Raw genomic sequence first — 120490 nt, forward strand, 5'->3', positions numbered from 1 at the left:
TTCTGGCGACTCTGCTGCCATCAAATTGCTGTAAATTAACATTTATCTTTTACAGTGTAACACGGGCGTATGTGGAAAGGCAGCCGATTACTACACACATGCGGGGTCCAGCCATTGTCACAAACATGTGACTGAGCAACACCTTGTTCCATACTACATTTACAATAGTCAATACCGTTCGACATTACAATGGGTGAATTCAAGTTCTGTGTTTGTGTTGGTGTTGGTGTTGAGAGCGTGAATTGGGCTGCTGATTCTAGCCCCAACACTGAATTCGGGTCTATAAAAATAATACCAATCACATTATTGATAGCTCAACACCTAGTGAAGTTAGTCCCAGCACCAGCTTTTTTGCCTTTATTTCAGCCTTCACTTCAGGGTGGAGCTAATTTTTCCCCAACATGAACACCAGCTGCCAACAACGAACTTTAATTCACCCAATATCACTCGACAATACAATGCCTTGCCCTCAGACTTTAATCCCTCTAGATCTAGATGCAAGCCTCTCTCCTCAACAAGTCAAAGGCTACACTGTGTAGGCTACACAGTCTGAAGTTGCTCAATTCAAGCTATGCATTGTGTGGGTAGAATCCTAGGCTAGCCTACTGTAGGCCAGGGCTAGGCCACTTACACGCAAGCCAGGTTATCATCAGATAACCTTGCACTCACTTAGGCCTGCTACAGTGCAAATTGCTGGCAGTAGGAAAGTAGCATTCTCTATTATGATTTCCAATATAGAGGAACAAGACCAGTGATCAGAAAAATATTTTTTAAAAATCATTTGATCAAGATATTTTAGATCCAACTGAAGGAATGGAATGAAAATATATTCTATCATCCTATGTGTAAAAGACAAATATTTTCCAAGGATTTGTTGATTATTATAGTGAAATCTATCTCCAACTATAGAGGGCTGCATGTCACATAAATTTGCACAACTCAGCATACCAATGACTCCCTGAGTGGGGCTAGGCTATGTATGGTCCTAAACTAAGCTTAAAGGTACAGTAGTGGGAAAAGTGGCGCTTTGAATATTTAACTACTTTGTTAGGGGGAACGAAAATTACTACATGAACTGATGTAGAATGACTCATTTCGAACATAGTTGACGTTTTCTTGAAAAATATTTGTTCAGATCTAAAAATGGCTGAAATATCAACGAAAGATACGTCAAGTTCTCAGCGCGGGCCTGCGTTGAAAATTCACACATGTGTAAACAGTGTGTGCGAACCGCTATGTGCCGTTGAACCGAGCGCGTCTTAACTACGCCATCCCCATATATGCGCGTCAATTATTGTGCAGTTTTTACAAGGAAAACAAGAGATGTCAAACGTCTAACTTGGAAAAATACCATTAAAATTACATTTTCGAAGCTGTATTTTATCTATAAAAAAACTACACGAATCCGGGTAATTGACATCTGGAGAATCGATTGAAGTTCTATTTGATTTCAAATTTAACTTATTTTCATCTAAATTTTCAAATTATTTTCATTGTCAATTTGAAAGGTCGGTATTAAGACACCATCTTTTATTTCAAGAAATATGCAAGGGTTTTCTGTTCTGACGGCCATTCCAAATTGGCGTAGGCCTACATTCGTGACTTTAATGTATTAAAGTGGACCATATGGAGCAGTATTTTCCCTAAAAGTATAAGTCAGTAACATTTGAAGAAATTTTTATAGAGAACTTTTTCTGTAGTAGGACGGGAAACTGTTAAGAGGTCGGTATTTAGGGACAGGCATCATATAAGGTGACGGTTGATATACGATCATTTGAATTATTTAGCTGAAAATCACCGGAAATCGTGAAGAGAATACCAGATTATCTCACTCATGTATTTTTGTATGCAAACCGAACAATATCAGACTAGTCACTAGGCCTAGGTCTATATTTGAGCAGTTTCATGCCAACTTTCATTTTGCTACCACTACTGTCCATTACCTTTAAGGCCAAAGCTACGCACCATACAAATCACAATTCACATAGATCTAGAACACTCTAGCCTATGTTACAGTTAGACCTGCAATGCAACGTGTTCAAATCAGTCAAATACACACGCGATACACACTGCACATTACTTCGCATGTAGATCTAGACCTACCCTACAGACGGTAGGCTACGTTACATGGACCCCTTCTTCATTTTTCGGAACAAATCATCGGCATTGATATCGACCTGAAAATGTGCCATTAGGCATTCACCCGTCATAATTTTCTCCACAAATCAACTTTAGAATATGTTGAATCAGGATAAGGAAATGAAATTTGCAGAAACCAATGATTTTTGTGACTTTTTAGCTGCTGAATACAATTCAGTGCGTAGCTTTAGGGGAGCTTGAAGGTCCCCACATTATACAGCACACATTATTGGCAATAGACGCAGGCGAGTCAAAGCAAAGATCTTCTTCACAATTAGCAAGGTCCAGGGTATTCTACGCAACTCCACTTGAAAAATGAAAGAAGAAGAAGAAAAAAAATAGCTTGATTCAGCTCATAATGTGTTAAACTGTGGAAATATACTACTTAGAGATCAACTTACCTTCTAAAAAACAGGATTTTGGGGGATAATTTCGGTCCAGCACTAGAGTGTCGTGATGAGATAGTGACGAGGTTTTCGCGGCGATCTTGTTCACGTGATCAGTATGGACCAATGGAAAAGCGCCTCTGACTCAACCTTTTGTAAAATGCTAGACGCTCTTCATGACGTCATCATACGTATGACTTTTAGCCAATGGCAATGCGATATTTATTTCAGCATTTTCGGAATTGTTAGAACAGCGAGATAGGTATAACCTTTTTTGGTTTGCGGATCATGTTGTATTGTAAAACTCACCCTTTTCGCAACATGATAAATGGTGAAATAACATTTACATATTTCAACACTTAGAAAGTGTTAAAATCCAACATTTCAGTTTTTAGAGTGTATGACGTCATTATAATTATGCAAATTTGACTTTAACTCTGTAAATATTGGTCAATTTTCGTTCGGTTTTTAATATGTTGTAGCTAAGGATATACTCTTTCTAATTTGATGCCTTTATTTACTTTTAAAGGAATGGATCATCCTGAAAAATGGCAAGTTATAGAGGCATGTCATTTTCGCTCATTTCGTGTGCAATCTCTATGGGAAATGACTTTTTCTCAAAACTGGATTTTACATTCCTCTAATTCGCGAGCCATATCTCCATTTCTGTTTGTTGGTTTTCTCTGAGCTTTGAGTATGTTGTAGCTGAGATTGTAAGCTATCGCAAGTGTGGTCTCCATTGTCCGATCAGATGCCGGGATCATGCCTGTATTTCACTTGCAAAATTGGATTTCAGATCCTCTCGTTTTGCTTATGTGTTATGTCTATGGGAAGTGTGTAGCTCAATGGGTAAGGCATCAGACTTGCATCCTTATGGTCCCTGGTTCGAACCCAAAAGTGGACATAAATTGTTGTTCTTTTTTTTCTTTTCAACATTTCGCAAATGTTCCTTAATCACCATTACAAGGTATATAAGTTCAAATATCGCACAATTAAGTAGATTAAATTGTTTTTAATAAGCCTATAACATGTACAATGTGTATCGCCTAGCTACACCTTCACGTATTTCACATATTCTCATTTCCCTCTTTTTCAAGAGTATTCAACATATTCTTTTCGTAAGAAAAGTTCAGTTTTCATCATGATGATCATATTTATCTCAATAAACATGCTGATTGTCTTCGTGATCATAAAATCAGAGACAGATCACCTAATTCGTCCTCATGACGAATTAAAATTCTAGTTAATATTTAATTCATTTTTTTAGTATAAAAGTTTACCTTTTTCGATCTACCCAAGCCTTGCCTCGCAGCTAAATCACGGCGACCGGCTAGTGATTCGAAGACGCTGATTATGTGCGGGGTGTCCCAAACTGTCTTCAGGAGCTAAATTTGTCATGCAGTTTGCGTCAACATTTTGACCGGGCAAATTGATTTGTTTTTCAGCAAATAATTTGTAATATAATTCGTTATGGCCGACTTAAAATCGTCATTTTTACATTGACCGCGAAGAGGATTTGTCAATTACGGGTGCGAAGAGTCGTCACGCAAATAAATCAGTCATGCGCAAGTTTGTTTTTGTCAACACCAGTTGAAACTTTGTAATAGTGCTCGATCAATTTGTTATGTTACTACCATGAGTTTGTCATGTCACAGTGATATCGCAAAACAAATTATTTTACCCCGATTGACGAATTAATCTGGCCTTGTGACAAAGTTATCTTTTCAGTGTAGTGCCATCACATAAAGCAAACGGAATCAAATTCGGGTTAGAAATGGCGAAGGAGTAGCCTTTTGAAGCAAAATGCACAATATAGGTCAAAGGTCACAACTGAAATTCTGTGTAGAAATTTCAAAGCTCCCATGTAGTGCTATCATAAAGCAAAAAGAATAAAAATTGGCTCATAAATGACAGAGAAGAAGCAAATTGAGCATTTTGATCACACACGGACGCACAGACAGACACACACACGTACGAGCCCGTTTCATAGTCCCCTGCTCGAACTCGTTCGGCGGGGACAAAAAGTTGCATGGAAACCCAATTTAGTTTTTTCTGGGACACGCTGTATACACAGTAAAAATATTTTAAACAACTGCTTAAAAATTTTAAGCAACGCTGTTTAAGCCAGTCACTCTAACAATATTGTTTAAAGTATTAAACAATTGATATTGTTTAAACTTTAAACATTTTATTTTTTAATATTTTAAGCAATCTTTTAAGCAACATATTTTAAACATCTAAGTTGCTTAACAATTTTAAGCAGTCCTTTAAACATCAATGTTGTTCAAATAATGTTGTTTAAACACACGCAGTTGCTTAACACCTTTTCAAAACTATTGTTTAAAACTACGCATTGTTGTTAAAAGCAATTATTTAAAACATTAAACAAATGTGTTTAAAACAAAAATAGCTGTTTAAATCTGTTGTTCAAAAAGTAAAAAAGAGAAATAAGTAGAAAAATGGGAAAGGGAAATAAAATAGACTGGAAAATATTGACACAATAAACAGTATTTTATAAAATCAAGGCAAATATTTATTAACAATATTCCTCCACATGTGTAAGTTAATATCACAATAACTATGTTGTGTAAAAAGCGTTGTGACTTCATAGATTTGTACACAGAAACACTACGATTTTTTTTGCCTTTCAGATTATGAATTTCATTTTTTTTTCAATATGCAAAAGAAAATGAAACTGACAATTATTCAGTGCTCGAATGTATGGAAACCTGCTAGTCTTCACTAGATTTTTGGTGATTTCTTTATTTGTCTCTTATATGGCCTAAATTGCGATATCAGTGAAATCTGTTGAACATAATTTGAATGCAGATAGAAATGGAAAGCTGCGCCATATAAGCAGGAAATAAAATATGGCACAAACTTGTCCAAAATTGTAGATTTCATCAATTCTGCAGCTCACAAGAATATATATTGACGATATACCTATGTGGTATAGAGGTAAAGAAAATAAAATGCGTAATCTGAAAATCAGAAAAATCATCCAGTGTTTCTGTGTAAAAACATATCATCACAATGATTTGTGATGATATATCTATGTGGTATAGAGGTAAAGAAAATAAAATGCGTAATCTGAAAATCAGAAAAATCATCCAGTGTTTCTGTGTAAAAACATATCACAATCATTCTTAAACATGACGTCACAGTTTTCAGGCAAGTGAAAAGCACATACATTGAATTTGACTTTCTCTTACACACAAACTACTCAGCTGGAAAGCAGTATTTGTGCATAAACGTGTATTGCTGTGTTAAGTAGTTTATAAGTTTTTGATTGGTATATGACTTGCCAATCTCATTTTTTGGTTCTATGATTGCAGCTATCCGACATATGTAATAATATCTGCTATGACAAACCTGCTGACAAACCTGAGTACAGTAGACCTTTCTAAAAATTCCAACTACTTTCATGGCACACCTTCATTGCATTGTAATATGCATAGAAGGGTTAATATTCATTCTTATACAAACTTCAATATACGTGTAAATAATGGGAATTAAACACAAAAATGCCTGAACAATCAGTTTTAGGACAGCAATTACATGTTCTTGCAGCTAACCAACACATTTAAATGATATTTGCTCTAACAAAGCTTTCTTCATGGCACACCTACATTGCATTTTAATATGCATAGAAGGGCTAAAAGTCATCCGCATAGTAACTTGAATATAAGAGGAATTTATGGACCTATGCAATGCAAATGTATGTTGACTTGTATTGATTCATTATACCCATCATCAATTATGTGGCAAAAAGAATATCTTAATAATTACCATATAGTTTATAACTTTTCATGGCAATTTTCTCCAGATTACTTGGACACGTCCACCAAAAATAAGTTTCTAAACAGAGATCTAACTTTATTTTCAACTAGATGGATATTTGACACTGTGGTTGAATATTATGCCTCCGCCGAGTGCATGATCAATAACTGTACAAATCTAAATCATTGATTGAAATAAACACAATTGTTTTGACCCAAAATAATCAGTAAGGAATCGGAATAAAGAAAGAAAAAAGGCGCAGGAGAAAAAGATGAGAGAGATATAAATAGAGGGAGAAAGAGAGATGGAGAAATATACCAACAAAATATCTATAAATGTTACATTTACCATTATTATCATTATCATTACTGCTATCATTTTGTCAACTATAATTGTGATTGTCATCATGGCTAACATCCTCATAAGTGTACAATAAAACTATGGCGCATTCAATTTTTTTTAAAAAACATTGCAAGTAAATGTATACACGTCAAATCGTGAAACATCATCATGATATGTATAATAACTGCAAGTAATTCCCATGAAAAAGAAGAAAAATGAGAAAGTACTGCTGATTCAGTAAGGAATTAAGAAAAGGGAAGAAGGCGCAGGAGAAAAAAGGGGAGAGGGAGAGAGATAGAAAGAAAGAGGGAGAGAGATGGAGAAATATACAAAGATCTATAAATGTTACATTTACCATTATCTTTATCATCATCATTATTACTTGTACACTACATAAAACAATGCAAAATAAGGAGATGAACTATTCTGGAACCCCCAAATCCCTAACTTAGCTATCATAAAATATGATGAATTATGTATATCATATGAAAGAGGAAAGAATAGCCTTTGATTTGCACTCAATTCCATATTTCACACCTTTCTGTGTTCATTGAAGCTTAACTCGCAACGCTTCAATGGTTGTGACTTATTTCATATTTTTTTCTGAGATGAGATAATATGCTTTCATTTTATATACAATTCATAGTATTTCAGTCAGTACACGCATTTTGCAAGTGATTCTAAACATTTGATAATATAACATTTGAGAATAATCAGATTCACTTTTCATATTTCCTTTTGAAATGAATAAAACGCATGAAAAGGATCAGAATTGTATATAATATGAAAGCATATCATCTCATGTAACTTATCTAACCTTTTATAACAGAGGCCATCAGGCCTTTTTTTTGCTGACGAGTACAATAAGCTGAAAACTTACATTGAGAGAACCCTGCAAATTCCTCTTCATCTACTTTTGAATGAACTAAATTCAGAGTATCCTTGTATCCTAGGTGTGTCTTTTCTACATAACTTGCAATGCCTTGAGCTGTTCGGGGCCATGACTTAAAAAGAGCATCAGGATTCTCATTCAATGTAACCTCAAAATCTTGTTCCACCTAAATGAAGAAAAACAAAAATCCTAAACAGAACCAAAACAAAAACAACACCGGGGGGTATAAATGCAGGGTATGGTTAGCATTTTTTTGCAGGATCCCCCCCCCCCATCCCCTTACCCCACCACGATGCACATGTATTTTATTCTTTTTCAGGGACTCTGCATCGGTCAGTTAAGACTTTAGATAATATCACAGTCACTGCAGAAGTCCAATCCAGGTGCGATTTGGATAGTAATACATGTAACTAGTAAATAAATTGATATTTCAAACCATCTGTGTGCATGTTACAAATTTTCCACATTAATTTTTCAAGTCTCACAAAATATTCTATTGTCTTTTGTTTTATTAGGATATCAGTGACCTAATAATGCCATTAAAATCAGATTAAGAGGCTGTGAATCTTATAATTCTTACAATAAAAATGCCCCAAGACCAAAGTTTTCAACGTTTATAGCTTTCATCCAATTTTTGTATTATTATTATGAAAAAGGGATGTCTATTTCTTGATTCTCATTTGAAAATTAACTTACATATCTGATTCAAACACAAACACACAAAATCAAGGTTTTAAATTCTGCATCATGCCCTAGATCTATTTCTAACTTTACAATGTCTTACCATGCCTGTGTCCAGTAGCCTGGGATACTTCTGAAATATGGCTGCAGTATTAGGATTATCCTCCTTAATCCATTGTTTCCTCTTGTGTGCTGGTTGCTTCATTTTTTAGCTAAAATGTCCTGTGGACCAGTGTTGTGCTTCAGCCAATTAGTGGCACCATTGTCATCATCATCTGAAAATGACCAAAGTTTGAAATATTCAGTACATTACATTTACATACCCTGTATCATGATTTATTTCCAATTCGTCTAATCCAAATTTGTCCAATTGCCAACTCATCTACTAAGTACTATCATTTGGTCTACCATTGGTTTGTCCACTATCTACATGATAAATGCCAATTGATTTGTCCTCTCACAATTTTGCCTAACCACCTTACCTTGGTCAAACAGCCATTTAGTCCATAAACCATTTGGTCTAATTCATGGATAGGCCTAAGTGCACTGTTAACTGGGTAAAATAATGGGTATTTATTAGACCAACTGGTTATGAGATGAATAGGTAAAGGGAAGGCCCTGGGGAGGGGAAAGGGGGACTTTCCATAAAAATTACAGTGTGATCTAGGCCCTAATAGTAAACAAACATAGGCATCTATGACTATGCTCGGCCTTGGATGAACTTGATGAAGTTAGTGAAGTTCGCAGCCATTTGTGTGTGCACATAATTAAGGCCCCTAAAACCCAGGATTACCCTTGTATAAGGAACAATATCAACTGAAAATTTGTTTATTTTCAAATAGACTCTAGGCCTAGATCTACCCAATCTAAAGTTCAAGTTTTAGGTGCGCAGAAAAAGGGCTCCCCTTCATACTACTCAGCCTCAGGTAGCTACCCGCCTCGGCGAAGCGTACCGGTATGCTTGTTACGGTACCGGTACTGCAAGTTCAACTGCGCTGATGGTGTGGTAGCTAGCCCTGCGCGTACTGCAGGAGTACGGTACCGGTACGGTAGGGTCTCTCCAGCCGTCAGGGCCTAGCCCTACTGCGGGGGAATACGGGACTCTAGTCGAGAGTCCAAGCCAGTACAGCGGCACAAATACGTCCTGTTTCCTGCGTATAAATTCTATCAAATTACAATACATAGATCTAGGTCTAGGTATTAATGCTTACCTCTGAATGTGTCAATTAACTCCGGCATTTGGAATCTTTTATCATGCCGAACACGAATTCGTCTGCCATACTGAAGACTGAAGTGAAGCCGCGCCACAGAGCTAGATCAGGAAACCCGTCTATCTACGGTAAGTATTGTTTAAAACTGTTAAACAATATCGTTAGAAATTTGAGCAATACTTTTAACAACGAAAATTTCGGGAAAATTTAAACACGTGTTTCGTCTTTTGAACAATATTGCTCAAAAATTTAAACAACACAATTTTAAACAGCGCCAATTTAAACAGCGTTTTTACAGTGTACAACACCATCAATTTCATACCTGTGTTTTCAGTTTCTGAAGTTCAGTGAAAAATCGAATTCGTGGTCCAACTAGAGGAATTAATTCTTTCACTGAATCAGCATGAGCAGGCTGGTCTAGAAGGATGAGGGTATCCTCGTCCACTTCATTTGCTGTGATGCAGAAACAAATGACAAGCATTTATATTCATACTGTATAAATTTGACAGTTATTGCTCTTTCTTAACGTTCCTCCTAACAATATTGGTCAAATAATTATGTTTATAATTCAAGTTTCTAAATAAACATTTAATTTAATATGTAAGCGGCAAATGTGAATGCTCTATACCTGGCAAACTTTATGAGTTATAGTACATTTATGACTATATCAGAGACTCGAACTGTCCTGTTTTCAACGAGAGATCTCCCGCCGAAAGCCCTTTTTGCAAAGTCTCCCGCTTGAGATTTGATTTCTCCCGCCCTGGCTGTGTGTATCCCAGTGAAAAGGATTTCTTACTTATTGCTATTGTATGTTGAAAAAATAAGCCCTAATAGATAACACAAGAGAACACCTAGTTTAGAACCCTAGGAACACCCACAAAAAAAGTGAGTCACCTTGACTCACTTTGGCGAGTCACCAGTTTGTCCGTATAGCGAAACACTATTACGAATATGTGAGTCACCATGACTCATTAAAGATGAGTCTGATCATAGAAGACTCATTTTTAATGCATCATAGTGACTCATCTTTGCCTTGCAGACTCATTTGTAATGAGTCACGGTGACTCACATTATCTAAAGACTTACTTCAAATGAGTCACCTGACTCATTTAAAGTGAGTCATTAAGACGCAGACTCATTTGTAATGAGTCTTGGTGACTCATATAATCTCAAGACTCACTTTAAATGAGTCACATTGACTCGTTTGAAGTGAGTCAGTAAGACTCAGACTCGTTCGGAATGAGTCACGGTGACTCATGTGATCCTTCTACACTCTAAAAAAGGAATAGTCAAATATGACTGATATCTAGTCAAATCTGACTGGGCGAAAGGGTCAGCTGGGAGCAACTGATAATGAGTCATTTTGACTGATAATTATTAGTTATATTTATTTGACTAGATAATCAGTTAAAAATTCTTACTGAATTTCTAGTAATTTCCACTACTTTTCCGAGTCAGTTTTGACTACGTATATAGTTATCACACTTCCACTGATATTTCAGTCATTTCACTATTCATTTCTAGTCACTTTTCACTCTTTTTATCAGTCAGTATTGACAATAAATATAGTCATTCCACTTTCACTGATATTCTAGTAGATTTTCACCATTCAGACAGTCATAGCATACACTTGCATTCTTTCCTGCACCTCCTTAGTCTTTAGTTTTTGTGCCATCACAGTTCAATCATGCTGTAAGATCAAATCATAAGACATTGCAATCGCAAACCATCCTATACATACATTCAAGGCAACATGCAAATATACACTGTGTATTTGATTGAATAGTTCAATCAAAAAATTTTAATCAAAGTATTTTGAGAACATTTCATTTACATATATTACAGGAGCAAACCATCTTATACATACATTCAAGGCAACATGCAAATATACACTGTATTTGATTTAATAGTTTAATCAAAAAATTTTAATCAAAGTATTTTGAGAACATTTCATTTACATATATTACTGTGAAATATTAAAAATCATTATTTTCAACTCCCTTAACCGTAAATATACTGAGCTATTTTGACCCCCCCCCCAAGGCTTTTTAGAGTTGACCCTTATAGACCGAGCATGAGATCTTGGCTGTAGAAAAATTTGCAATTATATCACCCATGACAAAACCTACAATAATATTAGTTACTTTTTCAAAAAATTATATAATTTCATTAATTATGCTAATTTACGCATAATATAAATTATGCTGGAATCAAAGTTTTTGCTCCAAATCAATTAAGGAAGGTCAAAAACAGTATGATGTTCAGTTATAAACCTACTTTTGGCTGGTATCATTGTAAAGCCAGAAATATTTTTCAGAGGAATTGTTAAATGTGATTTGGGAACGTTGTTTGAGATATTAACATTTTTCTGCGCATTTGGGCAGATTCTGTCATTTGTAATATACACATAGGTTGAAAAATCTCATAATTATGCTAATTTATACGTAAAATCAATGCTCTGATTAATTAAATAATGCTTCCATTTTTTATTCAGACTCTTTGTAGGATTCTGATTGGAAATTCAATATCGTAATTCTTTTCTTTTGTATTTTATGGTTTTTAAAATTTCTTATGTATTTACTTTGTTTTTCAACTTTTAGTTTTCTATTGTTTTTTTGCTGGAAATCACCCGCAACTTTATTCTGACCATAAACAAGATAAAACTGAGTTTGATTAGTAAAATGGGAAATAATGATACATTTATGAATTTTGGCTAAACACACAATTTACATTGGATTTGTACAAAAATTCACTTTTTTGAGCAATTTTGGGTCAACATGCATTTATGAAATGTTGTGTAATTTCGGAAGTGTATACCCGGGAGTCACAAATTTGGTCTAAAAAATTGCACAAGACTTGCAAGAATAAAGTCATGGAACTGCGCGGCACCAGCTACAGATTTATCGAGAAAAATGTTGAGGTCAGTCTTTTTAGGGTTAAACCGCCTCATGGTTTGAAATTTTTTTTGTGAATTCGGGCCATAGCGTTCAGCTATTGCTGGCATTGTATTCATGCAAAACTAGAGTACAATGAAAAAAAAACATATTCATGAGATGATCATGAATGTCGTTGACAATCTAATTCTGAATGTACCTAAAGCCAAGAAACCACTCTTTTTATATTCATTTATCAAATTCTACTTACAGTGATCCTGTTTTTGAAAAATTTGAAAAACAATTTTTCAAAAATGCCACATGCCTACCAACCTGTAAACTTAAATATAGGACTGATTCATTTAAAAAATAGGAGTCACAGCATATTTCACATAGATTAGTGTAAGATACCTGGACAATAAGATTTCTTTAACCATATGGTATAATGTATATTAAAATTTCTAAAAAAGGAGTAACTCCTTTTAAAAAGGAGAAGTTGGTAGGTCTGATGACAATCCGAGAAATTCAATTTTTTAAGAATTATGTTATTCCTCCAGATGTAGCCTGTTGTCATTGTTTAGACCATTTTCATGAATTTATTCAAGTAACAGCCAGTATGACCTTCTTACCAATTCCTATGTTAAATGGTGAAAGTGGCACAAAAAGGATTTTGCATCATCACACGTAACATAGTATAACTATAACCTGTATAAAGATCATCTGGAAAAATTATTTTGCGCTATTTAAAGAAATTTAATTGGTCTACTTTCCAAAAAAGGTCACTTGTCTCTGAAACATATTTGACGCCTCATATCCCATTGACTTTGTACACAAAAGTTGCTGAGCTTTGTCGTGCCTTGTTTGAATAAGACTTTAAAGGTAGTAGCCCACATTTGCAAAATATGTCAAAACAAACAGTATAGTTTGCTTGGAGTTTTGATATGACTTCAGTAAACATGTACAAGATAGCATTTCAATCTGCATACTCCAGGAACAATTCCCCAAACAGCAGTTTGTTCTTCTTAGGGGGTGTTGCAAGAAAACATTTACAATCAATCACAAATTTTGGTTGAAAAATTTACAAGTGATACAACAATCTTAACTAAAGCAAATAATTTATATTTGTTGACCAGCAATCAATTGCAAATTTGAAATTGATTGTAAGATTAATGATTGATTAGGCCGGTACCTGAAAATGACTTGCAATCAATTGCAAGTTTCTTGCACCACTCCATGCCTAGGACTCTATGATGAAAAATTAGAGATGTAAGCCTAAGGGAAATGGTACTAGATGGCGTTGTGGTCTTGCAGTTGGGGTTTCCATCATCCATCTTGTAAATGACTTTCTGCAGAAAGTCATAAGTGTTGGCTGCCTCCCAAGGATAATTTACCCACAGAATATAGATGGCCTTAAAGCAAAGGTCCACTCCGTGAATGAGGGACATTGCTTCCAAGGCAGCACCATCGCAAATAACGAACACTTGCTCTGGCTTGAGGATGTCCCCAAGGGCGAGCACAAAAGGTTGCTTTTGCTGGCAGTTCTCTAGGTACTCTGGAAGGTTTGTCCCCACCTGAAAGAAAGAAAAAATGATGGTGCTCTATCACTTTTCAAATCATATTATAGCAATTACAAATTCTCATAACATGACAAAGCAATTAAGAGTATTTGACAAATACAATATGAAATGTTATTCTTTTTTTTTTTTTTGCACATGTCATCCCAAGACAAAAAAATGTGTAAATCATTAATGTTGTTAAACTAATTTGAAGGTATTGAAAGAAAACAAATTTCATTCATTTGTGTGTTTGCAATGAGGCATGGGACAAAGTATCGTTAAATCTCGATCAGAGGCGCATAATTGTGAGATCTTTTTAAAGAGTTCCATTTAAACAATGAGTAAATATTGATAATACCTGTCTTGGGAACAACGCAATATATCTTCAAAGTTTGTTTGTAAAACGGGTTTGATCCATTTTTGTGACTTCAGAGAAAAATGCATTTGTTTGCCAGATTTTGTTCAGGCGTCTATATGTATGTAAGTAAAAGTGAAATTAGGAAATGCATTGCTTCTTAAAGGGGAATCCAGCCTTGGCCATAAAATGTTGTGTTGGGAAGGAGAAAAATAAATAAACAGAATGGTGAAAGTTTGAAAGAAATTGGACAAGCAATAAGAAAGTTATAGCTGCTTTAAAATTGAGATCACTAATACTATGTAGATTTCAAATTGGCAACTGGGTAAGTAAATTATGACAAGGGGCAAGGACAACTTTCCCATAGGCCATGTACTTTATTATCAAAGATTTGTGGTTTTCTCCTAAGTACCCATTCCCCTGGGGCAGTAATCTAAATATAACCCATGTAGTATATTGTTTTATGTCCTCATGAAAGAAAAATATAATTTGAAATAAAACTTTTGGGAAAAATGACATTTTAGCCATAATATGTATTGGAGTACATGGAAGAGTAGTCCTTGCCTTACATCACTATGACATCCCATATGCGGCCAATTTGAAATCTCCATGGGTATAGTGATTACCAATATTTACAACTTTTAAAAATTCATATCTTTCTTTTTGTTTGTTCAATATTGTTAAAACTTTCACCTATCAACTTGTCTGATTTTTCTTTTCCTTATAAAAACAAGTTTTTATTTGGGTTGGATTCCCCTTTAAGTGCTCTAAAAATTAGCTTAGAACTTTTGTTCAAAAGACAGGTACAGTTGACCAATGTTCTTTATATCAATAACTCAATTTCCATAAAAAGTGGATCTCACCCAATTTGCAAACTAAGTCTCCCAGAAATACAAAGATCCTTCAAGTCAATTCATGCCTGTTTGAAAGTTTACAGTAGGGACATTTCCAACAACACAGCAAAAATGCATATTTGAAAATGAACCATGCAGAGAATTAACACGTTAGGTAGAGAAATTGATGCTTATTATTAAATGAATAATAAGGACAATTTAAAGGTATATAGGAATACTTGCGGTATAAAATAAACTCCAAAGAACCTTGCTAAAACCATTACTATACACATAAATTATCAATGTGCAAATAATTTAAGGCATGATACACATTGGATGTGCTGGAAATAGTAGAACATTGGTAATATAACAATTATCCAAATAAATTATAATAATTTATATTTTGATACAGAACACAGAAATTCATATATGGGACATCTGACTTTTTGACGTATCACGCATGTTTTAACTTACGATTCTAAAAATATTTTGTACATTTGTGTTGAAATGTTTCCATACTACAGTGCAAATATGAAGTATTGTTTGCTGATAATCAAACAAAGGCCAAGTAAACTTTATCAAAATGTTCCACCATTGACCAGTACTCAATGCTTCTTTTAAAAGTGAAAAATTAACATGTTTAGAGAAATTTGCATTTCATTAAATTGATTTTCTTACTGGGCCGATGTTGATGAAGGCTTTGGATGATTCTGCCCTGCTGCATCTCATACTACGCTTCCCCACCTTCTTCATTCCTGGAGGCGAGATTTGAGGAAGCGCCATGGTCGCCACTTCTGCTGCAGGACATGTCAAGTCAGAAGATGCTGCACAATTAGGAAGAAAACAAATTAAATAAGATTAGGTGATGCATAATATGGAATTCCCCAACCACTTTAAAACATGGTCCTTAATTGTGAGCTCTGCCCAGGCCAAAATCCTTCCAAATTTAGTATACCTGTTGTCCATGACCCATTGTTGTGCACCTCCAATTTCATTTTCCAAAATCCCTCATGCATGACCGTGCAGCCACCATTTTGTTTATTTCAAGTCCATTTGCCATGTTTGCATACCATTCTTTCTTCTTTCATATCTCTGTTGTCCTGCATGCTGCAGACTTCAAACAATTTGATATAGATAGAGAGTTGCTCTATCATTTGAGCTACATAACCTGCCCTTCAAAGTGCCATCTTCATGCAATAAATTTCAAATAGTCTTCCTTTCAAAACTTAATATTTATAGAAATGTAAAGTCAGAAAATCGTAAAATGGCCATAACCTCCTTGTTTCTATTCTTTCACATCTCAAATTTTCAGAGATTGATATTGCTTATTGATTGAAAAACCTGGGAAATCAAAGGCGTCGATGCATGCACATTGTTCTGATACGATTGCAGTTGTAGTTCACCTTTCTTTTTGTTCCTGCTGGAAATCTCTCTTTCTCTCCATTCCAAATATCATTTCTATATTTGCATCATTCCAGCTTCAATGTTGGAAATATCATTCAATTAAAAATGTGTTTTTTTTTATATTCTTACCGAGATGTGGAACAGTCAAAGATTCCCGCCATGTCGGGTTATGGAGGTCTGCATACTTCAGTACCAGGGGAGCTATTTTGGGCCACTCTAAGAACAGCTTATCTGCAACCTCTGGATAAAGAATCCTGAAGTCCTGCTGAATCTGGAATGAATGATAAAATGTTACTAGTATACCCTTATTTACAATTTGAAAAGGAAAGAGCAATATGGGTAATTCCACAGAAAGAAAAATTGGCAAAACATGAACTCATTTTGTTACGATTACTAAAGGGGAAAAAAAGCAGCAGTTTTAAAATAACTACACATATATCACATGATTTCATCACAATGGCAATACAAACAAACATTCACTTTTATAAATTTCAGAACTTGGCAGCCAAAAACTACAGTATCTTACACAGTGGTGTAATAACTACTAAAACAGTGCCCTAGCTGAGCCAAGATCAAAATCTTTCTCAATCAAAATAGTTTTTAACCCCCCCCCCCCGGGCGCAGAAAGCAACATAAAAGAACCCCTACCCCTAGGTTGAAGAGTATGATCATGCCTTGGGGGAAAATCATATGCACATTTCCCTCTGTAGCACCCCTCCAGTATTATCCTTACAGGGCCTAAGATTATACTGGTGCAGCCTGCACATGGTAATCGGTGGAGGTTCAACAGGCTCAGCGGTAACTGAACACTATTCAAATCGGTGTACACCCAGTAACATTTATACATGTTCAAAACATGTTCTGAGCCTTTATTGCTCGCTAAAAATTACCTGTTAAGTCTCCCATGATGGCTTTGGGTGTCTTCTTTGGCTCCGATGTAATTGGTGAACTTTTTTTGTGCTCTCTTTCGTACATTTACAAGTCGGTATTCCAAATATCCAGATGCCTCCCATTTCTCCCTAGCTGGAGAATACCATGCTTCCTGAAAAAAAAATGAAAATCCCTTTAACTCTCATTACTCTTGTGATTGACAATTATGGAATCCTCATTATCATCCACACTTCCACGCAACTTAATTTCTGGAGAATCTGCCTATACAATTATACTACGAAGATAAAGCTACATGTATTTCTTGACTAGTAGCTTAGTTTTCATCACTCAACCTATAACCCTATCTGTCCCGGGCTATTTCAAGGCAATTAAATATGGAGGAGGGGGCTCAGCCCCCCCCCCCCCCCCGGACCTGACCGATTGCCACAAAATTTTGCACATACCTCAAGAATTGTGCAAAGAATACAAATCCAGCGTTATTTCTATGTAGATCTACATCGTTTAATTTTATAAAATGCATAAATACATATTTTACTCACATGACCTACTCCTTCAAGGTCCTTTAGCTTGGGAAATTGCGACACCACCGCCTTGGCTAGAGCGACCTTGACATCTGTAGGTGGCCTGAATAATTAATAATGGAAAAAAATTTTGCTTATCTTAAACCAGTTCAGCGATTTTTGACCTGCATTCTCATCAATACCAACACTTGAAAATTTTCTACAATATGATTTTAAGACCTGGGGAGCATTTCATGCTTCATGAAAGGACTTGTCGGACGTTTTATCCGACAAGTCCCATTTTATCCGACAGTTACCATAGGAACAGTGCCTCTCGGCCAATCATAATCAAGGAAAGATGTCAGATCTGCCAACTTGTCAGACAAAAATGTTGATGAAACGGTCCCCTGGTCACACCGCCCGACCGTTGTTGGAGCGGTATAGGAGAGAGGGTTGAATTTTGCTCTCAAAATTTGGGAAAAAATAAAAAACAAAACAAAAAAACAATCGAAATTGAAAATGGTGAACGGTAGCGAGCGGTGATGATTTTTTTTCTCTCCGCTCCAACAACGCTCGGGCGGTGTGACCAGGCCTTTAATTTTCCCAATTGTTTGTGGCTCGATTCCATATCACTTCGATTTTTTTCTCTTGTTTCTCTTGTTTTTAATATACATGTACACTGTACATTTCAAGTGGGTTTCATATGACTGTTGATTTAAAATAGCTAAATTTCTTAATATTTGATTAGTTTAATATTTCTATTATATTAATATACAGGCTGTATTTAATAAAGAAAAGTCATGAATTTCAAGGGAAAACACGAAAAATTAATTCTTTGGTGCAGCACGTAATTGAAACATAGTCTTCACATGATAGGTCAGTGAAGACTTGTCAAAAATGTTTTTTTACAATATGAAAATGTACCGGCATTTGTTTAGCCATTGACATTATTGGTGGTTTTTGTGTGGTTAAGTAACATATTGATGAACCGAAATCCATGTTATGTAATCAGTCCTTTTTTCATTAAGTGTAAATTTGTTTTGGAAGGTTTAATATGCCATAAAAAGGAAAGACACTTGATTTGAAGGACACTTACTTGCTTGTAAATTCTTGCATTAACCAAGACACCAGGATTCGCACAACCTTTATGCGAGATTGTACATACAGAAAGCATTCCATTATCCATTTCCTTCACGAAGTTCTCTCCGTTAAAAGAGTCCATCAGGATAGCTCTGACATCCTATAATAAAAACATATACCGGTATGTATATATGTAATATGAAATGTCATTTACTCAGAAAATGAAAAATGGTTTTTACTGTACCATTTGTATATCAATAGACAAATCATTTCACACCTAATCATGAATAGAATTTTAAATCAGGAACATAAAAATATTAAAATTCATGCATTTACAAAACTTTGAATTCTAAATAACATTCTTAATCTTTATTACATTTTTCTCAAACCTTCACCAATATTTTCTCTGCTCTTTTACAGAACAATTGGAATGCCTTTGGCATGCTCGCCTGCATCACGCAATTCATTATAGCAGCAGTGCTGACTTTGATGGCTAATGTGTGTTCATTTACCCAAAATGACCTGTAACCTTGATCATGTGACCTGACACTGATGCAAGATACTTGAATAACCTTTTGTTCAAGTATCATGAAAAAGGCCTTAAAGACTTTTAAAGTTATAATGACATTTCAAAAAAAAAACCTCAGTCCAAGTTCATTGACCCTAAAAATGACTTTTGACCTTCATCATGTGATCTGGCCGATAACACAAACACAATGCACAAACACACCCGGTGGGCACAGACGTATGTACACACAGAGTACCAACTACCATAATGCAATGCAACACAGGCCTAGATCGGCCTAGGCTATATATGTTTGGTCTAGCCTATATAGGATAGGCCTAAACCTATACTTAGCAGCTCTCCTATATTAGATTGATTTCTAGGCCTGGCCTAAGCCCTAAGTTAAATCTAGATCTAGATCATCTGGAGTAGATTCTAGATCTAGAGTCTTAAACGTTAGAGTAGACCCTAAACTAGATCTAGATCTAAATCATATCGAATCCTACGGGACACAACTGCGCGTGCTTTCCGCGCGTGTCTACCACTCTATGGAAATACCATTGGAAATTTCATGTTTTGTTAACAGTTTTGTCATTCCTGAAAAAAGTTCCCACTTTTATCCCTAGCCCTAGGGCCTAGTTCCAATGATATAATGCTGATGATGATATCATATTTAGGCCTAATTGAAATTTTTGCAAAGATGTTAATTGCATTCGCGTTTTGGGGTCAAAAACACCCCCTTCATATCAAAGCGCATTAATGGAAACCCGTCAAACGTAACTACTTCACTTAGTTATTCGTCGATGACAGACATTATAGTAAAAGGGAGCAAATTAACTAGAAATTGACTGATTTTCAAGTTAATTTCACTTGACTGGGAAATCTAGTTAATTATTTGACTAGACTGTTTTTAGAGTGTAGTGTGTCGTTATACGGACAAACCAGTGACTCATCAATGATGAGTCAGGGTGACTCACTTTTTGCCTAGGTGAGTCACATGACTTAGTTTGTTTTACTTAAATGAGTCATTACTTCTGTTCGTAGATCAAGCCTCTTGACTCACTTCATGTATGAAGAAGTGAGTCAAGGCGACTCAACTGAAAATGAGTCAAATACATATGTGATAATTAAACCAAAAGAGAAGGGTGTAAAATGATGCCAAATAAAATAAATGGTCTGTTGTCATCATAGGGGCTTTTCTAAAAATGATTAACAATAACATTTTCCAAGTAAACATAGATCATCAGCAAAATTGAATGGATCAGGAAGTCTCTTTGAATGCTTTAGAAGTGCTGATTATGATGGACCTACAACCAACAGATCAATAGCCTAATGCTAACTTAACAGACACATCACAATCAGTTAAAGCAAAAGAACTAGAATGTATAAATGCATGGTACATGCCATCTGACTTATTTCCTCTCAATAAATCTCCGGAGTCACCACCAATATTACCAAAACAAAAGTGACCATTATGCATCAGTGATGTAACCACAACAGACAGAAATGTGTTTCATGGGATAAATTTTTAAGAGTTTACTTGAAAAATAATTATGGTTGCTGTGCATTTCTTTCTATAATAGAATCTATTCTCAAGCATAGAATCCAGTCACCAAACATGTAAATAAGTGCACAGAGAGTGATAGATTTTATAACTGATTGGCAACATGGTGTAACCGACTAAACAAAGATAAAGCTGTCACAAAACGTCTATGAAATTGGAGAGAGTGTGATAATTTATTCATTATCCATTATTTCTCACAGTAATTATCCTTAATAACTTTTCTTTTTACCCTGATATAACAATGTTTCAATATAGAGGTAGATTCTCTGGTCCCAAGGACCTCGTTATAATGAGATTCCACTGTAATTCAAATATCGTACTTCACAAAAATCTCCTCCCAAATCGTACATTTTTTACAATAACATTTCTTCACTGAAATTGAAACAATTCATTGAAATTCATAATTCACTGGAATTGAAACAATTCAATGAAATCATAATTTTTTTATAGTATAATTTCTTCACTGAAATTGAAACAATTCATAATTCACTGAATTTGAAACAATTCACTAAAAGTGAAACCTTCAAAAATCATGAATTCCTAAGACTCTGCTTACAACACATTACCATTGTTTTAATACTTCAAAACCAATAACAGCTTTCCAGAAACCTTCTAAAATTCAGAAATTTTTCAAACTTAAGCATACGTACAAACACAATTTAAATTTACGAATCCCCATGCCAATTTAATCCAATTTAAGGGCCACTGAAATTTGTACTGAAGCAAAGAGAAATAATGCACATACTTCATGTCTAAATTCACGGTCAACCTGTCGTATCTATTTCAATATATTTTGCACATAAAAGACAGATACATCACAAGGTGATTGCACGTAGAGAAAGTGTGATCAGCTGTGTTGCAGTAGCATCACCCAAGTAATTAATTTCTCTTAAACTGAAGAACTACTGGCATCAGCATTTCGGACAGCATTTAAGTCATACAGGCATCTTACGACCTTGGATGGGGGTTGAGATGTGGAATCTATGTTCATCAGAATCTTCTGAATGAATGTGATGGTGTTACCCATCTTGGGGTTGTATAAGTTGAATACATAATGGGCCGACATAAGCAGAGAGACTGCTGACATGAGGTAGGTGGTTGTCTCGCAGATGACTTCATTCTCTGCTGTAATATAGAATGATGACTGCAGAATTTCCGTGAATTTTTCATGATCACTGCTCAGAGTCAGACCTGCACTGTCGGGCTTACTTTTGTAGATGATTTTGGCGATTGTTCCGTTTTTTTTATCCTAAAAAAGGGAAACATAAGTGAGAAATGCTGATTAGTTTATTTCTGGTAATGTACACAAGGCAAATTGGTTGATCCTAGTGAAAATGATAACTTCAAGGTTATGCTAATACATATACTGCTAACTGTACTGTAGTTCAAGATGTATGATATTAAATGAAACACTATAGTATTCATTTTTATACTTTACAAATTGTAGCCTAAAGAACCGCAAGACTTGCAAAAATGTAACTGTAATAAAGAATTTCTTAGCCATGGTTGAGTAAGTGTTCACTATGAATTATCATCCAAGCTCTATCAAATTACATGGATGGAAATGAATAATAAATTGGACTCAGAGTTGAGAAATGTACTACTTTCTTGGAAACACCAAAACATCAAGTTGAACAGTTTATATAGCCATCAAATCATTTATGTACAAGTGGAACGCCTCTCGCAGTCTCGCCTGCATTACTCAGTTCAATATAGCAGCAGTGCTGACTTTGATGGTCAAAGTTCATTAAAGGACAAGTCCACCCCAACAAAAACGCTGACATGGCAACACACCTGGCTCATGGCATACTCCATTGAAAGTGCTTTTGTTGTTTTTTGGAAGCCCCCCAGTTATGGCCGCCACAAGTTACAGTGAGGTGAAGTTGAATTCACCTATACTTTTCTTAAGCCACTTTAAAAATTTCTAAGTGCCTTTTAAATCTGAAGTATTATTATTTCAACTTTCAATTAGAATAATATTAGCAATGAATTATTATTATTATTTTTTTTTTTGGGGGGATTAAGATATAGGACCTACTCTTCACTTTAAACCCCTATGAATTAAACCCTGGTGAGATATTTGTTTACAGGCTTCAGGAGGATGTTCTCAATTTATGTATCAACTCTGGAGATAATTTGAGATTCAATAAATCAATTTTCACGAAAATTATACTAATGTGTAATCTTCTTTACATTGATGCTAAACAAAAGTTAGCTATCAAAATACTTAATCAAATGGGCAAAATCTAATCCCTTATTCTCATAAGTAGAATTCTATGGTAGGCAATGTTCTTTTCTTAATCTTTCGAAGGTTAGGATCTTACTGTGATAGTGAGTTATACATCATTTCAAAACTAATTAGAATTTCCTGTATTAAAAGAGAGATTAAATCCAATATCTATTTCTTCTGACTTTTTAAGAGTTTTGCGGTGCCAGGTCTCATATGGCCTGTCAGTTGAGCTATCTAAATGGACATGCCTGCAACAGCTTCACTCACTCACTCAAAATTCTGCTGATATTTGTATAAACCTTAAATGAATTTTATGCATCAAACTTACCTGGCTATGCTGACAAAGCAATGCCTTCTCTCCAAAAATAGTAGGAATCAACAGAGGTGCTCCACATGATTTGATCACTGCAAAGAAAAAAAAATGAAGACTGAACTCAAGCAATGTAAATCAAACTCCAGGATATCAGTATTTTTGTGGTTGTCCATTCAGAAATGATAAAAATATACAGTATACAATATACATTTTGACCAACTGGCCTGGGTCATCCTTCTTTAACCATTTGAATTGCACATCAGGTATAAATAGAAGAGTACACTTTGGAGCCATGTAATTATCGTCTTTCTCTTGAAATTAAAATGGGGTATATGGATTTGGGGCTGGTAAAACTCGGGGGGGGGGGGGCAAGTACAGTAACTCTTTAACCATTTCCAAAGTTTTCCTCCCAAGAATGAAATTATTGCAAACCCACTCTTTATCAACCATCTCAATAACATACTTTTCCTGGTGTCTTCATTTTCTGCTGCTGCAGCCAAGATCAGGTTTTTGAGCTCCAAACCTTGCTTGGGGTCTTACATATCTCTAGTAATGGATCAGCATATTCAAATGTCCTGCTTCCAACTTCTGCTTAATTGGGTCCTCTGACAGTCTCTCAAACTCTTTCAAAATCAAATGAAAAGAATAAAACAGGAATTTAAACAGGGCAGTCTTATGTTTCTCTGCGTGAAAAAAAAGAGAAAAAGAATAGGTGTGTACAAAATGGCTCAATCAAGAATAATTTTGAAGATCATGTGCGAATCTCTACACTCTTGATAAAATGACCCAACTGACTCCAGTCTTTCTTTGTCTCCACGAGTTGGAATCACTCTGTGTTTACAATGATCAATGTATTGAATTCATATGGAAATTTATTGGTGAACAATTACATACAGTTCTTTAAATGGGCCTATCACTTAACCCATTCACAAAGATAAGTTTTTGCATATGAGATGCTCATTGAAATTGTCCCTTACTTGTCAGCAAGAACAAAAATTCTAGTAAGAACGAAGAGTAAATCTTTTGCTCTTGTAAATTTTAGCACTTTGCAAATTTTGATCTCCTTTTAATTTCAAGCCTGTACACGCTATTTACTAAGAGATTTTGCATTGAGTGTGAAATGGTAGGACCTTTAGATTCTTCTCGATCAACAGACATGATATGATTGAGATCAGATAAAGATTAAAATTTCAAACTTTCTAAATATTATGTTTTCACACAATTTATTTTTTCAAAGATGGATACTAATAAACTAGGTTAAAATACAGAATGTGATTGCATGATCCTAGAAATGTGAACATACCCATTTCTATAAAACTTGAAGCTCCGATTCTAGTTAACCCTAACTAGGCCGGGCTTTTTTGGCTGTTCTGTGGCCGGGGGGGGGGTTGATTCAACCATTCCCCCTCCCCCGAGATCTTGGACGCGGATCGCACGAGCGCTGCAAAACTTTGCACGGAGATTTTTTTTTAAATGAATAAATTATGCTAATTTATGCATAAATCATACTTCTTGCTCTAATTCACTAAATAACGCCCTAGCATGCCTAGAATGCTATTTTTGTAAAAATATTCTTTGAAGCATTTTTAACAATTGCAATTTAAAATAAAATTTGGTTTGGAAATCAATTTATGTATTTTATTGTTTTGTGAATTTCTTATGTATTTCTTTGTTTTTCAGCTTTTTATTTTCTTTGTTATTTTCACCAGATTTATTGCACAAACTTTGAATCATAATTATGCTTAAATCAATTGATTTCAGCTGTTTAAGGTAAAAATAATCATATCTTTATGAATAAGATGAGAAAACTCAATTTGCATTGACTTTGTACACAAAATCACGTTTTGGAACAATATTTGGTCTGACATGCACTTACAAAATGTCGCGTCATTTCAGAACCGCGTACACGGGTGTCGTAAATTTGGTCTCAAAAGATGCGCCAGACTTAATGTATAAACTCTGCGAGTGGCGCAGTCAAAACATTTTGCGCGGGGGAATGATCGCAGAAAATGTTGAGGGGGGGGGTGAATTAACCCCCCTGCCTGTTTAGGGTTAAGCATGGACTTGCTTATTCCAAGAATAGACCCTTGTTACACGAAAATCTAATGATAGATTCTTGTTCATAAATGAAGTTTTTTTAATCTGTATTAATACTGATTTGAACTTACCTCATCTTCATGGAAAAGGTAAGGGTACATATCCTTCAAGTAGGATTCAGTCCAGTTGCTGTTGATGATACCCTTGCGCCTATGGGCTAAAGTTAGTGACACTAGATTGTCTATCATCAAGCTGTCCTGTCTTGTTTTTCTGGATTCATTCTGAAGCATCTTGATGTGAACATTGATCATTTCTTCATCCTCACCTTCTGGGAATGCAGGAAGGTACTTTCTTTATGCCATACATGTGTTTGCCTGCAGCTTTGTCTGGTTTGGGTGTAGTCCCCTTTTTTTTGCTTCCATTTGTCCTAATTGATTATCACGTTCATGACACTTCCTGCAATTCCTGAATCTGTTGCGTAGTGACTTCTTCCAGTAGCCCTGTAAAAAAAATCATAAAATCATAAAAAACAAATAAAATGTGCCAAAAAGAAAGAAATGAATTGGAAATATTCTTAATGTTATGTTGATGGGATAAATTTGACACATGCTTCAGATAGTGACTGCATTTCCAAGTTAATAAAAACAAAAACCCTATCCATTCAAGATGGGGGCTGGGGGTTGGCTTTGCGATCGAGCCTACTCTCACATCTCAACATTATGTAATAAAAATATTCATCTTAATTATTGTTGGGAAAGGGGCACTTATCAAATTAAAAACACCTCAGTAGACCAGGAACAGGTCCTACAGGACACCTCTACATTTTTCTGTGAGAAGGAAATGCATGTAGTCTAGACTCACCCAAGGGTTTATTACATGCCTGCCTGTGGGGAATCTAAGACTATATGGCTGTACACAGCACACAATTTAAAAAATCATTAAAATATCACTTTTGTGACCATAATACTAATTTCTGTACAGTTGCAATTTATTTTCATTAGTAGCTTGGGGGAAATTTTAGTATTCACCAGAGCGCTCGAAAATTTAAATTTTGGTCATATTTTTGTGTACGCCCTCTATTAGTGGAAAAATAAAGGCAAGACAATTGTAGTTTTTCAATCTCTATTTTTAATTAAGAAAAATTAATTTAAATGATCAAATTTAATTAAGAGACAAGTTACATGTATATGATAAATAGCTGTAATGGTACCTAACGGTGTCAAAAAATAAACATTTGTCCCAAAGAAAAGGAGAAAATAGGCCAAACATTGCCGACCTTATTTCACCACACAGGGAGCAGTAACACTAACAGAGAACAAGGTTATATCATAACCTTGTTCATAGAATGAGTGGTCTAGATTTGATCTACCTGATGTGAGAGTCATTTTGAACTCAGATTATATCGATAGGCAAGTGACAAATAATAGTAAGTGCTAGACCTATCATCCAATAAGAGCAAGAATTGAAAAATACAGGAACTTGTTCTTCTCAATACCGGTACCATCATCAATCAAATGGAACCACTTGATTGACATCGAATAAACTCGCCATCGACAAACTCATTCAAGAAGGCCATCGAAAAGGCCTTCTAATCATCCCTTCGCCCTCCCTCAAGCTCACCCGATGCGTTCATGCCCAGGAGGTCTCACAGGCCTAATTCATTCCCCATAGACTCATGTGTTAAATTGGCACTTTAAAAAATTCATAAAAAATAAGGATGAAATTCGGGGGTCGAATGTTTACTACCAGTGGATAGGATTTATATCTGGCAATCCATATCTGACCAGAAAGGGTCCCTCGACCGGCTCATTTTAAAAATAAATTGGCGTGTTTGAAGACACCGTCGGGGGGAGCAGATTCATCAACTCAAACAGCAAAATAGCCCTAATCCTTCCGCCAGTCATAATATAGTCCAAAATTGGTGATATTTCTTCCCAATTAGGGAAAAGGAAGTTCAGTAATTACCAAAAATAGAATCAGTGTTAGATGGACAATCATATGCATACACTTTGTCAATCAGCCATATCAAAATAAAAAAATAGCAATGGGTTGGCTCGAATGAATATCTATGGCCTACCACTAGTAATTAGGCCCGTGAGACCTGTATTGTATGGCACATGAAGGTTTCTTTTTAATTTACCTTCCTGGCTTTTCTTCAACATCTGTACACTCACTTTATCACAAAGAAATGCATGAAATATACAGATGTGTTATGTAATGACCATTTCTAATGTTACTCCTAATGTCCAGTGCCCTATGGATTTACACACATCCTACATGCCTATGTAGCTCAACAATGGATGCAATGTAGGGCCCAAATCCTATAATGCAAATTGTAGATATGAATAGTGTGCATATCTGGATTCAAGATCTGCCCACAATATAAATACCAGATTCACATGAGTTTAATTAGATAACAATAAAAAGAAATGAGAATCAACATACAAGCATACTATACATTCACATCTTCCTATGACAAGGGCCCAAGCCAGGGTGTAAGAGAAAGAGACAGGGGGTTAGATGGCTTGTATTCTAAATGGATGGGGGCTAGTCTGGCTAGAAGTCAGTAAAAGTTGAACAAGATGGCAGTAGAACTCATTCTCAGCCCCCCCCCCCACATACTAACTATGCTTTTCTCTACCCCCCCCCCTCTTGAATCCACCACTCTTCAGTCAAATTCTAAAGTTTTCTCTTCTCATTCCCTTCCCCATGAACCAATTTCACAAGCGCAATTGATGCAAGGCCTATCTAATGTGAGCTTTATCTCGTGATGGGTGCAATACACGATTTACAGCAGCGCTCGTCGGTATACGAAAACACACAACATGCAAGCAAGTCCCAGTGACAAATACATGCACATACAGCCTACACAGCCTAGCCTAGGTACACAAACACAGAGTTAGTTACTAATAACAACTTGTTACCTGTAGTACCCCCTATGTAGCCTTGTATAGCCATGAAGTTCAGTTTTTGGACCTCTTGATGATTGAAACATGTCTACTAGTAGAAACAATCTGCTACTGAAGAGTTGGGCAGGGATTTCATCCACTAAGGAATTTTAGGCTATGGTCAAGGTTATATATATGTATTGTATGGCACATGAAGGTTTCTTTTTAATTTACCTTCCTGGCTTTTCTTCAACATCTGTACACTCACTTTATCACAAAGAAATGCATGAAATATACAGATGTGTTATGTAATGACCATTTCTAATGTTACTCCTAATGTCCAGTGCCCTATGGATTTACACACATCCTACATGCCTATATGTAGCTCAACAATGGATGCAATGTAGGGCCCAAATCCTATAATGCAAATTGTAGATATGAACAGTGTGCATATCTGGATTCAAGATCTGCCCACAATATAAATACCAGATTCACATGAGTTTAATTAGATAACAATAAAAAGAAATGAGAATCAACATACAAGCATACTATACATTCACATCTTCCTATGACAAGGGCCCAAGCCAGGGTGTAAGAGAAAGAGACAGGGGGTAAGATGGCTTGTATTCTAAATGGATGGGGGCTAGTCTGGCTAGAAGTCAGTAAAAGTTGAACAAGATGGCAGTAGAACTCATTCTCAGCCCCCCCCCCCCCACATACTAACTATGCTTTTCTCTACCCCCCCCCCTCTTGAATCCACCACTCTTCAGTCAAATTCTAAAGTTGTCTCTTCTCATTCCCTTCCCCATGAACCAATTTCACAAGCGCAATTGATGCAAGGCCTATCTAATGTGAGCTTTATCTCGTGATGGGTGCAATACACGATTTACAGCAGCGCTCGTCGGTATACGAAAAACACACGACAACATGCAAGCAAGTCCCAGTGACAAATACATGCACATACAGCCTACACAGCCTAGCCTAGGTACACAAACACAGGGTTAGTTACTAATAACAACTTGTTACCTGTAGTACCCCCTATGTAGCCTTGTATAGCCATGAAGTTCAGTTTTTGGACCTCTTGATGATTGAAACATGTCTACTAGTAGAAACAATCTGCTACTGAAGAGTTGGGCAGGGATTTCATCCACTAAGGAATTTTAGGCTATGGTCAAGGTTATATATAGGTCTCACAGGCCTAATTCATTCCCCATAGACTCATGTGTTAAATTGGCACTTTAAAAAATTCATAAAAAATAAGGATGAAATTCGGGGGTCGAATGTTTACTACCAGTGGATAGGATTTATATCTGGCAATCCATATCTGACCAGAAAAGGGTCCCTCGACCGGCTCATTTTAAAAATAAATTGGCGTGTTTGAAGACACCGTCGGGGGGAGCAGATTCATCAACTCAAACAGCAAAATAGCCCTAATCCTTCCGCCAGTCATAATATAGTCCAAAATTGGTGATATTTCTTCCCAATTAGGGAAAAGGAAGTTCAGTAATTACCAAAAATAGAATCAGTGTTAGATGGACAATCATATGCATACACTTTGTCAATCAGCCATATCAAAATAAAAAAAATAGCAATGGGTTGGCTCGAATGAATATCTATGGCCTACCACTAGTAATTAGGCCCGTGAGACCTGTATTGTATGGCACATGAAGGTTTCTTTTTAATTTACCTTCCTGGCTTTTCTTCAACATCTGTACACTCACTTTATCACAAAGAAATGCATGAAATATACAGATGTGTTATGTAATGACCATTTCTAATGTTACTCCTAATGTCCAGTGCCCTATGGATTTACACACATCCTACATGCCTATATGTAGCTCAACAATGGATGCAATGTAGGGCCCAAATCCTATAATGCAAATTGTAGATATGAATAGTGTGCATATCTGGATTCAAGATCTGCCCACAATATAAATACCAGATTCACATGAGTTTAATTAGATAACAATAAAAAGAAATGAGAATCAACATACAAGCATACTATACATTCACATCTTCCTATGACAAGGGCCCAAGCCAGGGTGTAAGAGAAAGAGACAGGGGGTTAGATGGCTTGTATTCTAAATGGATGGGGGCTAGTCTGGCTAGAAGTCAGTAAAAGTTGAACAAGATGGCAGTAGAACTCATTCTCAGCCCCCCCCCCCACATACTAACTATGCTTTTCTCTACCCCCCCCCCCCCCCTCTTGAATCCACCACTCTTCAGTCAAATTCTAAAGTTGTCTCTTTCATTCCCTTCCCCATGAACCAATTTCACAAGCGCAATTGATGCAAGGCCTATCTAATGTGAGCTTTATCTCGTGATGGGTGCAATACACGATTTACAGCAGCGCTCGTCGGTATACGAAAACACACAACATGCAAGCAAGTCCCAGTGACAAACACATGCACATACAGCCTACACAGCCTAGCCTAGGTACACAAACACAGAGTTAGTTACTAATAACAACTTGTTACCTGTAGTACCCCCTATGTAGCCTTGTATAGCCATGAAGTTCAGTTTTTGGACCTCTTGATGATTGAAACATGTCTACTAGTAGAAACAATCTGCTACTGAAGAGTTGGGCAGGGATTTCATCCACTAAGGAATTTTAGGCTATGGTCAAGGTTATATATATGTATTGTATGGCACATGAAGGTTTCTTTTTAATTTACCTTCCTGGCTTTTCTTCAACATCTGTACACTCACTTTATCACAAAGAAATGCATGAAATATACAGATGTGTTATGTAATGACCATTTCTAATGTTACTCCTAATGTCCAGTGCCCTATGGATTTACACACATCCTACATGCCTATATGTAGCTCAACAATGGATGCAATGTAGGGCCCAAATCCTATAATGCAAATTGTAGATATGAATAGTGTGCATATCTGGATTCAAGATCTGCCCACAATATAAATACCAGATTCACATGAGTTTAATTAGATAACAATAAAAAGAAATGAGAATCAACATACAAGCATACTATACATTCACATCTTCCTATGACAAGGGCCCAAGCCAGGGTGTAAGAGAAAGAGACAGGGGGTTAGATGGCTTGTATTCTAAATGGATGGGGGCTAGTCTGGCTAGAAGTCAGTAAAAGTTGAACAAGATGGCAGTAGAACTCATTCTCAGCCCCCCCCCCCACATAATAACTATGCTTTTCTCTACCCCCCCCCCCCCCTCTTGAATCCACCACTCTTCAGTCAAATTCTAAAGTTGTCTCTTCTCATTCCCTTCCCCATGAACCAATTTCACAAGCGCAATTGATGCAAGGCCTATCTAATGTGAGCTTTATCTCGTGATGGGTGCAATACACGATTTACAGCAGCGCTCGTCGGTATACGAAAACACACGACAACATGCAAGCAAGTCCCAGTGACAAATACATGCACATACAGCCTACACAGCCTAGCCTAGGTACACAAACACAGGGTTAGTTACTAATAACAACTTGTTACCTGTAGTACCCCCTATGTAGCCTTGTATAGCCATGAAGTTCAGTTTTTGGACCTCTTGATGATTGAAACATGTCTACTAGTAGAAACAATCTGCTACTGAAGAGTTGGGCAGGGATTTCATCCACTAAGGAATTTTAGGCTATGGTCAAGGTTATATATAGGTCTCACAGGCCTAATTCATTCCCCATAGACTCATGTGTTAAATTGGCACTTTAAAAAATTCATAAAAAATAAGGATGAAATTCGGGGGTCGAATGTTTACTACCAGTGGATAGGATTTATATCTGGCAATCCATATCTGACCAGAAAAGGGTCCCTCGACCGGCTCATTTTAAAAATAAATTGGCGTGTTTGAAGACACCGTCGGGGGGAGCAGATTCATCAACTCAAACAGCAAAATAGCCCTAATCCTTCCGCCAGTCATAATATAGTCCAAAATTGGTGATATTTCTTCCCAATTAGGGAAAAGGAAGTTCAGTAATTACCAAAAATAGAATCAGTGTTAGATGGACAATCATATGCATACACTTTGTCAATCAGCCATATCAAAATAAAAAAAATAGCAATGGGTTGGCTCGAATGAATATCTATGGCCTACCACTAGTAATTAGGCCCGTGAGACCTGTATTGTATGGCACATGAAGGTTTCTTTTTAATTTACCTTCCTGGCTTTTCTTCAACATCTGTACACTCACTTTATCACAAAGAAATGCATGAAATATACAGATGTGTTATGTAATGACCATTTCTAATGTTACTCCTAATGTCCAGTGCCCTATGGATTTACACACATCCTACATGCCTATATGTAGCTCAACAATGGATGCAATGTAGGGCCCAAATCCTATAATGCAAATTGTAGATATGAATAGTGTGCATATCTGGATTCAAGATCTGCCCACAATATAAATACCAGATTCACATGAGTTTAATTAGATAACAATAAAAAGAAATGAGAATCAACATACAAGCATACTATACATTCACATCTTCCTATGACAAGGGCCCAAGCCAGGGTGTAAGAGAAAGAGACAGGGGGTAAGATGGCTTGTATTCTAAATGGATGGGGGCTAGTCTGGCTAGAAGTCAGTAAAAGTTGAACAAGATGGCAGTAGAACTCATTCTCAGCCCCCCCCCCCACATACTAACTATGCTTTTCTCTACCCCCCCCCCCCCCTCTTGAATCCACCACTCTTCAGTCAAATTCTAAAGTTGTCTCTTCTCATTCCCTTCCCCATGAACCAATTTCACAAGCGCAATTGATGCAAGGCCTATCTAATGTGAGCTTTATCTCGTGATGGGTGCAATACACGATTTACAGCAGCGCTCGTCGGTATACGAAAACACACGACAACATGCAAGCAAGTCCCAGTGACAAATACATGCACATACAGCCTACACAGCCTAGCCTAGGTACACAAACACAGGGTTAGTTACTAATAACAACTTGTTACCTGTAGTACCCCCTATGTAGCCTTGTATAGCCATGAAGTTCAGTTTTTGGACCTCTTGATGATTGAAACATGTCTACTAGTAGAAACAATCTGCTACTGAAGAGTTGGGCAGGGATTTCATCCACTAAGGAATTTTAGGCTATGCCTATGGTCAAGGTTATATATAGGTCTCACAGGCCTAATTCATTCCCCATAGACTCATGTGTTAAATTGGCACTTTAAAAAATTCATAAAAAATAAGGATGAAATTCGGGGGTCGAATGTTTACTACCAGTGGATAGGATTTATATCTGGCAATCCATATCTGACCAGAAAAGGGTCCCTCGACCGGCTCATTTTAAAAATAAATTGGCGTGTTTGAAGACACCGTCGGGGGGAGCAGATTCATCAACTCAAACAGCAAAATAGCCCTAATCCTTCCGCCAGTCATAATATAGTCCAAAATTGGTGATATTTCTTCCCAATTAGGGAAAAGGAAGTTCAGTAATTACCAAAAATAGAATCAGTGTTAGATGGACAATCATATGCATACACTTTGTCAATCAGCCATATCAAAATAAAAAAAATAGCAATGGGTTGGCTCGAATGAATATCTATGGCCTACCACTAGTAATTAGGCCCGTGAGACCTGTATTGTATGGCACATGAAGGTTTCTTTTTAATTTACCTTCCTGGCTTTTCTTCAACATCTGTACACTCACTTTATCACAAAGAAATGCATGAAATATACAGATGTGTTATGTAATGACCATTTCTAATGTTACTCCTAATGTCCAGTGCCCTATGGATTTACACACATCCTACATGCCTATATGTAGCTCAACAATGGATGCAATGTAGGGCCCAAATCCTATAATGCAAATTGTAGATATGAATAGTGTGCATATCTGGATTCAAGATCTGCCCACAATATAAATACCAGATTCACATGAGTTTAATTAGATAACAATAAAAAGAAATGAGAATCAACATACAAGCATACTATACATTCACATCTTCCTATGACAAGGGCCCAAGCCAGGGTGTAAGAGAAAGAGACAGGGGGTTAGATGGCTTGTATTCTAAATGGATGGGGGCTAGTCTGGCTAGAAGTCAGTAAAAGTTGAACAAGATGGCAGTAGAACTCATTCTCAGCCCCCCCCCCCCACATAATAACTATGCTTTTCTCTACCCCCCCCCCCCCCCTCTTGAATCCACCACTCTTCAGTCAAATTCTAAAGTTGTCTCTTCTCATTCCCTTCCCCATGAACCAATTTCACAAGCGCAATTGATGCAAGGCCTATCTAATGTGAGCTTTATCTCGTGATGGGTGCAATACACGATTTACAGCAGCGCTCGTCGGTATACGAAAACACACGACAACATGCAAGCAAGTCCCAGTGACAAATACATGCACATACAGCCTACACAGCCTAGCCTAGGTACACAAACACAGGGTTAGTTACTAATAACAACTTGTTACCTGTAGTACCCCCTATGTAGCCTTGTATAGCCATGAAGTTCAGTTTTTGGACCTCTTGATGATTGAAACATGTCTACTAGTAGAAACAATCTGCTACTGAAGAGTTGGGCAGGGATTTCATCCACTAAGGAATTTTAGGCTATGCCTATGGTCAAGGTTATATATAGGTCTCACAGGCCTAATTCATTCCCCATAGACTCATGTGTTAAATTGGCACTTTAAAAAATTCATAAAAAATAAGGATGAAATTCGGGGGTCGAATGTTTACTACCAGTGGATAGGATTTATATCTGGCAATCCATATCTGACCAGAAAAGGGTCCCTCGACCGGCTCATTTTAAAAATAAATTGGCGTGTTTGAAGACACCGTCGGGGGGAGCAGATTCATCAACTCAAACAGCAAAATAGCCCTAATCCTTCCGCCAGTCATAATATAGTCCAAAATTGGTGATATTTCTTCCCAATTAGGGAAAAGGAAGTTCAGTAATTACCAAAAATAGAATCAGTGTTAGATGGACAATCATATGCATACACTTTGTCAATCAGCCATATCAAAATAAAAAAAATAGCAATGGGTTGGCTCGAATGAATATCTATGGCCTACCACTAGTAATTAGGCCCGTGAGACCTGTATTGTATGGCACATGAAGGTTTCTTTTTAATTTACCTTCCTGGCTTTTCTTCAACATCTGTACACTCACTTTATCACAAAGAAATGCATGAAATATACAGATGTGTTATGTAATGACCATTTCTAATGTTACTCCTAATGTCCAGTGCCCTATGGATTTACACACATCCTACATGCCTATATGTAGCTCAACAATGGATGCAATGTAGGGCCCAAATCCTATAATGCAAATTGTAGATATGAATAGTGTGCATATCTGGATTCAAGATCTGCCCACAATATAAATACCAGATTCACATGAGTTTAATTAGATAACAATAAAAAGAAATGAGAATCAACATACAAGCATACTATACATTCACATCTTCCTATGACAAGGGCCCAAGCCAGGGTGTAAGAGAAAGAGACAGGGGGTTAGATGGCTTGTATTCTAAATGGATGGGGGCTAGTCTGGCTAGAAGTCAGTAAAAGTTGAACAAGATGGCAGTAGAACTCATTCTCAGCCCCCCCCCCCACATACTAACTATGCTTTTCTCTACCCCCCCCCCTCTTGAATCCACCACTCTTCAGTCAAATTCTAAAGTTGTCTCTTCTCATTCCCTTCCCCATGAACCAATTTCACAAGCGCAATTGATGCAAGGCCTATCTAATGTGAGCTTTATCTCGTGATGGGTGCAATACACGATTTACAGCAGCGCTCGTCGGTATACGAAAACACACGACAGCATGCAAGCAAGTCCCAGTGACAAATACATGCACATACAGCTTACACAGCCTAGCCTAGGTACACAAACACAGGGTTAGTTACTAATAACAACTTGTTACCTGTAGTACCCCCTATGTAGCCTTGTATAGCCATGAAGTTCAGTTTTTGGACCTCTTGATGATTGAAACATGTCTACTAGTAGAAACAATCTGCTACTGAAGAGTTGGGCAGGGATTTCATCCACTAAGGAATTTTAGGCTATGGTCAAGGTTATATATAGGTCTCACAGGCCTAATTCATTCCCCATAGACTCATGTGTTAAATTGGCACTTTAAAAAATTCATAAAAAATAAGGATGAAATTCGGGGGTCGAATGTTTACTACCAGTGGATAGGATTTATATCTGGCAATCCATATCTGACCAGAAAAGGGTCCCTCGACCGGCTCATTTAAAAATAAATTGGCGTGTTTGAAGACACCGTCGGGGGAGCAGATTCATCAACTCAAACAGCAAAATAGCCCTAATCCTTCCGCCAGTCATAATATAGTCCAAAATTGGTGATATTTCTTCCCAATTAGGGAAAAGGAAGTTCAGTAATTACCAAAAATAGAATCAGTGTTAGATGGACAATCATATGCATACACTGTCAATCAGCCATATCAAAATAAAAAAAAATAGCAATGGGTTGGCTCGAATGAATATCTATGGCCTACCACTAGTAATTAGGCCCGTGAGACCAGGAGGGCCCTGTATCGTACACATCCAGATCCAGATTATATTTATAGGCCTAACTGTTAGATGTGGTTATCTGTTTCGTAGGTCAGGTGTCCGGACATTTTATATTTTGGAAGCCTTCTTTTTTGTCTTTGGATTACCCTAAAAATAATTATGAATTCAATAGTTGTAATCATCTTTTATTTTGTTCTCTATAATATTTCCTACATTTTGTACTAAAAATTGATGAAACTTCGCCTGTAAATTTCTTTGACTTGCTAAAAGTCCGGACACACAACCTGTCCGAACACACAACAATACCTACACTCAATTAAACAGACGCGCAGCGGAGCTACACTATCCAGCCATATAGCACACGTACACACACATACACGCTTCCGTCTGGTGCACGTAATCCTCTCAAAGTTCCACAAATCATCACCTAAATTGAGAATCAATTATTCATGTCCACCAAATTTCCTCTCATTCTCTTCAGCAAATTAATTCCTCAGCGGCCTACAGGTGAAATGAACAAAATTATTCACAAAACTGCAGGATTAAAAATGGTTTTACTCACAGTATTCTCTTGATCCAATTCAGCAATGGCGACGTCAAACGGGAATGGGTCAACTAAGACTCATTTAATTTTGTTAGTGAGTCAAGTTTCGCCTGACTCACAAATATTATATATAAATGAGTCACATGACTCACTTTTATCTGTGGATGAACTTTGCGCTTCGCACACATCAACTTGGAGCCTCCCGGTTTTTTTTTTTGGGGGGAGGATCTCCAGATCAGAAGTTGCTTGGGGTTGGCTTTGGAGTTTCTGCTGTATTGTATAAAGCCTAAGGTCATCATGCACCTTTTACGCCAAAGGTTCTGCACCTAACTGTAAAATCTTGGCGATAAACACACAGATGTTATATCCGGGTAAGACTATACAACCATAAACGCCACCTATAAAATCACAATGATCATGCTCTCAATTACAATCTAAGACTAAGAGGAGCATGCAGTGGATAGGGTATATGACTCCGTAACAGTAGGTTATTAATACTAACAGTAATACAACTGCTGATTATATGCATTGCAGATCCATACAATGGGTATAACTGCGGGGCTACTGCTATGGAAGGCCTGGGTTTTAAAAGGCGCATGGAATTTAGCTACAGGATGTAGACTTGAGACAAGAACTAGGCCTAACCTCTCTTTTATAGGCCTACATTATAATGCACTTGTCAATGTAATGACGCACCCCACTACCCCCGGACATGGGTGCGTGGTGGTAATTTTTTGACTGACCACACGGGTTTTTGAGCTTTTTGAGCAACAGAGCTCAGAAAACTACACCATGTACATCAGTAGAATAGGAAAAAGATTCTGCATTCATTGTGCCCATTTTTGTTGCATGACCATACTACATTTGATGCCAGGAATTTTATAAATGAGAATAATCTTTAAAGTCTTTAAATTGGCAACACGTTGGGAAGTTAGAGATCACTGTTTTTCATCAAAATTTGCCATTTTTAAAAACATTTGTCAAAGTTTCTAACCATATGTGTTGTTTTCAAAGACATGACATTCAATTAGAAGCACGTAGCATTACAATTAGAATATTGCTGTTGCCAATTTGAAGAACAAAATGTGATCGATTTAGCCCTTAAATAATTCCTGTCCTGAATGGGTTAACGAACAACACGTTGAAAGTGACGCACACCTCGGTCACTTTTTTGACGGACATCCTCGGTATATTTGACGCACCCCCGCAAATACTGAAACGATTTTTGCTTTATTTTTTTTTGTTTTATTCAAGCAATTTCATTTTCTTTTGGTTCATAAACATAATTTGAAAAAGTTTCGGCAAGTGCAATTGCATAGACTTCATGTACAAAGCTGACTGTAATTCCCGACTTGCTATGATTCGGACGCTATGCGAGCGCGAACAGCGGCTGCACCTTGCGGGCTGCTGGGTCTTGCGTTGTGCGACGCAATTCCGCGGCTCTCTTACGCATTGACTTTGCGTGCGCAATGTGCGCTGTCCGAATCTTTGGCAGGGGCGTCCGAATCATGGATGGAAAAAATATCGATACGTTTTATAATTTTCTGAAAAAACATGAATTGTTTTGAAATTGAAATTTATTAAAATAAATAGGCACATTTATTTGACAAACATTTATCATTTTGTGAAAACTAAGTTTAGCAGGAAAAATATTGCAAAAAAAGCTTAAGTGTCCGAATCTTGGGCACTTTACTCTAGAGGGCCTTGCAAAAATGTGCTCAGAATTAAAGATTTGAGCGCTCTTTGGATTAAAAACCAACATGGCAGCAAAGATAATAATAAAAGACACATAATTCAAGGTTAATTTTTTTTTGGCTATAATAATCATATTTGAAGACCCTTTTTTTTACTATGTGTTGTGTACTGCTAAGTTTCCCTACACAACAGGTCCAAGACTAACACACTAGTCTAGAAAGTAGAACAGTAATACGACGTTATCATTTGTCGTTAGATATCTAACGTTAATAGTACCACTACCACAGGTCTAACAATATTACAAACATGTTTGGCTTTGGCCTTTGCACTGCTTGCCTCGACATCAATCGCACTGATATTTGATAAACTAGCGTTAGCCCGACAAGACCTGTTTCTAATCTAAATACTACTGTTAGTGTTAGTACGCTGTGCGAATATACTGGGCTCTGTAATCATGGTAATCCTGTATAGTTGGGGCCTAACACATGATGAGTAAAGTTTGCCTCAGAAAACCATAGCTCAAGCGAATTCCATGATTTGATTTGTCAAATGAATGATTAGACTAGGCCCCTACTGTATCAACTTGTCAGATCATATTTACATACCTTCAAAATTTGAAGCAAAACGCTCCAATCCGCTGGCTTGGAGGAGCCTCCTTACCGTCTCGTCCATCGTGATGTGATGTAAGGTTCTACTACAAACCGCGCGTGTGCATGTACTGTGGGGATCGGATATGTCGATACATATACGTGATGTCGCGATGTATGTGGCACGATCATGGCCAAAAAATTCGCGTGAATCGGAAGGACAAATCAGGCAACATGATTGCTCGCGCCTTAAAGATTGCTCCAATCAAATTGCATCGCCTGAACGTCTGCAATTTCCAAAAAAAAATCGCTGACCCGGAACGGGGTCACAAGCATTCATTTAATGCTGGTGCTCAGATTGCGTTCAGCTGACTCCTTCCCGGGTCAATGTGACTCGGAAAGGGTGAGATATTTGGGACTCGGAAAAGTGGTCAATATTCTGACCCGGGGTTTTTAAGAGTGCACGTAAAGAGTTATAAAATCCAAGTTTTTGTAGCGTTATGTGCAGACGGGTGGATCAACAGATGTTACAGATAATCCCTTCGTCTCCCTTTACCTCCAGTGAGCTCGAAAAAAACTACATAATCTGATTTCATTTTAGAGGGAATAGCACTGCTCATTTCAATTATTGCAACATTCACACAAAATCCATACCATTCCATGACTGTCAAGCAGTCTAGGCCATGTCTGCAACAAGGTCCCAAGTGAAGTGTTCTCGGAATAGATCATGTTCAGTCGTATCTTGGAAATGGCAGCCATGTATTCTTGAATAGTTTTATGCGATTCAACGTTGTGCTGCATCCACCTGCGCATTTCAGCAGCTCTATCTTCTGAGATTGGTGGATCTGCTCAACATAAAGGAGGAACCAACTATTACCGAATTCGATATCAGTACAAGGTACAATCCTCATTTCATACATGGGACACTCTAGAACAATTCTCCTTAAAAAAATATATAATGGAGAAATTTTGTATTTTTGATCCATCATGCTTTATAGGTGGTATGTGGGTATTAAAGATGTGAATGTGTGTGCGTTTATGTATGATTCTGATCACACGAGAGCGGCTCATAACACATTTATTAAAAGCAAATATATATTAGTATGTTATTCACTTACTTCATTCCGTCTATGTTAATTACATGTTTGCCTGTAGGGCCTAGCAATTTTGATGTACAATACAAAATATATATCTTTTTTTTGTTTTTTTAAAGTGTACATTTAAAAGTCATGTTCACCCCAACAGCTAATTGATTTGAGTGAATCGAGAAAATCAGATAAAGATAAGCTGCACGTTCAAACATTTTTATATTCATTTTTCACCTAAACTGTGTAGTTTCGAATCAGTGGTATGTAAAAAAAGGTCTGACGTCACTTCAGCGACTAATTGCATTGTATTCATTGGGGGTGATGCTAGCTTTGTATTTATATTGTGACATAAACAAACCCCGTTCATAAAGCTGTTCGTAAGTTAAGAAGGACTGGTGGTCCTTTCTTGTAGTAAATGATGTTCACTATATGTTCATTGTTGATCATGTTAGCGCATAAGAATGGTTCACCAGTCGTTCTTAAAGGACAAGTCCACCCCAACAAAAACTTGATTTGAATAAAAAGAGAAAAATTCAACAAGCATAACACTAAAAATTTCATCAAAATCGGTTGTAAAATAAGAAAGTTATGACATTTCAAAATTTTGCTTCATTTCACACAAACAGTTACATGGACGAGCCAGCTACATCCAAATGAGAGAGTCGATGATGTCATTCACTCACTATTTCTTTTTTTTTTTATTGTTTGAAATATAAAATATTTTGATTTTCTCATCATTGTCATGTGAAATGAAGTTTCATTCCTCCCTGAACACGTGGAATTCCATTATTTTAACATTTTGTGCTTCAGGCAAGGAGGTCCCAATCGTCAAATTCGTAAAAAATGAAATATTGTATAATTCAAACAATAAAAAACAAAAGAAATAGTGAGTGAGTGACATCATCAAATCTCTCATTTGGATGTAACTGGCTCGTTCATATAACTAATAAGCGAAACTTTGAAATGTCATAACTTTTTTATTTTACATCCGATTTTTATGAAATCTTCAGCATTGTGCTTGTCTGATTTTTCTCTATTGATTCAAATCAACATTTTTCTGAGGTGGACTTGACCTTTAACTTACGAACAGCTTCACGAAACACCCACCTGAGCTGTAGCAAGCACTACGAGTTCACCATAAAGCCAGTGCACACTCTGATATATGAAGAAGTCAGGATCCAACATTGAGAGAGGGAACCCCTCTTTTTTCTCAAAGCTAGCGTAGATGCACTGACTCCCGATTTCCCTAACCAATTACAAATCCCCTCAGGTTATCCTCATCCCTATACGGTGACTTAGGGAAAGAACGCTTCCCTCTTTCAAAGTACAATCTAGACTAACTCTGATGGCGAATCTGCATAATACTATACATTTACAGATACAGATATATTGCGGGTGTTAAATGTATATTATCCGTAAATTACGGGAGACTTTACGAACGAATGAATATCTTTTCTTACTAGCGTATTCAACATTTATTTTGTGCACTTAATAACCACAAGATAGGAACCATGCAGTCGCTCGTAACTATTGAACAGCTTTATGAAACATCCACCAGTGACCTGCTGCAAAAAGAAAAACTCTGCCATTTTTTTGCCACACTGTCATAATTATGTTTCCAAGTATTTTTGTTAATTTTTAACAGTTGTTTCATGTTAAAAGTTTCCAAACAACATGCCCCAGGTCTATTTTGTTGATAACACTCCCTCCCCGAATCTTGTGGACAATGCCCCCCCCCCCCTTCTGGCAAATTGTAATCCCTTGAAGTATAATCTGTCAGAGAAATCTTCAACATCTGGGTAGTTACTCAATCTCTATGTGTAATATTATATATGTGAGTTATTGGTCACAAGGGGGGGGGGGTGAATAGTCATTTTAAACTCTACCTATAGAATGTATGTCTACATGTATATCAATATGGATCAGATGTCCCTTTCAACTTGGGTTACTTTTTTTATCAAAATACATAATATAAGCGATTCTCTTATAATTTACACCATGCAGGCAATTTACACAGTGCATTTGGAACAGTTCTAACACACCCGATGCATAACCGAGGGCGTTTTGGACAGTTTAAAATGCAACAAGTTGGGATAGCAATTGTTTTTATGAAAATGAGGTGCATTATAAGATGTTTCAAAAGACAGTTATATGGATCATTGTTATTCAGCAATCTATCAAGGTTTCAAAACTATTGCAGGGGCCCGTTTCATAAAGCTATTCGTAAGTTACGAATGACTTTACGCACGACTGGTGATCCTTTCTTTGGCTAAATGATATATCCCTATGTAGCTGACTTATGTATAAGAACATGTTCCAGTCGTTCGTAAAGTTGTGCGTAACTTTACGAACAGCTTAATGAAACACCACCCTGGTCCTTATTTCTCATGATTGCTGTCTTCGCATCAGGGCCAATAAATGACTGGTCATGTGTGCTTCTGCAAGCACTAATAGCGAGTTTTTGCAATTGAAAGAGGGACGGGCTCTACAATATAGTAAGTCTATTGAAAATGTCTGTCAAATCACAATTAAAATGTGAGAGGTCTTTGTCGAAAATTGGTGAACCGACAGCTTGTCCTAAGTATCGCAGCTGACGAGAAAATGGAATATGTCGTTTGTCCAGAGTCATGGACAATACTGATGTTTAGATTCACAGATTTTCGACAAAGACTGCTTATCATGAAGTGCTTTTGATAATAGATTCTCTATGCTCCAGAAAGTGTCAACGTAGTGATTGTGGAAACTCGTTCGTATCATTAGAATTCACTTTTTCATCTAATGATATATTTATTACTGTGCCATTATTCTTTTTCATATTTTTATATTATGAGTATTCATTTTTAGTTTATTACAATTAAAATCCTGTTCTCTGTAAATATTACTTTGTCATTTGTATTTTTTGTAATTCTGCGTTAATGTCAATTGTAATATCAATTTGAAATGCCAGCAGTGATATCAGACCTCTTGAGCTTGTCCAAAAGGCACTGTTTGCATCTGCAAACAAGGCTTTTAATGTGAATTCTACCAATCGTACCGCTGAAACCCATCGGGTGGTATTCTGATTATCAAAACGAAATGTTTTTTCTCATAACATTCATGAGTAATATAATGGACAAATTTGTAATAAAACTGATTATATACTCGTACATATTGACATTGATGCCACTTAATGACACACGGTTTGAACATTTTTTCGCTGAATGATTCATATTAACATTACTTGGTGCAGGGATTGAGTTCGACTTGTTCCATGTGCGCAATTAAAGCAAGGCTGCGAGGAAACCACTCACAGTTTTTGCCTTTATAGACTGAAGCTCGAGCACTGTAGATCTTCAAACCAACACACGGGTATTAACATTCGTAGATTCAAGACCAGCTTTCACTTTCAATCACGGTCTGTGCTTACGGACCATATTCAGTTTATATATTTTATGTATTTCATGAGTGGGAAAGGGAGTTTGCAATTACGACATGTACGACGATATAAAGTATGAATGCAATAAAAATAAAATGCCATTTTAAAGGAAAACCGTGTGATTTCCATTTTTTGTGGTAAAATTGTAATTTTTGTTCCGATTACCGGAAGTTTGTCATGGGTATTTTTGGCTCTGTATGTGTGGGTGTGTGGGTGTATTTATATCGAGATATACACAACAAAAAAAGTAAGTCCCCCCTGAAACAGACATCAATAATTTCCGAACCAAGGCGAGTTTTTTTTATATATTTTTACATGAGCGTGTAGGTAATTCTATAAGCTACCCTCTGAGTAAATGTTATGGACGTATTTTAAGTCATGCTTCAGTGAGCACCGTCATATTAAGGCAAAAATGTCACTTTTCAAAAGTCACAAGCCAGATATGACTTTGATTCCATTTTTGTCTCGCCCACCAGAGGTGAAGGCGAGACTTGGGGATCCAAATGTCGTCCGTCGTCCGTCCGTCACAAACCTGTAATGACATATAACTTCACAACCATAAGTCGCTTTTCAACCAAACTTGGATGTTTGATGGACTTGGGGGACCTGCATGTTATGCTGCAGTCTGAGGTCACATGGTAAGGTCAAAAGTAATTTTCAGGTCAACGTTAAAGTTTATATGCAAGACTCTCTTATGACACGTAACTCCACAACTGTAAGTAGCTTTTATAATTCAACCAAACTTGGATGGTAGATGGACTTTTGGGACCTGCATGTTATGCTGCAGTCTGAGGTCACATGATAACGTCAAAGGTCATTTTCAGGTCAACATTAATTGCATGCAAGTCTCTTTTATAACACCTAACTCCGCAACCGTAAGTCGCTTTTCAACCAAACTTGGATGGTACATTGTAGATGTACTTAGGCGACCTGCATGTTATGCTGCAGTCGGAGGTCACATGGTAAGGTCAGAGGTCATTTTCAGGTCAACTATAAAGTTTACGTGCAAGGCTCTTATGATAAGTGTTATTCAATCCCAGTCATTTCACAATGAAGTTTCGATATGATCCTCTTGCGTGCCCTCACAAATCATGATATTTCTGGTTATTTTCAAAAGTGGGCGAGACACAAAATTGCTTTTGCCTTGTATTGGAAATTCCACATTCTCATCATGAAAAATAGAAGGCTTGTAAAAAGTACTTTCTAAAAGACGATACAACTTTTTGGCTAAATTCCACGGTTGAATAAACACAAGTCCAAATTTGCAATAATTGGATTTTTTACACATTTCTATCAATAAAAATGATAGAATATGGTGACAGTTTTTTTGGAGAAGAGTATCTCCAACAATATTCATCGCTTCACGGTTCAATGAACATTTATTGAAAACAAAACAAAAAATTCAAATATCATAGGCAAGTATTGTTTCATTTTGGTAACTGAAAATGAACTTTTCTCAACTTTTTCGTTATGTTCATGACCAATTAACATGCTTCAATATTCCAAAGGCGTTTAAACATTCACGATTGAATGAACATGTGGAATGCGATCAGCTCTTTTTTACGTTATTGGAAAAAAAGGAACTTTGTAACAATGGATATCTGTCACAAACGTCCTTGCATAGTTCATTTGATTTGATTTTTATGAAAACCCCGATGTTTAATGCATCAGTGAGCACACAATATTCGAAAATTATGCAAATGAGAAGAAAGTTCAAGGCCTTGGCCCACTCTGTGCCGTATCGAATGGTCATTTTGGTGTGCGCGCCTTTTGGATATTGTTACTCTGAAGCCATGTGCGAAGTTTCATGATATAATTCGTCGCACGTACCACGAACCGTCCTCTCTGCGCACTTCGATGCGAAAGTTAAGCGCACTGTATCCCACGAACCGTCCTCTCTGTTACGTTGCCCACTGTGGCGTAAATAATTAACTTCAAGAAAATATAAAGACACTGGATGAAACTTTGGAACCTGAACTTTTTAACGAAGACACTGGTAAATAATTTGCTCTCCTTGTGGGTGCACTTATTGCTGTTTTTTTTTTTTTACTTTTCTTTAAATGCGTTTTCTGCAAAAGTAACTTTCGCATCGAAGTGCGCAGAGAGGACGGTTCGTGGCGACGAATCGTTAGTAGAAGTAACAAAAACCGTCCATTAAACAAACCCTCATCTCCTTTTTGTTAAAATTTTGACTTCCTCTCTCATAGACTTGTGTACATTATGGGTGCATATGTTTAAGAATAAGTAACCCCTTATTCAATATGGTGGAACTTTTTTCAAGGCTGTCTTTAGCAATGTCGTTTGGCAGTAATGTTTATCAACCTATGGGCAGAATTCTGTGCAAAAATGAAATCGATTTGTTTATTTATGGATGAGTGAGCACGCATCAAAGTGTGAAAATTGGTATTTTCAATGTCACAGACTCATTTTAAATGGTAATAAAGTGAATGTTAGGGGCAAATTCTGATTCAAATGTGACTTTAATTGCTTTTTTTATCATTCATCATTTTTATCACCACACACTTTCCGAACTTTAAACATTACATGATTGAGCGAGAACATTCGAAAACTTGGGAATAAATACTCTGTATACTGCATAAATGTATTCTTTTCCTAACCATTTTTTAAGATCAGTTGAATGTATGGACAAATCAGTGGTGGATCCATAATTTTAAAAAGGGGGAGGGGCCTATAATCGGGGGAGCCACCAACATTTTCGAATTTTAACATGATCTGGCAAGTTGTAGAGGATACTACCATAAACACCTATGATGATACGTCACAATACAGGGGCTGCGGAACAGTTTTCAATGAGGGGACTGAGTAAAAAGTGGGGGGGCTGACCATGTTAAAAATCACAATCGTATGGTCATTTTTAAATTTGTGTACATGCTTTTAGACAAAAAGTGGGGGATGAAGCCCCCCCCCCCCCCCTCCCCCCGTTTCGCGGCCCCTGCGATACATTGTGCTTACTCAACCATGAACATATACGATATCAAAATTTGGTCTGAAATTGTTAAATGATGGATAGTAAAACAGCATAACACCATAAAATTCACATAAAAACAACTTTTGCCAAACTTTGTATTTGCACAATCTGAAAACGACTCTTGACACTTTAAAAAGTTGTCATTTTTAATTCAATCTGTAATTACTCATGCATGACTCAACCGATCAATCTCATTTATCCCCAGAAGTTGCTAAATGAGTGTAGAAAACCACCTATGAAATATCATATCTCATACTAATTTTATTAAAGAGTTACAACAATTCTATTTAGGGGGGGGGGGGACTTTTTCTGTTGTGTATAGATAAACAGAGAGTGGTGAGTTTGGGATGTTTGTGTGAGAACATCTGTGCTGGAGGGGAGAGTGCACTGTAAAAAAAATAATATTAGGTAAAATTGTAACCACCACGAAGGTAATGTGTCCAATTAATTTTGGGCAGTATTTTACTCACTGAGGGGAGCATATTGTCCTGTCAGTTTAAAAAACAAGCAGCAATTACTTTAGAATGGGAAAAAATTGTCATCACATTGGATACATCAAAATTTCCATAAGAAATGCACTATGTTGGTTGGACACATAATTACCCCCATGGAGCATTTTACCAAGTATTTTCCTAGAGTGTGTATATGGATTTGGAGAGGGAAGGTGAAATACTATTATTATTTCTTCGGCAAATAATATTCAAAAATACATTTCAGTGTAGACAATACAAAATAAGAAATACCAACCATTGGAACGCCAGGGACAGAAAAGGTTAACTTAATTACTGTGGCATAAAGCCTACTGTCCCAATTCCAATGGTTGATTTACAATATATATATTAATAGGGAATACTTATCTTTGTGTACCAATGGTTGTGCGATAAAATTTACAAACTTATGAAAATCTGCATTCGAAAGATGTGTGCAATTGTATAATATGAATTAATATCAACTCTGAAAGTTCCAGACCTCGGTTGTCAGATTGGGTTATATATATATATATATATATATATATATATATATATATATAACTATATATATATATTCATATAAGTGTCCAAACATCATAACATTTATTTATAAAATATTTGTGCTATCATGACAAATTTGTTATCAAACAAATGAGTTTATCATGCCTCTTCACCACATTGCTTTGTCATCAGGAGCTGAAAAATATTTAGGTGTCGTCCCCCCCAAAAAAAAAAAAATTATAATAATAATAATAATCTTAATATTTTAGGCAAATTAAAACTAAAAACTTGACAAAAATATTAATTTTTGCTAGTTACTTCTCAACTCAAATATTTCAGATTACACTTTCGGTTCAGTGGTGACATGATAGAAAATGTAATATAAATTAAAGATTTGGCATTAATATATTTCTATGAAACGATTTTTGAAAATATAAATAATAGAATATATTTGGCACGAATATTACTTTTATTTCTTCAAAGAAAATTCCACATGAAATATACTTTAATTCCAGCGGCATCCCAATCATGCGGAAGAGCTTAATGCGCGTTTTCATCAAATTGTAGTATTTATGATTCTGAAGATTTGTAAATTTTATGATCTTTGGCAAGCCAACAAATTTCACTTAATACAATGGGCGTATGTAATTTTTTTGGCTTTACGTTTTCAGGATAAAAAAAGTTATAGCAGTATAATAAGATTTTGACAGAGAAGTTCTGTCGCATATTAAGTCGATCCGAAGAAAATTAATATGAATCTCGTTTTAGGGGATCATAATGAAACATTTAGATTATGATCAAACACTGGGATATGTCCATTAGAAATCTAAGGTAGATCTGAAGTGACAGAGCCCGATTACACTACAAGCACACCCAGCTGAACTTTGATGAATGACTCCAGGATGAATTTTGATGAAATCAGCTTAGAATGCCATTATTTAACCCTTATTAAACTTGGGGGGCTGGGTCAATTTGACCCCCCTCCCCTAGACATATTTCGTCATTAAGCCGTCGCGCTAATATTTTTGACCGCGCCGATCGCTGACTTTTGAGACCAAATTTGCGACGCCGGGCACACGGTTTCTCTACCCAACATTTTGTAAGTGCATGTCGAACCCCAAATTGCTCAAAAACGCGTTTTCGTGTATACAAAGTCAATGAAAATTGTGTTTTTCAATCGAAAGTCATAAATGTATGATTATTTTTCCATGTGTTAATCTAATTGGATTTATTTTATGCAATTTATGATCGCAAAAGTGTCTCCGACGAATTTCATCGGAAAAACACTGAACCAAGGTTAAAAAACAGAGAAATACGTAGGAATGAAAACAAACAATAAAATACATAAAAAATTATTGTATCTTTGCAATTTTTTGTGTTGTTTGTCCGAAATCTAAAAAAATTGATTCATTCACCGAATGTGAGCATTCTTCTAGCTATTAAATTAAAGGCAAAAATGTACACAGAAACCCAAATTTCATACGCTTATTTGCATGTTAATTAATAAAAAATTATACACCATTCTTTGGGGAAAAATGTTGCTATACAGTCTTGAAGTTTACATTTGGCACTACGTGTTTGCAATTTTTCGCGGTGATGCACGCAATCAGCGGCCGAGATCTGAGGGGGGGGGGGTTAAATCGACCCCCCAGTATATCCTGGTATGAAAATGTCAGGTTAACATAAGGTTAAATGGAAGGAATTAGTAACGATGACGTGTTATGCTGCTGCTGCTGATTGCTGCTGATAATAATAGTAGGAACATATAAAGGCAATGATATCAATACTATACAATAAAGTAACATCTAAATTAACGAAGTTTAAAAGAAAATGAAATAATGACAAACGAGAGTGTCGCTAAGGTGAGCACGTAATATGCCCGCCTGTAACGCGGAAATGGGAATTATTGGTCAAGTGGAAGATGTCGACTTCACCTTTTAACTTCTGACTACAAAATCAATAGAATTCCTGGAATCCGTGCTAGCTTGTATCATACACACCAAATGGTATGAGCTTAGAAAATCTATTGATTTTTAGGTCAAAGGGTCAAGGTCATAGTGACATGTTTATGTGTTACCCTTCTGAAGTTCTTGTCAATTTCCCAGTCACATATAGACCCCGGAGCATCCCGAATCTGGTCCGGGGAGAGATCCGTGTTGGCGCCTTGGGCGTCCTTGGAGGTCCGTGGTGGTCCGTCCGGGAGGCCAATATTGGAGTTTTTGACTGTCAAAAACATCCGGCGTCATCCGTGGACTGCCGGGTAGACAAGCAATCCGGGATGGTCCGTGTAGCTGACGTGTTGGTCCGTGTAGCTGACGTGTTGGTCCGTGTTGCCGACGTGTAGGTCCGTGTAGCTGACGTGTTGGTCCTGGTAGCTGACGTGTTGGTCCGTGTTGCTGACGTGTTGGTCCGTGTAGCTGACGTGTTGGTCCGTATTGCTGACGTGTTGGTCCGTGCTGCTGACGTGTATGTCCGTGTTGCTGATTTGTTGGTCCGTGTGAAGATGCCGTTTGTGCTATCAACAACGCTCGTCGACTCTTTATTCGGGGCAAAACGATTCCGTACCTCCCCGGATCATGCCGGCATTGCCGTGTTGATCCGTGAGAATCCGTGTTTATATGTGACTGGGGTTTTACGAGATTTTCTAAGCTCATATAATTTGGTGTGTATGATACAAGCTAGCACGGATCCCATGAATTCTATTGAATTCCTGGGATCCATGCTAGTATCATACACACCAATTTGTATGAGCCGAGGTTCGGTTAAACTGAAATTATCGCGTTTACAAGGAAAAAGTAAAGCCCCTTTTACACCTTCACGGATGCAACACGGATCATCACGGATCTCAGTCCGTGATGATCCGGGGTGCCAAATTTGTATTTTCCTAGCATTCCCGGAGTGAGTACGGAGTTAACTGGTTATTAACACGGATATGTACGGAAAAGTACGGAGTCTACAAGGATAGGCAAGGTAGCAATAGGGATCCTGTTTGATATGCTCCCCGGAGCCAACACGGAATACCCGGATGATCACGGATATTACTGGGTCTTCACACGGACCTTCACGGTTGCTCACATTCTGTACTGGCTAGAATGAAGTTTCGTCCCTTTTTGCAGCATCTGGAGCATACTCGTGCTTGGTTATGAATACAGACTATTGTTCATGTACGCAAACAATACAAATATTTGACACCGGATAAAGCCGGTATCAACAAGGATCACCCGGTTCTTACAAGGAGCCTCCCGGATGCATTCGGTAGCTACACGGATGTACAAGGAGGCTACAAGGATGAACACGGATGATTATCAGTCCGTGTACTCCGGGATGAAAAATTGAACATGTTCAATTTTTCTCCCGGACATGTCGGTACATCAAGGATGGCGCCGGATGAGTAGCCGGAGTGTACACGGTAGTCCCGGAGGTTTATTGCCATTTCGTCCACTGCCATTTTGTCCACTACCCACATGGTCTAATATCATTTCGTCTACCATCAGTTGGTCCACTATCCACATGGTCCAATAACCATTTCGTCCAATCACCATTTCGTCTAATAGCCATTTCGTCTAATAGCCATTTCGTCTATTATCATTTGGTCTAATAGCCATTTGGTCTAATGGTATTTTTTGCCAATTGGTCCAATAGCCACTTTGTCCACTATCATTACGTCTATTCCCATTTGGTCTAATAGCCAAATGGTCTAAAGGCAAATGGTCTAATAACCACTTGGTCTACTTTCATTTCGTCCATGTTCCATTTGGTCTAACTGCATTTGGTCTACTATCACTTGGTCTAAACTCATTTCGGCTAACAATCATTTGGTCTAATTGCCATTTGGTCTAATAGCCAATATGTCCAATTGCCATTTTGGCTAATCACCATTTCGTCTAATATTCATTTCGTCTAATACGCATACTGGTCTACTATGCTGCACTAGCGCCCTATACGACCCGAGTCGACTGTATTCGCGATTGTGGGCCTAATTAATTACCAATTCTCTTCAACTTCTTGATTTATTTTATCACTGTTGACTAGTGTTGTTCGTCATTGATTACTTTGCATTATGGAAGTGTTTTCCACCCAAAGGGGGAAGCAATGTGTGTCTTATCGAGGTTATACATACACGATACGGGCGAGGAAAAACGTCATTTTCATGTCAGAATATCACAAATTTCGACCAGCGCTCGCATTGTTTATTTAGATGTGTATTATGTACAAATTTACAAAAAGTGATTAAAGTGCCCCGTTTTGAGGTCTGAATATAGGAAAATTTCAGCTCGCACTGTGATGTTGCATTTACAAAAGTAAAATATGTATCTTCAAGAATTCCTAAACGCAGTCCTTAAAACGCCCCTGTTTCATGTCAGTATATGGAAAATTCTCAGCTCGCGCTGCGCGCTTGCAATCCTCGCATTAGTTATTAATCTAGAGAAATGTTCAGGATTTCAAACAGTGTCAAGACTTACGATTTTATGTGTAAAATAATAGTGGGCCTACATGAAATAAAATGTTTATAAAAAAAAAGATCAGCTCGCGCAAGCAAAAAAAAAAAAAAACAAACACGGAAAAAACCCTCTTCGATCCGCAGACAGGGGAATATATAAATGAATGAACATTTTTCGAGCAACAGCCCCCCCCCTGCCCCCATTAGCAAAAGCTAGATCCGCAAAAGGGATGTGTTATAATTATACCCGGCAGGCCTATATACTCGCGACCAAAAATCTACTCTAGTGATTTCAATACCCCCCCCCCCTTCCTGTAAACTCCTGGATCCGCGCCTACGTAGTAGTAATTATTTTAATTATGTATATTATTTCTATTATGATTATCCTTATTATTATCATTTTTGTTAATATTAGTAATATGATCATCATAATTATTATTAATAGTAGTACTTGTGAATTTTATTATTATTATTAATATTATTATTCATTAGTATCATTATGATGATTATCATTCTTATTATTATATCCATTAATTGCTACAGCATGAGTATATCACAAACATTATACTCATCGTTATTGTCAATACTACTAGGCCTACATTTATTTTAGGCGCAGGCGGGCTTCTAGCGACGGGAAACGAACAAAAAGGGAGAGGATAGTACAGGGAAAGAAGATAGGACAGATCGGGAAGAGCTCTTTTTTGGGGGGTGGGGGGTATATTGATCAATAATATTTCTTTAAGAGGCTATATTGTCTTTCATCTGTTTATCGTATTTTGATATCGGAATACAATATTCCCCTTTCTTTTTTTAAAATAAAAATTGAGCGACAAATTAAAATAAAAGGACCCTTGTCCATTTTCCCCATCTTAGTTCCCCCTTTTATATGGGTGTGTGTGCGTGTGTGTGTGCGTTTTAGGGGGGGGGGTGGGGGTGCCTGAATTGCTGTACCCACTGAATCGACCCTTGCGATAGTAGTTATCATCATAGTTTTTTGGGTTTTTTTTTAAACTAATATCATCAATAATTTCAAGGTATTAAAGTCATTTCGCTCCCCTCCTCGGATAACGCAAATTATTTGTATTAGACGAAATGGCTATTGGACCGAATGGCTATTAGACTAAATGGCTATTGGACGATTTGGGAATTGGACGAAATGGTTAGTAGACGATTTGGTTGGTACACGAACTGATTATTGGACCTAATGGTTGATGGACGAAATGACTATTAGACGAAATGGCAATTGGACGAGTTGATAAGTAGACGATGTGGATATTGGACCAACTGAAAATAGCCGACATGGCTATTGGACCAAATGAACGGTGGACGAACTGGTTAATGGACGATTTGGCATTAGACCAAATGGATTTAGACGAAATGGTTGGTAGACGAAATGGTTGTAGACGAATTGGCTATAGACTAACTGGCTATTAGACTAAATGGCTATTAGACGAAATGGTGATTGGACGAAATGGGTGGTAGACGAAATGTTGATGGACGAAATGGCATTAGACGAAATGAATGTAGACCATGTGGTGAGTGGACGGGATGGCAGTAGACGAATTGGCAATTTACCGTCCCGGACTGTACACGGATGACCCCGGATTGACAATCCGGGATGATCCGTGTTGCTTCCGTGAAGGTGTAAAAGGGGCTTTAGAGGACGGACGGACACTGAGCGTGATTGCCGTGATACCATAGTACGTCTTGTTTAGGACGGGCGTATGAAACAAGGAAACGTAATACCATGTAGCTATTATAGCTCTATGGTAATACTTTTAAAACAACTTTTCATAGTGTATTATTTTTCAAAGAAATAGAAAAGGTTCGATGCCTTTACATAATGAGTTACATACAAAGCAGATGCATAACAATGCTTCTGAGACAGGCTGATCGTGGATGCGTGTGAAAGTGTGTGTGTGTGTGTGTGTACGTTTTTTGCGAGGGAGGTCAGGCTGTGCGGGTGAATTCGTGTGTATTTCCTTTTGGAGGAGTAAGAAACGGGCATCCCCCCTCCCTCCTGCTCCATCTCTATATATCAATTCCTCCTCTTGTCTGTCCGTCTGTCTTCCCCTTGATCCCCTATCTATCTTTGAAGTCGTGAAATAAAGGAGCCGGGGGTAGGGGAACAAATCGAGTGTAGGACAATGGTGAAAGAGGCAGGGAAGAAGGTAGACAACTCATGGAATGGAAAGTTTAGTCCGTGTAATACCCCAAAATTTCAATTGAGAAAAGAATATAGGAATATCACCTATCGAAATATCACCAGCTATCAAAATACTCTTAGGCCACATCTGCCTGGATCAAGTTTAAAGGGCAAGTCCACCGCCAAAACAAAGTTGATTTGAATAAAAAGAGAAAGTCAAATAAACATTACACTAAAAATTTCATCAAAATCGTATATAGGATAAGATAGTAATGACATTTACGGTTCATTTAATTTCACAATAAATATTTATACATGAAGATGGATGAGCACGTTAACGTGTTCGAGTGTGGGTGTGTTTGCGGGTGATTGTGTGCTTGTACGTTTGTAGTCCCGTTGATTTGTGTGAATGTACTGAACCAATAGTTTTAAGACATGGATAAAGAAATAACACATGCTCGCATGTTCTCAACAGTAAAGAAAAGGAGTTTATTAAATCGATATCCAGACGTATTTTTTTCAACAAATACAAATAATAAAACTTAAGTTAAAACGGTGAGAAAGATCAATAAGCATTTCAAATTGTATTATTTTAGACTACTTTACTCCCCTTTTTTTCCCTTTTCGTGCAAAATACTAATACATGTATGTTGATAGAAATTAGATTACTATTCCAACCGAAAACCAAAATAGATAATTGTCGATCCAGGAAAGAAGAGGAAAATCATTATAAATCTCTTTCATAAAGATAACATTACTTTATATACATGTTTTCACACCAAAATGGTGTCTTAGAGTGAAATTGCAAATTACATGGAATATAGCTATCAACGTTTACAATATAGAGTAAATGCATTAAATTGAAACGATTCATTATCAAAATACGAATATCTTAAACAATATACAATTCCCTTTATACTGTGAATATAATTTGATGAACATTTTTTTACGAATTTTGCTTTACAAACGAACTCTTAAGGTACAATATGAAAATGGACATGCTAAGCTGTTGAAAATCTTGGTAATTTTGATGTGCCCAGTATAGAACGTTGGCATGCGTGTCTTGAGCACAAAATTAATATGATGTGCTTCTTCAAACGTTACATGACGTCACAACGGGATTAAGCATCAATCGCTTGGTCGGTCATTTAAAAATGATGAACTCTCGAGACAGAAATAAATTGTCTACGGAGAGGACATTTAATACGAAACATTATAAAGAAGCTAGTTGATAATGACTGTCAGTGCGGTTCTTTAACCATATCATTTTCGCACCTTTTACCAAAGTGATTTCATGCGTTCAAAATAAATCATAACTCAAAAAAAAAAGCAATGTTTAAATCGTGTTCCCGTGGTCATTCCAGCAAAAGCAGTATCAATTATTAAATGAAAACGACAGCATGGAGTATTTACATACAATGAAAAAGGACTGACTACGAATTTACATAAACATGTTTGAAGGTTATTGTGCTACAGATTCCAAGATCTAGATTGATTTATCTAATGCTGATAACATCATTCTACATAGTTTGAGCCAAATAATAAGATCAAATCAAATGTAGATAATATAAAGCTATGTCATAAAAATAAAACATGACATAAATCAGGAAGACGTGTGAATTGTTGCTTTATAGAACATAACTGGAAATGCGACCTGTACAACAGGCTATTACAAAAAAAACTTAACCGATCAAAAACGGAGATCTAATAATGTATTGCATATCACATTTGGTATAAAGCAGAAAAATTTTTAGCATAAATTGTGTTTCATAGGAGTCCCAGCTCAAAAGTGAAAACGTGATGTAGAAATACATGTATGCTATCATGTAATAGTATGTACATCACCAGTTAATTTTTCAAGAAAAGATCATAAATCGCGCAGTGTTACAGTTACAGGTACAGTAAATCAACAAGAGATTACGAATTTTCATGCCAGTATTACAAATAATATATTTGACTATTATTTACAAAGAATAACTCTTTATCACACAAAATACACATTCAACCATCACTGAAGTGTTGTCACACACCTTCACCTTCTTTCGAAAGCTACATTTTGTTCTTTGTTTACCATACCCACAGATTACACATTTCAAATTAATCGAGACTACTACTACACTACATGTAGGTTCTTTCATATCAATTTACTAATTCCCCCTTCAGTGATACTATAATATATTTGAATTTCAATATGCACTTCAATCAAATTTTAAATTATCTCACAACTAACTTCCATAAACGTTTTCTTTATATATATATATACATGTATATATAAAGAAAACGTTATATAAAATATCAATCCACATTTATTGAACCCAAACATTCAAATATGAAACCATTTCCATACGACATTACATCAATATAAATACTTTATTCCCAAACATTGCTGTAATATTAGATGGTTAGTTCACCAAGGTTGCAGGAAGGGGAGTCTATAAAACCCTCCTAATAAATTTACCAATGTCGTCACGCATATTTTGTTTTTCTTAAAAACACTTCCAGATATAGATTTACATAGTTAGTCATCCAAACTTACCTTTTATCTTCGGGAACGTGCAACTCCTATTTTGGTTTAATTTGTGAGGGGTGTAGTGGCAACTGCCAGGGTTTCGATATTACACTCGTTAACACCCCTCCTGATTCTAAAGTAGCCCCTCTCTCCCCACTCCGACCCCCATGTATTTTGGACAATCCAGTACTTTTCCCCCTTCTTTGGATTGTTTCCCTTGTGACCATATCCTACGATGGTTACAACATGGTTCGTAGTCTCCCAAGGATTGAATCGGTCATACATCGGGACGTGATGGTAGATGCCTCCACGATAGAAAAGGAAATCATCGTACACCTCAAAACTGATTGCCAATGGACCGCTGCGGAGGAGCTCCAGGCGCATTAGATCTTCATTGCAAGCGCCGTAAAAGCCCCCGATGTAGTGGTATTCACTGGTACGGAATCTTCTGCAGGATACCTGCCTGCAAGGTGCATCTCTTTCCCGGTACGGATAGCAAGTTTCATCCACAAGGCCAAAGTCCTGACCGTACTTCCCTGTGAGTTATACAATTATAAGAATTAATTACCACGTGTCTAACCCATATTGGAGGAGTATGTGTCACAATGTACATTGCCCACGGTGATCATGCCTTTTTAACAACTTTAACCAACGGTGATCTATAACATCATTCATCGATAACTTACTCTAACCGCCCATTTTCATCTTATAGCACAAAAGCGTTCGCAAGTTATGATAGATCACCACTTGCGATAAAGACGTGTGATCTTTCACCACTGCAAGTTGAGAGTGATATCTATATCGGAAGTGGCGATAAAGTCTGAAAGAAATCATGTGTGAGTGCCAACATGCTCAAATTTAACGAGTAATTTTATTGATAAATAGAAATTTGGACACTCCCCCGGAACTGTTGGTGATATTTATATCATGAATAACTTCTTACGCGATTGGGAATGTAGGTACAATTTTCATACGCACACCAATTTTTGTGAGCCCTCCCGCGGGCGTCATGCCATTCAAACAGGGGAATGGTAAGAGAGTTCACCACCCTCGCAGCCATACGATACAATTAGTATACACCCAGGCTACTCAACTATATTATTTCAGTCAACTAGCTTATTTCTCAGTCGCATTCTGTCTAATAATGCACAACCTCTATACAACAACAACAACAACCACGACATGTATCTCACCTGCGATGAGATATGGAAACCCGCCTTCGCACCCTTGGGCGTACTCCGAGCAACTGACCACTTCCTGAGGAGACATTACCACCTTGACGGTATTATTGGTCATCACCCTCAGTCTGGACTCCTGTGTTGCTGTCGAAGCAAAGGCATAGCAGCTTCCACAAATTCCTTGATCACGGACAGGAGACACATAGTCGATGCCGCCCACGTCACGCCAATCGAACTTTTCTGGGAGATTTGATGCCACTGAAAAATGAGAATAAAACTATGTTTATCTAGGTGGATCGGACTGCGCATAGTCAAAAATTATTTCGTCGCCATTGCCAGACTAAAAAAATCAAACATGGGTGTTTCATAAAGCTGTTCTTAAGTTAAGAGCCGACTTTATGGACGACTGGTGATCCTTTCTTGTGGGGAATGGTATGCACAAAAATATACTGGCAATGGTTTAGCGCGTAAAAGGGTTCACCAATCATTCTTAAAGTTGTTCTTAACTTACAGGTTTATGAAACGGCCCCCAGGGACAAGGAAGGTGGAAAAACTGTAGTTTTTGCGCAAGTTGCGCAACTTCTACAATTGTCCAATACGATATGTCGACATGGCCCTGGGAAGCTAGGGTGCTGGCAGTGCTTCAGCACCCCCAATTTTTTTTTCTTCGGGGGGGGGGGCTGCATGTGATTTTTTTTCCAAAGGCAGAACCCACTGGAAATCTGGTAGGCATGATAAATGACAGAGCTGTAATGTGAGCGTGCCTTGGTCTAGTGGTTCTGACTCTAGCCTTTCAAACAGAGGGTCATGGGCTCGAATCCGAGTCATGGCGTGTTTTCCTTCAGCATGAAATATATGCTGTGCTGAACTCGACCCAGGTGAGATGAGTGGTTATCCGAGAGGATTAGTTCCTCGAATGCACGAGCGAAAGGAAGCTCGAGCTAAAGCCGGGGTAATAATAATACTAATAATAAAAATGCGACTCGGAAACGATTATTTCTAGATAGATGGTGTTCTACAAATTCCTATTATTAATGAAAATAAACAGCGTTTTTAGACCGCCCCCCTTCAGAATTTCCCTAATCATTGCTTGAAATAATGCTTAAACTCGCCCTTTTTCAGATATAAAAAAAATCCAATAAAAATCCAATATTGTTCAGCCCGTGCTTCGCGTTCACATTATTAATGTAGAAAGACATCCAATTACCCATCCTTTTTGTGATTTAAAAAACATGAAGTGTCCCGTTTTTAGGTCTGAAATCTCTATTTGTTTCCGCTCGCGCTTCGCGCTCCCATCAATTGTATAATTATATTCCTAACCTGTTCATGATTTCAAAAATGCTTAGAATGTCCCGTTTTAGGTCTAAAATCTAATTTTTTGTTTCCGCTCGCGTGCTAAGAATGCCCAGTTTTTAGGCTGGAATGTCATAACTTTCAGCTCGCGCTTCGCGCTCGAATAATTTGATGAAATATGTATCGTCTTCATGGATAATTGCCAACAGTCAAGCTTAAAACAAGCCCTTTTCTATCAAGCCAGAACATATAGTAAAAAAATATCTGCTCGTGTTGATTGCGCTCGCCGTAATCATTTGTTAGATACGCATCTTGTTCAGGATCACAATCATTGCTCAAAATGTTCAATTCAAATACATGAGATATTAAAAAAGAATAGCTCGCACTTTTTTATTATATATCTATGTTTTACTATAAGAATAAAGGTAAGAAGTCACTGTCATATATATACATATATATATATATATATATATGAGTATTTTTTGGGTGGGTGTATGTGTGTCTTATTGGGGGTGCCCTTGCATGTGTGTGTGTGTGTGTATATATATATATACAAGAACAATGGAAAACTCACTTGCGCCCCCCCACCTTCTAGGAGAGATTTCAGCCCATGTTTGCACCCCACCGGCGATGTCAGTCGGGCAGTAACTATTTACTCGGGTTGTGGATTTCGGATACGATTTTTTGCGATATTTTTTCAGGTGTCTTCAATGGGACAAACACTCTGGGAAAATAAAATGAAATTGAAATTTGAGTTTCATTTCAAGCCTCGCCGGCAAGTGACTTAAACTAAGTATGTTATGAGCATGTTATGTATAAGTATTTTACATAGGGTGATATTATAACCGAGACTTTCACTCAACATAGAAACATTTTCTCAGAGTAAGTGCCGTCCCTCGGAAGTATTTAATACTAAGTGCTGACGAGAATGGTGGTATAATTCTTGAGTTTTGGGTCTGATTGGAAGGGTCTTTGTAATGTGGTTATGAAGATTTCAGTGATTTTCGAATTGACACTTTGTCTTGTAAATTTGATCCAGTAGGTAATTGTGTTAGAGAGGAAGGGGATCGTCAATTGCGTTGCGGAGATGAAGGCAGATTAATCATTGAATCAACAATGACCTCTGAGATGTTATGTCCCTAAATCTAATCAGATCATCACTAACTAACGCAAACATGACCCAAGTTCAAAAAGGATATTTCAAGGGAATGTTTCGGTATTGCAAGAAAGAGAATTGCAATTGCATAGGACCAACTGAACAAAAAATATGCCTGTCGGTGAGAAAAGGACAATATGTTTGAAGCAATTGTGTCTTGTCAAATGAGAGATAAGGAGAGACAACATGTACTATGTCGGGATCCGGGCATGATTAGAGCGAATACCCTCGCAAAGCTGTCACCTGAACCTTTTCCCACTATGAGCCCATAATTCCCCTTTTGCCGCGCATCGCAGGTTCCAATATTAAAACGTACGCTCCTTCGCCATGCATCAGGGGCACACCAATGAAAATGATAGCCCAACCGTGACATTTCCACTGCCCCTTTCGCCCCAGTCAGTCAGACAGACTGCAAAGGTTCACTTTTTTTATGCTTCCACTTCTTCCGATACAGTTACGTTTCAGTGTTTATTGTGCTGATTGTCATACATGAATGATAAGTCAGATCCAACGCTGTAGTATTAAAATTGTCCATACCAGTTTCAAAGTATTTATTCCCTTGTCAAAGGGCGCTAGGCCGCGGTAAGATTCGAACACAAAGATTACAAGGGGAGAGAGAAAGCAACTACATTCATATTTCTTGCCTTCTCAATGAACATAAGTTTAGATGCCTATCAAGCGAACTAAAAGTCAAACACCCAGGCCTTTTCAGGAATGAAACGTCTTGCCTCCCCCATATCGAGACTAATATATTACATAAATTATTCGTTTGATACCCAGGCTAACCATATATTTGAAGTAAATACGGGTAGATTACTATTTTTATGATATGATTACACATTCACTTGGTGGGGGTGAGGCACAAAAATTGAATAAAGTGCAAAAATGCAAACTCCCTTTCCAAGAAAAAACCTTTTTCAGAATATTGCTGAGATAAAGTTTTGTTTACATTTATTTTATATTATATCCCCAGCTCCCCTTTCTATGTGCTTTACGAAAGTGGACAGTGCTCACCCGAATGTAATTTTGAATAATGTAAAAAACAAATAATTCTACCATCTCATGGAAGACCAAAGCAAAAGACTATATTTTGAAGAAATTTTCCCCATGTTGTAAGTTTCTCAACTACCAGCTTTTTCCCAAAGTGCAAACCTTTTATTGCTACGGACTATATGATATTAATACATAACACACATATTTAGAGTATGTTATGTATAATCATTTTACATAGGGTGATATCATAACCGAGACTTTTACTCAACAGAAACATTTGCTCTAAAGTTTTCTGCCAAAGTTGCATTGTTTATTAAGTATCCTATGTTCATATGCGCATCAGTTGTTTATCAAACCATTGAGTTCAGGAAACGTTTTACCGACTCCCAATCGAAAATTATTTGAAACTCATACGCTTCTTTCGCTGTAACATGTTAAAATTATTGTATACGCATAATATAAATACATTCGTTCCCGAATTATTTCGAAATTGAGAGGGGACGTGAGCCATTAATGACCTTGTTTATATGCCAAGTTACTATCTACTCCTGTAAATGGTTACATAATAATTATTCCGAAAAAAAATACAATAGCCAATCTAAATCACTATCCCATGCTTGCGAATTTTGTTTTAAAGATCGCATAAATGCTCCTAGCAATAAGTATTCTTATTTTAAATGTTATACTGGTTTGAAGCTGTCGTGGCGCGGGATCATGAACTGCCCGAAGTTCAGTCTTAATTGTTTCGTACTTTGGCTTTCCAAATTGAAGATTTAGTTATCTGTATTTTAGTAACCTTGGAAATCTCTAGTAGATATGAAGTCACGCCTATCAAAATCATTATACCTCTATCTGGTAAACCCATCTTGTGGGGAATTTGATGGGTGGCGATTAATACGAATTGTAATTCTCCATCACGCCCTACCGCCCATGGTTGCCAGTGCACTAGGCGTTGGAAATTAAGACTCAACGTTAATGCCAATGCGCCTTAATAGGTTATGAAACACTTCCGTCATTGCGATTTTTTATAAGAGTTGATTATGACACTTTTACCTATTAAACGTACTTCAGTCGGGTTGTACTAAAACCTCCAGTGACCGCCATTGTCCTCTTATTTTAAGTTATGTTACTTCATGGCTCAAAGGTAATAATTTGCAGGTACAAACTTTTGTGCAGTAAAGCTGAACTTGTATCATATGACAGAACTGGTGTAACAAAAAAAATACACACATTTTGTAAAGACAACATGGCTAGCATGGCTGGTGCTTCATATTGCCACACGCCGTTCTATACCGAATTAGGGTAAAGAAAATAATCATGAAACGTGTTTTTAAATATAGGCTACCAGTGCATCGAAACATACAAGTCTTACAATGCTAACAATATAGCAAAGTGATCTGCCATAACTTCCCATGCTGACTGGTTATGAGGCCTTTATAACAGAACTAATCAACGGTTATGTCACAATATGGAGGAATGCGAGTCATTGATCTTTCTACTATTTGTGACCCTGAAGTATTAAACAGAGGTGGGGTAACTGTCACTTGTAATCGTCAATTGAAGAAATGATAGAGATTACGTTTCCAGACAATGACTAGATGAAATCAAGGCCTATCCCTTGAGAAATAATGTTCTAATTATCATTGTAAGATGATGATCAAGCGCATTCGCATTCAATGGTCACGAATAAGCTTATGCTCATTTTTCCCCCTCAGTAGTTCCGGACCCCGATATGAATATCCGTGACTTGCGTCTTCGGAAATAGGATACGCATGTGCGTCTTTACAAAATTGTGGTCGTTCGCGTCGCATGCAAGGAATGAATCAGCACCCTCAAATAAAAGTGCCGGTAGTTTTCTTTACGTTCTAACGTTACGCCTTAGGCTGATTCTCAACCACTTATCAAATTGCCATTAATAACAAGACAAAATGCTAGGCTAGGCCATGGCTATCGTAGGCTAGGGCATATTACAACCGATAATATCGAGTTTTCGCAAACCTCGGGGACGAGTCATTAGGATCCGGTAACAAACAAAAGTCAACGATTAATCATACACTCGATGTTAAGATTGCTTGTAAATTATATCACAGACTTTCTTTTGAAGGCTGTAGTGCACGTCAACTGTTCCAGAAAGTTTGTAAATTCTCCCTACCATCTTCAAGCAAAACCCTTCCATCAAACGATGGTATCAACATGCGCCAACTTGCAGATCATTTCTCAAAGTTCTTCATTAACAAAATTGACAATATCAAGTGCAAGTTGGATATGATCCGGAACACGTCTTCTTTTGCGTCAACACCTGTTACACCTACACCAGGCACTGATGTGACGCCAGGAGAGCAACCTTGTATGATAGAGTTTGACTGTGTTGCTGTAGAAGCAGTGAAGAAATTGATTTTAGATTCCCTATCTACCTCTTGTGAGCTGGATCTCTACCAACATGGCTTGTTAAGAAATGTGTGGACGAACTGTCTCCCGTGATTGCTCGTATCATCAACCTATCATTCAGTAATTGTCACTTTCCAGACTCGCTTAAACAGGCATATGTCAATCCTCTTTACCAAAAAACCTGGACTAGATCCTGAGGTGCTGAAAAATTTCAGGCAAATAGCTAAACTGAAGTTCATTGGTAAGATAATTGATCGTGCATGTGCTAAGCAGGTCCATGCTTATCTCTCATCCAATGATCTGTATGGCAAAACGCAATCAGCTTATAGAAAGGTCCATAGTGCTGAAACGGCTATGCTTCGTATCTACAACGACCTCATACTAACGGTTGATAAGGGCAAGGAAGCACTTCTTGTGTTGCTTGATTACTCTTCTGCTTTTGACTGTATTAATCATGATGTTTTGCTATCTCGTCTGTCCTCCAGATATGTTTTTTCATGTCTAGGATTAAATTGGTTCAACTCATATATTAGAAATCATTCTCAGAGTGTAGTAACTGATTGTGTGTCATCTGCACCAGTTTCGTTGGTCAGATGGTGTACCTCAGGGTTCTGTAATGTGTTATATTATGGATACTGCTTCTTTATAATCCATGGTATGGATAGAATTAATTATGCAGATGATACCCAATTATATATGATGTTCTTAGATAATGACCGTAGTTCAATTATCCCTAATTTAGAGCCGTGTTTAGATAGAATTATGAAATGGTCAATTAGGAATAGTTTGAAGTTGAATTCTGAGAAAACTGAGATCTTGCACATAACATCTCGTCACGGAAACTCAGATAATATTTCAACTCTGGATGTTGCTGGTTCTATAATTCAGCCAGTCTCCAAGGCCAGGCCTACATTGTACATGTAGATTTTGACATGGATAAGAAAGTGTGGTTTTTTTACAAATCGAGTACATACTGAGTGAGGAAAAACTTACTTTATTAAGGCTTAGATAATACAGTCCATCGAATCGATATTGCATCTAATTTGGATTATTGGTGGCAATTGATTCCTTGGGTCAGATCACCTCCTTAGCCGAAACCATTTAGCATGTGTTGATAACACAACATATGCAATAGGCATATCCGTCTGAAAACCATCCGAATTTGAGGGATTTTTTTTTCTTTTGCTCTCTACACTTATACAAGCGGTACGCAATCTAGCACACAATGTGATGGGCATTATATTTTACATTCCCCCGAAATGGGGGATGGATTCAAATTCGCGGGGGGGGGGGCACTTCCATTGACGAGTGGATACCAGGCGCGAACATGGGGTTTCGAAAGGGCTTATGTCGAAAGGGTGGGTGCTGTCGCGTTAGGGTGCGTCAACGCGAACGCGAAGATTCGTCCAAAGCCCCCCCCCCCCCCCGTTTGGCCGAAAGGGTGCGTTGGGAGCGCCACGTCGCGTCGCGTTCACTGGAACGCGCCCTTTCGTCCAAAGCCCCCCGGTTTGGACGAAAGGGTGTGTTTAATAATAATGCCAATTTGCACGTAAAATAGTGGATTTTCAATCATTTAATGATAATAATAATAATAATGATAATGATAATAAAATCAGATACCCACCCTTGCAATAAGCCACTTGGCGCCAATTTTTCACTCCAAATTCATTTCCATAAATTCACTCTTTGGGGTGAAAATTATTATTATTATCATTATTATAAGTATTATTATTATTATTATTATTATTTTTATTATTATAAGTATTATCATTATTATTATTATACAAACAACACGCACATATTATTATTATTATTATTATTATACACACAACACGCACACATACACAACAGATACATCTCACAAAATATACTGAGGCAGGGTCTCAAGTGTAAAATATAGTAAGGTAGGGTCTGAAGAGTTAAACGTTGTGAATGCTGACCCGACATCAATTTTGGCCTTGCCCTTCCAGGACACATCTGCCGTAAGTTTTATAATTTGGGGGACACCAAATATCTCCAGGTATACGAATGTTTTCCTTTGTAATAAATACACACCTGCAAAGTATAAAATTGAAGGTAGGTTACTTTTTTTATTTGAAAGAACCTTGAAATCAGTCATAATTTTTACATGTATCAATATTACACCATAAAACATTTCCACCGAAAAATCCTCATGCAGCATGCCGTCATTGTTTTTTTTTTTTAACCTTAAAAAGAATGTTTGTGCCATATGATGATTTATGTTCCTATGCAAATTTCACATATCACTCGTCTTTTTTGTTTGTTCAGCTTTCTTATAAATATTTGTATTTATTTATTTATTCATTATTATTAAACACACCCTTTCGTCCAAACCGGGGGGGGGGGGGGGTTGGACGAAAGGGCGCGTTCCAGTGAACGCGACGCGACGTGGCGCTCCCAACGCACCCTTTCGGCCAAACCGGGGGGGGGGGGGGGCTTTGGACGAATCTTCGCGTTCGCGTTGACGCACCCTAACGCGACAGCACCCACCCTTTCGAAATAAGCCTTTCGAAAGCGGTTACACTTCGTAATTCATACGAAGGTTCGTAATTCCGAAGGTTCTTTATTCCGAAGGTTCGTAATTCCGAAACACGTAAATTGCCTATACCTCGATGTTCGTTAATCCGAAAACGAAAAAGGGTTCGTTAATCCGAACATTTGTGGCGTAATTCCGACGATTCGTTATTCCGAAGGTTCGATAATCCGAAAACGAAATAAGGTTCGTTGTTCCGAAGGTTCGTTAATCCGAAAACGAAATAAGGTTCGTTGTTCCGAAGGTTCGTTAATCCGAAAACGAAAAAAGGTTCGTTGTTCCGAAGGTTCGTTGATCCGAAAACGAAATAAGGTTCGTTTTTCCGAAGGTTCGTTAATCCGAAAACGAAATAAGGTTCGTTTTTCCGAAGGTTCGTTAATCCGAAAACTAAATAAGGTTCGTTAATCCGAAAACAAAATAAGGTTCGTTAATCCGAAAACAAAATAAGGTTCGTTAATCCGAAAAATGAAAATAGGGAAAGCAGAGGCAGAGGCAAGGGGAGGGGGGCGGGGGACATTTTTCCCGTTCAATTATTATGAGGATATAGGAAGGCAAGGGCGGCCGAACGAATTTTCGTTGGGGGAAAAAGCCAAAAAATGAAACTCATACATCAAAATGGGCACTTTGGTGATATTTTGGTGAGAAAAAGTTTTTTGAAGGGACTTCTTATTATGGCAAAATGTATATTTAGGCTTTATTTTTCAGGAGAGAGTATACTGAGCGAGCGGCTTGGTAAAACAAATTCAAAGGTGAAGTTGTATAACGTTTTTTGTGGTCAATTATTCTTAAAATGGCATTATTGCGAGGTGTTGCGAGCGTGAATCACAAGCTAAAACTTTAGGTTATTTCAATAAAAAATGAAAATTAGTTTTTTTTAAATCCGAGCAGATTTCTGCTGTCATTAAAAAGATGTGCATCTAACTAAAGAATTAACACGAGCGCAAAACGCGAGCTTAAACATACTGACCAGAAAAGGAACATGTTAAAAAAGGCATTTAGTGACCTTTTTAGGATGCATATTTCACCAATCGAATGAGAGTGCGAAGCGCAAGCTGAAAATTTTCAATATTCCAGCCTGAAAACTTAATTTAACTTGTATACTTTAAAAAGAGTATTTTATTTCGAAAAAAACATGAAAAACGGCATATTTATTTTTGCAAAAGGAACTTTCCCATTTTGGAAAATATTAATTCCCCTGTTTTTTATTTCATTTTTGATGCCTCCTGCCTCCCCCCCCCCGGCGGATCCAACTTTCGTCAAATAGAGGGGGGGGGAATTTTTTTCGCCATATTTTCCTTGATCGGCAGTTAAAAGTTGATTTTTGTTTGTTTCTTTGAAAGGGTAGTCCTAACAGTCAATAATTACACTCTAAAAAATGAAGTGCTAATTCAGCTCTTAAAGAGCGTGTATAGTGACTGCACTTCGGAATGCTGATTTTTCTCGTTCAAATTTGAACTAGACAAATCAGCACTCCGAAGTGCAGTCACTATGCACGCTCTTTAAGAGCTGAATTAGCACTTCATTTTTTAGAGTGTAGCTTTTATCCTTATAAAATAAAGTAAATATGTAATAACATGATAAACCCTTTTTAAATAATGCGAGCGCGAGCTATATATTTTTGTTAATATGATGGGCAATATGTTTGTGATCTTCAAAGCGAGATTCCTATGTAACTAAATTTAGACAATAACTGCTAGCAAGAAGCGCGAACAGAATTTTTAAATATACATTATAAGCTCTGACCTGGACTCCGTAACACAAAGGTTTGCGATGAATAGCAAATATGAGAGAACGCTTCTGATTGGTTCTTAGTCAGTATTTTGAGACAAATGCGTGTGTAACATTGATCTTGATTAGCCAATTCATTTACCGATTGATCGCTAATTTTTGTGTTACGGAGCCCAGATCTAAAGGGGACATTTTAAGAACTTTTTGCAGTTAGCCATGAAGACGATGCGTGTTTTAACCAATGGCGGCGGAACGTTTTTTTTTTTTGGGGGGGGGGGCAAAGCAAAAAAAAAGGGGCCAATAGGGGCAATTTGGTGCAAACGGATATTTTCACCATTAGATTATCATCTGTGTAAAGAGGTTGTGTGTTTTGTAGTAACTAAATTGAGCACAATTTTTAAGTGATCACTAAAGTTATATATTTACGTTTCATTTCTGCGAGCGTAGAGAGCAAGCGGTTTGGGGGGAAAAAGTCAAATCTGAAGATGTAAAATTCACCTTTTTGGTCAATTACTGTTAAAAGGGCATCCTTGTGAGATGTTGCGAGCGAATCACGTGCTCAAACTTTTGGAAATTTCATGTGGGCCTAGAATGATAATATTGATATAGATATTATTTACCCAGGGAAGCCACTTCAGTTCTGAAAACTATTCCCCCAGCTATTATTTTTTTTATAAGAATGCTTAGAATTTCCAGTTTTCAGGTTGGAAAATCGGAAAAATTTGGCTCACGTTTCTCGCTCGCATCAAGTATTGTTTTATTGAGGAACTCATTCTATTCCTGGTTACAAAAAAGAAGTATGAAATGTCCAGTTTTCAGGTTGGAATATCACAAATTTTAAGCTTGCGGTTCGCGCTCTCATTATTTAGTTCATGAGATATATATTCTATTCATGAGTCACTAAATGCAGTCCTTAAAAGATTACTTTCTGAAGCCTGTTGCATAAAACTTTTTACCTGAGAAAACTCTGGTAAAAAATGAAAACTAGGTTAGTCTGATTTCCGCCATTGACTTTAGCACAAGGCAAAAACTCTTGAAAAAACAACCTGAGTTTTCTCAGGTAAAAAGTTTCATGCAACGGGCCCCAGGTCAGTATATAAACAAATTACAGCTCGCCCTCGCATTAGTTCTTTAGAAAGATACACATCTTTCTCACGATTACAAAAAATGCTCCGAATGCTCACTTCACGTCTTGTTACATGAAATGTCTACTAGTTTGAGCTTGCGATTCGCTTTCAACATCTCACAAGGATCATTATTAGTATTATTTTTATTTTTATTACCAGCAGAAGCTGTTATTAAAAATGACATCCCCTCCAATACAAATCCTATTATCTAGAGGTTGCTTGCACGCTTCCAACACACTTGATCCCCTGCATCTTTAATTAAACCATTTGCTTATAGGCAGCAATTGCTCAGATAAAATCGAAATTAGCCTATGCTTGATCAGGGCGCCTATATTCTTAATGAAATACATGCTTTGGCCCCAACACACGCATGTATCATCGATCGTTATTACTATCATTGCATAATATCGTGTAATCTTGTAATGACAACATCGTTTTTGTTACCAAAATGAATTATTTTCATTTTCGGAAATACGAACCTTATTTAATTTTCGGATTAACGAACCTTATTTCGTTTTCGGATTAACGAACCTTATTTCGTTTTCGGATTAACGAACCCTATTTCGTTTTCGGATTAACGAACCTTCGGAATTACGAACCTTATTTCGTTTTCGGATTAACGAACCTTCGGAATTACGAACCTTATTTCGTTTTCGGATTAACGAACCTTCGGAATTACGAACCTTATTTCGTTTTCGGATTGACGAACCTTCGGAATTACGAACCTTCGGAAATACGAACCTTCGGAATAACCGAACCTTCGGAATTACGAAGCTTCGGAATTACGAATGTATGCGTCGAAAGCACCCTAAACAAGGGAAGCAAGTCTTTTCCAGATTATGAAAATGCAGCCCTTATATTATTTGGCATGTGAAACCCTACCCTTAACAAGTATTGAAAATTTGAGCTAAAATATGTAGATTTCCTAACGAAATACATCCCTTTTTTCAGTATTTTAAATATCGTTTTTGACACTCTTATAACATTACATATAAGTAACGTGGCCACTCGTCGCGCCTGGTATCCACTCGTCAATGGAAGTGCCCCCCCCTCCGGGCGGCCCCTCGAGCTCTGGGAGGAACAGAATGTGATCCTGGAAGCTCGTCCTTAATCGGATATATCGCTTTTACCATAGTAGGAACCAGAATTTTGAACACGAAACGCAGATTGAATGTTTCCGTCGCATTGAAGGACAGTGTTTTGCGACTGGGCCAAAAGTCTCTTCCATAATCAATATACTGTCATAAAGTCCGTCCGCGTTGCACAGCGAGAAGTGGGGAACGTCACCGTCAACGCATAAGTTGTCGCTAACGCCATACGTAGCAAGTCTTAACGCATGATGTAACATCGGTGTTTTATTCAGGAATTGAGTTGCGGGTAAGATATAAGATATGTTTACACTTAGTAATTTGTTCAAGCTTTTTCATCTGAACGTTTTTGAAGGTGTGTTTGGTGGGACAGGCGCGAATAAATGCGATAAATATTTGTCACTTTTTACAAATGTAATATTTTATCATTGTTCATGACATTTTAAGAAAGAATTTATATTTCGTATTGTAACTTGGAATGTAACGCATGAACAATGATTTTAAAGCGATAGGTCCTACTCCATGGGGAGAGGGGAGCACTTCATAATTGGTACATAACGGAAGGGAGCAGAATTAATTCCCCCCCCCCCGGAAAAAAGTGAAAACCTTCCTTCCAAAATTCACTAAAATGTGCAGGGGCAGAACACGATTATACAGTGGTTATAAGTTTTGAAAAGTCTATAAAAAAATTGCTTCAAAATATTATTATCTCTATATTTTGATGTTAATAGATACTCTGAGATGTTATCTTTAAAATGCCATTTAAAAAATATAATTCTTGTTCATGTTTGAGCGCACATGAGACATTTTGTCGGGGGTTCAAAAAGAGGCTTGCGCCAAAATGGCAGAAATGAGAAATTTGATGATTAGACTTTTGGCTAATCACCAGACTTCCTCTTAATCTTTCCGTTGTCTTTGCCATAATTTTTTGATTGTGCTGTCAAATTTCGTTTACTTATTTATTTACCTGAATTATTTTGTTTTTAATTTAAACTTATTTTACCTTTGAATTTTCCTTCATAAGTAAGAAAAGAATACTTTTTGTCAACACAAGTAAGAAGATTTCCATTATTAATTGGGAGAATTTGTAATTATTCAAATCCTTCTATTATATGAAACAAAATATGTTATGGTACCTATAAAAGACATAAATCCTGTTTTCAAGGGGTTATGGAATCCTTCACCAAGTTTATGTGCTTGACAGGACAAACAGGAAAGGGTTCGTGTCTTTTTATACGGCAATGGTGTATTGAGTCAATTTGGAAGGAGCAAAATATTGCAGATCGAGTAAAATGTATTAAAAAGTTGTGAAGCCATATGAAGCAAAAATTTCCATCTTTCTTACTAAAATATGAAATTTTGTGATATTGATATAATATTTAGAAAATGATATATTTCGTTTTCTATGTTTTCTGTTATTTTCCTTTTCACTTTTTTTTCTTGGTCATGATTTTTTTTAATTTATTGTTTTGGGGGAAGCACCCCAAGCCCCCACCCATCAGTATGCCACTGTTGTAGCACGCAATCAAAGGATTTGAAGAAAAAAAGAAACACGCTCTCCCATACTTCGGTTTAAAAAAATGATCTTGCATAAAGAAGGAATATATATAGAGAAAACATATTAAAAAGGTTCAACAGAAATATTCAAGCAAATAACTATTTTTGACCGCATAATACGAAAATTATGGCAAAGATAACGAAAAGGTTAAGAGGAAGTCTGCTGATTAGCAAGAAGTCCAACCATCATTTTATTATCATTTTATGCCATTTTGGCGCAAGCCTCCTTTTTAACCCCACACAGAAACATTCCGTGTTCGCTCAAGCATGAACGAAACTTAATTATTTTAATGGCATTTGAAGGAGAAGACTTAAGAGCACCTATTTACACCAAAATATAGAGATCATAATTTGAAACAAAAATTTCATAGACTTTTCAAATCTGTCACGTTTTTTTTCATACGCACTGTATAGGTGTTTCTAATACTGGATATAAAGCTGGATTTCGGGGAGGGGTGCAAATTCTTTTTCATTCATGTGCCCAGGATCGGCCGCTAAAGACCATCTTTGCTGTTGGAATTTTAATTAAATTTAATTTGGTTTATTCTTACAAACAAATTAGGCTATCGCACATTGCCTAAATATATATAATGAGAGCGCGAAGCGCGAACTCCACTTTTTGGATATTTGATGCATTTAAACCAAAGCAATGAACATTCCTAGCAGTTTTTGCCAGTATAAGATAAGTTATGCGAGGGCGAATCGCGCGCTAAATTTTTAATGTATTGATGGCACATTCCGAGTAAGAATACAAAATACAATTTCTGTATTGAAATGTCATCAGAAATGTAATTGAATTTGTATTCAATTTTCAACTAGATGACTTTACATTCTTGTAAATTAAGTTGAATCGCAGGTATAGCGATATGGGTATATGAATGGTAGTATGCGTATATTTGCGTTCACTATAGTCCATACATTACAATTTTTCAAAGTCCACCCCCTTCTCCTGACAATGAATGCGACACTGACCCTCTCCCCAGCATCCGCACCTGCTCCATCAAACACGCTCTTACAACTGTCATTTGACAGAGCTTGCACAAATTAATCACTTAAAACATATTTTATGTCTCATATTTAACTAGAGTCCTGAAGCGCATACCGCTGCGATATTATGCGTTAAGGCTTGCAACGTTATGAGTTAGTAGAAAAGCTACGACATTATCCGTTGGACGCTCTATGCGTTGCTGTGGCATTATGCGTTGCTGCAACATTATCGGTTGTAACAGGGCCGTTGGTTTAACGTATAAAATAAACGTAAAGTTCGGAATTAAAGATTAATACCAGTTATTATGGTAACGATCTTAAAATGAGTTCCAAAAGAATACCACATAAGTATTTGTATGTATAAATTAAAAGAAATATTTGCCAAATAACTCTGAAAGAAAATGCGTAAAGTGCCAAATGAGCAAAATAAGCACGGAATTCCTTCAAATGTCGGGTATTTTTCGAAGCAATATTAATATAGTGTCACGTATGCTTTTCTGTGTTAGTCATCATCAGAAATATTTATGTTTACCAGATTTCATGACTCTACAAAGATAAGCTTACATTAATGTACCAGATCTAGATTGATCATAATATTTCGACAATTAGCCTTGATTTAAAAGATTTTTTCATGAAATAGCAAGTCTAATTGTTTGCTGCAACTAGATATAGAACCCTTTACTGTCTTTTACCAACTAGTTCTAACTTACCGTGGCCTTATTCGGCTGCAGGCAACACAGACAATCCCAGATTTTAGATAAAGTAAATGCCCTAGCCTCGGCAAGTCATAACCTAGCATTTAGTCTTGTAAAAAAAAAAAAACATTAATGACAATTTGATAAGTGTTTAAGAATTATATCTAAGGCCTAAGGGTAACTGCAATTTGAGGGTGCTGATTCATTCATGGCGGCAACGCGAACGACCACAATTGTGTCCACGCGCATGCGTGGTCTTATTCCGAAGACGCAAGTCATGAATATTCATATTCGGATCCAGAACTACTGTGGGAAAAATATTTCGCCTCCCACTTGCCCTGCCTTGACATACCTTGTCTGGTACGTTCATCTGTTGGAGCAACGTCGGGCCATATACGCTTCCAAAGCTTGCCACCTGCCCTTCGTCTAAGATCACCGAGAGTCAAGTTCTTGTAACGGTCGTAGTAGGTGGCGGTCCAAGAATCTTGGTGTCTGTTGATTGCTTGAATATTGAAATAATGAATAAAGTACTTCAGTAATTGCATGTAGCAAATAACCTTTTATGCTTAGTAATGTGTTGTATGACTCCGCTTCGAACCAGGAAAATGCCATTAGAGAGGCATTTAAGTCAAAATCTCGCATGATTTTTGTTTTGTTTTTCCCCTTAAAAATACAAATACGACCAAATGTTCTTTAGAATGTGACAACTTGACAAGAATGTTTTCAAGAATACTTCTTTCCCTTTCCCTCATTAAGAGTTGCAACTATTTGACACTTTTTCGTGATAGCAACCACGATGGTAACAAGGCTCCAAAGCTTATAAAAAAAACGTATCCATGTAGTTCCATTGACGGCAAAATTACAATAATTAATTTTAAGTTTTTATAGCACATGCCCCTGATTATTAAATGCCATTACCTTCGATGAACTTGTCGTTCCTTCTGTGAATGGCGTGTTCATCAAACTGTGTTGAAGACTCGTCCAGGTTGGTAACCTTGACTGGAGACCCGGTGTCACGGAAGCGTTTTATCTGTTCACCCCTGTAACAGGCCCAGTCTGTTTGGTCGTCATTATGAGACCAACCGATGGAAACGTTGCAGTAACTAATAACTTTCTTCTTCGAGATCTTTTCGAAATCAGAGAAGCCAAAGAATTTTCGGTTACGAATCACCGCCTCGTAGCCCTGATTGTATATGAGTGTCCAGAATCCAATTCTTCCTATATTTGCAGCAAGATTAAGAATAGTAAATATAAAGGAAGAACCGAATATGTTTGTTAAAAAATCTCATCAAGGTTAGTTTGATTTTTAAGGAAGAAAAACATATATATATATATATATATATATATATATATATATATATATATATATATAATATATATATATATATATATATATATATGTATATATATATATATATATATATATAATCTGTTTCATGTGTTAGTTTGCCAACCTCGCACATAAATCTAACGATTTGAAACATGCACTCAAAGTAAGTGCGTGTGGTAAGCGTAATATATTTGAATATGAAGGGATCATTTTTTTTTCCAAAATAGAATCTATCTATTGTGATATAAAGAATACACTTAGTGCCGTTCGGGTATTGATAAACTCTTATCAATAATGTCTTCCTTTGTGATCGTTTGAATTGGATAATTTAAATTAAAATGAAATGCACAATAATTTAAAGTCACAGTAGCATCTCATTTTATTTGTGTACATTTCGTTGCACTCTTTTTCTAATCAATTTGATAACTTTTTTCACTACTCTCATATCCAACGCAATGATAGATTTAATGCGTATTTCTAACTGAAAAATTTGTCACTATTTTGACAAGTATAGCCGAAAATAGCGAAAGAGTTTAGATATTTAGGGGAAGAGCAATGTCGCAATTTCTCTCCTGAAAACATAAATCATTATGAAGCTAATTAACTATGCAATTACCAAGGAAATGAACCTGCTAGAGACAGCACAGTGTCACACAGTTTTCACATTGTGGACTATTAGAAAATATTATTTCCACTGTTAAAATGCTAGAATTCAGCAATGTGAAGATATTTTCACACAATGGACACCTCCACAGTGCGATTCTTCATAGCGTGTTCACACAGTCGACTATGTGAATATGTGATTCGAACTGTTGAAATGCTTAAATTTAGCAGTGTGAAGGTGATTTCACATTATGTTGAATACACTGTGACACACACACTATGTAGCAGTGTCTTCTTCCCAGGCGGAAAAGGAGGATATATTGTAGTGAATATACTTTAATGCATAAATGTGGAATGATCACGAACATTTTAAAGCAGTCGAGATAAAACAAATTTCATATATCCCGCACACGGTTTTGACATCTTTATACCTCCTGAAAATCTGTCAAGATGTAAGGCTGTCTTGGAAGGACCTGGTACAAAGTAATTGAGGTTGACTTGTCATTTTACGCATGATAAGACTACCTGGCAATTAATTTGCAATGCTGCGTCTACCCCCTGCCAATGGCGTCCTGGGCTGCAAGGTTTACAGGTCGCTACCGACATTTTCCATATCTGTTTTATATTTCTGAAAGGGGTGTACGTTTTCGTAAAAAAAAATTGTACAATTTTTATAGAATTGTACATTTTTTTAATTTTTGTAGTAATAAAATTGGTAACAGTAACTCGTAACTTTTTACCATATTGTTTCTTTAGAAATCAAATACTCGACCAAGTCTTTTTGCTAATTTTTCTTTACTATATCTATTTCATTACCCCTTTTCTATGTTTTAGCTTAAATTTCGTTCCATCCTCAGGAATCATGTTTTCTGACTGTTATTTTGCTTTGAAATTTTTCTTCATATGGTTATACATAGGGAGATTAGGATGTTTTACGAAAAGCAGTTAAAAACCATTATGAGATAATATGCGCGTAAAAGATGTGGAAAAAATCCACGGCGGGTCACATTCAATGCAAGCCGTTGCTATTGCCCTTCGAAATATGTTTTCTGCTAAAAATGACAAAATTACACACTTCACTCCATTTTATACACTATTTTGACAGTACTGGAAAGATTTGGTTTGTTTTTATTTCTTTTATATAATGTCGCACTTGTCTATTGACACCGAGAAAGAGGAATGTCATCACCCTAGCATTTTTGGTGCCCTCTGCGTTTTGTCTTTTTTCAAATTTATTTTTATTATCATTGGACCATATCAAAATGTAACCTAACATAGTATATTTCTCCACATAGGATAAGCATTAACAGCGAAATATAGTGTTAATGATAATACAAAGCAATGTGAATTTGAGTCATTAAATGATAATCGTTTATGGGAATTAGACGAATCAGGATACAGCGACCCTGTAAGTAATGCTTTTTGCGTAGCATATGGCGTTCTCTGTAGACGAACGGTTCCAAACGACCTCCACCCAACTTAACGCTCTGCCTGTCACTACTCTGGTCGTCACGGAGATCTGGCGAATATTACAAAAGATGATTATAAGAGTTACAAGGTGGGGACAGAATAGAATATTGGAGGTGTGGGAGGGGTGGGACGGAATAGAATGGAGGGTGTGATATAACAATCAAGAACTTTGTAAATATCATATTCTAGGCACAGTAACTTGCACATTCACAATGGTTGACGAGAAGTGTGATAATTTAGGATTTTATATTTCATTGTAACTATTTAAAATACAATCAATCAATTCGTCAGATAAGTGTTTAAAACTTTCATGATTCCCCTATAAATAACAATATTTGCTGTTCTTTGCGCATGAGGTAATTTCAAAGACAGGTTTTTAACCCGTTGACTATTGAAATCTTTTCGGTAGTAGATGGGTTAAAGAAAAATGAACTCGTGAAACCAGATGAATTAAAGAAAAATATGGAACAAAAGTAAGAAAGCTGTGACATCACTCCCATTGGCAATGCAGCCAAGATCTGCAAAGTCACACATGGCCAACTTCCACAATTACTTTACTGTATAATCAGTTCTTTGTCTTTTCTTTTCTTTTATCTGAATTAGTCTACCCCGAGTTCAGGTGTTCTTTTTTATTACAGTATGTGTAATATAGGTCTTGAAAGATTATATCATGATTGAGTTATAAGCAAAATAAAATGTTTCGGGATATATTTTCAGTTGACAAAGGCGAGAGTAATAGATACTTTGACATCACAGAACTTGTCTACATTGCCGATGGAAGTATCTTTACAGCATTAGTGCTCTTAACATTGAAATGTTTAGAACTCATTATTAACTCATTATGATTATAAGAGGTTTCATCCTTTCCTGTATAATGTATTGGTATGGATGTTTATTTTCAAATGGAATATGATAAAACCATCATGGAAAATAGATGATAAATTGTTTTCAAACTATCAGAACTAACCGTTTTCATCAATAGCAAGGTCAGGGAATCGAAGACTCACAATCCACGTCCTTACGGGGTTCCATGGCTTCGAACAGTTGACTCTGTTGTTTTGGGTAGTCTGTCAAACAATCATACACAGTATAAAGAAGCAGGTTCTCTTATCATTTTCCGATAGGGAGAACAGAGTACCGAAATGATGATGTCACATTTTTTTTTTGCATTTCAGCGCTTTTGATACCATATCTTGGTAGCGCATGATAACCCCCCCCCCCTATCGAAATTTGGTAAGAATCGGTCTATGGGGGCCTGAGATATGACCTCATGAATACATAATCAGCCCCGTTGACATGATTGAAATCATTGGTCTGGTTCCTAAATTTCAGAACCGGACCAATAATATATTGACTTCGATGGGGCTAATTATGTATTCATGAGGTCATATCTTGGAGCCCCATAGACCGAGTCTCACCAAATATTGGGTGTGGTTTTTTTTTCATCATGCTCTACCAAAATATAGTATAACAAGTGGAGCGCCTCTGGCAGTCTAACGAGCATTACGCGATTCAATATAGCAGCAGTGCTGCCTTTGAAAACTACACTGTAAAAAAATATATGAATTAGTAATTATTACTTAATGAATATGAGTAGAATTTATAATTTGTTATTATTTTTCGTTTTTTGAGTAGTTTTAGCTTGTCTTTTAATTTTCTTGATTTATTTGGGTTCAATATACATTTAAGAAAATTCACGTATTGCTAGCTTGCTTTGATTGAGTAAATCTAATTCAATTAGGCAAAGATGATTATTACTTTTAAATTCTTGTTAAATGTACTTAAATTTTTCAATTAATGCCTTATTTAAATAATGCATGAATATTCATTAGACATGTTAGAGCAAGTGAATGTTTTTGTTTTTTTTAGTAACTATCATATCTATTTGTGTTTATTTTTTTCGGATAAGGATGTGCTAACTATTTCATTCTTTTGTTGAATCAAAGAAAGAGCAACATTAAATAGTCATTTAGCAGAAAATTTCAGATGTCTGTTTTAGGTTTTCGGAAAATGCTTATATTATTCTCATTGTTTTATTTCTAAGAATGACCTTTGACTTTGGCCATGTGACCGGACTCTAGCACAGGATATTCAGTGATACTTGATTACTCTTATGTCCAGGTTTTATGAACTAGAACAGTACACTTTCAGAGTTATGATGGTAACTCAACAAATATTCCCAACATGGTCAAAGGATTGATTGAAAGTATTCTAGACGTCCATAATGAAAGCCCATAAATATCATAAAATGTAGGCGGGTGGGAAGATTTCGGGGGAAAATATGAATAAAGGAATACACACCTATATATGGTATACACTGTGTATGTTGGTTGGGTGAAAATATACCAAATATTTTGTAAATTTTACGCAATGTTACGTTGAAATTTATCCTTTAAACATGCATTGTTGCCAATATGGGCCACAAAAAACAAATACCTAGCAAACATGCATGTTCCCTTTCTACGCAATATAGAGTAAAATTTTATTCAGTGTTTTAGAGAGCAGTGAATATCTACTTCAATTCCAAACTTAATTTTAAAACGAGAATAGAACCACAAAGTGTCAAATGAACGGACGGCTTCAGTGAGCGCTCTTTTCAAATCTGGTTTTAAACCATTTTGAATAACATGGGGAATCCATTTTATTCAAAACAATTGCAAGGAAATGTTTTAGTGTCTCACCTTCTTACGGAATGCTTATTTTTGTTTTGTTTATTTATGTATTTAATTTTCTTATTCCTTTGTATCTTTCTTCTTTGTAAAATAAATTTCTCAATAATTGATCTTTTGATACACTCTAAAAACACTGGGTAAAATTTTACCCAATATTGGGTAGAAAGGATACATGCATGTTTAACTGGTATTTTTTTTACCCCATATTGGACTATTTCAACGCAACTATGCGCAAAATCTACAAAACATCATTTTCTACCTGACCAACACTTTGAAGTCCTTCGTTCATACGTTATCGGCGGTTAAATTGCACAAGTACAGTTGCGCTTAAAATTTAGTGGACCATGCTATCCTTTGTGCTGAGTGCTGAATGTAGATAACACTACAATGTTCGGTGAGCCCAGAGAAACAAACTTTATTGAATGTAATATTTTATCATCTGACGTCACCATTAAATATTTAAAACATGGCAGAACTTGGAACACTTTGAACAATGTTCGTTTTCTGGTGGGGTTCACTAATTTTTGAGCACCATTGTATGTTCATTCTTTGTTTATATCATAGTTATACTTGTATTTTTAGTTAAGTGTACAAATACATTTAGTGCATTCGAAGAATAAATTAGAGTGATGCTTACCGGGCCCATGAGAAATTTCCACGTTCCTTCTATTTCCTCGAATGAGCAGTTTGCAGGAGTATCTGCACCCACCAGGGTCACTCCTCTTGGTCCTTCCCATATCAGAAAAGTAAATAGGATTAGAAAAGCCCAAAGATAGATTCGACACGAAATTGCCTCCATCTTTGGCAGAACCGCAAAATATTTCCGAGATGGTTGTAAAAAGTGAGAACTTTGATGAAAAGAATTAATCTTCAAGAAAGTATGTTTCAGCTAATGATTCGACGATGGACCAGGAATCAACCATATGGTAATGTGACTTCGGTCGCCGTCAACGTTGCTGAACTGGCAGGGAGAGAAATGAGCTACATGATGATCGTCTGATGCAGTTTTATTCCTCAATGAAGATTTGCGCATGCGTAACACTCATTATCATCTCCACGTGATGTCCCTCAATACATTTCTTTCATAATTGTTCATTATATCACAATATACATGTAGGTTAGGTTGGAAAGGGCAAGTCAAAGCGATGTTTCGGGAGAGCTTCGCGTCGTAATCTAGTTGTTCGTTTCGACTGTCGGCATTCAGAGGGTCGTTGGTTCGAAATCCAACCCTGGAGTTAATTGACCTATATAGTAGCTGTGTACCCTATAATTGACGCTATATTTTCATTTCAGGTACGTGAACCTAGGAAATGAGGGGATTATTTGCACAATATACAATAAAATCAATTTAGAAAAGCGTTTTTTTTTCCTCGCTCATCTTTACATGTATCAATCCATACAGACACCCTCACACACACCCACATAACGTATACATGTATTCATCATGTTGGCCGATATGGAATCATCCCCCTCTCACCAACCAGTATGAAGACATGTCTACACTACTGATTCCTCTGAACACCTGTGCACCACGATGGTTGCAAGACCAAAGCCAAAATGAAATTAATAATAATCAAAAACGCCATAAGCACACTGCATGGATACCAGCATTTAGTGAATCACATTGTCATTATTATCAGTATTTTATTGATGCTTTGTCATTGCTGTTATCATTTATGTTTTTCACGTTTTAAGGGGGAAATAACTCAAAGAGAAACCAAATTTGTGATCTTTATAGACATGTGTTCCTTCTGCAGGTGGACTCTAAAGAAAGAAGTTTGAACCCACTGTAATTATTTTCATTATTATCATCATTATCATCATCACCATCATAAATTTTTGTTATAAATCACCTGTTTTTTTTATAACCATACGCTCTTGTTACCTGTTGTAAACGAACATGAAACAGGGCAAAATAAAATGAATAGAGTAGGCTACGGTTGTTTACATGATGATATACTAAAAATAAAGCAAGAGATATGCACATATCAAACGAGTCGATTTGATTCAGACCATCATTTATAGAAAAGTAATGAGAAGGTGAAGGAGGGGATATGCTACCTCGTTATTTAACATGATGTGTTCAAATTTTTAACATAATTGCACGATACATACTGGTATTGCAAGAATATAAAAGTTATGCAAATATAACTATATCAAAATTATTATCATAATCATCCTCATCATCATCAGTACCAATATCCTCATTTAAGTGAGATAAAGCGTTCGAAAGACTATAGCATTGTAATTTAATTGCGAAAGAAGGAGAAGGGGAGAAATTACTTTTCCTGCCTATTTTATAACATTAAATATATCATATTTAGTTATAGTATGCAGTCATTTTTTGGCAGTTTTCTTATTCAGATGTTTAGTATCATATACTTGTATTTCTAAAAAAAAAAAAAACACGTGCTTTCGTTTAGATATTAGGCGTTGTGGCCAAGTGGATTAGTCTTCGGACTTTGAAACAGAGGGTCGTGGGTTCGAATTCCAGCCATGGCGTAATTTCCTTCGGCAAGAAATTTATGCACAGTGTGCTGCACTCGACCCAGGTGAGGTAAATGGGTACCTGGCAGGAATTTATTCCGTGAAATTCCACCGCGCTGTTAAAGGTTGCGGGGCTAAAGCCAGGGTAATAATGTCCAATTAAGCGCACAGGAACGCATTTGGCAGTGATATGCGCTATATAAGCATGTTGGTATTATTATCATTATTAGATTCAATTAAAACAAGCATGAATGTGGTAAAGAATCTAACCTTAGACTTATGCACTACATCAAATCGTCGAATGTGTATGACATTATGCCCACATGCAAGCTAAGTTGAGTTGTACAGTGCGCCCACAAAAAGGAATCCTGTCTTTAGGGTAAAAGATATCTCAATAATGAAACTAACATCAAGCGTAAGAATGTAATATCTAACGACTGATTATGGTTCAAGGCCAAACACTTATTTTTTACACATTGAGCAGAAAAAACAGTAAATTAAACATTTTGGTGAATCCCTCAAGAAATTGATGCCAACTAAGTATTTCAGTGTCCGTGCCTTAAAACAGTTAAAGAAATAATACCAGAAATATTGATAATAAATAATATAAAATTAAAACAAATGAGTTGAAGAAAATGATTGGTGATATGAAATGAAACGGTTTTTTGTTTGGGGTGTATTTTGCAATTTTACATGAATTGGATATCGAATGTGCTGATAATTCCAGAACATAAAAGGTTTCTTGATATCATTGCGTAAGATAAGCGTTCAAATTGTCGTTTTTATACCAGTCAAATTTTATTGGAGTTGAATATCAAATGTCATGTTGAAATTTTCACAGGGATTCTACGGATAAACAAAATAACGGTATATACACTTTGTAAAATTGGAATGATTGGTGATAATACAATATAATTCTCAATAATGAAGCATGGCCGCAAAAAGACCATGAAGGGGTATTCAGGGCTAAAAGTATTTATATCTAAATAAATAGAGTAAAATTCACAGAGGAAAATTATGAACATTTCATCAATGAATAGCAAAGTTATTGCATTTCAATTTTTGGAATATATTGTGAAAACAGATATATGCACGTTGTCATGAATTTTCTGTTTCTTATGTTACTACATGAAATCATTATTGTTTTATTTTTTATGAATACATGTGTTAATAATCTCTCTTGTAATGAAATAAGTTGCAGCGGTGAATATCTAATTCACTAAATCAGTTGTTATTCCATTTTATTTATTTGTTTATTTTTTGGGGGTGTTCTTGAAGGAAAAAAGAATAATAAACCTTATTTCATATAATGAAAAACAATAGAACAAGTAAGAATATGACATCATCGATTTGCTCATTGAATATTCATGATGACATACGTTGAAATGTTTCACCGGAATGACGCAATTCTTTAAAATGCCTTAATTTTGTTATTCTTGTCCGATTTTAATCATTTTTACAGTGTTTTATTTATATGATCTTTTTAATCAGTTCGAATCTTATTATTTCCAGCCTGGAGTACCCCTTTGAAAACAGTGTATTTAACTGTAAGTAAAACGATGATGTAAAAAGAAACTTGTTATCAGCATTTAAATACTGTTCCCGGATTGATTACTTAATGATTTATTATTGTCTTTCGTCCTGGTAATTTGAGCAGCGGCAATGTTCTTGCTAAACAGCTAAACTCTGGTCTCATATGGATAAAACGGAACATTGACTTCCTCTAGGGTGAGGGCGGCTAACTGCGACTCTCTGTCCTCCAGGTTTTCTTGCTTGCATAGTTGTAGGTATTGGTACTCCTGGTGAAATACAAAATAACTAACTTTGCTAAGGAAAAGAAATCAATACCTAAGTTCTTTTATTTTTTTCAACAAAAGGTGAAATTTGACAGCGAGTTTGTTTTCAAAGCAATGGTTCAAATTTGGGTGAAAATTATATAAAACTAAATTGGAAGTTTGCAAAGTTAATCTCCATCTCCATCCATCCATAATTTATCCATAATCAGAGTCATATATAGATTATTTGATTTCCTTTTCACTGTGTAAAGTTTGATATTTCTTATACACTTTCAAACAATTAAGGTAGGTATTGGGAGAGGTTTGGAAATGTCCAGATCCTTCGCTTGTCATTTTCTTTTGAAATTGCCATTCATGGTGAATACTGAACAAGAAAAAAATATTTAGTTTTACCTGGTTCATCCCTACGACGTCACTAATGAAACGCCATTGCCTATATCATTTTCTTAAAAAAGAGCAACATACCCCTGCTTCATTTCGTCGTATCGTAAAGTAACAGAGGGTGGACATGACCAGTGATAGCACTTTGAAGATACACACTAGTCCGATGACAACACGTGATAGGCGAATGTTGTCATAGACGAGGCAGTTCCCTGTGATGCCACACGATTCCTGGAACATGATGCAGGTTGTCTGAATAGCTGTCCCGAAAAATATCGGAGCAGGTATGAATGCTATGTGGAGAAAGAAAACAAACATAATATAGGTTTGCGACATCAGATTATCTGGAAAGAGGCGCCAACTTCATATCTTCTTGAGAAGTGCGTTTTTAGGTACGTATGCTCTAAACTTGAAATGGGTGGATTCTACGTCCCTTCTCTCCTGAGTTCACGGTCGTCGGCCGCGCCAAACGAAATGCGTGTGCATCATCACATGCATCATCAATAGCACCAGGGTAGCATTTCATGAAAGGACTTGTTTTATCCGTCAGTTACCATAATATAATAAGGCTTGTCAGTCAATCAACATCAAGGACAGTTGTCAGATCTTACAACATGTCAGAAATAAAAATGTTGATGAAATGCTTCCCTGGTTATTTACAAAATTCCAATCTTTAATTTGACGAGATGACATCAGGTAATTAAAACGTAATTCATTTTATTTAAAATCATAGATTATGAACACATTCAATAAGATGACCACCAAAGTGTTCGTATTCATGAAAGAAAATATTTTCTAAGTCTTGTAGTGATAAGTATTTGCTTTGCTCAGATAGCGAAACAAGCTTACCAGTAGGCCTATGTGTGAGGTATACTGCCCCTTTTATTAAGTAATAGCAATACGCAGCAAACAGTGATTATAAAATATGATGGGACAAATACTCTAGTAATTACCTAAGACTCTCTGAAGTAAGCTAGAGAAAGCTATACCAACCGCTCTGTCCTTATTTTCTACTACTCTGTAAAAGAGATATGGATAAGGATAAATATATTTAAATACGAGCACATAATATAAAAACAATTAATTGCGATTTTTTTTTCTCCCCAATACGTTCGAGACTTTGCATGGGAGGAGCACGGCTCCTTGACAAATCTCTTTGATTTTTCCTCCAGTTAAACGGCTTTGTGTTTTATCAAGAAATGGCGCTATTAAATTACTATTAGTCTTTCAACTATTATAATGATTATTATTATCATCATCATTATTATACCTATGAAGCAATTATTGGATCAGTCTGGTCTGCAAGTGGATGACTGGTGCCTAATGTTGTTGGTTCGGAGAAATCAACGGGATTGTTCCCTGATCAGAGTATACCTTTGTGGTAATATGGTGATTCGACCAGCTGTATCATTACAATTGCCCTCACACTTTACTAGACAGACGGCCAATTAGTTTAAATTTCGCAAAAGTCACGGTGCCACCGGGTGGTTTCGGTTGTACTGTTTTTAGATGATTCTCTTCTAATGGGCTTAATCAGGATACTGCTAAACGGCTCAACCAAAATCTGAACTACAATGACTTATTGATTTTATATCATGTAAATCAAATGATCCAAGTAACAGTTAGTTATTTCTCAAAAAGTTCCTTATTTATACTAACCTCATGAACAGAAAGAATTCAGGAACATTTAAGAAAGTCAGAGAGAAGAACAGGACAGCAAGTAAGACGATGAAGGCGTATTTTTTTGAATCGCAGTCTGCCGAACATTTTTCAAGTACAGCCGTACTACCTTGGTTATCATCGTATGCAGACGTAGTGGGAGACACATTTGAACCAATGCATGAACAGTTTGAGAAAATCATCTGGAGTAAATGAACACAAATGGAAAGGGTAACAATATCTGACTTTAAATACAGTTAAATTCAATTCCATAAGACTGACACCTTTCAGTTGAATTCAAGTAGTAAAGCTTTGACATATTATTTCGTATTCCGAAGTATAGCCTAGATGGTCCACTTCCTCGAAAGTGTTTTTTTACTTCATCAAAACAATATCTCTGTATCATATTACTTGTAAGTCAATAGGGGGAGATGGTGGAAGTCTTATTTCATAATATTGAAGGGGGGGGGGGTGGGGGTGCATGAAATTTCAACTGGACTCAGTTTTGCACAATTTTTCCCGGTAGGATATTTTATCCTATTACATGTAACAAGGGCCATTGGCTGTGTATTTGACTGTAGGCCTATACGGACTTCTTAGAAAGGGTATTTTGGAGTAAGGCAAATTAATAAGTTTGACCAAATAGTCCTAGCTAAATCTTTTGTATGGAGCTAAAGCACCCCCCCCCTCCCCCCTAACACCTAACCGAATCGCCTGAATTATGCCTTGCGATGGCTGGCGAAGGGCATTTTTAAAAATCGTTTTCAACATGGTAACTGATAGTAAATCAAATTTACCCTTCGTGTTTAAAGCCCCCTCACAACTGACCGAATGTAAGCGGACGAATGGTTTGATATGGCATGCGATTAGAAATGAAGACGAGGAAATAGATCAAGCAATCTTGTTCGTTGTGTCATCGTGTTGCTTCGTTAAGGATTCTTTCGAGATCGGTCCACTTTGGCAAAAGCGCGAAGAGGGACTATGCGCGACAAAAACACACGAACGATAAACGAACTATTACCGCAGACTAAATAAGAGATACGAATTCAAACAGATGACCAACGATTTTTCAATTTGTCGGGAAATTTTAAACATGTTCAAAATTTCCGCGCGAATTCGAATAATCGCAGCTGTTATTTCAGAAGATGAACGAACCACAACACGAAGGGTAAATATGATGTACTATCAGTTACTATTTAAAAACGATTTACAAAAAATGCCTTTCGCCAGCCATCGCAAGGCATACTTCAGGCAATTTGGTTGGGTGTTAGGGGGCCTTTATATACCTTCTGAACTAACAGCTGCGATTATTCAAATTCGTGCGGAAATTTTGAACAATTTTTAAGATTTCCCGACGATTTGAAATATAGTTGGTCATCTGTTTGAATTCGTATCTCTTATTTAGTCTGCGGTAATCCTTCGTTTATTGTTCGTGTGTTATTGTCGCGCACAGTCCCTCATCGCGCTTTTGTCAAAGTGGACCGATCTCGAAAGAATCCTTAACGAAGCAACACGATGACACAAACGTACAAGAACGCCCGATCTATTCCCTCGTCTTCGTATCTAACCGAACGCCATATAAAGCTATACTGCTCACTGTTTGTTCATCTTATTGGGTTATATTAAACCTTCGCTAGACTTCGGCTGCAATTAACTCAAAGAGGTGAACTGAAAAATCGATATCCTTCGCATGATATATCATCCTTCGCTTACCGTTTGTTGATAAAATTTGACAATAGTTACTGATCGCATGATTTGACCTTGGACCTGAAGAGATGGACATTCATCGGTTACATAATGAATTCACTGACAGGTGACTGTAATTGTCATCTGAATAACAGTCTCTTCATAATAGTCTTCTTTGGTCCTATGATCGTCACCGTGAGAAGTGACTGGAGCAGGACTGGTCGCGCGCGATTGGACATTTACATTTCACAAATTAATGCGCAGTTGATAACAAATCAATGAAATAATGGAAGATCGATGTGCAGTTTTTGTTTACCTTTGTTAATCTTAGTTCCATATGTTTTATTTGGGGAAATGTCTGCATATTCTAATATAGAGACAATAGTGTGATTGATTTTTTACCATATAAAATTCAATTTTCCCAAGTTTCTCCATAATATTCCAGAAAAAAATATTCCAAAAAATACGTGACACGTAACATGTATAGATCGTGTATCTCTCAATGTTATTGAGGCCCTTATGTGTGAGCGGTAGTTAGCGGATCGAATAATATCATATTTTATATTGTAAAAATCGTCTGCTTCTCAAGTTTGCTGCTCCATATATGAAGCATGTTGACTGAAAGGCACATGCTGAACAGGGTATCAGCCAACAAAAATCAAGACCGGGAAACTGTTTCGTCGTTGAGTGATCAGATACCCTTGGTAGTTATGGTAATTGCTAATAGTAAAACACCTGTATGTTCTTATTAAGATACTCATAATGGTGGTGTCACACCTTGGCGTTTTAGACAGCGTATGCCCGACGTATCAAAATTTCTCTAAAAACGTCGGCATACGCTGAACTTTGATTTTTTTTTCAACTCTGGGCGTATACTTAGCGTATTCATAACGAGTTGGACGTATACATAACGTATTAGTAACTTATATCGAACGCTTCGTTAACTTATAAGTAACGTATTCCAACGAATGCTTAGCGTATTGCTGGCGTACACAACGAATGCCCTACGATAGCCTAACTTACGCATCGCGCGCGGCAGCGTATCGCTGACGAACACGTGTCGTAGCCTATAAAAAGGCTGCCGCTCGACTATTCAAATCATAACCGTACTGATGAGTTCCTCCTGTGAACCCCTCCTTTATATAGGCCTACCAATTCCTAAAAACGTTGTCAATACGCCATTATACGGTAGCTGTAAGTTATAAACACGTTCAGTAAGTTTTGTGGTCGTCCGGAGCACGTCTTCATACGTCAATATACGTTGGAGTTAAGTTACACATACGTTCAAAGCACGTAACTCATAGGTTAGAAGTTTAGGGTACGCTGGACATTATCTCGACGTACATCGACTTACGAGTAACTTACGAGTAACGTGTGTCAACGTGTATCAACGATCGCGTAACTTGCCTACAATTTATGGCCTGCGTATGCGGGACGTATGAGCCATACGCTGGCATACGTCGAAAAATTTTGTGCTTGCCCAAAATTTTTCGACGACCTCTCCGTATGACGACGTATACCAGCGTGTTTTAGCGTATGCAAAACTTACCCGTAACGTATTCGACGTACGCCAGCGCATTCGCCAATTTCCTCATACGTCGGGCATACGCTGTCTAAAACGCCAAGGTGTGACAGCGCCATAACCGGATGACAGTGACTATCATTGGATCAAAGAAATGCTCGTGTAAATACTCCATCATTTCATAGGTCCATGATTTGACGGAAGTTTTATTTGAATTCGCACGCATTTCGTGCATTTTTCCAATTCGTCTCCCTGGAAGTTTTAAATGTTAAACGTTGCAGATTGAGCTTTGAATACTATTCACATGAAAATCATGTCAAAGTGAGGCTCGAAAATAAAATCATTCATCTGGATACGAACCTTGCCGCTAACCTCATCAAGCCTCTGATCGGTGCAGCCAGCGTGACATGGTGTAACGTACGATAGCCCGTTCGACCCACACACGGGAGTATACACACCAACTTGGCAGGAGCAATTGCTCATACAAGTGGCGGTTGCCACATCGCTGAAGAAATAAGAGCAGGAGAAAAATAAAAGATTGGTGAAGGTATGTATCCCCCATCTAGTGCCATCAATTAGAGCATTATAATTATAATCATTATAATGTTATATTATAATTATGTTATGTTACATCACACAAGAACCATTTCTTCATAACTTTATGAAACATTATTTGCTCAGGGCCTAAGTCTTTATTGTTCCTGGTACACGCATTGTCTGTTTAAAGAGATAATCCTGTTGTACTAAAGCATCCCGTTTTCAAGTCAATATACACCAAATATATTTCCTCGCACTTCGAGTTATTATACTTTTATGCTTCTTTTCATGACTACTCAAAGTGTTAGCCCCATTATAAGGTCTTAATATAAAACAATTTCTGTTCGTGCTTACATGTACGTCTGCATTAGTGGATTGGTGAGATGTGTCTGTTCTTCATGAATTCCGACAATCAGTCCTTAAAATATATCTTTTTCTGATCTGAATATTAAACAATTTCAGCTAGCACTTCGCGCTCGCATCATTTGGTTAGTTAAATACGTATGGTCTACGCGAATTCCTACAAAGAAGCCTTGAAATGCTCCTCTTCTGGTCTGAATTTCCTAAATTTTCAGCTCGCGCTTCGCGCTCGCAATATTTGATTAGTGAGATGCGCATGTTAATCATGATTACAAATTTACAATGACTACAATTGCTTCATGTGTTTAGATGTAACTCAAACAAAATTAGTAAGCACTTGGCACTTGCATTAGATAACTATGGTGAGAAATGTATACTCTTAATCGACTCCTAAAATATAGTCCTTAAAAATGTCCCTGTTGGACTTCATTATAAACAAATTCAGCTCGCTCTTCGCGCTATCATTGTTTGTCCACCCCAGGAAAATGCTGACTTGAATTAAAGGAGAAAAATCAAACTAGCATAATGCTGAAAATTTCATCAAAATCAGATGTAAAATAAGAAAGCTATGAGATTTTAAAGTTTCGCTTGATTTTCACAAAACAGTGATATGCACAACTTGGTGCGTCAGTCGATGATGTCCATCACTCACTATTTCTTTTGTTTTCTATTGTTTGAATTATACAATATTTCAATTTTTACAGATTTAACAATAAAGGACCAACTTATAATATAATAATAATTCCTTCTCATTAAGCGCTTTTTCAAAAGTTACAAAGCGCTGTAAAAATGACAAGACAAATACAATCGGTAAAAACTTAAAACAAAACTACACAAAATGAAACACTACTTGCAATAAATTAAACATGTTAAAACAAATGAGATTTTAGCATCTTCTTAAACACATCAGTAGAAGATCATTGTCTAAGTTTATGGGGCAATCTATTCCAATATTTGGGGACAAACACAGCAAATGACCTATCACCTACTAATTTGAATGTCCGGGGGATGTGAAGAGGGATATGTGATGATGACCGAGTGTTGTACATTGATTGGCGAACTGTTAGGAGGTTTGACAGGTATGATGGAGCTTGATCATTAAGAAATTTGAATGTGATAGTCAGAGACTTATGCTCAATTCGATCTTTTACTTTCAGACAGTGTAATTCTCTTATCAGGGGGGTTGGCTGTGTATATGATGGTTGACAGTAAATGAACCTAGCTGCTTTGTTCTGTAATTTCTGTAGAAGATCTAGGTTCTGAGAGGTGACACCGTTATAGAGAGAATTACAATAATCCAATCTAGATGTAAAAAGCGACCTAACAGCAGTGTGACATGTATCATTATCAATAAACTTTCTGATTCTATTAATATTTCGAAGGTGGTAGTTAACTGACTTAGACACACCAGTAACTTGATCTTACATTGTCATATGTTTATCTATAACACAACCAAGAATACGAATAGAGTCTGATGGAGATAAGAAATGTTCAATCAATGCTCAAAGAGACGTTTTGAAGAGTACGATAATGCGTTGGTGACGAAAAAATGATGAAGTCCGTTTTCTCACAATTAAGGTGAAGTTTATTGATTTTCAACCAATTCTGGATATCCTTCAAACAATCAGATGGTCGGCTGAGAGTCACATCTGCCTCATTTATGTTGAATTTTTCATACACTTGTATGTCGTCAGCATACATTTGGTACTGAAACCCATGCTCTTCAGTCAGGCGCGTACGCAGGATTTTTGAAAGGGGGGGGTTTTCGAGCTGATTTTTTTTTTTAAATCTCCCGCCCAGTCTCTAAAAAGTGATGAGCGGGGGGGGGGAGGTGATGATTTTTTTCCTTTTTTTCAGCGCTGCAAATAAGACAATAACATTTAAGTGGGGATGGGTATGTAACAGTGCGGTCATGACCCTCGAGCGAGCAGAAATGTTCTCGTTTTTGCGTTGAAAACATAACCTCTTTGTCAATAGTTTGTTGGTATCATAGTCGATGCTACATGTCCTTCGGATCGTAGCACTCATGATATGGCCAACCGCGTAGCCAGGATTTCATTTTGGAGGGGGCGGTAAATGCACGCGAAGCGCGCTCCCTAGGGGGTGGGTGCAGGGAGGGGGAGTTTCCCCCTGAAGCGCGAAGCTTTTAGTGTTTCATAAATTAAAATGAAAAGGAGCCGTTTCTCTTGTCTCTAGTACCTCCAATTCGGTTGACTATATTGCGATTTTGAACCTTGTTTTCAAAAGTGATTGTAAACGCACAAAAGAGGTATACAATGCATGGAGGAAATTAAAATGATAATAACTCCGCGCGAAGCGCGGAAGCTAAAGTGATTTATCAATTTTTCTTGCCATAAAAAGGGTCCCGAGAAAAGGGTATTCTCAAAGATATATTGAAACTTTCTTTGGAAAGATCAGATTTGATTGCAAACAATTTAGCATCAGTGCATATTTTTAACTCGCAAAACAGAGGAGAAGATTGGTAGAGGAAGATATTCCTCCCCGCGATGAGCAATGAAACTCTGAAATTTCAAAGGGCGGACGTTTCATCAAATGTAGATATCTCTAATACCCAATCGTCTCTAATTCAATTGATTTACTAAGATTATTGAACTTAATTACAAGGAAAATAGTGCGCATAAAGTTGAAACTTCTGTGATTTATTGAAATTATCTATCTATATAATAAAGGATGATTAATTTTTTTTGACTTATCCTGAAGCGCTTCATTTTGAATATAAAGAAACTTAAGTGTCATTCAAAATTTCAAACTGAGGGCGCAAAACAGGACAGGAGATGAATGTATACAGGGAAATGACATGAAGTTTAATACAATTTGATAAAAAATTGTACTTTTTATTTAATACGACACGAATTCCATACCTTCCTCTTTTTAAATTAGGAACCTGTTTGCCCCCAAATTATGGTTGTTTATAGTAATGAGCTGAAAAGCGGGAGAAGCTGACTTTATGAAGGTGACGGCAGAAACTGATATAAAGATTTTACCCGCTCGGAGCCGACCAGACCAGAAGTTCCGCGATCAATTGAAAAAAAAAGATAACTTCATACATTTACTTCGGCCTAACCTTACTCAAATTCATGCCCTAATGTAAAAAATTTTAACTTTAACTGGCAAGAAGCACATAGCTGAGGTGGAAAAACAGGGTTAGAGAAAAGGTGGGGGAACAATGGAGAACTTCAATATTGTCATTTAACCGCGCGCAGCGCGAAAGCAAAATTCATATATGAATTTAAAGCAAGAAGAGTGAAGGAGTTTCTCTTTTGAGAAAAAAATAAAGAATAAATAGAAAAACACAAAGCTACCTTTCTTCCCTTTCCTTCCTTCCCTTTTCCTTTTCTCCTCTCCTTTTTTCCCTTCTTTTTTTTCTTTTTGGGGACGTTTGGGGGGGCGACTGCCCCCCCTGGCTACGCGCCTGGATATGGCCTTGATCAGAACACTAGAAACTTGAGAAATGTCATGAATAATTACGAGCGAGCGGAGCAAGCGAGCCGAAATGTTTGCGTTTTTCCGTCAAAACATACAATTCTTCTCAATAGCTTGTTGGTAATGATTACATATTAGTTGATGATACATGTCCTTCTGCTCGTAAGTCTCATGATATGGCCTTGATCAAGAGACTAGAAACTTAAGAAATTTCATAAATGATTACGAGCGAGCGGAGTGAGCGAGCCGAAATTTTTGCGTTTTCCCGTCAAAACATACATTTCTTGTCAATAGTTTGTTAGTAAATCAAGTATTAGTCGATGCTACATGTCCTTCTATTCGTAACACTCATAATACGGCCTTGAACAGGAGACTAGATACTTATGGAATTTCATAAATTATTACGAGCGAGCGGAGCGAGCTAACCGACATTTTAGCGTTTTCCGTCATTTTGGTTTTCATATTGGTAAAACATATTTTGTAAGAAAACGTATGTCTTTGTCTTGGTTCACTTGTATTCATAAGTATACATCATGATAATCATGTATGGCCTTGTTAATGGCGATACCGTGATCATGTCGGCGACATGCGGAAATAAAAGATATAATAAAATGGAGCGAGCGGAAATTTTTTCTGTGTTTTTCGTCGGAAACATGAGATTCTGTTCATTATTGCTGTCATATACATTGCCGACCTCTGGGGAGACAAGCAAAAAAAAAAAAAAAAAAAAAAAAAAAGGAAACGAAAAGGGGGGGGGGGGTTTGAACCCCCGAACCCCCCCCCCCTTGCGTACGCGCCTGTCTTCAGTTATATTTTTAACAGGTTGAAGATACAAAGTAAAACATTTAGGACCAATCACTGATCCTTGTGGAATTCCAAATGTCAAGTCCTCAACATTTTGACTGAGCACCATTTACTCTGACATGGTACTTTCTACTTTGGAGATAGGATGAGAACCAGTGTAGTGCACAACCTGTGATGCCAAATGACTCCTCTAAGCGCTTTAGGAGGATTCCCTTATCAACCGTATCGAATGCAGCTGATAGGTCGAGACTTATGAGGGCAACTGAATTTTGATGATCAAGTGAAGTACATATGTAGTTCTGGAGACGGAGAAGAGCAGGTCTGTACTATAACCAGCCCGATACGCTGACTGCATTGGATCAGATAGTCCGTTTGATTCAATGTGCTTAATGAGTTGAACAGAAACAGCAGACGCAATCAGCTTCCCATAGTAGCGAATGTTTGACACTGGCCGGTAGTTTTGTAGATTATTTTTGTCAAGTGATGGTTTTTCTAAAACTGGCGTGATGACAGCTGAGCCAAGAGCTGCTGGAAATGTCCCTGTTGACAGCGAAGCATTAATGAGTTCAGTCAGAGTGGGAAGGAATGATGAAATGTGACGTTTCAAATGCCATGCCGGTAGCGGATCTGCAGGGCTCGATTTGGATGACGATCTATTTATTAATTTTAAGACTTCTTCATCAGTTAAAGTGCAAAACTGTGATATTTCACAAGGGGGATCCGGTCCTGATGCAGATTGTCCAAAGGTGCCGCATTCTGATCATCAATAAGACGACGAATGTTTTTGATCTTCGAAGTGAAGTATCTGCAAAATGCATTGGCCAATTTACAAGATGATGTGTCCGGTAGGACATGCCCATTCCTGTTTAGGAACATATTAATGGATGAAAAGACTTCACGTGGAGAGTTCGAGGACAGAGACTCTTTGAGATAGTCCTTTGTGGCTTCACATACAGTGGACCTGACCATTTCTTGAGCCATTTCATATTGAACAAGGTCATCATTGGTTTTAGACATTCGCCACTTCCTTTCTGAACGTCTTCGCTGACGACGAGCATCATCTACAGCAGCATCGTACCACTTTGGGCGATGACGAACACGAGATGTAGATAATTGTGCATGCCGATCAAGCATCTCTGTTGTTACCATATCGATTTGTTGAACCAATAGATCAATGTTCCCTTCAAAATGTAGATCGGATAGCCTGTTTAGTAGATCAGCTTCAAATATGTTATGATCAATTGTTCCAAACTTCCTGCGTTGCATTGACGTCCTAAGTGAGGGAGGTTTACATCTATGGATATGACAGCATGGTCAGACATACGACTGTCTATTACCCGCGTTCAGTGGACAGTTCCTTCAGATGATCTTGAGATAACAAGATCCAATGTGTGATCTCGTCTGTGCGTTGGTCCAGATACATGCTGGGATAGTCCAGATGATGAGAGAATCCGTATGAACCTTGCTACATCCTGTTTGTCCGGGCAGTCAAAATGAATATTAAAGTCGCCCAGTAAAACAGGCTTACCAGGATTCAAATTCAAATGGTCTATGAAATCTTCAAAATCAGACAAGAAACCTGCTGTAGTCAAATTGTTCACATTCGATGGTGGAGGCCGGTAAACGACAGCGTAGTTGACAGTCCGTGACATATCTGATATAAGGGCATACTCAAATGACTGAATGTTTAGTGTATGCTCAGAAAGGTGATGTAGTTTAAGATGTGACTTGAAGAGTACACCAAGTCGACCAATCTGCCTTCCATCAGCACGCGGGATGCTAATGAAAGAGTAACCTCGAAGTGTCAGTTATCCAATTACTACTGTATCATCATCTCGTAGCCAGGTCTCACACATGAAAAATATATCAACATTATGTTCAAGGGCAAAATCAGAGGATAAACAGTCTTGTTTCTAATTGACTGAGCGTTCCAAAAACAGACATTAAGTCTGTTCTCGATTATCCGATTTTGTGCTTCAGGCAACTCTGAAACACATAATATTAAACAATGCTATTCCACATATTACAGGGAGGAATTAATCGTTTTTTTCACTTGACAATGAGGATAAATATGTAAAATACACACGAAACAGAGAGTGGATGTCGTCATCAGTTTCCTCATTTGTATACCGACCAGGATGTGCATATAACTGTTTAGTGAAATCAAGCGAAAATTTAAAATATAACTTTCTTATCAATTTTTCAGTGTAATGCTTGTTGGATTTTTTTTTCTTTTTATTCAAATCAACTTTTTGTTGGGGTGGACTTGTCCTTTAAAGGTCAAGTCCACTTTATAAAAATGTTGATTTGGATCAAAAGAGAAAAATCAGACAAGCACAATACTGAAAATGTCATCAAAATCGGATGTAAAATAAGAAAGTTATGACATTTCAAAGTTTCGCTTATTTTTTAACAAAATAGTCATATGAACGAGCCAGTTACATCCAAATGAGAGAGTCGATGAAGTCACACACTCACTATTTCTTTTGTTTTTTATTGTTTGAATTATACAATATTTCAATTTTTACGAATTTGACGATTAGGAGTTGCCAAGGAGTTGCCTGAAGCACAAAATGTTAAAATTATGGATTGTGTTTTTTAATTGTTTGAATTATACAATATTTCTATTTTTACGAATTTGACAACCTCCTTGCCTGATGCACAAAATGTTGAAATAATGGAATTCCACGTGTTCAGGAGGAATGAAACTTCATTTCACATGACAATGACGAGAAAATAAAAATATTTCATATGATAAAATACAAAAGCAATAGTGAGTGAGTGATGTCATCAGTTCCTCATTTGCATACTGACCGAGATGTGCATATAACTGTTTTGTGAAATGAAGCGAAACTTTAAAATTCAATAACTTTCTTATTTTAAATTCGATTTTCATGAAATTTTCAGTGTTATGCTTATTGAATATTTCTCTTTTTATTCAAATTAAGTTTTTGTTGGGGTGGACTTGTCCTTTAAGTGAGAAAGGTACGTATCATGATTACACAAATTTGCTTATAATGTCCCTTTTTAGGTCTGAATATCAAAAATTTTCAGCGCTCGCCTTATTTGATCAGTGAAATATATATTTGTATAATGGCATTGTCCTTGAAATATTTCTATTAGGTCAGTATACCTGGCAACAACGCCCTTCGCGCGCTCACTAAGTGACTCAAAATTTTGCTGGTGTCCCCCCCCCCATGCCGTGACCAACGGTACGCCACTAATGGGTATAATGATTAAAACTTATAAATAATACACGTTTTTATTCGGATATAAGCAGTAATTTTGTCAGATTTGCGGTCAATCTTGGAGGGGATGGATGAGACGACCCTCTCCCATTGCCCCCCCCCCCCTCCTTGTCAGCTGCCACTGCGTACGTTCATGCGACTCAAAATGGAGGGAAACTTGCGAACAGGCGCTATAGGAGGTTTGCTTGTCGAATGTGTCGACTTCATTGTATCTTAAGATCTTGCCTATATTGGATTACAAACCTTGCAAGCGTTTCGGTGCCATCGGGGTAAGGGAAATTGAGGCCAGCGATCGATGAGGTATCGCAGCTTACGACGAACATCATAGCTAATATGACGAGGGAGATACCGGCAGAGATAATGATGGCCCCCGCAATACCTTTCAGAGAGAGTTTGAGTCGTCTGAAAAAGAGACCACCGAAGAAGTTCCCAACAACGCCGGCGGGTGTGATTGCAAGACCTAGGTATTCCCGTGGAATGCAAAGAAGGTACGAAAAATAAAGAGGTATCATGTTTGACCCCGTGTTTAACAAAAACATGTTAACATGACATTAAAAAACACTGGATAATCACGGGCAATGCAAGATCCGAATAATACATATGACAATCGAGAGGATTTCTTAAATTCGTTACTCTTTGTGTCGCACATAGTATATGATCGACATTCATCAGAAACAAGGGACTTGCATTTATACAATCATTGCTTTTCTGGCAAGTCCCTCCGTTAAGTTAATTTATCTTCTATATTTGTTTTAAAATGTAATTGTACTGTCTGTAATATTTTGAATGTGTACAATTACTTCGATTTTACCTTATTTTGTTGAACGGAAATAAATAAATGTAGATCTGATCTAAACCATATGCCCACTGTTGTCATTTGATGATATTCGTCAGACCGTTACTAAATTAATCTTGAAAAAATAAACTAGTAGAAAAAGACAAAATTTGATTTTTTTTTTCATCGTAGGCCTGTGTCAAATTTGTGATTTTTTTTCATGAAAAATATGTCCTTTTTTGTTGCTCGCTCGCTTTTTTGAGAATTCGGTTACATGTCCCTTTCCCCTAGGAAATCCGCATACACTCGTAATTCCGTCGCTTCGTCATTCCAAAGGTTCGGATATTCGGATGGCTCGTAATTCCGAAGGTTCGTAATTTCGAAGGCTCGTTAATCCAAAATCGAAATGATGTTCGTTATTTTGAAGGTTGTTACTCCGAAAACGAAACTAGGTTCGTTTAACCGAAGGTTTGTATTCCAAAAACGAAATGAGGTTCGTTCAATCGAAGGGTCGTCAGTCCGAAAACGAAATAAGGTTCTGATGATCTTTGAAGCAATATTCTGTGTGGACAAAATTGAAATAAACCTAATTTTGTATGATACAACAGACCCTCATTGCATATTCCTGCATGGAGACATGAATATAAATTTCACCGAAATATGGCCTAATGCAAAATTTTAAGAAACCATATTTTTTCTACTCCGAGTTTCCAATTTTTATCAATTTGTCAGTGTTTTGTTTGTCTCACTTTACTGTTCGAACCGTATTATTTTCTTCAGCCTGGAGTACCCCTTTAAGAATAGGTATATATAGCGGGGGATGTTGATTAGTGCCAAGATATATGATCCTTTTCAAAGATCTTTTCTTCCAAGATATATCATTTATTTAGGTGTTTGAAGACATTTTTATGAGTAGACCCTACATTAGAAAGAAAAATAGCTGATGAAATTTATCGCATGATAACCATCATTAGCAAATACTATATCATGAGCATGATGAGTGAAGTCTATGAAGAGCATTTTCCAATAAAAGAAACTGATGAAAAGTGGGATCGCATTTTTTTTGTACAGAATCTCCATCGTTATATCATGATAGGCAATTTTATTTTTTTTATTTTTTTTTTAGCTTAATATTTTTTGAATTAAATTAGTAATACTACCTGCTGCCATTTTATGTTTAAAATGTAATAATAATTCATTTTTGTAGGCCTATATGATAATGAATTACATCCCTTTACCCTTTCCTAGACAAGATTTTAAACTTGTAGGATGTGCAAATAATCATAACTGAATCTTAGTTAAATCTAGATCACTACCAAGACTACGCACAATAGATTTTGCCTAACTCTAATCCCCTAATAACAGCTTTCTCTGCCTTTTGTGCGGTAATTCTACCCATGTTGTTAAAATCTGATTTGTTGATGGATGATACTATACAGATTGTGATGTCAAGCGTTGATCTCAGATGTAAATAATGCATTATAGCCATCGCGGCGAGATTACCGGTTGTAACAGAGGCCCTTCGTTAGCGCAGTGTTATACCATGGTCACATTTGTTCTACGGCGGCCGTACGGCGAGTTAAAAACAGCCGTTTTAACATTTTTGTACCAACTAAATATAGGTGGTTTGAATAAAAATGAATAAAACGGCTGATTCGACTCGCCGTACGGCCGCCGTAGAGCAAATGTGACCATGGTATTAGTGAAATGTTACGCTAACAGCGGCTAACAGCGTTTCTGTGCGGTCGATACAGATACTTTTCAGTTGACAATGTCATCAGTAACTCATTGAAATCATTGAAATCAAAGGACGAACTCTTTCTTATGCACCATAATATGAGAAGTCTCAATAAGAATGTGGATCACTTTCATTCTCTTATTCATCTACTCAATTATGGTTACTATGTTGTTGGTTTATCTGGGACCTAGTTAAATGATTTTCAATACTCTCTTATTTCTATTGATGGGTTTACCTTTTATCCTAATAACAGAGAACATAAAAGAGGGGGAGGGGTCGGGTTTTACGTGTCTAATAATTAAAATGTCAGAGAACTAAAAGAGCTAAATAAAATGTCTGATTTTATTGAATGTATTTTTATTCAAATTGAAATGCCTTACAAGAAGCAAATGGTTGTTGGTGAAATGGACAGGCCCCCAAAAGGTACCACTCAAGATTTTTTGGATAGTGTCCAAAACTTACTGTCGTCTCCTGTTCTTTACAAAAAGTTCGAATGTCTTTCTTATGGAAGACTTCAATATAGATTTATTGCATTGTAACACTGTTTCTTCTTGCCAGGAATTTCTTAATGTCATGTTATCTAACTCTTTTATACCCTCAATTACCAAACCAACTAGAATTACAGGCTCGTCGTCAACTTTGATAGATAATATTTTTGTAAATAGTTTATCTAGTACGTCATCTGGCATTTTGGTGTCTGATTTGTCAGACCATTTCACTATTTTTGCTGAGGTGTTTTTCGGCAGAGATATCAATAAATCTACATCAATTAGTGTTCGAGACATTTCAGAAGAAAATTTAAACAAGAACGATATTTCGAGTCCTTGGAGAGTGATTAACAAGGTCTTACGATCAAACAAAAAGTCCGAACCAACAAAAGACATCTCACATAACGGGAAAATTATCGAAGATCCTACTGAAATAACCGAGTTGTACAACGATTACTTTGTTCAAATTGGTACTAACCTCTCAAGGAATATTCCTGAATCTGATAGAGAATTTACATCGCTTTTGAAAAATCCTAATCCGCAATCTATTTTCCTTACCCCTATAGTCGAATACGAAGTTAAAGATATTGTAAATGATTCAAAATGCAATAAGAGTCCTGGTAGTGATGGAATAACATATTTCCTTCTCTCCTTTATCATATATTTTTAATCTATCATTAGTAAATGGAGTTGTTCCTTGTAATATGAAAGTAGCCAAAGTTATACCCGTTTTTAAAAGAGATGATAAACGAGAAGTTTGCAACTATCCTCCAATTTCACTTCTCACTTCCCTTTCAAAGTTACTAAAAAAAGAAAATGTACTCACGTTTAATCAAATTTTTAACCGACTGTCAAACATTATGTGACTCTCAGTTTGGTTTCAGGAAAAAACATTCAACTGTTCATGCCTTACTTTCTTTTATTGACAAGGTGGCATGTGCCGTTGATAAGTCATTACATACTGTAATGGACATGGTGGCTCAGTGGTAGAGCGTCCGCCTCATGAACGGGAGGTCGTGGGTTCGATCCTCGGTCGAGTCATACCAAAGACTTATAAAAATGGGACCTTCTGCCTTCTTGCTAGGCGCTCAGCATTTAGATTGGAGAAGGGTAATAACAACATATAATGTTATGCAGGGCCCGCTGGTAGAGCAGTTTCCTAACTGACGTGGCTACCCTGGGTAAATGAAACGTTATTATTATTATTTACTGTTGGTATATTCCTGGACCTTTCCAAGGCCTTCGTCACGATCAATCATGATATATTGTTATATAAATTATCACATTATGGTATTCGTGGGAAGGCCTTGGATTGGTTCAGGAGCTACCTCAGTTCTCGTAAACAATATGTTTCTTATACAGGTATGAATTCTAGTTTGAAATCAATATCTTGCGGAGTACCCCCAAGGATCACTCATTGGTCCCTTACTTTTCATTCTTTACATTCATGATTTTAAAAATTATTCCAATATTTTGTCATTTATTTTGTTGGCTGATGATTCTTATCTTTTTCTGTCTCACCGTGACCCAAATACAATATTTTGAATACAGAACTTCAATCAGTTCAGTCTTGGATTAGAGCAAACAAGTTGTCACTTAATGATAAGAAAACCAATTTTATGATTTTTAGTAATTCTCTAAAAAGTTTAACTGGTCAAGTAGTCATGGATAATGTACATTTATTACAGGTTGAATCCACCAAATTTCTTGGGCTCTATATTGATCATGATTCGTCTTGGAAGTGTCACATTAATTACTAGTGTAAATTGACTTCTAGAAGTATTGGTATTTTAAGCAAGCTAAAAAAAACACCCCTGATTATATACTATTAAAATTATATATGACTCTCATTTCATCACGACTAAATTATGGTATATTGGCTTGGGGTAATACAAACAAGACGGTATTAGAAATGTTATTTAAATTACAAAAGCGGGCAATTAGGTTGATTAACCAATCTTACTTTTATGCACACACAAATCCATTATTAATAAAAAAAAAAAAATAAGATCCTGAAAATTCATGATCTTTACGAATTTCATTTAGGTACATTCATGTTTTAACTCTCAAAAGGTGATCTACCAGAAATTTTATCTTCCTTGTTTCAAAGAAACAACCTCATCCATTCTTATCCTACTCGCCAAAGGGACTCATTTCACCTTCAACGTACTCGTACGTTATTTGCTCAAAGAACAATTGTATTTGAAGGACCAAGGTTTTGGAATAATCTTCCAAACGAAATAACTAGCTGCTGAATATATATGATGTATTTGATTTGAACCTTTTTAAAGGTATACTGCTCTACTCTTGCTCCGCCGCCCTTCTTTTTGCCTCCCCATCCTCACAACAAATGAACAGCAACGGTGTCCCCTCCCCCCACACCCTCCACCTCGCTTACCCTTCCGGTTTTCCCGGCTTCGCCACCAAGCATTTCATTTTTTGGATTATCGAACTTTCGGAACAACGAACCTTGTTTCGTTTTCGGACTAACGAACCTTCGGAATTACACCACAAATTTACGGATTAACGAACCCTTTTTCGTTTTCGGATTAATGAACATCAAGATATAGGCAATTTACGTGTTTCGGAATTACGAACCTTCAGAATAACGAACCTAAAGGCCTGGTCACACCACCCGGGGCGTTGTTGAAGCGGTCGTGGAGCGGAAGGGAAAGAGAGTCGAAATTCGCTCACAAAATTTTTTTGGGGGGAATCGAAAAAAAAACCCATCGAAATCAAAAATGGTGAACGGTATATAGCGTGATGCATTTTTTTCTCTCCGCTCCAACAACGCTCGGGCGGTATGACCAGGCCTGGTCACACCGCCCGAGCGTTGTTAGAGCGGTTAAACGGTGGTGAACGGTAGCGAGCGGTGATGATTTTTCTCTCCACTCCACTACCGCTCCAACAACCCTCGGGCGGTGTGAACAGGCCTTTAAAAAAATCATCACCGCTCGCTACCGTTCACCATTTTCGATTTCGATTGTTTTTTGTGTTTTTTTTTCGATTTTTGATTTCGATTTTTTTCTCCCTATTTTGTGAACGAAATTCGATCTTCTCTCCCTACCGCCCCAACAACGCTCGGGCAGTGTGACCAGGCCTTTAAGAAGAAGCAATTACTATATTCGGAATTACGAAGTGTTACCAGGAAATCATACTTGTTCTGTCAGTGGACCTAAAACGATATGAAAATGGATCCCGTTGGCCTATTTCCCACTGCAGAAATTCACATTCCACTGATAGTTCGGAAGATTCATTAAGTTGTCCACATAACAGATTTAGTCTACACGTACCTTATATACGCTTAATCGTAAAGGCTATCAACTGGCAGCCGTATAAGTGAAATCGATGTATAACGACACGGATTTAATATCGAATCAGACATGTCCCTAGCCGAATTCGTCTCAGTTTTAAGCTCACCAAGTATAATTGACGTCATTGATGGTGTGACGTCATATTGTGTCTGTAGGTAGCGGCCAAGAAACGAAAAGAATCCACTGAACATAATGGAGTCGGCAACTGAGGACATAATTACAGTCGAGTACGTCATGTTGGTAGCAAGGCGACGAACAGCGGAGAAGTAACCTGTATGTAGAAAGATAGACAGATTAATGAACCATTTTGCATTATTAAAAATCATGAAAGGAAATTGTGCTACATCTTACTTCTCGCCTTATTTTACATGAATATTATCATATATTATCCTTGATCTTTTTTATGCGTCAAAATATTATACAGATATTGACTGATGGGGTGTGTAATATAAACATTCTTTGGACCGCCGGATTTGTATTTTCCCGAGGGGTTATATTTTCCCGAAGCGCACAGCGCTGAGGGAAAATATGATCACGAGGGAAAATATTAATTCTTTAGGCGGTCCAAAGAATTTTTTACTCATCCCATCAGTCAATATCTGTTATATTAGATAGCCTCTAATAATGAAGATAAAGTTAGGCCTAACGATATACGTGCAGTCTGTTGTTTATGTTATTCACAGTGATTGATTGAACTGGTATAGATCTAACGTTAGATCTTGATCCATCTAAGTAACGTTAGTCTAACGCAGTGACCCTTTTATAATCAAATCAACTTTGTTTAGGCATAGCCCTAGATCTAAATCTAAGTTCGAGTCCAGTCCAGGTCCCAAGGCAGGCCGATAATTCATGGTAACATCTAATCCACAAGAGGGCGCCATACACGTAGAAAAAATATATTCATGGACCGGTTGGTCAATATATTCATCGAAGGTGGACCGGCTGGGAAAATACATTGATTTCGATCATATCACGTGACGTGCTATGGACCAATCGCGCTTGGCTATCTGTCTTGGCTATCTAATATTATAGCCTATGTTTGACAACCCGAAAGCTTTCCAGAGGCTTGCCAAACATAGGAAGCATAATGCAGGCCTGTTATTATAGCGGGGTGGAAAAAAAGGGATTTTATTGTTTTGGCAAAAAGATTGTTTGCATTCTTGCCCTGTTTACATTCCATGATGGTTAGTTTTAGTTTCCGGATTTTCTGGGTCAGGCCGGCTGGGTTTAGAATGTCCAGACTGTCCAGCAAACGGTGGGCGGCCACCTGCCGTCTTGCAAAGCTGTCCCGCTACATTATCACAAGTTACAGGTTATTATGTTTCCAAGAATTAAAAAAAAACCCACACACATTAATTTAACTCACTTGGGAAATATACGTAGTCATTTCGAGAGCTACTTTTATGATATCTCTTTCTGAGAGCTTCAAGCATACCTAACAGAAGATGATTCTTACACAGAAAAAAAATAATTATATACCTTTGATCATTCCCAGGATCGTTGAGTCAGGGTCAGGAAGGTTGCTCTTTATCAAGAATGCTGCGGTAGGCTGATCATCATCTTCTTCGATTCTGTTTTTCTCTTTCATATCATCCATCGGAACATCCTTTTCTGGCCACATCTTTAGGGGATAAAAAAAGCAACAATCGATGCATGCAGTGTGGACCTTATATTCAAGGTATGGAATACTTTGACAATTTTCCTGTATACCCACTGCTAAACCGCGCAATTCGATCACGCTCGATCAAGAAAAAATATCGAAGTGTTGATCAGGGTCAATCTTCTTGATCGGAGCGATTGATCTTCATATGTGAATATTTTGGACATCGTCGTTCAAAATAGCGATGTCTATATCGAGATATTGCCAGGCGGGACCAACCTGGGCCTGTTGCATAGACTATTACTATCGTGGTTATTTTGCATCCGGTGGCAACTTTGCATGGAATCCTTAATTTTGATTGGCTGTTAATTGGGCATGTTACCATGGTAGTTATCATTAGATGGCAAATTTGCCATAATAGTAAATTCTATGCAACAGGACCCAGGCCACATATATTCTGATCTGGCGTGGATGAGATCGTGTAGATTAAAATATCTATAGTAGAAAGTCAGCTTGGAAAAAATTTGCAGCACCAGAACTACGTATTTCCAAATATGTCAAAGATGATCCCACAGTTTGCCGTTTTGATGCTAGCACCGTGCCAGTGGAGCATCTAAGTAACATTTGTTGTCTGACAAGTTGTCAGGTCTGACAACTTTCCTGAATTTCTATTGACTTAGAAGCACTGTTACTATGGTAACTGTCAGGGGGAAAAGTCCGACGAGTCATTTCACGACACGCTTCCCCGATGTCTATTGGCACTGAAGTGGAAATTATTATTCCCCAAATGTTTAGATGTAATATAAGCCCATATTAAAAAAAAATGACCAACCAGTTTCTTCTAGAAGTCATACCTTTGGGAAAAAGAAGTATGGTATTGCAATTAGGCCCATCAATAGCCCGTAGATGACATACCCGAGCCACCAAGCACCTATCCATCGAGGGTCTTTACTTCCGTAGCCCAGTTCGTCGACGTCGATTTTGTAGAAATCGGTGTGTAAGGACAGTGCCAACCCACTGAGTGCAAAAGCTGTTAGGGGTGACACGCTGACCAACATAAATAGTGTAGCTGTGGATAAAATAATGCAAAGAGGAGGAGCTCCGAATCTTCTATTTATTTATTTATTCATTTTGTTTCATTTATTTGTGTGTTTATTTTAACATTTTCTTCTTTTTTACAAAGATTTCTACTTCGAGACGTTTGAGACGTCTTGTTTCTTCGTTTATTGTTTTTATTTTGGAGGTGTGCATCTTCACACACTCGCACAATGGAGTGCTTATGAAAGAAATATAATAAATGGAATGTCAATATGTTAAAAATAAAAAAAGAAGGGGGCTGACATTGATATCGGAATTTTAGAATCATTAGACATGCTTTTTGACATACCGAAATACATATAAGGGGCTGCCTTGGAAGGCAAACCGTCGTCCATGTATGTTAGTCCAAGGGTCCAGTATCCAGTAGAGCCTAACCCAATGAATCCCTGACCGACGAGAAACCATAAGGCTCTTCCATACTGCGCCCCCGATGCATCAAGTTCTTCCTTTGAGCACTCGTTGTCGTCTCCTCCCCCATCAAGTTCGACTTCGCAGATATCTTTACTTTCTGGAAGATAATAATTAATAATAAATAAGATTTATATAGCGTATACGTATCCACCGTGGTCAAGGCGGTCCTTTATTTCCTCTTCCGATCTAGTCTACCTATTCCGGTGCTCAAAGCTTTTTTGAGGAGTCACTTCATTCCTGCCATCACCCATTTACCTCACTTCGGTTGAGGTAAATTTCTTGCTGAAGGAAAACACATCTCTAAAATTCAAAGACGAGAGATGAAAAATGTGAATTAAATAATGCTTTCATTGAAAATTTGTTTCATGTTACTTCTGCTTCACAGTGAGAATGGGTATCACACATTGGTCTTATTTCAATTTCCAACCTCACTTCCAGGGGCTGGACCACAGGGGCGGATTCAGCCTTCGCTAATAGGGGGAAGGGGATTTTTCCAGCCGCATTTTCCCCGATCGAATTACATTTTTGTGCTTTTTTTTGAAGGGGTAGTCCCAATTGTCACTTCTAATCTTTATTCTTACAAATTAACATAAATATATAATAATCCATAATCTTTATTCAAATAGTGCGAGCGCGAGCTATTTTTTTTTCAATTTCATGTATTTTGTCGTAAAATTGAAACATTCTGGGCAATGTTTGTGATCCTAAACGAGATGTGTATCCAACTAAATAATTACTGCGAGCGCGAAGAGCGAGCAGAAATCTTAAATGTACGTTCTGGTCTGATAAAAAAAATCATTTTTTTTACAGGTGTTTCTGCATTTATTGAAAATTCAATATATGAAACACAGTAATCATAATGAATATAAAGAAATACGAAAATAAATGAAAGAATTAAAAATTGGGACGATTACATAATAGAAGAATGATTTACATAGATATACATGTAAGCAATAATATATAAAATAAAATGCAGTGGCCAGCTATCGTAAGCAAAATACTTGAGAGAATAGCAGTTAACGGCTGCTTGCAGTTAGCCATGAAGACGTTACATATTTTACCAATCAAATAATGCGAGCACGGAGCTCTGATTTTTGAACACTTTTTTGTAATCGTGAAAAGGATAAATATATAACTAAACAATTGATGCGAGCGCGAAGCCCGAGGGGAAAAATCGAGATTTACACCTAAAATGGGATACTCTATTAATGTTTTGTAAATCATGAAAAGGATGAGTAATTGGAAATCTTCCTAAATTGATAATTCGAGCAGAATTTTTTTGATATTGTGATCTGAAACTGGATAATGATTTAAATAGAGAAAAAGCAGAGTATCTGAATAAACATGCACGCGCGTGTTTCAGACTTCGACCTAGAATCTGGGCACTCTAAATACCTTTTTTTTATCATGAAAATCAATAAAGAGACTGCGAAGCACGTGCTTAAAATATTTGATATTCCGATCTGAAAAAGGGTCAATTTAAGCACTTCGTAGCCCCTCTTGCCTCCCCTGGATCCGCCTTTGGGGCCATGAGGGGGCACCATTAATTCATTGCACTAATAACATGGGAACAAGTTCTTTCTGCTTCTCCTGGATTAGTGCCACCTTTAGTTCAAATAAATAACCCCTATTCCTTAAGGAATGACCCAAGAATGGCTTCGATTATAAAGGATACTCATTATAATTGTGCGAATTATTTTCATTCCACCAATATTATGTTTATGCTACGAGGAGGGATAGGATGCTGCCTGTTATGATTACCATCGAGTCGGCCTACTGATGCTATATTCCAAGTACAAATTTAGCATTTTTCTCGATTATATAAATTGACTTGTAAAGAAATGAATTATTTTCAGATCCATCTATTTCATATCATTCTTCTGTTGATACGAACCATTAAACAGAAAATTGTTTTTCAAATTCTTGTCAAAGATATTCGTGGATCGGCTTTCTCGTACAGTTTAATCAACTTCGAACCAACATTGTATTTGCCAAGTTTTTCTGTACCTACTCTATTATAGTTCTAAAAAGTTAATTGCACTTTGATTCCAAAGAGGAGAACAACCAAATGGTTTTACTGGTTAAAAGAAAGGCACTAGCCCATTTTACCCGACAGTGTCATCCAGTGGCGTACCGTGGGTCACGGCATTGGGGGGGGGGGGGGCACCAGCAAAAATTTTGAGTCACTTAGTGAGCGCGCTCAATTGTCAGGAATACTGACCTAATAGAGACATTTTAAGGAAGTACTTGTAGTCATTGTAATCATAAATAAAAATACGCATCTCAGCAATCAAATAATGCGAGCGCGAAGCGCGAGCTGAAAATGTTTGATATTTAGACCTAAAAAGGGACATTATAATCGATTTTGTAATCATGATACGTACCTGTCTGGCTAAACAATGCGAGCGCGAAACGCGAGCCGACATTTTTGTATATATTGACCCCAAACAGGGAGATCTTGACGACTATATTTTAGGAATCACTTACTAGTATACATATCTCACCAGTGCCAAGCGCTGGCTGATTTTGTTAGAATTACATCTGAACACACGAAGTTACGCATCTCACTCTGAAAATTTAGATAATTCAGACCTGAAGCGGGGCATTCTAAGGCTTGCTTGTAGGAATTTACTAAGACCATACGTATTTCACTAACCAAATGGTGCGAGCGCGAAGCGCGAGCTGAAAATTTTTGATATTCAGATCAGAAAAAGGGACATTTTATGGACTGATTTTAGGAATTCACTTACTTATCTCACCAATCCACTGATATGAACGTAATCACGGACAGGAAATGTTTTATATTAAGACCTTAACATGGGCAATCATAAAATTTTTAAGTAGTCATTAAAAAAGAAGCATATGCCACTACATAAAACAATAATATATTTGGTGTATATTGACTTGAAACGGGAGTTTTTCGTACAACAGGTTTATACATCTCTCTAAATAGACAATGCGAGCACCAGGAACAATGAAAACATAGGCCCTGAGCAAATTATGTTTCATAAAGTTATGATAAAAATGTTTCCTATGTAATATAACATAACATGATTATAATGTAATATACCATTATAATGAATAATAATTTCTTATCTCCCACTACGTTCCTCTTCCTTTCTCCCTCTTTTTTTCCTTTTCCCCGTTTTTTTCTTTTTTTTTGGTGAGCCGAATCGGGGGGCACGTGCCCCCCATGCCCCCCCGTAGTTACGCCACTGGACTGTCATCATAAGGATAGTGCTTCTTAGCCAATCTACATCAAAGGAAGTTGTCAGATCCGACAACTTGCCGGACAATGTTGGGAAAACCCTCCCGGGTTTGTTGATAACCATACGTCCTCGGGTTACAACATTTACTCAGTCATAAATATGAAGATCAAATTCAAAATTGTAGTGGTTACCCTCGTTTGATAAGACATTGTCATCATATTTATTCTTATACATAGTGTGGACTATTATGATATAGGGCCTGGGTATAAATCATCATCATGGGTAGTCATCTCTCTTAAAAAGGATTGGTCAAAGAAACGTATATTTTATTACTTGATAAAAATGAGTCCGACCGATAAAGATGGCCAATATCAACGAAGATTCCAGATTCTGATTTTTTTTTTCGGTGGGACACAAACGCATAGTTGGTCCTTTGACCAATCCTTTGTAGACATACATAACTTACGCATGGAACCGTAAGAGTTCGAGGGGAAGTCTTCAGCGTTTGCTGTTTCGTTGAATGGGAATGATGACGTGGGATCAATTACCCGGTTCCTATTTCCAGCAAACTGAGGAAGGGCGCACATGAAACACCCGATGGTGAAAAAAATCGTTAAAACACCAAGAATCCTGGGTCGATGACGAGATGTTCCGATATAAGCGGTTGGAGTGACCAAGATAAGTGCAACAATGTCGTTTATACTGAGAATGACTCCAACCTAAATGGAAAACAAGAAAGGGATAAAATTATTCAAGTCTAAATACTATCATAGAAGATCAGAACATAACATACTGACTGGCGCTTCGCACTCGCATCATAAGACAACCATCTTTTTCATGATTTTAATGGGTCATAGAATATCCCGTTTGTAGATCTAATTCTAAACATGATAATGACCTTTTTTCAAGATAGATACCTTGTTCTTTATTGAAACGTGCTTAAAGTTTTTCAGATCAAAATATAAAATATTTTATATTGGCCTACCCATCCCGTTCATGATTTTTTTTTAAATGCGTATAATTACTAGCTATCTGATTGGGATATAAAAAAACTTTTATTTCGCGCTCCCATTAGTGGATGAGACATGCACCCTCTTAATTAGTGAGTCACTGCAAGTAGTCCCTGATAATTTCCCTTTCGGGTCCGTATATAAATATTTCCAGGTCGCTCTTCCCGCTCGAATTATTTATCTAGGCTTTGTGAGATACCTTACCTTGTTTTTAAGAATAAGCTAAGGTTTATTTCTTTGGTCAGCCTAAAGTCAGTCCGATTGGAGGAAATACCCCCCCCCCCCCCTTATTGGCGAAATTTCGATGCGTCTTGAGCCAGGGTGATGCTCTGCGTAGATTGTAAAGCGATTTTACAGTTACTATTTGAGTCACCTAATATAAACCTCGTAACACAAATTCCTCGAAATCGTTGTTTCCTTGCAGATGCTTTACGGAATCGTACGGATGTTTGCGATAACAAAAATCAACAGATCGCAGTACTGTTTGATATCGTAAGGTTATCGCAGCCTCTTTTCCGTGTCATATATGTTTTCATAGGCAGGCCATACGGTATAAGAAACATACGATGAGTTTAAATCATGACAAAATTATTCAAACCTTGAGTGGTTTTGGGTTTGCCTTTACATCAACATAAAATACACCATAATTCGCTCACTTGTGAAGCTTTCTTTGACGAGAATTTGAGAGAGGTTAGTAAAGAGCATAAATACAGTCCAACTTCCAGAATACCACAAATCTAGACTTACTTCCGAACTCTTGAGCTGAAACTCCCTTTGCATTGTGGTGAGTATTCCAGACGTATAAGGTCCTATTGATCCAATGTAGACGAATACTGTTGCGCCAAGAAGTACTGTGAAAGATATGTGATTAAGGCAAAACCTTTTTGCTCTCTTCTCCATTTTTTGTTGAATGTGTCTTTTAAAGATTATATAAAGAACAAGGTGTTTCCTGCAGATAAAACCATACGAGCACTGATCGCGAACACTAATCAACCTTTCTTGGCGATGTTCTTTGAACGGCAATTTTAAGGAATTGCAATATTGAACTGCGATCGAAGTTTTATGATGCACACATAGCAGGAAAATAAACAACGATGGTTGTTTCCCTCAGGTATGTATGACAAATCAATAGTTACTTAACGCAAGATGACCTCATTTTGACCCGAAACAAAGATAAAATTTGAATCAGGGCAGAGTAGTGAAGGACAGTAAATGTAAACAGGCTTCAAAAAATCAAAAATTCGTTTAGAAACCACACAAAGTCTCTTTTCAGTAAATCTGAGCAACCGGAACACTCGGGGTAATGACTAATTGTATACTTGAAATTGACTAAGTAGTTTGGGTCTACACTATCTTATCGTATGATACGACAGTGGTAAATAAGAATTAGACTACTGATAAAACAGTGAGAGAAAAACAAACAAACTACTGTAACAATTTAAGATCGCATTTGATATTCCTCGGGTAAATGATCTTTGGTCTTCTTTATTTTCAGTGACGACTCGAGGAGCGAGATATAATGATCTTTGATCCTCTATATTCTCAAGTCTTGATCAGGGAGGTGTAGCCTTTTTACAATATTTATTTAATAATTTGACCGCCATGCTGCATGCACGGTTCTGAGAAATGGTTCAGCACAGGTCATCGTACTGTACGGCACATTTTTGATTTGGTGGACAAGTTAACGATTTTTTAATGAGAACAGTTTTGTGTGTGCCCCTTACAAAAATTGGAATACAACCCCCATTCCAAGATGGCGTTCAGTGTAGATCCCGTGAATTGCATTTCCCACAAACAGGATGCTTCTAGTATATTTTAAAATATTGTAACAAGTTAGAGTAAAAGTTCAGGGTAAAAATCGAAATTTTTGACATTTTCAAAAATGTTAAAATCCCGAACTTGATTGAATTGATAAAAACATGGATTGACTTGTAAAGATGTTAAAAATATTTACTAAAATTTAACGCTTCGACAAAAATAACAAAGAAACAACATTTTGGTGTGACAATGTGAAGGTTTCACTGTTGAGGAAACTTCTTATTCACGTTTTATTTATGATCCTTCCCCAAATACACGCTCAATCAATTAATTGCGCGCGTATGGCAAGCCGTTTTAACATTTTTTCACATTTTCTGATATTAGTCAGTTTCACTGTGTAATTTCGCCGGATTTTTTTTTTTAGAAATTAAAATTTATACATTTTTGGAAAGGTTTTTGTATAATGAATCAGAATAGCAATGTTTCCATTTGCACCGACACCTATATAGGGCCTATGCCCGCCATTTTGGATTTTTACAGTGGCCGCAAAAAACGGTGTTTTCAGCAATATCGCGGCTTTTGAGTAACGTGAAATCATGATTTTGGCACCGAAACCACCATTTATTATATAGGTGAAGGAATCCATTGGTATAGAAATAATCAACTTTATTCAATAAAAATACATTTCTTGTCTTTATCTACGCATTTCTAGACTTGAACTCATATCTAAGGCCAAATGAAGTGTAAGTGATGTGAACATACCTTTCAGTAAGTAAACTGTTAAATCAGTGTGTAATACATGCTTTTACTAATCATTTATTGAGTAAATCAGGTCACATGATTCGGTCTTGCTGGCCGGTGTGCGATTTTTTCCCGTACTTTAGTACGCAATAAACCCATGTGCGCATGCGTTTGGACTTTGCCAAATTTGTACTTCACCTCGTTCTCAAATTCAGCGCACACGGCGTAGTCTTTGCACACAGACTCTATTTGCTAGTATGACGAGCCCACGTGGAATTATATGGTGCTATTAATACGAGTCTGCATAGTTGTATGATTCAGACCCTAATGTCTACAGGCAGACTTTATTATTCAGACCCTGCAAGCTCCGTGTATTGGAAATGTATTTCAACCAGACACTTGAGTGGTTTACATGATTATTGATTGGCCTATGTGATAGAACATATAAAACAGTAAATCTTTTCAAAATGAATGAATCTTTGTTCATTTTTCTTCAAATGTTCATCATATTCATTCCATTATATTTATTTCACATTTTTGCACTTAACAACCACTTGTACGACTTGTTCTCTCTTCTACACATTCTTTCCCATCACTCTATTAAATGACTATTGGCAATTCAGTGTATGTTTGCAAGTCTCTAACAATAAAAGAAACAAACGGGAACAGCATTTCAATTAATACAGCCATTTAATAGAAATAACAGATCAAATAAATATATCATTCAAATCTATTTCAATTATAAGGATTAGTTCATCCTGTTGATACAAGGATAAATTTATCTTCATTTCAAAGCTACAGGAGGATAAATTTATCCTAATTTCAAAGCTCCAGGAGGATAAATTTATCCTAATTTCAAAGCTCCACGAGGATAAATTTATCCTAATTTCAAGGCTAAATTTATCTTAATTTCAAAATTACATGAGGATAAATTTATCCTAATTTCAAGGCTACACAAGGATAAATTTATCTTAATTTCAAGGCTACATGAGGATAAATTTATCTCAATTACAAGGATACACGAGGATAAATTTATCCTAATTTCAAGGCTACACGAAGATAAATTTATCCTAATTTCAAGGCTACACGAGGATAAATTTATCTCCATTTCAAAGCTACACATAGATGAATTTATCCTAATTTCAACGCTACATGAGGATAAATTTATCTTCATTTCAAAGCTACACGAGGATAAATTTATCTTAATTTCAAGGCTACATGAGGATAAATTTATCTTAATTTCAAGGCTGCATGAGGATAAATTTATCCTAATTTCAAGGCTACACGAGGATAAATTTATCCTAATTTCAAGGCTACACGAGGATAAATTTATCCTCCTGTAACTTTGAAATGAAGATAAATGTATCCTTGTATCAACAGGATGAACTAATCCTAATAATTGAAATAGATTTGAATGATATATTTATTTGATTTGTTATTTATATTAAATGGCTGTATTAATTGAAATGCTGTTCCCGTTTGTTTCTTTTATTGTTAGAGACTTGCAAAACATACATTGAATCGCCAATAGTCATTAAATAGAGTGATTGGGGAGAATGTGTAGAAGAGAGAACAAGTCGTACAAGTGGTTGTTAAGTGCAAAAATGTGAAATAAATATAATGGAATGAATATGATGAACATTTGAAGAAAAATGAACAAAGATTCATTCATTTTGAAAAGATTGACTGTTATAAAACATTTTTATTGTTTTATATTATTTAATTAGACCACGTATTGTCTTCATATGCCATACACTGATCAGTTCAGTTTATTTTCCAACTTTAGCAAAAACATACAATGTACCATAAGATCTAGAGTACATATATAGGCCCTATTTGGACAATGGAATAATACATTTGAATACTAAAAGAGAAATGAAACGAAAGAACTAGACATTGAGGACCTTAAAGCCTATATTAAAAAGGGGAGTGAGCAGTGTGGCGTACTATATGTGCTCATGTGCTTATACAAAATATCACAAAACTTCTTATAACTTTAATATCTGATGCTGTCTGTTATCAAATAATTAAAGTGATTCACTAACAATTAAACCGATACTCAATGATCAACTTATCTTGTAATCAACTTGACCATGATCAACATTGAAAAATATTAACAGTAATAATAATAATCTTAAAAGGGTAATCTGGGCTGAAAATAATAGGAATTAAAGATATAAAATCAACTTGAAATCTTAACCAATGTTAGGTTAAGTTCATGATTCATCCCTTCCCGTTCCCTGGCTGTTCATGTGGAACCCGGTGTCTTCAGATTGCTAGAGCTCCTGTGAGTTATACTGACTGGGTTTACCTCTTAAATTGTCAGTGAACGGGGCAGCTAAAGGGCACTGGGTTCCGCATGATGATGGGCTGATAGATGGGTTGGGGTGAACTAAGCAGATGTGAAATTATTATTCTTACATTGTACTTGTTCATGGTTCTTGTGTAGTATTCATATAAATTTCTATAAAATCTCATTTTTCCATTGTAAAAGAGAACTGTTGCTCGGCTATATATAGCGCCATGAGCGTCTACTAACGGTGTGCGCGCTCTACAAATATACGCTATTATTATTATTATTATTGAAAAATCACATAACTTATAGTGGATTTAGGTTTTAAAAAAGTACCAATGATCTTCTTGCATGAGTTTCAGGTCACATGATCAAGGTCAAGTGTCATTTACAATTACTGCAATTGGACCATGTTGAAACTTCACTAGCCAAAATAAAAGTTAACCAAAGTTACGATTTAACTTTCATACATGAAGAGTTTATCATCGAGAGGCCTGTCAGCCAATCGATGAAATACATTCGGGTTATTAAGCGAAGTTCAAAGATCAATCGTTGGTGAACTCAATTAAAACGTTTTTTTAAAAAGGTTAGGATATAAATTTATTTAGACATATTTGTGATACTGTAAGCCAGGACAAAAATGCATAGGCCTATAACATTTAAAAGATATTGGAAATTAGATGATATAGTTTCAGGTTAGTGGTACAAGGTCAAATGCAGATCACTTGACTTGGATAAGAATTTATAAATTTTGTTTTATTACCTGCAGAAACACTCCATAACAATGAAAGAAACTTATATGAGATCGGTATTGGATATCAAAAATAATATGAATTGAAAAAGCATGTTTTTAAGTCAAGGTGAAAGGTAATTTGAAGTCAATAGACTTTATTATTAGATTAATGGGGGGTCTCTATTCGTAGAATAAAATAAGTATTTGTCTTATATGTGCTGCTGCTCCATCCTGGCTTGTATACTGCAGGCGATCTGTCAGAATTCAACTAAGTATAATTTGACAACAGTTTACTGACCCCAAATTACCACTGATCTTCTCTAAGTGCCCTAATGACCTGAGATTCCATTTGATTTGATGATACTCGAGAACTACATTGCATTACATTATATGTAATATTAATCAAATAATTATGTCCTCATATTTTCAGAGTCGTGATGACATTTCAAAATATATTCCTTGGTTAAGACTGAGGTTTAGACTGTCACATGATCAATGCCAAAGATCATGTAGTATCGATAAACTTCGACCATGTTCGTGGTATCAACACTAAAGTCTTAACCAATTTGAGGTTTTTAAGGTTTCATCGAAACTTTGAAAGTGGACAGACATATTTCATGAAAAAAAAGATATCAAAGGAATTGATGACTGAAATTTCAGGTAGGAACTCAAAGGTTGTTTGGGGGTCAATTGTTTTCAACTGAAGTGGAATGCCTCAGGCAGCATCATCAGCACTATAAATAATTCAATATAGCAGCAGTGATGACGTCAAAAATAAATACCGTTTATTAAGATGAATGATTTTTCAAAAAGAGACAAATAGTATTCATCTTAAATCCAAAGTTCATTGACCTCAAATGACCTTTTACCTTGACCTAAAGTACTTCCATTTAATTTCATTTCATTTGTGATAATCCGAAAACCATCTTCTACAGGTTTTAATGACTGCATTATAAACTGCTAGTATTTCAAGATTATGAGCAAAATATACATTCTTCCTCTTTCTTTTTTCTTCTCTTCCTCCCCCCCCCCCTCTCTCTTTCTCGTTTTGTCCTTCTTCTCTTTCTTTCCCCCTTCCTCTCTCTGGTTTTATCTTCTTTTTCCCTTTTCTTCTCTTTTTTATTCTTTCTTTTCCCTTTTCTCTCTATCTTTCTCTTCATTTCCCCCTCTTCCTCCCATTTATCTTCTTTTCTTTTCCCCCATTTCCTCTCTCTTTTTTCTTCTCTTCCCCCCCCCCCCCCCTCTCTCCCTCTCCGTCTCTTTTTTCTTCCCCCTCTTCCGCTCTTTTTTTTCTTCTCTTGATTCCTTCCCCTCTTCCTCTTCTTTTCCTTCTCCTCTCTGTTTTTTGTTACTTCTTTTCGCCCTCTTGGCCTCTCTCTTTCTTTTGAGCAGGGGGCATGTGAAAATACACATTTACAGTAGAGGCCTACGTATATGCCCGTGATGTGATAATTAGCCTACATATCACTTGAAAGAAAGTTTGGGCACCATTATGTCTCCCAACTACCAAAAATTTGCTTGCTTGCTTCGCTTTCGCGCATATTTATATTCAATACTTAATGTAGCCATAACAAAATCGTTATATCATATATATCGGCCTTTAACTGAACGATGGTATTATGTATGTATATGCATGGTTAAAATCATACCCTGTACAGCGCGTACCCCAAAAATGTATCTCTGACATAGGGCTCAATAAATTCTAAGATGTGAAAGTATTCTCAAATATTTTTTTTTTGCGAGAGTGATCACGAATTTCCTTGTTGGTCAGGAGTTATGCAAATAAGCCGGGGGTATATGCATATGAAACTAGCGATCCCGCCAATTCTGGTCTCATTTGTGCATATTGCCGACCCACGGCGTATCCCCGGCTTATTTGCATAACTCCTGACCAATCACACAACGGATCAGTGCCCACCTATTGTTCTCGCGTTTGTGCGTACGGTCTTGGAGATTAGTATAGATAGAGTACGATATCGGACTATCTCTGTCACTTGATAAAGAGTTGCAGCGGCACTCGAAAGCTCGTGAACTTGTAAGCTAGTGAACACTTTTTGCGAGAGTGATCACGAATTTCCTAGAAAGCCAGTGAACACTTTTTGCGAGAGTGATCACGAATTTCCTTGTTGACCATAGTAGATTGCGAGACAAATGAATACCCTCTAGCGATTATTTCAATCCGCAATAATAAACCTATTTAGTATTATTGAAGTTATTGTATGCAATATTGGGATTTACTTCATTATAAACATCATCCCATTTTAATTTCCTCCATTGTATACCTCTTTTGTCCGTTCACAATCACTTTTGAAAACAAGGTTCAAAATCGCAATATAGTCAACCGAATTGGAGGTACTAGAGACAAGAGAAACGGCTCCTTTTCATTTTAGTTTATGAAACACTAAAAGCTTCGCGCGGGAGGGGAAACTCCCCCTCCCTGCACCGACCCCCTAGGGAGCGCGCTTCGCGCGCTCTGTAAGTGTTGGCACGCTTCGCGTGCATTTACCGCCCCCTCCAAAATGAAATCCTGGCTACGCGGTTGATCAGAGCACCAACTTGAAAGAAAGTGTGAATGATGGATGAGTAAAATAAGCTGAAAAATAAAGGGGAATCCACATTAATCACCCTTTGCGAAAAGGAACCAGACAAATATTTGACTTTTTTTTCTTTGTAAAAGTTACATTGAATTAACGTCACCACAGTAAATTTTTAATTAAAAAAAAATTATGAAAACAAAAATGCTGTATTAGGCATGAATTAGGCATAAAACAGACATGACCCATTGTCTTAATCATTGCGCATCTCCTGCTATCAAACATGAAATGGACTGTTAAATATTGTTTTTGCCTTTCTGAACATGCTCAAGGTTGTGATTTGATGAGCCCCCTCCTGGTTAGATCATGGAGATTTCTCTGTTCAGATCGTGGAATTGCTTCGTCAGAATGTTCAAATTGGGTTGATATGCTAGAAAAGGCAGAACACACAGCAGTGCGGCTGAAACATGCAAACTTGGAATGGGCTAAAATGCACCACTGTTGCATAATAGACTGTGTATTCAAAACCACTGAAGCGAGACCAATGATTTTTTTTTATAGAAGTTAGAGCATGATATGAGCTTCCTAGTAATTCCATACATTTTCATTGAGAATAATTTTTATTTTTTGAAGTTATTTAGCCGCATATCAGAAATACATTTTTGGGACGCGTTGTATATTTTGAATTTTTAGGTCAATATGTTGCAATCGTCCCCCAGTGCTCGGACCCAGCGCAGAACCGGGTTACG

At 36.9% G+C, this 120490-nt stretch overlaps 4 protein-coding genes and 1 long non-coding RNA gene across 5 annotated transcripts; all 5 read right to left on the reverse strand.

The window, feature by feature from the left end:
- Positions 1-6925: 6925 nt before the first annotated feature.
- On the reverse strand, positions 6926-8513 carry LOC121406465. Its single transcript, XM_041597475.1, has 2 exons — positions 8324-8513; positions 6926-7705 (listed from the first exon to the last, which is right to left on the reverse strand). The coding sequence occupies exons 1-2, from the start codon at positions 8423-8425 to the stop codon at positions 7460-7462; spliced, it is 348 nt and encodes a 115-aa protein (XP_041453409.1). The 5' UTR covers positions 8426-8513; the 3' UTR covers positions 6926-7459.
- Positions 8514-12623: 4110 nt separating this feature from the next.
- Positions 12624-15824, reverse strand: LOC121415686. The gene is made up of 3 exons (XM_041608997.1): positions 15727-15824; positions 13588-13875; positions 12624-13197 (listed from the first exon to the last, which is right to left on the reverse strand). The coding sequence occupies exons 1-3, from the start codon at positions 15799-15801 to the stop codon at positions 13084-13086; spliced, it is 477 nt and encodes a 158-aa protein (XP_041464931.1). The 5' UTR covers positions 15802-15824; the 3' UTR covers positions 12624-13083.
- A 7760-nt stretch (positions 15825-23584) lies between these two features.
- LOC121415696 lies at positions 23585-37510 on the reverse strand. The gene is made up of 4 exons (XR_005970032.1): positions 37474-37510; positions 25704-26072; positions 23999-24158; positions 23585-23627 (listed from the first exon to the last, which is right to left on the reverse strand). It is a non-coding gene; the product is annotated as an uncharacterized LOC121415696 (long non-coding RNA).
- Positions 37511-55257: 17747 nt separating this feature from the next.
- On the reverse strand, positions 55258-81610 carry LOC121430926 (dipeptidyl peptidase 1-like). Its single transcript, XM_041628360.1, has 7 exons — positions 81593-81610; positions 80753-81004; positions 78411-78510; positions 74959-75258; positions 74393-74542; positions 58490-58732; positions 55258-57832 (listed from the first exon to the last, which is right to left on the reverse strand). The coding sequence occupies exons 1-7, from the start codon at positions 81608-81610 to the stop codon at positions 57360-57362; spliced, it is 1536 nt and encodes a 511-aa protein (XP_041484294.1). The 3' UTR covers positions 55258-57359.
- A 2292-nt stretch (positions 81611-83902) lies between these two features.
- Positions 83903-113028, reverse strand: LOC121415702 (solute carrier organic anion transporter family member 1C1-like). Its single transcript, XM_041609014.1, has 12 exons — positions 112430-113028; positions 111139-111391; positions 107342-107560; positions 106809-107023; positions 105834-105975; positions 104461-104625; positions 98283-98499; positions 90007-90151; positions 86439-86641; positions 85733-85797; positions 84864-85072; positions 83903-84401 (listed from the first exon to the last, which is right to left on the reverse strand). Exons 1-12 carry the CDS (start codon positions 112580-112582, stop codon positions 84282-84284), a joined length of 2106 nt encoding a protein of 701 aa, XP_041464948.1. The 5' UTR covers positions 112583-113028; the 3' UTR covers positions 83903-84281.
- Positions 113029-120490: the final 7462 nt, after the last annotated feature.

Source organism: Lytechinus variegatus, chromosome 1 (assembly GCF_018143015.1).
Source record: "Lytechinus variegatus isolate NC3 chromosome 1, Lvar_3.0, whole genome shotgun sequence".
Classification (NCBI taxonomy): Eukaryota; Metazoa; Echinodermata; class Echinoidea; order Temnopleuroida; family Toxopneustidae; genus Lytechinus; species Lytechinus variegatus.

Bases quoted from the DNA above. Each gene is read 5' to 3' on its own strand.
- LOC121406465 (XM_041597475.1), bottom strand. From the start codon at position 8,425: ATGAAGCAACCAGCACACAAGAGGAAACAATGGATTAAGGAGGATAAT. The intron at 7,706-8,323 runs GTAAGACATTGT...TTCTTCATTTAG, and splicing joins GGCTACTGGACACAGGCATG to GTGGAACAAGATTTTGAGGT.
- LOC121415702 (XM_041609014.1), bottom strand. From the start codon at position 112,582: ATGGAGAAGAGAGCAAAAAGGTTTTGCCTTAATCACATATCTTTCACA. The intron at 111,392-112,429 runs GTAAGTCTAGAT...TTTTCCATTTAG, and splicing joins TTCAGCTCAAGAGTTCGGAA to GTTGGAGTCATTCTCAGTAT. The intron at 105,976-106,808 runs GTATGACTTCTA...TATCCCCTAAAG, and splicing joins CATACTTCTTTTTCCCAAAG to ATGTGGCCAGAAAAGGATGT.
- LOC121415686 (XM_041608997.1), bottom strand. From the start codon at position 15,801: ATGAAGAAGGTGGGGAAGCGTAGTATGAGATGCAGCAGGGCAGAATCA. The intron at 13,876-15,726 runs GTAAGAAAATCA...TCTTTCTTTCAG, and splicing joins CCTTCATCAACATCGGCCCA to GTGGGGACAAACCTTCCAGA. The intron at 13,198-13,587 runs ATTTCCCTTAGG...CATATTTTGCAA, and splicing joins CCACAACGCCATCTAGTACC to ATGTGGGCTACTACCTTTAA.
- LOC121430926 (XM_041628360.1), bottom strand. The intron at 78,511-80,752 runs GTAAGCATCACT...ATTGTTTGACAG, and splicing joins GGAAATTTCTCATGGGCCCG to ACTACCCAAAACAACAGAGT. The intron at 75,259-78,410 runs GTTAGTTCTGAT...CTGCAAATATAG, and splicing joins CCTTGCTATTGATGAAAACG to GAAGAATTGGATTCTGGACA.